This window comes from Xyrauchen texanus, chromosome 5, assembly GCF_025860055.1.
Source record: "Xyrauchen texanus isolate HMW12.3.18 chromosome 5, RBS_HiC_50CHRs, whole genome shotgun sequence".
Lineage (NCBI taxonomy): Eukaryota > Metazoa > Chordata > Actinopteri > Cypriniformes > Catostomidae > Xyrauchen > Xyrauchen texanus.
The window spans coordinates 20331677-20475855 of NC_068280.1; the positions used below are offsets into that span (position 1 = coordinate 20331677).

General features: G+C 42.6%; 4 protein-coding genes across 4 annotated transcripts; 2 read left to right on the forward strand and 2 right to left on the reverse strand.

Moving 5' to 3' along the window:
- Nucleotides 1-3109: 3109 nt before the first annotated feature.
- On the reverse strand, nucleotides 3110-68522 carry htr1fb (5-hydroxytryptamine (serotonin) receptor 1Fb). Its single transcript, XM_052127363.1, has 2 exons — nucleotides 68390-68522; nucleotides 3110-4253 (listed from the first exon to the last, which is right to left on the reverse strand). The coding sequence occupies exon 2, from the start codon at nucleotides 4226-4228 to the stop codon at nucleotides 3110-3112; it is 1119 nt and encodes a 372-aa protein (XP_051983323.1). The 5' UTR covers nucleotides 4229-4253; nucleotides 68390-68522.
- Nucleotides 68523-81034: 12512 nt separating this feature from the next.
- LOC127643504 (piggyBac transposable element-derived protein 3-like) lies at nucleotides 81035-82210 on the forward strand. Its single transcript, XM_052126305.1, has one exon. The coding sequence runs from the start codon at nucleotides 81035-81037 to the stop codon at nucleotides 82208-82210; it is 1176 nt and encodes a 391-aa protein (XP_051982265.1).
- Nucleotides 82211-95097: 12887 nt separating this feature from the next.
- LOC127644015 (charged multivesicular body protein 2b) lies at nucleotides 95098-107774 on the reverse strand. Its single transcript, XM_052127007.1, has 6 exons — nucleotides 107607-107774; nucleotides 107029-107120; nucleotides 100937-101131; nucleotides 100273-100375; nucleotides 100051-100157; nucleotides 95098-96664 (listed from the first exon to the last, which is right to left on the reverse strand). The coding sequence occupies exons 1-6, from the start codon at nucleotides 107638-107640 to the stop codon at nucleotides 96551-96553; spliced, it is 645 nt and encodes a 214-aa protein (XP_051982967.1). The 5' UTR covers nucleotides 107641-107774; the 3' UTR covers nucleotides 95098-96550.
- Nucleotides 107775-108029: 255 nt separating this feature from the next.
- On the forward strand, nucleotides 108030-124623 carry creb1a (cAMP responsive element binding protein 1a). The gene is made up of 8 exons (XM_052127418.1): nucleotides 108030-108309; nucleotides 109675-109764; nucleotides 110432-110578; nucleotides 110836-110936; nucleotides 111099-111238; nucleotides 116654-116836; nucleotides 117085-117238; nucleotides 122759-124623. The coding sequence occupies exons 2-8, from the start codon at nucleotides 109684-109686 to the stop codon at nucleotides 122901-122903; spliced, it is 951 nt and encodes a 316-aa protein (XP_051983378.1). The 5' UTR covers nucleotides 108030-108309; nucleotides 109675-109683; the 3' UTR covers nucleotides 122904-124623.
- Nucleotides 124624-144179: the final 19556 nt, after the last annotated feature.

Sequence of the window (144179 nt, forward strand, 5' to 3'; positions counted from 1 at the left end):
GTGGCTGCTGACAATGGCAATGATGAAGATGACGTGAAGATGAAGAACCCAAGTGCAGTTTATTAATACAAAAATAAATCAATTAAAACCCTAGCTATAAACTTGAAACATATACATGAACTTGACATAAACTTGACCTGACATAAACAGTGTACCAAACATATACAATACTTCACCAAGGACAATGAAAAACATGAAGGTTTAACTACATGGACATGGGAGAACAAACCAATGAACAAACATAAGACTAAACAAGATAATTAAACAATAAACCAATGAAAACAAGACACATGAACATGGAGGGAAAACAGGAATCACATGACAAGGGAAACACATGACATGAAACAGGAACTAGAAATTTCAAAATAAAAGACATAAAATACATGAACGAACAAAATACACATGATAACGTGTAACAACACCTGCACAGGATCAGTACATCCGAATATCACACCTGTGGGACAGGTACAGGATGGAAACAACAACTGCCCGAGTTACACCAGGAATGCACAAACCCTCTATCATTGCTCAGACTGTCTGCAATTGGCAGAGAGAGGCTGGACTGAGGGCTTGTTGGCCTGTTGTAAGGTTTTGTCTCACCAAGGCCTGTACTCTGGAGCGGGATCGATTTGGAGGTGAAGGGTCCGTCATGGGGTGGTATGTCACAGCATAACTGGACTGAGCTTGTTGTCATTGCAGGCAATCTCAACACTGTGCATTACAGGGAAGTCATCCTCCTCCCTCATATGGTACCTTTATGTTGGCTCATCCTGATATGACCTTCCAGCATGACAATGACACCAGCCATTCTGCTCATTTTGAGTGTAATTTCTTGCAGCACAGGAATGTCAGTGTTCTGCCATGGTCAGCGAAGAGCCAATTGATCATGTCTGGGACCTGTTTGATCGGAGGGTGAGGGCGAGGGCCATTCCCTCCAGAAATGTCCGGGAACTTGCAAGTGCCTTGGTGGAAGAGTGGGGTAACATCTCACAGCAAGAACTGGCAAATCTGGTGCAGTTCATGAGGAGGAGATGCACTGCAGAACTTAATGCAGCAGGTGGCCACACCAGATACTGACTGTTACTTTTGACTCCCCCACCCCCTTTGTTCAGGGACACATTATTCAATTTCTGTTAGTCACATGTCTGTGAACCTTGTTCAGTTTGTCATAGTTGTTGAATCTTTTTATGCTGAAAACAAATCAGTTGAAGGTGAGAGGACATTTCTTTTTTTGCTCAGTTTATAAACAATGTGTTTACAATACATTGTGCACTAGATGCATCATTTTATAAAATCACAGTTTCAAAATACTAAAAGTCTTTTCAAAAGAAGCAAATGGTTGATTTAACTATAAAAAGTATTTACAGGCACTATGCAAGCATAATGATGCAATTTTCAAGCAACATGATCACACGGGAAATCTACATGTTGCTTACGAATGTTCACATACCCTGAAATCAACCCCCATATAATGCTGAATTATTGATAAGCAACATCCCCCATTAAGCATTTTTGTAGCATTTTATCTGTGGTCACCTTTCTCTCTATACTACTGATAGCGCTTTGTGCAAACATCTTTCGAGACATGGGTTCTAGTCCCAAGGAAACCAGGAAGTAATCATGTTTACATAAATATTGTCATTTCGAGGTTACATTTTCGCTCTAAGATGAATTTTCTGTACAGATTTGCAAATAGGACTGGGTATTTATACAGATTTCCCGATACCGATTCACAAGCTCTTGATTCGATTCAATTATAAAGGGACCTTCTAAGTACAATTTGAAAAAAATAATTTTACAATTACATTTTCATTAGTTTTTCATCATGTTGGTCACATTTTAGCTTTTGAAAAATGTTCAAATTCAGTGTATTCCATAAAAAAAGTTCTTATTGCATATATTATATTACATGTAAATAGTACAAATGAATTGTGTAAACAATAAATAAGTAACAAAAAATATATATGTGTTTATACTGATATGCAGAGCACGTGCTAAATCAGTAATTTCTCTTTAAGACTACAGGTATCAGCCAGTGATCGCATATTAATGAGAGAGGATGTATATGTTTTGTTTTAGCGCATCCATGCTGTGTGAGATCAGAATTAAAAACAAATTTTTAATAAACAACTGTCTGTTTACTGTCAACACAGTGAAAAGAGCTTGGTGCTGAACCTTTTTACCACTATACTACTCAATCATTGGTGAGTGAATTCTGAACATTTAACAGCCAGTGGCTAATCACAGACATTTTTAGTCCCATATCGCAACATTTGGTCACATATGCAAGTGATTTACTCACATTGTATGAGAGTTGTACATTCATTCAAACTAAGACCGCAATGCATCAGAAAATCTATATTTTTACCCGGTCCTAATTGCAACCCTATCATGGAGCTGTTACTGGTTTATTTACCACTCTTCACACACCATGCAGCGGTCTTTGCTTGTTATTTGTAATCCAATACTGGGGAGCTGTTAAAGTGAAAACAATTTTTTTAACCAGTAACTTTAATAACCATAGCACACGTGAATACATTTACCTTGAGTAAAATGACCAAGTATTCGTTGCTCCTGTTGCATCCCGTTTTTTTTGTCATGGTCATGTGGTCACCCTTATGTCCATATGTTTAACAACACTTCCAGTTTTGGCCACTGGGGGCAGTGTGGATTTCAGCAGCAGAACTTTCAAATGTCAAGACTTTTGTATCTGCAGAACAAAATGGGAATTACCCAATCAGTGTGTGTTTTCAAACTGGGATAGGCTTTTCACCTTCTACATTGAGATTCCTTACTTTCATTGGATAGTTTTAAAACGCCCTTCCCGATTTGAAAACGGCAAAACATTTGGAAACGTCAATTATTGTTCTGCAGAGACCTATACTTTAACCTGTCACCAAATTCACAGTATGATCAGTCTGTTTCAATACAGTTTCCAACTGTTATAAATGTGTAATTCTTGCAAACATTTGCTGATTTACAGAATAACATTATTTTAGGATTTTGTCCCCAGAAAAGAGAAAATTTATTTTTCTCTTTCAGTGATTATAATTTTCTTTTCTTTTTTACAAAGTTCCAGCAACACTTTAAATGTCCACTCGAGTTCATGTTACAGGACGTTGCAACAACAGAGAGGCAGAAGTTTCTTAAAAGCCTTCTTAAAGTCCTCATTAAAAATTGTGTATATTAGGGGATTGATGAGGGAGTTTAGATATCCAAGCCAGGTGAGGAAATCTGCAAGCACAGCAGAGGTACTGCAGGTCAGACAGATATTGACAATCACCTCTTTCAGGAAGAACGGTAACCAACACACCACGAAGGCTCCTAGGATTAACCCTAATGTTAAAGCTGCTCGTCTCTCCCTAGCCCCAGGGGTCCTGCGGACCCTGATGAGATTCCCTGAAGAAGAAGTTATGCGGCCCCTTTCACCATCTGTTGATGGATCTGAAAATGACTTCTCAATTGGGCTGAAGGTATCTGGACTGAGGGAGGTATCTTTATCAGAACTCATTCCAGAAAGCATAACACTGCTCACTGTCTGTTTGGCCAATCGACTGCTCCCTCTACGGTTGCGCAGTGTCTCTGCTGCCTTGTAGATCTTGTAGTAAAGCACCAGGATGAGGGTCAGTGGAATATAGAATGCTCCAAAAGTGGAATAGACAGTGAAGGCTACATGATCATGCTCAATCCAGCAGTCCATGACTTGCCTCTCCCCATCTTTGCGTTCCACACTGGGGAATTTCCTCCACACTAAAGGTGGTAGAGACACTAGCACAGACAGTACCCACAGTGCAAAAATGGTTATGATTGCTCGTTTACACGTACGTTTCTCGGAATAGGCCACGGCATCAGTGATGGCACGGTATCGGTCCAGGGCAATAGCAGCCAGGTGTAAGATTGAGCAGGTGCAGCATGTAACATCAATACCCAACCACAGGTGACACACAATTGGACCAAGAACCCACGTCTCCTCTGCGATGTAAACAATGCTAACAGGCATCACTAGAACAGCCACCAGCAGGTCTGTCACAGCGAGAGAGCAGATGAGGTAATTAGCGGGCTGGTGGAGCTTACGGGTGATCAGGATGGCTGTGATAACCAGACAGTTAATGGCCGTGGTGGCCACAGCCAGAAAAGAGAGTGTCAGGGAGAGGAGGATCTTACTGGGGCTCATCTTGCTGGCCAGAACATCAGAGAAGTCCACAGATGAACAATTGACTGTGTCCATGTTTACAGTATTTTATAGTTGTTACCTGTGAAATTTGGATAAGAAAAGTGTATGAGTAAGTGCAAAACTTATTCCCATTTCTACAAAAGTTTGTAAAATAAGGTTTAAACAGAAGATTATACATTATACCTCTCAGGAAAACTTGTTGAGTACATAATTATACCCTAGGGACCTGTTGTGTACCTTTAAAGCTACATTTATGTTTTCTTCCTCTCCTTACAGGCATAAATATACACCAGAAACAAGGGTACCCCAATGACAGCCTTTTTTTTCCCTTTTTTTCACTCACTGAACACTTCATTAGAAAAACCTGTACACCTACTTATTCATGCAATTATCTAATCAGCCATTCATGTTGCAGCAGTGAAATGCATAAAATCATGCAGAAATGGGTCAGGAGCATCAGTTAATGTTCACATCAACCATCAGACTGGGTTGATGATTTCAAGCATGTTATGACTGTTGGTATTACTGTATTTCTGTAACTGCTGTTCTCCTGGGATTTTCATGGACAACAGTCTCTAGAGTTTGCTCAAAATGGTGCCAAAAACAAAAAGCATCAAGTGACCGGCAGTCCTGCAGAGGGAAATGCCTTGCTGAGGAGCGAGGTCAACGGAAAACGGCCAGACTGGTTCGAGCTGAAAGAAAGGCTACGGTAACTCAAATAACCACTCTATACAATTGTAGTTAACAGAATAGAATCTTAGTATGCACAACATGTCGAACTTTGAGGAGGATGGGCTACAAAAGCAGAACACCATGTCAGGAACTTTTAAGGACTACAGTGTTCCTAAAGTGTTAAATGAGTGTATAACTAAAGTGAAATTATAATAATCAGGGATCCAATGGTTTGGTCATTGATGATGACTAAATGCAGCCGGTGCCAGCCAAACATCACTTCAATCTATTATGACGGACTTCAGAGGATGAAATGATGCCAACTCCAACCTACATCACCTCGGTCTATAGATGGACTACGATCTTGAAATGGAATGCATAGACTAACTATTGCCAACAAAAGCCTTCATCAGCCAATTAACAAGGACAATTGCATCTATGTGAACTTCTGCAATTAATCAAGATGGACTTCAAAGACTTTGGTCATTAATCTTACAGTTCAAACACAATCGATGTTTAATCACTGACCCTTAACACTTAGTTTAATAATTTTAAACCATGATTTTAACTATACATAATTAATATTTACATTACATTCAAAATGTTAGCCAGAGGGGAACTGGCCCCCACAGTGAGTCTGGTTTCTCCCAAGGTTATTTTTCTCCATTAATCAACATCTTATGGAGTTTTGTGTTCCTTGCCACAGTTGCCTACAGCTTGCTCAATGGGGTTATTAATACAATTATCATTTAATTATTTTTAAACACTATTAAAAATAGTATTTTATCGAAATTACACAATGATGATTAATCGACATTATAGACATTACAGTTTTATCGCCTGTTAATGCTGATATTCTGTAAAGCTGCTTTGAAACGATGTGTGTTGTGAAAGGCGCTATACAAATAAAATTGAATTGAATTGAATGGTTCCATTTCGTAGGAACTCGAACTGTGTATGAATGCTATGGGACACAGTCTGAGTGTCAAATGGTCTGAAGGCCTTATACAATCACGCCGATTTATTGTCTGATGGTGCTTAAAGAGCAACATGCAGGTTGAATTTATAACTGAATTAATACTTTATATTGTCTGCAGAGGTCTTTTAAAAACACATATGTAGAAATTACTAATGAAATCTCATTTGATCAAGAGATTTTGATGAAAATGTGCTAGGCTCTGGAATACGCCTTTCCCGCTATCAACGCGTCATATGACGTAGGGCGAGGCAAACAAAAGAGCTCGCGGTCAGCTCTCATTGTGGGTGTTGATGTAGTTAGAGCAGTACAGAAAGTTTTAGAGAAGCCATAATGGTAAATTATTGTGTTTGTGCTGGTTGCACGAATTCCAGCCTGTCAGGACATCGTGTCCATCATTTTCCTTCTAGAAAAAACAAGGCTTTTCGGTCTTGAGTGCGTTTTGTGCAGGTGAAGAGAGCAGACTTCACTGCCGCATCTGTTACCACACACTCGGTCGTTTGTGGCGCACATTTCACTCCGGAGAATTATCGACCTGGAGATTTGTTGGAGTCTCGGATGGGATTTCGGAGTAAGGACCACGTGAGGCTGATTACTGATGCTGTTCCCTCGGTGCACTCGATGGAATCAAGTCCACCGTCAAAGTGTACACAGGATTTTGGCGCGGGCTGGACTGGAGGACAAAGTGCTAACGTTAGCAGACATTCTGTGCAACGAAAACAAGGACTTAGCAGAGTAAGTCTTACTTTTAATTATTTTAACTCTTAATTTGCTCATAATTATAGGCCTGTGGGCCATCATAGGCATGTTCGTCCACACCGGAGAACTCGGTTTCTTCATTCGCATCCATTGTAACCTGAGCTTGAACTTGACCAGACTCCCTCACCCATCGTCACTTCCGGTTAGTGCTTTATAGACGCGGAAGTTATTTTATCACAATTTATCTCAAAATATCGTTAATGGCTAAATATATATTACTCCAGTTCAGAAAATCTAGTTGTTTTATCATCAACATACACTATGCTATATAGGGGTGTCCAACCTGCATGTTGCTCTTTAAGCGACGACCATAGGGAGATACGCCATAGATGTGCTCGCTTTCGCACCATTGAGTCAGATTTTCTATTCTTCAGTGCATGATTTTGTCTAAGCCTGTGTTTGTTTCTAGTGACTCACATCTAAGCGAGGATTATTAATTCTCCCTTTTGAGTAGTGAACATGTAAGGATGTCAGTTTCAGTTTCCAAACACTACAAGGGTCCGATGGGGAGAGCAGTGCTTTTCGAGCCTCGTAATTTCTAACCACGAGGCATTATCGAATACATTTTTTTTAATCAAATCCCTTTATTGTCACTCAACCATATACAAGTTTAACAGTGGGTGAAAGTCTTGGGTGCGGTTACAAGCAACATAGCAGTATGACAATTAAAATAAACATCTGATTTACATTTAACACAGTTTACGCATCTTGTTACACAATATACAATATACACCTAATAATATACAATAATACAGTATACACAAAGACTGTATACAAAAAAAAATAAACTGTACCCCCCTCCCCCCTTGCAATCAGTGGAAATAAATATGAAGTGTTGTGTTGACATTCAGCTGTCGGTTGCCAGTGTGTTTTTAAGTGAAGTATAGAAAGTGGGTCCAGTCTGAGGCTAATAAAGTGCTGTGCTGATATATGTATCATGAGCAATTAAGAGTTAAAATGTCTGATTGGGGGCTGAAGCTGTCATGAAGTCAGCTGGTGTGGGTCATGATGCTATAATAACACCTGCCTAATGGTAGCAGTGAGAGCAGCTAATGGTTCAGGTGGCTGGAGTCTCTGATGACCCTCCAAGCTTTTTTCACACACCGCCTGGTATAGATGCCTATCTATATAGCTCACCTCAGATGATGTGTCTGGCAGTTCACGCCACCCTTTGCAGGGCTTTGTGGTTGAGTGCGTTGCTGTTGCTGTACAAGGTGGGGATGCAGCCAGTAAGGATTCTCTCTACAGTGTGGTGTAGAACCGTGTGAGGATGTGGTGGTTCATTCCAAACTTCCTCAGCCATCTCATGAAGAAGGTGCTGGTGAGCCTTCTTCACAACGACCTGTGGACGGACCATATGAGTTCCTCAAAGAGGAACTTGAAGCTGCTGACTCTCTCCACCGGTGCTTCATTGTTGGAGATAGGGCTGTGTTCTCTGTCTTTTCTCCTGAAGTCCACCACAAGTTCCTTGGTCTTACTGATGTTGAGAGAGAGGTCTGACACCAGTGTGTCAGGGTGTACACCTCCTCTCTCTAGTTTCATCATTGTCAATGATCAGACCTACCACCGTCGTATCATCAGCAAAATTAGTGATGGCATTGGATGGACAATTAAATGTGTACAGCAGTGGCAAATTCTCAGGGCCAACAAAGCCTTCTCTGCTGGTCTAACATGCCAAATAAATACTTATTTTTCATCCTTTCATTCTCAGTAACCTTTTTTATGTGTTTTTAATAGCTTTCCACTCTTAATTAATCTACAAACAAATAGAGAAAAACAAAATGTTTATCCAGTCAGAATTTATTCCTTGATCCTTGCAAGCGAAGCGTGATGACTGTTTCACAAATCACAAGCTTGTTAAACAAAACGGCACATGAATCTGAGGTCCACCCCCTCAGACCTTAAGAATTTCCACAGAATCCATCAACAGTGCAAATTAATGCATAGATTGTCAGATTCATCAGTCAATCAGACTAATTTATTTGTTCTTGGTGGATGTGATCTTTAGGATATGTCCCAGTCGAGGCCTTCTAGCTGACCATGAGTGACACAATCAGTGACATAATTTGAAAGCAAAGAGCATGAGATCTTGCTGATGAGTCGACTGTCATTACTACCGCTATCACCATTGAGGAAGAGATCCTTATGGATTTACAAAAATGTTATGTTCTGCATTCCTTAATTTATTAATTGTCATCAGGACAGGACGTCACTGGACTTCCTGTTACTGATGGCACGCTGCACGAGTGTTTGTTTGTAGCCTGCTTAGATTGCTTAGCATTGCTTATTCTTATTCTCAAACGTTCATCATTATATTCATCATTCATCCTTATATCCTTTGTCATTTTAGAGAGTTTCAGGTTTTTCCCATTTTCTACTGTTTCATCTGCGTGTATTTTACCTATTGCTGCTGGCACCTAGCTAGAGTCTGTGTTTGTAGCCTGCTAGTTTCTTAGCATCACTTAAATATTTGTTTTCAGCCTGTAATCCTTAACATCTGCCATTCTTAAGCGTGCATCAGGTTTTCCCTCATATTATTCTCATCGCGATTAAACTGCGTGCATTTTTTCAGCGCGCACCCGTTTTTTTCTCCTCTGCAGTACACAGATTATTGCATCGATCTCAAAGCACTGCTTATCAAGGACTACCAACAACAACAAACAATTGCGCGAGGGATTCACATCAATCTCAAACCCTCACCACACATCAATCTCAAACCCTCACCACACATCAAAAAAAATCCGTCAGCAGTGAGGGATTCACATGTGATAAATGATTCTATTGTAAGGAATGTGGAAATAGAGACTCCAGCCACTATTGTTAATTGCATTTCGGAGGCCAGAGTGTCTGACAAGTGCTGGCTAAAGCTAACGTTTAGGTTAGGTATGTAGCCAGGGGCTCCTCCCTAGCCGACATCTGCAGAGCAGCAGGGTGGGCAACACCTAACACTTTCTCGAGGTTTTACAATCTCCGAGTTGAGTCAGTATCGTCCCGTGTTTTCTCAGGTCCAAGCCCGTGGAACTCGGTAACACGTTGACGATCTGGCCGGGTGAATCGCTTGCGCCTAGCGCCCTTTCCCTCAGCCGAGGTAAAATAGTGCGCCTCTGTTCCCAGGAGACCCCGTCTTCGGGTCGCTGGTTGACTCCTCCCTAGCCCTTTTGGGTCCGCAGTTCAGCGGAGGAACTCGCCGACCCAAGCCACTACGGGTACCCAAACTACCCTTTACTGGACTAGGTGCTCCACAGGAAAGGCCTCCTGCTTGGACTCCCCCTGTGTGTAATTCCGCGGTACTGTCCCCTCACGAGCGGACCCTCATGTCTCCCTTAGGCAGTTACAGCTGCCTTGGTTGCCGTGCTGTATGCTTCCCCCCTCTACGAGACTGGATCTACCACCGCACCAACTTTTCCACATAGGTCCTAAAAGGCCATGTGATGTATTTGCCACTCTTTGCCTCCCCTGCCGGGTAGGTGTGGCCTCCACAGGGTCTTCTCCCCCTGAAAAAAAGGCTAAGACCCCCTTCCCTCAATGCGTGTAAGGGCCCCGGCCGTAGTTGCTCTGTGCGAGAAACATAGAGAGAAAAGAGGCCCAGCCAGGCTGGCCTGTTCCCAGGTTGGCGGCCATCAACTTGTTCCCCCCTCCAGGGTAACCAGAAGGGCTTTAATGGGGCATTGGGGAAGGGTATGTGCAGTCTGATACAGTTGGTCGCCTTTGCACATAGGAATACCTGCTCGCTCCTGTATCAGCAGTTCACGTACACGGTTCAGCGCATGGCACGTTTATAAGTGGACCCCTAGTGTCGCTTCTCTGACACAACGTGGAGAGAGCGACAGAAGGGGAACGTCTAGGTTACGTATGTAACCTCCGTTCCTTGATGGAGGAACGAGACGTTGTGTCAGAGAAGCGACACTAGGGGCTCTCTTGAGCGCAATATTCACCTCTGAACTATGAAAAAGGCCAATGAGAGTTGGCAACCAGTATTTGCATGTCCGCCCCGACATGCGGGTATTTGCGCGCAAATACGGAGTTCATTCAGGATTTTTCTGAGCAGCCGGAAATGGTCCGGTCACAACAGTGGCTCGGCTCAGCGACGTGGCGGGGAAGACACAACGGGAAACGGAGGTTACATACGTAACCTAGACGTTCCCCTTCTGTCGCTCTCTCCACGTTGTGTCAGAGAAGCGACACTAGGGGTCCACTTATAAACGTGTCATGCGCTGAGCCGTGTACGTGAACTGCTGATACAGGAGCGAGCAGGTATTCTTACGTGCAGAACGACCAACTGTATCAGGCTGCACGTACCCTTCCCCAATGCCCCATTTAAGCCAGTTTATTGTCGCCGGAGATTTCAACCATGCAAATCTCAAGACAGTGCTCCCTAAATTCCATCAGTATGTGGACTTTGCAACGAGAGGGGCTTAACGCGCTTGATCTTGTTTACACAAACATCCCAGGCGCTGCATCGGGCGGAGCCCCGCCCCACCTCGCTACTCAGACCACATCTCTGTTATGTTAATTCCAGCATACAGACCGCCGTCAGACGCACAAAACCGCTTCAGAAGCAGGTGAAAACCTGGCCAGCAGGAGCCATCTCTGCTCTTCAGGACTGTTTTGAGTGTACTGACTGGCACATGTTCAGGAGGCTGCAACATATGGCGTATTCTACCAACTTGGAGGAATACACAGCATCAGTGACCAGCTACATCAGCAAGTGCATTGATGATGTCACTTTCTCCAAGACCATCACCACACGCCCAACCAGAAGCCGTGGATGACTGCGGAGGTGCGACGCTGCTGAGGTCCCGAGACTCGCCTTCAGAGCAGGCGATAAGGCAGCCCTAAGAACAGCTAGGGCCAAACTGTCACGGGCAATCAGAGAGGCAAAGCGCGACACGCCCAGAGAATCCACAGTCACTTCCAGGACAGCGGTGACACGCGCGCATGTGGCAGGGCATCCAGGCCATCACCAACTACAGGACAACATCAGTTGCCTGTGACAAAGATGCCTCCCTTCCAGATGCGCTGAACGACTTCTACGCCGGGTTTGAAGTGCAGAACGACGTGATGGCGAGGAAGTCCACCCTCCTCCCAACCCACCAGGTGCTCTGTCTTACCACGGCAGATGTGAGGAAAACTCTACGTAGAGTCAACCCACGGAAGGCTGCTGGACCAGACAACATTCCTGGCAGAGTGCTCAGAGGATGTGCAGACCAGCTAGCAGATGTTCTTACCGACATCTTCAACATCTCTCTGAGCAGCCGTTGTTCCAACGCGCTTCAAGGCCACCACCATCATCCCCATGCCAAAGAAGTCTTCAGTGTCCTGCCTCAACGACTACCGGCCCCGTCGCGACTTACACCCATCATCATGAAGTGCTTCGAGAGGCTCGGCCATGAGGCAGATTAAGACCCAGCTGCCCCCTCACTAGACCCACTGCAGTTTGCGTGATCGCTCAAACCGCTCAACGGACGCATGCCATCACCACAACCCTCCATCTGGCCCTCACCCACCTAGACAATAAGGACTCATACGCTCGAATGCTGTTCATAGATTTCAGCTCAGCATTCAACACAATCATTCCCCAGCACCTGATTGGAAAGCTGAACCTGCTGGGCCTGGACACCTCCCTCTGCAACTGGATCCTGGACTTCCTGACTGGGAGACCTCAGTCAGTCCGATCGGAACAGCATCTCCACCACCACCACACTGAGCACTGGGGCCCCCAGGGCTGTGTGCTCAGTCCACTGCTGTTCACTCTGCTGACTCACGACTGTGCAGCAATGCACAGCTCGAATCACATCATCAAGTTCGCCGATGACACCGACCGCGGTGGGTCTCATCAGCAAGAACAACGAGTCAGCATACAGAGAGGATGTGCAGCTGCTGACGAACTGGTGTAGAGCCAACAACCTGTCCCTGAATGTCGACAAAACAAAAGAGATGGTTGTTGACTTTAGGAGAGCACAAGGTGAACACACTCGCTGAACATCGACGGCTCCTCTGTGGAGATCGCCAAGAGCACCAAATTTCTTGGTGTTCACCTGGCGGAGAACCTCACCTGGTCCCTCAACACCAGCTCTATCACCAAGAAAGCCCAGCAGCTGCCTCTACTTTCTTCAAGGCTGAGGAAAGCACATCTCCCAACCCCCATCCTCACTACATTCTATAGAGGGACTATTGAGAGCATCCTGAGCAGCTGCATCACTGCCTGGTTTGGGACTTGCACCGCTTCGACCGCAAAGCCCTGCAGAGGATAGTGAGGACAGCTGAGAAGATCATTGGGGTCTCTCTTCCTCCATCAAAGACATTTTCAAAAACACTGTATCCAAGAAGCAACCAGCATTGTGGACTGACCCCACACACCCCTCACACAAACTCTTTACTCTCCTCCCGCCTGGCAAGAGGTACCGAAGCATTCGGGCCCTCACGGCCAGACTGTGTAACAGCTTCTTCCCCAAGCCATCAGACTCCTCAATACTCAGAGACTGGTTTGACACACACACGTGTCCTGAGTTGCACTTTAATAACTGTCACTTTATAACTGTCTGCTACCTCAATAACTGCTATGTGCATAGAACATTATCTCATAGTATGTTATGTTTACATTTTTAGAAACTGTCATCTTTTTGCACTACTGAGTACTGGTCGGCGCTGCACTGTCTATTGTCCTGTTCATTGTCAGTAATTTGTTGTACTGTCCTGTACTTTTTGCACATGTTTGCACGTGCACTTTATATAGGTATATATAGGTAGTTTATATAGGTATTTTATTTTGTTGTGTAGTCTCATGTGGTCCTATGTTGGTCCTTTGTTGTTTTTATGTAGCACCATGGTCCTGGAGGAACGTTGTGTCGTTTTGCTGTGTACTGTACTAACTGTATATGGTTGAAACGACAATAAAAACCACTTGACTTGACTTGACTTGACTTGACCCACGAGGGCTAGGGAGGAGTCAACCAGCGGCCCAAAAAATGGGATCTCCTGGGAACAGAGGTGCACTGTTTTCCCTTGGTTAGGGGGAAAGGGCGCTAGGTGCAAGCAGTTCACCTGGTCAGATCGTCAGCGTGCTACCGAGTTCTACGGGCTCGGACCTGAGAAAACACGGGACGATACTGACTCAACTTGGAGATTATAGAATCTCGCAAAGTGTTAGGTGTTGCCCAGCCCTCTGCTCTACAGATGTCTGCTAAGGCGGTGCCCCTAGCCAGTGCCCACGAGGATGCAACACTCCTGGTGGAGTGAGCTTGGACCCGCAAGGGGGGGGGCACGGCCTGGGTGTGATAAGCCAGGGAAATGGCGTTGACAACCCAGTGGGCGAGTCTCTGCTTGGAGACAGCATTCCCTTTCTGCTGTCCCCCAAAGCAGATGAAGAGCTGCTCAGAGCGTCTAGTGCTCTGTGTGCGGTCCAGATAAATACGTAAAGCACGTACTGGACACAGCAGTGAAAGGGCTGGGTCTGCCTCCTCCCGGGGCAGCGCTTGCAGGTTCACTACCTGATCCCTGAAGGGTGTGGTAGGAGCCTTGGGCACATAGCCCGGTCGCGGCCTGAAGATCACGAAAGTGTCTGCCGGACCGAACTCCAGGCAAGAGTCGCTAACTGAGAACGCTTGCAGGTCCCCGACCCTCTTGATGGAAGCGAGCGCGATCAGCAGGGCGGTCTTGAGAGAGAGGGCCGAGTCCAACTGAGTCTAGCGGCTCGAAGGGGGGTCTCTGGAGTCCCGTGAGGACGATCGAGAGATCCCAGGAGGGGAACAGGTTAGGCCGGGAGTCAACCTCCGGGCACCTTTAAGGAACCTGACAATTAAGTCGTGCTTACCAAGAGACTTGCCGTCTACCGTGTAGTGGTGGGCCGCGATAGCGGTGACATACACCTTGAGGGTGGAGGGGGACAGCCTCCTCTCCAGCCTCTCCTGTAGAAACACGAGCACTGACCTAACCGCGCACTTCTGTGGGTCTTCGGCTCGGGAAGAACACCAGTCTGCGAACAGACGCCACTTTAAGGCATAAAGATGCCTGGTCGAAGGGGCTCTGGCTTGGTTGATAGTATCTATGACGGCCGGTGGTAGGCCGGCTAGATCTTCTGCGTCCCGTCCAGGGGCCAGACGTGGAGGTTCCAGAGGTCTGGGTGTGGATGCCAGAGCGTGCCCCGTCCCTGAGAAAGAAGATCCTTCCTCAGGGGAATTCGCCAGGGAGGGGCTGTCGTGAGGAGCGTGAGATCCGAGAACCACGTCCGGTTGGGCCAGTAGGGGGCCACCAGAGTGACTTGCTCCTCGTCCTCCCTGACCTTGCATAGCACCTGTGCAAGAAGGCTCACTGGGGGAAAAGCATACTTAAGGAGCCCCGCGGGCCAGCTGTGCACCAGAGCATCTGTCCCAAGGGGAGCCTCTGTGAGGGCATACCAGAGCGGGCAGTGGGAGGTTTCCTGGGAGGCAAACAGGTCTACCTGGGCCTTGCCGAACCTGTCCCAAATCAGCTGAACCGACTGGGGGTGGAGCCTCCACTCTCCGCCGGGCAAGCTTTGTCTTGATAGCGCGTCCGCTATCACATTGAGGTTGCCGGGGATGTGAGTGGCGCGCAGTGACTTGAGTCGCTGCTGGCTCCAAATGAGGAGACGACGGGCGAGCTGTGACATGTGGAGGGAGCGTACTCCGCCTTGGCAGTTTATGTAGGCCACAACCGTGGTGCTGTCTGTCCTGACTAGGACGTGCTTGCCCCGAATTAACGGAAGAAACCTCTTTAGGTCAAGAAAAACAGCCAGCAGCTCTAGGCAGTTGATGTGCCAGCGCAGCGGGCCTCGGTTCCACCGGCCTAAGGCTGCGCGCCCATTGCAAACGGCGCCCCAACCCAGTTTGGAAGCGTCGGTCGTAACCAGAACACGTCGGGACACCTGCTGCAAGGGCACTCCTGCCCTTAGAAAGCAGAGGTCTGTACAGGGTTTGAAGACTTGGAGGCAGGCAGTGGTAACTTTCACCTTGTGCGTGCCGCGGCGCCATGCTTGTCTCGGAACTCGAGTCTGGAGCCAGTGCTGAAGTGGTTTCATATGCATCAACCCCAGCAGCGTGGCCACCGCGGAGGATGCCATATGCCCCAGGAGCTGTTGGAAACGTTTTAAAGGGACCACGGCGCCTGGTTTGAAGGAAGCGAGGCATTCCACTGACACGTTGGAGAGACGTGCTGTCACTGAGACTGAGTCTAACTCCAAACCGAGAAAACAGATGCTCTGGATAGGGGTGAGCTTGCTCTTCTCCCAGTTGACCTGAAAACCTAAACGGCCGAGGTGCTTGAGCACCTGGTCTCTGTGTGCACATAGTAATTCCCGCGAGGAGGCCAGAATGAGCCAATTGTCGAGGTAATTGAGTATGCATATGCCAGCTCCTCGGAGCGGGGCAAGAGCCGCCTCTGCGACCTTCGAGAAGACGCGAGGGGACAGAGACAGGCCGAAGGGGAGGACTTTGTACTGATACGCCTGGCCGTCGAACGCGAACCGCAGAAAGGGTCGATGTCGAGGGAGAATCGAGACGTGGAAGTATGCGTCCTTCAGGTCCATCGCTGCGAACCAATCTAAATGCCGGACGCCAGATAGAATTTGTTTCTGGGTGAGCATTTTGAACGGGAGTTTGGACAAGGTCCGATTGAAAACTCGCAAGTCCAAGATCGGTCGTAAGACGGCGCCTTTCTTGGGTACAACGAAGTAAGGGCTGTAGAAACCCTTCTTCGTTTCGGTTGGAGGGACAGGCTCTATCGCGTCCTTGATTAAAAGCGAGGCGATTTCTTTGCGCAAGGACTGAACGTGTCTGTCGTGCACTGCGGAGAAACGAACGCCCACGAAGGGGGGCAGAGACCTGGCAAACTGAATTGCGTAACTGAGTCGAATGGTCCGGTGCAGCCATCGCGACGGGTTGGGCAGCGAAAGCCACGCCTCTAAGCTCCGTGCAAGGGGCACCAAGGGGACGGGTTTTTTGGACGTACCCGGCGGGGCTTCGCAGCGGTGCGGAACAGGTAATGCAGCGTCGGGGGGCAACGCGGCATCCCGAGGCTCTGGTGCTGAGAGCAAACTCAAAGCACTTACCTTGCTCCGCGCACCCGGTGGGGGGCGGGTTCGTGATTGAGGAGGAGGTCCGACGCTGGCGTCCTCTGGACTCGTCTGAACCGGCCAGCCGGGGAACAGTCATGGGGCTGAGGGCGGGAGCACCGCATCCAGGGAGCCGGGACTGTTGAAGCCTGAAAGCAGAGATTTGCGGGCCATGTTACCCAGAGGTAAAGGAAATAGCTCTTTTATTGAGAATTTGGGTACCGCAGCCCCTGTTGAGGGTTGCAGCAAATGAAACAACAAAGGATTCTCCTCCCGGCCCTCCACCCCGTCCGAGCGCCTGCGCTGTGACCTTCATTGCTCTTAGGGCGAGGTCGGTCGCTGAGCGCAGTTCCTGCCGCGTGTCGGGATTAGAGCCACCCCCGTGCATGTTTCGCAGTGCCTTGGCTTGGTGGATCTGCAGGAGAGCCATGGCATGCAGGGCGGAAGCGGCGCATCCGGTAGTACTGTAGGCCTTCGCGGTGAGTGAGGATGTTGCTCTACAGGACCGGGAAGGGAGTACAGGGAGACCCCGCCAGGTGGTAGTGCTTCCGGGACATAGGTGGAGCGCAACAGCCCTGTCCACCTGGGGAATCGCCGTGTATCCCTGGAGCGTTCCGCCGTCGAGGGTGGCGAGGGCGGATGAGCAGGTGGTGGTGCGACGAGTGGAGAGGGGTGCTCTCCACGAAGACGTCAGCTCATCATGCACCTCCGGGAAGAATGGAACCGGGGGGCGCGAGGCTGTGAGCAGCGCCCAGCACCCAAGAACCAGTCGTCCAGCCGTGATGGCTGTGGGGAGGATGGAGGGTTCCAGTCCAAGCCCACGCTGTTGGCTGCCCGGGAAAGCATATCGGACATCTGTGCGTCGGCCTCTTCCTGGGCGTGCAAGCCCAAAGGCGGCAGCCCAGAGGAGTCCTCGGCATCAGATCCCACGCCCTCCGATGTCGCGGCGAACTCGTCTGCTTCCATCGCAAGAGGGTAGGCAGACTGGCTGTGAGGCGAGTCGCCGTCAACGAGCGTGTCGGGGCGGTCCGAGGGGGCGTACCCTGCGGAGCTGCACCCGCTGCCATCCCCGAATCGCCTCCATCGCCAGCCGCATCGTCGTCAATCCCGTGGGAAGAAGGAGTGACGCGGGGGGCAGCTGGAGTGGCTTGCTTACGGTTGTAAGCAAGCCGCGACCGCAACGTTGTCACTGGTCATGTTATCGCAATGAGAACATGAACCATCCACAAACGCAGCCTCGGTGTGATCGCTGCCCAGACACACGAGACAACGCCTGTGGCCGTCGGAAGCGGAGAGTACTCTACCCCATCCAGGAACAACACAGGGGCGGAAAGGCATCTTGAAAAAGACGCGTCCTTAAAAGGACGTTCAACGCCGCTGTGTTTTTGCTCTTTTAGAGGAAATTACTCTTTTAAATAAAATCACTCTTTTATGAAAAAAATAACTCGTAAGAGATCTTTATTATCTGCACTGTCGAAGCGCTCAGGGGCAGGAAGTGCACAGCCGTGAAGGAAGCGAGTGCGCCGTAGAATCCAACAGCATGCAGCAGAGGGATAGCAGGAACTCTGTGTGTACACGCAGCAGTTGCAAACACAACCATCAGCTCCGAAGAAATTTTCTGAATGAACTCCCGTATTTGCGCCGCTTAAATACCCGTATGTCCGGGGGCGGGACATGCAAATACTGGTTGCCAACTCTCATTGGCCTTTTTTCATAGTTCAGAGGTAAATATCGGCGCTCAAGAGAGACCCCTAATGTCGCTTCTCTGACACAACGTGGAGAGAGCGACAGAAGGGGAAACGTAGATTTTCTCAAATTGTTATCCATGTCGGCACTAACGATGTCTGGCTTCGCCAGTCAGAGATCACTAAAGATAATGTTAAAGAGGTGTGCGAATTTGCAAAAATTATGTCAGACACTGTAATATGCTCTGGTCCCCTCCCTGCTCGTCATGGTGACAAGGTTTATTTTAGATTAGTGTCACTGAATGGCTGGATGTCTGAGTGGTGTCTGAAGAATAAAATAGGATTTATAGAGTGTTTGGGGTAGACCTGACCTGCTAAAGAGAGACAGACTCCATCCCTCCAGAGAAGGTGCCGCTCTCCTCTCTAGTAATTTGGCTAATAGTCTTAATAATGATAGTATTTGACTAACTGGGACCCAGGTCAGGAAGCAGACAAACTGGTTAATCCGAACGTCACATAAACTACAACACATAGAGACTGTATCACCTAGATATCTCATAGAGACTGTGTCTGTCCCCGTACTACCAAACACAATACCCTCACTAAATCATTTAGAAAAAATTTGATTAAGGTCAAACTTGAACAAAACAAACAAATTAAAAATACACATCATATAAAACTAGGGCTACTAAACATTAGATCTCTTTCTACCAAAGCACTAATTGTTAATGAAAGGATTACAGATCATAGATTGGATGCGCTCTGTTTGACTTAAACCTGGCTTAAACCAGATGAATATATTAGTTTAAATGAATCTACTCCCCCAAGTTATTGTTATAAACATGAGCTTCGTCTGAAGGAGGAGGTGTTGCTACAATTTACAGTGAAGGTTTTGGTGTTACTCAGAGGACAGTATATAAATGTAAGTCTTTTGAACTAATAATGCTTAATGTGACACCGTCAGATATAAATAAAAAATCTCTGTCGTCTTTTGTCCTTGCTACAATGTATAGATCACCTGGGCTTTATTCTGATTTCCTTGGTGAATTTGCAAATTTTTTATCAGATCATTTAGTTACTGTAGATAGAGCTTTAATTGTTGGTGACTTCAACATTCACATATATAAAATTTTGTGGTGCATGGAAGGATAGTGTCTGTAGCTACAGACAGGCACTAAAAGCTGCCAGGTCAGCATATTTTAGTAAACTCATAGAAAATAACCACAACAATCCTAGATGTTTATTCAGTACTGTGGCTAAATTAGTACTGTTAGGAATAAAGCCTCAAGAGAACCAGATATTATGTCACAGCACAAGAGTAATGATTTCATTAATTTATTTACAGATAAAATTGTAATTGTAATCAGAAATAAAATTGGAATTATGCAATCATCTGTCATAGCACCTCAGAAAACAAAGTCTAATAATTTTCCTCACGTGCAACTTCAATCCTTCTCTGTCATAGGTCATGAAGAGCAAACAAATCTTACAGAAACAGCAAAAGCCACAACATGTTTGTTAGATCCTATACACCTAGATCTTAAAAGAGGTATCTCCTGTAATTTTAGAACCTCTTCTTAATATTATTAACTCCTCACTATGCTTAGGACATGTCCCAAGAAACTTTAAAATGGCAGTTATCAAACCACTTATTAAGCCACAACTTGATCCTGGAGAACTGGCTAATTATAGACCGATTTCAAATCTCCCATTTATGTCAAAAATACTACAAAAGGTAGTATCCTCCCAAATATATTCATTTCTACAGCGAAATAGTATATATGAAGAATTTCAGTCAAGATTTAGGCCTCAACACAGTACAGAGTACTGCACTTATCAGAGTTACAAATGACTTGCTCTTATCATCTGATCACGGCTGCATTTCTCTTCTAGTGCTTTTAGATCTTAGTGCTGCATTCGACACGATAGATCACGACATTCTCTTGAATAGACTAGAGAATTATGTTGGCATTTGAGGAGTTGCATTAGCATGGTTTAGGTCATATTTAGCAGACTGCTACCACTTTGTCTATGTAAATGAGGAATTGTCAAACCAAACAAAAAGTAAAATATGGAGTGCCTCAGGGATCAGTTTTATGGCCTCTGCTTTTCTCCTTGTATGCTTCCCCTGAATCGTGGAATAAGTTTCCACTGCTTTGCCGACGATACACAACTTTAAATTTCTTCAAAACCTGATGAGATTTCACAATTCTCTAAATTAGCAGAGTGTATCAATTAAATAAAATATTGGATGGTCAGAAATTTCCTTCTACTCAATTCTGACAAAACAGAGGTACTAATTATTGGACCAAAAAACTCTAAAAATAAGCCACCACAATATAATTTGACTCTCGATGGATGTTACATCATCTTCAAGAGCGAAGAATTTAGGTGTTATATTTGATACCAATCTGTCCTTTGAAAATCAAATTACCAATGTTTGTAGAACAGCATTCTTCCACCTAAGAAATATTGCTAAATTAAGGCACATGCTCTCTGTTGCTGATGCCGAAAAACTAAACATGACCTCAAGACTAGATTATTGTAATGCATTACTGGGAGGATGTCCAGCAAGATCAATAAATAAACTTCAATTGGTTAAAAATGCAGCAGCCAGAGTGCTAACGAGAACCAAGAAAAATGATCATATTAGCCCCATTTTATCATCATTAATTTGGCTTCCTGTTAAATTCCGTATTCATTTTAAAATTCTGTTAACTACGTATAAAGATTTGAATGGTCTAGCTCCGCAGTACTTAAGTGACCTTCTACCACGCTATATTCCATCACGTTCATTAGGATCGCAAAATTCTGGCCTGTTAATAGTTCCTAGAATATCAAAATCCACAAAAGGAGGTAGATCCTTTTCATATTTGGCACCTAAACTATGGAAAAGTCTCCCTAACACTGTTCGAGATGCAGACACACTCCCTTCTTAAGTCTAGACTAAAGACTCATCTATTTAGCCAGGCACACACCTAATTTATCCTCCAACCCACAATTAGGCTGCTTTAGTTTAGTCTGCCGGAAACAGAAACCAGAAACATTGATCATGATTTATATCTCATTATATCTATTATGCAATAAATTGAAATGGCATCTATGCTTATATTATTTTATTTGTTTCCCTTTCTCAACCTTGGGACTCCTATCCTGAGGTCACCAGAACCGGCTGGTTCCAGCACCATTCCTGCATCATGTTGGACACCACTGCTACGTGTCGCTGAATGATGATGACTAAATGCAGCCGGTGCCAGCCAAACATCACTTCAGTCTATTATGATGGACTTCAGAGGATGAACTGATGCCAACTCCAACCATAAGACATTTGATACTTCATATGCCATTGTATGAACCTTGGATTTAGGACAGAACCTTACCGAAATTACCGGCCAGGTTGAACTGCGTTTCACATCCCTGATCTCTGCCTGCATCACCTCGTCTATTGATGGACTACGATTTTGAAATGGAATGCATAGACTAACAAATGCCAACAAAAGCCTTCATCAGCCAATTAACAAGGACAACTGCATCAATGTGAACTTCTGCAGTTAATCCAGGATGGACAAAGAGATTGGTAATTAATCCTAGTTCAAACAAAATCGATGTTTAAACACTGACCCTTAACACTTACTTAGTTTCATCATTTTAAACCATGACTTTAACTATACATAAGTAATATTTACATTATATTCATGATGTTAGCCAGAAGGGAACTGGCCCACACAGTGAGTCTGGTTTCTCCCAAGGATATTTTTCTCCATTAATCAACATCTTATGGAGTTTTGTGTTCCTTGCCACAGTCGCCTTCAGCTTGCTCACTGGGGTTATTAATACAATTATTATCAAATTACTTATTTTTAAAAACGATTACAATCGTATTTTATCTAATTACACAATGATGATTCATCGACATTATAGACATTACAGTTTTATCGTCTGTTAATGCCTGATCATCTGTAAAGCTGCTTTGAAATGATGTGTGTTGTGAAAGGCGCTATACAAATAAAATTGACTTGACTTGACTTAATCATGAAAGGAGGACTGATTTTCACTTCAAGCTAATTGGTAAGTGCTTTTTGCATTGTTATAGCAACATCAGGAGTTTTCTAAGTGTAAATTATGCTGCTAGAGCATTTAGTGTGGGATCAAGTTTTGGAAAGTAGTGCTGCATTCCATTCAACTCGGAAAGTCGGATTTTACAACTTCCTACTAGGAAAAGTGCAATGGAATGCATCTTCAAGTCAGAATTACAATTTGCTTGTGTAGAAATCATCAACTCTGATTTCGCCGAGATGCAGGGGCATGACATATCACACAAACATGTCAACACTCAGGGAGATATACAAAGTAAGTGATAAACATTCACTTTATTAAGTAATATTGATAAAGGAGTTTGTTTCCATATTACATTATATTAAAGCTTGTTTAACAAACGCTTGCAGAAACAGGTGTATATAACATAATCTTTTTTGATAATCATACACCTGAAGCACAAATGCTAGCGCTGCGGCATTTTTTATCAGTTGGGTTGCTCGGAGACTTCTCTAATGTGACAGACATGGAATGAGGATCTAAACATGACATTTAATGAAACAGAAGATAAACAAGGTAACTCAGAATAAAAGGAAACAAAACACAGGGAACCAGGCACAGAAAATGTGACAACACTGACAAAGAAACCAGAAGAAACAAGGGTTTAAATACACAAGGCAAATAAGGGAACAAGGAAAACAATCAGGGGAAAACCTATCATGAAAGGAAACTACAAAGGACTACAAAACTAACAGGACACAGGAACAGGGAACTAAACACGAATTTAAAAATAAAAGTCTAAGCACAAAAACAGCTAATACATGAAAGATCCCCCCTTTAAGGAGTGGATTCCAGACACTCCACAAAAAAATTGTTCATAGGGTGTTGGGGTAAAGGGAAAACAGGCAGTTCAAGGGAGCACAAGGGGCAATGGGAGCAGTGGAACAAGGCAAAGTCAAGCTTGAGACCAAGGCAGAGCTGGAGGGATGTAGAGTCAGGGCGGCGCTGCAGACTCGGAGACCAAGGTAAAGTCAAGCTTGAGACCAAGGCAGAGCTGGAGGGATGTAGAGTCAGGGCGGCGCTGCAGACTCGGAGACCAAGGTAGAGCCAGAGATTCAGAGGGCTGAGGTGGAGCTGGGGGCTTGGAAGACTAAGGCAGAGCTGGTGGGAGTGAGGACCAAGGTGGAGCCAGAGACCAAAGAGGCCAGAGCAGATCAGGCAGATAGCCAGGAGACCAGAGCAGATCAGGCGGTTGACCAGGAGACCAAAGAGACCAGAGCAGATCAGGCGGATGGCCAGGAGACCAGAGCAGATCAGGCGATGGTCAGGAGACCAAGGAGACCAAAGAAGATCAGGCGGATGGCCAGGAGACCAAGGAGACCACCTCAGGGTAGGGACTGGGTTAGGAGTCCTGGTAGGTGGCCACAGGGCCGAGACAGTGTCAGGAGGCCCGGGAGGCGGCCACAGCCGAGACAGGGTCAGGAGGCCTGGGAGGCGGCCACAGGGCCAAGACGGGATCAGGAGGCCTGGGAGGCAGCCACAGGACAAGGACTGGGTCAGGCGGCGGAGATGTTGGAGGAGGGGTGGGCAGAGCTCTGGGAAGGCAGATGTAACCACTGGAGGAGAAGTCTCTAGAGGAGTGGGCTGAGAAGCTGGAGAAAGTGTCTCTGGAGAGTGGGTAGAGTCGCTGGTGGAAGAGTCTCTGGAGGAACATGCAGAGCAGTGGAAGACTCTGAGGGCGGAGCCGGGAAAGACCCAACGAAGGTACGCAGAGCCAGGAGAGGCTCCATGGTTCCCACCATAATGCACTGTGTAAAGGGACCGCAAAGTTCCAGAGCCTTCTCAACAAATTAGCAGTGTTCAGTGAGGATCAGACAGAGGTATCAGTTCCTTCAGTGCACTATTCAGACATGTCCGTAAGAAAACCACCAGAGAATGGTATGGATAGTGCACTAAATTCGCTAGCTCTAAAGATTCACAGAGGTGATTCTAAACTGGACGGTCCCCTTGCTTCAGAAGCAGAATTCTGACCATTTAAATACATTTGAACTCAGAATAAAAGGAAACAAAACACAGGGTACCAGGCACAGAACATGACAATACATGTGAGGACTGACAAAGAAACCAGGGAAACAAGTGCTTAAATACACAAGGTCAAACAAGGGAATGAAGAAAACCTGGAGTAAACAATCAGGGGAAAACCAATAATGAAAGGAAACTACAAAGGACTACAAAACTAAAAGGAAACTGGAACAGGTAACTAAACAAGAATTTCAAAATATATGTCTAAGCACAAAAACAGAGAAGAGTGCATGCAGTGTTGAAGGCAGAGAAATAAAGAGCCTTACTTGACTGCATCATTGCTCTCAGTCTCCTCCCTTCCATCTCTGAACGTGGAGTTCTTACAGTGACATCTAATGAGAGTCAAACACCTGCTAAGCTAACGGGAGCATTGCAGTTCAGAATGTCAGGAAATGGAATGCATTTATGGTCAGAGATATCAAGTAGGAATATCCCACATCCAACTTGAATGGAAAGCAGCATTACCGTGTACCCTGACTAAATGAAATTTATCGCAAGCAACATTTTAGTATTTTGAATATTATTAGATAGATTTTTCCAGGTATTATAGACCTCCTTGTTAAATTCAGATAAAAAATTATGATTTTTAAAAGTCTGTTAGTGAGATGTTCATTTCACAAAACAGCTATGCTGCAGTTAAAATTAAAACTTTAAAAGCATGGCCCACCACTGGTGTACAGGGAATACAGGAGTGGGCTGAGAACACAGCCCTGTGAGGCTCCAGTGTTAAGGGTCAGTGATGAGGAGATGTTGCTGCCCATTCTTACCACCTGGCTTCTGCTTGACAGGAAGTCCAGGATCCAGCTGCACAGCGAGTTGTTTAAGACCAGAGCCCGGAGTTTCACATCAAGCTTGGAGAGCACTATGGTGTTGAATGCTGAGCTGTAGTCTAAAAACAGCATTCTCACATATGTGTTCCTTTTTTCCTGGTGGGAGAGAGCAGTGTGTAGTGTAGATGCAATTTCATCGTCAGTGGAGAGGTTGTTGCGGTATGCAAACAGTCCAGTGAGGCAGGCAGGCAGCACAGAGCAGATGTAATCTCTGATTAGTCTCTCAAAGCATTTGCTGATGATGGGTTCAGAGTATCAGAATGCCAGTCATTGGTACAGGCACAATGGTGGATGTTTTAAAGCATATGGTGACCACATACAAAGAGAGGGAAAGGTTGAAAATGTCCATAAAAACACCAGCCAGTTGGTTCGCGGACGCTCTGATGACACGGCCCGGAATGCAGTCTGGAACCATGGCTTTACAGACATTCATCTGTCAGAAAGTTAGGGTTGCATCCGCTGCAGAGACGGAGAGTGCACTAACCCCTGTAGCTTCAGCCGCAAGAGCTCTCTCTGTGAGGGCAGTGTTATTTCCCTCGAAATGAGCATAAAAGTTTTAAACTCATCCAGGAAGGAGGCAGCGGTGTTAAGGAGTAGTTTTTATTCCCTTTGAAGTCTGTGATGATATTAATTTCCTGCCACATGCTTCTAGAGTCCTTCAATCTTGTCCCTGTACTGGAGTGGAGGTTGCGTAGTGGGCTAAAGCACTAAACTGTTAAGCAGAAGGTTGTCATTTCGATCCCCACTGCCACCACCATTGTGTCCTTGACCAAGGCACTTAACTCCAGGTTGCTCCGGGGGGGATTGTCCCTGTAATAAGGTCTCTGTAAGTCGCTTTGGATAAAAGCGTCTGCCAAATGCATAAATGTAAATGAATAAGGCAATAAAGGAGTGACCTTAGACTTTCTCTCTCTCCCCTCCCCATTCGAAGCTAACTGCTCGTGGTGGAGTGGATTATTGGACAGGTGAGCCTGGCCGCAGAACAAGGGGGCTGGAATAAGAGAATATTCCCCAATGGAGTGATGGCGAACCAACGTGAGGAGTGCTTCATCTGTGTCATTATACTATTGGGATTCTATCAGTAGATGCGTGGTATTTTAAAAGAAATTTCCCATTCATGGACCATACGGGCAATCTGGCGAGACAAGTGATGCACACTGCTCTCTCTGCTCAATTTTTCAGTGGCAAGCCTGACAGGCTTGCTGTGTAACGAAGGATGAGCCCCATTCAGAGAATGAAATTGGACTGTATAAACGTATCCGTTTCTCTGCTGTTTATCCTTAGGTCAGTATCAGGATAAGTTTGCCGTTGTACAAGCCTCAAACATCTGAAAATATGGTTTAGTTTTTCCCTGCAGCTTGCTGGGGAGTGAACATTAAAAACTGCTTCCCGAATATAGCCACTGTTTACATGACCAAGAGTCTCGAGATATATGCATAACAGAATAAAATTTTCATCAAGCACAAGTGTACAGAAAACACACAGTGAACATAAGGACCACACGTTGTCCCACCATAATGCTGGGGCCGTTGTGGCGAACCAGTTATCTCAAATATATAGTCCCCCTGTGTTCATACACTTTTCTCCTTTCAAAATACTATGGAAGAGGTTGATTCTGTCAGCGTCCCAGCTGTAGATACATTTCAGGGCGCTCATCGTTTATGCCTAAATACAATAAAGGCAAAACATTATCAAATTCACTTAAACCAGCCACACTATTTGATGAGCGACGGCTTCCCTCTGCTGTGCCGCTGGTTCTGGGCCTGTCACCAAAAGTAAACCAAGTGAGCAAACCATTGGTTACAGGTCGTACTGCAGGCAGGAGCCATGATTTAATTCCTCTGTCTGCCCGTCTGTTGGCTTGGCAGTAGCTGAAGGGCATTTCGAACTGGGTACTTTCAATGATAAAACATGGTTATGACGTTCCGTCTCTTCAAGGTGATGCGTGAGTGCTACCAAACTCTGTTTCCATGGAAACAGACCCGCCTTCTGATGTCATACTTTCCATTGTGACAGGTGTGTCGCTGCAAGTTGATAATGACAGACACCTCTTTGGGGCGCTGTATACGAGGGTCGTCCAGCCTATGGGGTTTGGACGGGCCAGCGGGAAAATTAGCACATAAACTGTCTGGATTTGCAATGCTGCTGAGCTGTACATGTTCCGGGCTGGTTGAATTTGGTGGCGGATCTCCTGTCCAGACCGGGCTTGGTGCCCGAATGTGGAACAAATTTTGAGAAGGTTCAGCAATGTGGAAGCTGGCCTATTCGCTTCGAGGGAGATGTCACACTGTCCACTCTGGTTTTCCCTCTCGCCCCCAGCACCACTGGGTTTTGAAGCGATGGCGCATCAGTGGCTGACAGCGCATCTTCAGGTGTTTTTACCAATCAGTCTGCAACACGGGGAAGCATTTGGCACCCCCGGCCAGACTTTTGGAAGTTATGGGTATGGCCCTCATCAGGGCGCTCTTTTGGGTTATCCCTGCTGTGGTTGATAGCATTCTAAATGCTACAGCTTCAACAATGAGGCTTTATACATTCAGCTGGTGTATTTTTGCTTCTTGGTGTAAAGCGAGGTTAGAACTTTTCATCCTGTCCACGTTCCTTTATGGGATTCATCTGTTGTTTTAGAGGTGCTCTCTAGTGCTCTGTTCGAGCCCTTGGCAACAGTCACTGATAAGTTTTTGACTCATAAAACAGCCCTGAAAGTGGCATTGGCATCGTTTAGAAGAGTTGGTGATTGGCATGGCCTGTCGATAAATCCGTTATGAACAGATTTTGCACCAGGGTGTTCAAGGGGCCTAGTTTGACCTAGTTTGAGCTATTTGCCCAAGGTTATTTTGACATAATATCGCTCGCAAACTATTCATTTACAGGCTTTCTATTCTCCCCCTTTTGAGTCAGACGAACATGAAAGTTACATATGCTTTGTCCAGTTTGGGCACTGAGAGTTTATGTTGACCGTACTAGCCAGTGGCGTAAGTCATAACAGTTGTTTGTGTGCTTTGGTGGCTGCAACAGGGGTGTTTCAGTGTCCCAGCAAAAACTAATGAGAATAAGTCTCATTGGCTTATTGATGCAATTTCAAGTGCTTACAAAGCACGCAGTTTACATTCGTCTTCGGGTATTCGAGTGCATTCTATGAGGAGCATGGCATCATCATGGATTTTGGCTAGAGGTGTGTCCTTGGAGGACATTTGTATGGTGACAGGGTGATCCTCTCCACAAACATATGTTAGAATTTTTTCCGGGGAAGGTATTGACTCTTGCACCCAGGTTTTCTCAGTTGGAACAGGAGTAATGTCATAATTTCTTCTTTTTATTCGGATGCTTTAGCTTGCTTGTGTGCCACTATATGCTTGCCACATAGGTTTAGATAGTTGGCAGCTACTGTTTGCATGGCATGAATGTATATAATTCCCATTGCATTCATACACAGCTCATGTTCCTATGAAAGGGAATGGGTTCCCTGAGTGGGAAAAGGATTTACTCACAAATCTGACATCACTATGGCTTGCAAACAATTTCTCCTCTCTATACAAGCTCTAACCAAGAGCATTTTTTAGGTGATTAAATATTGTAGAGCAGAGCATAAACAAAAAAAAAAAAACAATCATTACTGATATTTCCAAGAATTTTAAGATTGCATTAACTTCCTTTCACTAGTTAAAAACATTGTTATCAAGAATGTAATTTTCACTAGTGGAAATGCCAATTGTTGATATCAGTAATAACATTTCCACTAGTAAAAACAATAATTTTTTATATGTATAATTGAATTTTCTCTAGTGAAGTTTCACACCAATATGCCATTCACTCTTATTCAAAACGCAATTATTGATATAAAAATGTTGTTTCTTACTAGATTAAAGTCCAATTTCACATGTCAACAATAATTTTCTTAGTAGTAAAAATATAATTTTTGATATCAAGGATGGAATTTCTGCTAGTGGAAATGCCAATTCTTTATATCAACAATTGAATTCCAACGAATAAAAATGCTTATTTTTCATACCAGTAATTTGCTTTTCACTAGTGACAATATCATTATCATTATCAAATATCATTAAATACACTCCAAATTATTAATATCTGAAATCCACTTCCAGATATCAGGAATACCAAATGTAACATGCTGAAATTCAATTACTGATATCAAAAATTACCATTTTCACTAGTTGTAATTCAATTGTTGATATCAAGAATGAACATTGTACGAGTAACAATGTAATTATTGATATCAGGGAGCTCTTTTGAAAACTTTTCCACGGTCCAACTTAAATCCCAACTTAAATTCTAGATCTGGTACTTTCTGTTGCAAATCAGCTAAGTCCAGACTTCTTATTATTTTATTACTAATCTCTGGAAATGTTCAGCCTAATCCAGGCCCTGATAGCGTTAAACTTTGTGATACAGCTGAAGATTTTAAATCAAGGTCTGGTCTGGGTATTACATTTACATTTATTCATTTGGCAGACGCTTTTATCCAAAGCGACTTACAAAAGAGGAAAACATAAGTGAATCATCTTAAGGAGACAGTGGTATGAAAAGTGCCCCATTACAAAGTTTCACTATCATCAGAATAGTATACAAAACAGATTTAAGTGCAACAAGAAATGTAAATAATTATTTTTTTTTTACCTGTATGATTCACCTCAATGTTCGGAGTCTAATGTCCAAACTGGATATGGTTAATTTATGGGTCAGGTCAACTGATGCTGACATTGTTGTGTTATCTGAAACCTGGCTGAATCTGACCTTGATAAAGATATTGGCATCGAGGGTTATAAAGTGTATCGTTCAGATCGCCCAAAAAGAGGGGGAGGTGTTGCTATTTATATCAAATGCAAATTCAACTCCAGTTTAGTGCTCTCAAAATCGGGAAACCTTGAAGTCTCTAAAGACCACTATATTAGGTTGTTTGGTTGTTATAGAACTCCATCTGCATCAAATGACTCTTCGTCTACACTATCAAATTTGTTAAGTCAAGTTATTTGTAATGACACTATTGTTGTTGGTTACCTGAACTGGGACTGGCTAAGGCTGATATCAGATGCTTTTAAAGAGCAGTGTGACAATTTAAATTTGACTCAATTAATTAAAACTCCCACTCGGCCAAATCCTAAATGTCCGGAGAAATCATCACTCATTGATTTAATCCTGACCATTGCCCCTTTTAAGTACTCTGCAATAGGTGTTTTTGCTAATGATGTGAGTGATCACTGTATGATTGCTGCTGTTAGAGGTACTAAGGTGCCCAAGTCTGCACCTCGTATTGTTGAAAGGCGAAATATGAAAATGTTTGTTGAGCAGAGTTTTTTATATTATTTATTTTATTTTGACTGGAGTAGAATTGCCTTGATTGATGATGTGGAATTAGCCCTGACTTTCTTTCAAAACAGTTTTCTTGATATTCTTGACAGACATGCACCTATTCGTAAATTTAGAATTAAGGGGCGGGACAATCCCTGGTTTACTTCTGAGATTTCTAATTTGCTCCATGAGAGAAATGTAGCCTGGGCAAAAGCAAGGAGATCAGATACTGATGCTGACTGGTTTGTTTTCAGACGGTTGCAAAACAGATTCACTTCACTCTTCAGAAAAGCTAAAGCTGAATTTTACTTATCTGAAACCACAGAGAATCTAAATGACCCAAAAAAATTCTGGAAAACTATTAAGTCATTATCTGCATCGACTAAACCAACAGTTGTCTCTAGTTAAGAATGGTGTGTCTATGTCTGACAAAGTAGAAATGTAAAATTGTTTTAATGAGCATTTCATATCATCTGGGTTCTTTTTTGATTCTGTTGCCCCTATAGTGTCGGAGCCTGTAAATGACACCTTTATTACTGCCGACAAAACTTTCAGGTTTAGCTCCTTCTCTGTTGCTGCTGTTCATAAAGCCCTGAAGCAATTGAATCCTCGAAAACCTGTGGGCCCCGACCACTTAGAACCTTTCTTTTTGAAATTAGCTGCAGATATCCTAGCTGAACCTCTGACTCATCTTTTTAATCTTTCATGGGCACAAACAAAATTTCCAAGGTTTGGAAGTCTGCTTATGTTTTACCACTTTTGAAAGGAGGTGGTCAGCATTCAGCATTGGTCAAAGTGTTGGAATCTTTGGTTCCCCTTCTGTCGCTCTCTCCACGTTGTGTCAGAGAAGCGACACTAGGGGTCTCTCTTGAGCGTCGATATTCACCTCTGATCTATGAAAAAAGGCCAATGAGAAGTTGGCAGCCGGTATTTGCATATCCCGCCCCCGGACATACGGGTATTTCAGCGGCGCAAATACAGGAGTTCATTCAGAAAATTTCTTCAGAGCCGATGGTCGTGCATGCAGTCTGCTGCGAGTTACACACCAAGTTCCTGTTTAAATCCTCTGACGCTCTGCATGCTGTTGGACTTTATGGTGCACAACTGCGGCTTTCTACTTCGTGCACGGCTGTGCATTCTTGCCCCTGGGCGCTTCGACAGCGCAGACAACTCGAAAGAGTTATTCTAAAAGAGTAATTTCGCTCTAAAAGAGCAAAACACAGCAGCGTTGAACGTCCTTTTCAGGATGCGTCTTTTTAAAGACGATTTTCCGCCCTTGTGTAGTTTCTGGATGCGTTGATTCTCCCCACCTCTGACGGTCATAAAAACTGCCTTGCATTCCTGGGTTGCGATCAAACGCAGGCAGTGTTTTTATGAATGGTCTATGTTTCAGTACGAGAACATAGCCATGACAGCATTGCGGTCGTAGGCTTTTTCTTGTAGTGAAAGCCACTTCAGCTGCCCCCCGCGCCTCGCCTCCTTCCTACGGGATTGAGGCAGGCGCTGCGGGTGATGAATACGATCTGGGGACAATGACAGGCTCAGTTTCGCTGGGTGAACCCCCTCGAAACCCCCCGCCTCCCCGGCACGCTTGCTTGTTTTCGTCCGAGCTCGGGATGAGCATTCTCTCCAATGGGTTATGTTTTCAGTGTGAGAACATAACCGCGGCAGCGTTGCGATCTCTGCTTTCTCTTGTAGTGAGAGAGAGCCATTTCAGCCGCCCCAGCGCCTCACCTCATTCCTACGGGACCGCTTAACGGCCTACCGTCCGGTCCCCCGAGCTCCCCGGCATTGGATGATCACATCACCGCTGCATCAGAGAGTGTAACAGCGGTGTCGGATGCAGATAACTCGCCTGGGCCGCCACCTTCGGGTCTCGGGTCCAGTCTGAAACACAAACACATCCTAGTCAGGACAGACAGCACCACGGTGGTAGCCTACATAAACCGCCAAGGCGGAGTACGCTCCCTCCACATGTCAAAGCTCGCCCGTCGTCTCCTCCTTGGAAGTCAGCAGCGACTCAAGTCACTGTGCGCCACTCACATCCCCGGCAACCTCAATGTGATAGCGGACGCACTGTCAAGACAAAGCTTGCCCGGCGGAGAGTGGAGGCTCCACCCACAGTCGGTCCAGCTGATCTGGGACCGGTTCGGCAAGGCCCAGGTAGACCTGTTTGCCTCCCAAGAAACCTCCCACTGCCCGCTCTGGTATGCCCGGACAGAGGCTCCCCTCGGGACAGATGCTTTGGCACACAGCTGGCCCGCGGGGCTGCGCAAGTACGCATTTCCCCCAGTGAGCCTCCTTGCACAGGTGCTATGCAAGGTCAGGGAGGACGAAGAGCAAGTCATTCTGGTGGCCCCCTACTGGCCCACCCGGACTTGGTTCTCAGAACTCACACTCCTCATGACAGCCCCTCCCTGGCAAATTCCCCTGAGGAAGGACCTTCTTTCTCAGTGACGGGCACGCTCTGGCACCCGCACCCAGACCTCTAGAACCTCCACGTCTGGCCCCTGGATGGGATGCGGAGGATCTAGCCGGCCTACCACCGACCGTCATAGATACTATCAACCAAGCCAGAGCTCCTTGACCAGGCATCTTTACGCCTTAAAGTGGCGTCTGTTCGCAAACTGGTGTTCTTCCCGAGCTGAAGACCCACAGAAGTGCGCGGTTAGGTCAGTGCTCGTGTTTCTACAGGAGAGGCTGGAGAGGAGGCTGTCTCCCTCCACCCTCAAGGTGTATGTCGCCGCCATCGCGGCTCACCACGACACGATAGATGGCAAGTCTCTTGGCAAGCACGACTTAATTGTCAGATTCCTCAAAGGTGCCCGGAGGCTAATTCCCTCACGGCCTAACCTATTCCCATTCTGGGATCTCTTGATCATCCTCACGGGCCTCCAGAGACCCCCTTTGGAGTCGCTAGATTCAGCTGGACTCAGGGCCCTCTCTCTAAAGACTGCCCTGCTGATCGCGCTCGCCTCCATCAAGAGGGTCGGGGACTTGCAAGCGTTCTCTGTTAGCAACACTTGCCTGGAGTTCGGTCCGGCAGACACATACGTGATCCTAAGACCGCGACCGGGCTATGTGCCCAAGGATCCTACCACACCCTTCAGGGATCAGGTAGTGAACCTGCAAGCGCTGCCCCGGGAGGAGGCAGACCCAGCCCTTTCTTTGCTGTGCCCAGTACGTGCTTTGCGTATCTATCTGGACCGCACGCAGAGCACTAGACGCTCTGAGCAGCTCTTTGTCTGCTTCGTGGGACAGCGGAAAGGGAAGGCTGTCTCCAAACAGAGGCTTATCACACCCAGGCCGTGCCCCCCCCTTGCGGGTCCGAGCTCACTCCACCAGGGGTGTTGCGTCCTCATGGGCACTGGCCAGGGGCACCTCCCTAGCAGACATCTGCAGAGCAGCAGGGTGGGCAACACCTAACACTTTCTCGAGGTTTTACAATCTCCGAGTTGAGTCAGTATCGTCCCGTGTTTTCTCAGGTCCAAGCCCGTGGAACTCGGTAACACATTGACGATCTGGCCGGGTGAATCGCTTGCGCCTAGCGCCCTTTCCCTCAGCCGAGGTAAAATAGTGCGCCTCTGTTCCCAGGAGACCCCGTCTTCGGGTCGCTGGTTGACTCCTCCCTAGCCCTTTTGGGTCCGCAGTTCAGCGGAGGAACTCGCCGACCCAAGCCACTACGGGTACCCAAACTACCCTTTACTGGAATAGGTGCTCCACAGGAAATGCCTCCTGCTTGGACTCCCCCTGTGTGTAATTCCGCGGTACTGTCCCCTCACGAGCGGACCCCCGTGTCTCCCTTAGGCAGTTACAGCTGCCTTGGTCACCGTGCTGTATGCTTCCCCCCTCTACGAGGCTGGATCTACCACCGCACCAACTTTTCCACATAGGTCCTAAAAGGCCATGTGATGTATTTGCCACGCTTTGCCTCCCCTGCCAGGTAGGTGTGGCCTCCGCAGGGTCTTCTCCCCCTGAAAGAAAGGCTAAGACCCCCTTCCCTCAATGCGTGTAAGGGCCCCGGCCGTAGTTGCTCTATGCGAGAAACATAGAGAGAAAAGAGGCCCAGCCAGGCTGGCCCGTTCCCAGGTTGGTGGCCATCACCTTGTTCCCCCCTCCTCAGAAGGGCTTTAATGGGGCATTAGGGAAGGGTATGTGCAGTCTGATACAGTTGGTCGCCTTTGCACGTAGGAATACCTGCTCGCTCCTGTATCAGCAGTTCACGTACACGGTTCAGTGCATGGCACGTTTATAAGTGGACCCCTAGTGTCGCTTCTCTGACACAACGTGGAGAGAGCGACAGAAGGGGAACGTCTAGGTGACGTATGTAACCTCCGTTCCCCGATGGAGGGAACGAGACGTTGTGTCTTCCACGCCATGTCGCTGAGCCGAGCCACTGTTGCGACCGGACCATTTCCGGCTCCTCGGAAAAATCCTGAATGAACTCCCGTATTTGCGCCACTGAAATACCCGTATGTCCGGGGGCGGGATATGCAAATACCGGCTGCCAACTTCTCATTGGCCTTTTTTCATAGATCAGAGGTGAATATCGGCACTCAAGAGAGACCCCTAGTGTCGCTTCTCTGACACAACGTCTCGTTCCCTCCATCGGGGAACGGAGGTTACATACGTAACCTAGACGTTAGTGAACAAATGAAAGAGTATTTAAATGCTCAGTCAATTTTATCTAAGCATATATAGTCAAAGCACTTGATGACAAGAAACACTGTGTGTCTCTGTTCATTGATCTGTCCAAAGCATTTGACACTGTTGACCATAGCGTACTAGCTCAGAGACTGATCAGTATAGGTTTGTCTCAGCACTCTGAGGGCTGGTTTATCAACTACCTCGCTGATAGGACTCAAGATACGCAAGTTGATGGCCTAACGTCAAAATATTTATCAATCTGTAAAGGGGTCCCACAGGGCTCCATTCTGGGGTCACTTTTATTCACTATTTATAAAAACTGTCTGGGGGAAAATGTCCAACATGCATTTTTCCATTTTTATGCTGATGATACGGTTATTTATTGTTGTGCAGCTACCAATAGGAAGGCGTATGAATGCTTGAAAACTGCTTTCGATATAGTGCAAGCACAGCTTTATCAATTAAAGCTTGTGCTTAATTCAGAGAAGACCAAAGTAATGTTTTTTTCAAACTCAAGGAAAAATTAGTTAGACCTGAATATTGTTACTGATCAGGGTAAAACAATTGAGGTAGTTTCATCTTATAAATATTTAGGATTTGTAATTGATGATCACCTTTCTTTTAAGCTTCATATACAGAACCTAGTAAAAAAGTTGAAATTAAAGCTAGGTTTTTTCTTTAGGAACAAATCTTGTTTTACTTTTTCTGCCAGAAAAAAGATAGTCACTGCCACATTTCTCTCTATTATTGATTATGGTGATCTGTTGAATATGAATGCCCCATCTAAGTGTCTTCAGAGGTTGGATGCTGTGTTTCATGGAGCTTTAAGATTTATTTCAAATTGCAGACCCCTCACTCATCACTGTACACTTTACTCCACAGTGAATTTGCCTTCTCTTTCAATTCGCTGGCTTACTCACCTTTATATCTTTATATATAAGGGCATTATAGGCAGGCTTCCATGTTACATATCTGAATTTCTTTCTTTTACACAGAGTACTTGTAATGCTGGGTGTAGAAGTAGGACAAGACAGACAGAGGTGCGGATCCAAATGCGGTATTTATTATTTAGCACAGAATAAAAAAGGGTAAACACAAAGAAAAGTCCACGAGGGGAAAACAGGTAACTGAAAACACAATGAAACAGTCCAAACACGAGGGAACAGAAACACGAAACTGTAGACAGCAGGGTAACCTCAGACAGAACAGACAGGGAACAGGGTAACCTCGGATGAACACGAATGACACAGCGTAGCATGGGCACGGACATGAAACGTCAACGATCGACAGTGACTAAACAAAGAAACAGGGTTTAAATGCATGGACAAAGTGGCAACTGAACGAGACACAGGTGGAAACAATGATGAGTGCAGGTGGTGGGGGAGGCCGGGAATTGTGGGAAATGTAGTCAAACACACAGAGAGTGAGACTCAGGGCAGACAACAGGGAAAATGTGACATGGAACATGATCGGTGACGGGTGAAACGGAAAACACGGAGCGGACAACAAGAAAACGTGAAATAAACGTGATAGTGAAACAAAGAACAGAGGGCAGACAACACAGGAACGTAACATAACCCCTCCTAAAAGGACCGCATTCCAGACGGTCCTAAAGCCAAAAGAAAACCTACACAGAAGAACAAAAACAAAAGATCCAGGGAGTGAGGGGGTAGACCCGGGGAACACAGACAGAGAAAAGGAAGCACAAGGGGCACAGAGACAGACCAAGAAGGCACAAGGGACACGGAGACAGACCACGGGGGCACAAGGGGCAATTAGGCAGTCCACGGGGGCACAAAGGGAAATGAGACAGGCCACGGGGACACAAGGGGCAATTAGGCAGTCCATGGGGGCACAAAGGGACAAAGGTTTGGGTGGTCTGGGAGGTGGCCATCGGACAGGGACAGGTCCAGGAGGCCTGGGAGGCAGCCTCAGGACAGGGGCAGGTCTAGGAGGTCTGGGAGATGGTCGCAGAACAAGGGCCGGCACAGGGGTCCTGGGGAGTGGCTCCGGGACAGGGACAGGTTTAGGTGACCTAGGGGGTGGCCACAGGGTAAGGGCTGGTTCAGGGGGCCTGGGAGGAAGAGTGGCCCCTAGGGGAGCTGCAAGGGGTTCTGGAGATGAAGCTGAGGGAGGCTCTGGAGGCGGAACCGATGGAGGTGGCGCAGTAGGAGGCTTTAAAGGCGGAGGCCTGGAAGGCTCGAGTGACCTGAGAGGCGGAGGCCTGGAAGGCTCTGGAGGTGGAGCCGAGGGAGGCGGCGCCGTAGGAGGCTTTAGAGGCGGAGGCCTGGAAGACTCTGGAGGTGGAGCCGAGGAAGGCCTAGGAGGCAGAGGCCTGGAAGGCTCTGGAGGTGGAGCCAAGGGAGGTGGTGCCGTAGGAGGTTTCAGAGGCGTGGCCCTAGAAGGCTCTGGAGTCTCTGGGTGCAGAGCCATAGGAGGCTCGGGAGGCGGAGCCGTGAAAGGCTTGGGAGACGGAGCCGTAGGAGGCCTGGGAGTTTCTGGGAGAAGAGCCGTAGAAGTCTCGGGGAGAAGAGCCACAGGACACTCCGGAGGCGGAGCCCCAGAAGGCTCTGGAGTCTCTGGGAGCAGAGCCGCAGGAGGCTCGAGAGGCTTGAGAGGCGGAGCCCTGGAAGGCCCGAGAGGCTTGAGAGGCGGAGCCCTGGAAGACTGGAGAGGCTTGTGGGGTGGAGCCCTGGAAGGCTCGAGAGGCTGGAGAGGCGGAGCCCTAGAAGACTCGAGTGACTTGAGGGGCGGAGCCCTGGGAGGCTCGAGAGGCTCGAGAGGCTTGAGAGGCAGAGCCCTGGGAGGCTCGAGTGGCTCGAGAGGCGGAGCCCTGGAAGGCTCGAGTGACTTGAGGGGCGGAGCCCTGGGTGGCCCGAGAGGCTTGAGAGGAGGAGCTCTGGAAAGCTCGAGAGGAGGAGCTCTGGAAAGCTCGAATCTTGAGAGGAGAGCCCTGGAAGGCTTGAGAGGCTTGAGGGAGGAGCTCTGGAAGGCTCGAGAAGCTTGAGAGGCGGAGCCCTGGAAGGCTTGAGAGGCTTGAGGGGCGGAGCCCTGGAAGGCTCGAGAGGCTTGAGGGGCGGAGCCCTGGAAGGCTCGAGAGGCGGAGCCCTGGAAGGCTCGAGAGGCTTGAGGGGCAGAGCCCTGGAAGGCTCGAGAGACTGGAGAGGCGGAGCCCTGGAAGTCTCGGGAGGCGGAGCTCTGGAAAGCTCGGGAGGCGGAGCTCTGGAGAGCTCGGGAGGCGGAGCCCTGGAAGTCTCGGGAGGCGGAGCTCTGGAAAGCTCGGGAGGCGGAGCTCTGGAAAGCTCAGGAAGCTCGGAAGGTGGGGCTCTGGGAAGGCGGAGCTCTGGAAAGCTCGGAAGGCGGAGCTCTGGAAAGCTCGGGTAACTCGGAAGGCGGAGCTCTGGAAAGCTCGGGTAACTCGGAAGGCGGAGCTCTGGAAAGCTCGGGAAACTTGGAAGGCGGAGCTCTGGAAAGCTCGGGAGGAGGAGCCCTAGAAGACTCGAGAGACTTGAGAGACTTGGGAGGCGGAGCCCTGGAAGACTCGGGAGGAGGAGCCCTGGAAGGCTCGAGAGGCACTGGCTCTAGGACGGGCACGACCACTGGCGCTGGCTCTTGGACGGTCCTGGCTACTGGCGCTGGCTCTTGGACGGTCACGGCCACTGGCGCTGGCTCTTGGACTGTCACGGCCACTGGTGCTGGCTCTTGGACGGTCACGGCTACTGGCGCTGGCTCTTGGACGGTCCTGGCTACTGGCGCTGGCTCAGGGATGGTCGAGGCTACAGGCGCTGGCTCAGGGACGGTCGAGGCTACAGGCGCTGGCTCAGGGACGGTCGAGGCTACAGGCGCTGTCTCAGGGACGGTCAAGGCTACAGGCGCTGGCTGGGTGACCGTGGAATGCGCTGGCTTGGGTTCGCTGACCATGGCTGACGAGGACTCAGGCTCAGCTCACGGTGATGTCGCGAGGACTCAGGCTCGCTCACGGTGATGTCGCGACTGGGCTCATGGTTGCAGACTCAGGCTCGCGGTGATGTGCGTGGACCGGAGGCGGAAGCCCGTCTTCTCTCCCTCCTCGGGCAGGCGAGTGGGCGTGCTGGCTCATGAAAGGCGACTGGGGTGAGGGTGACCTCGTTGACAGGTGGGACTGGCGTGACAGGAAGCGCCATGGGTGACTGGAGAGTCACCACCGAGGGAGGCGAGGTAGGATCCTCCTCAGCGACGCCCACGGGTAACGGTGAGCCGCCGATCCGCAACGTTGCCTCCACAAATTCGCAGAGCTTCCACCCGCGCGTTGCCAGTGGCAACCGCTCCCTCAGCGAGGCGTTCAGATTGCCCCTGAAGAAACTCACCAGGATGTGGTCCAGGTAGTCAGCGGCATTCGCCAGCACAAGGAAGTCGCCAATGTGGTCTTCGAGAGGACGGTCCTCTTGTTTGAGGCACAGCAGGCGATAGTTGGCCAGTTGGACCACGAGGGGAAAACAGGTAACTGAAAACACAATGAAACAGTCCAAACACGAGGAAACAGAAACACGAAACTGTAGACAGCAGGGTAACCTCAGACGGAACAGACAGGGAACAGGGTAACCTCGGATGAACACGAATGACACAGCGTAGCATGGGCACGGACATGAAACGTCAATGATCGACAGTGACTAAACAAAGAAACAGGGTTTAAATGCACGGACAAAGTGGTGACTGAATGAGACACAGGTGGAAACAATGATGAGTGCAGGCGGTGGGGGAGGCTGGGAATTGTGGGAAATGTAGTCAAACACACAGACAGTGAGACTCAGGGAGGACAACAGGGAAAACGTGACATGGAACGGGATCGGTGACGGGTGAAACGGAAAACACGGAGCGGACAACAAGAAAACGTGAAATAAACGTGATAGTGAAACAAAGAACAGAGGGCAGACAACACAGGAACGTAACAGTACTTATGTTTTACAGTCCCAGAAAACTATTTAATTGAATGTACCTCAAGCCCGGACAGAGTTGTTCAAAAAGGCTTTCATGTTTGTTGCACCTTCTACTTGAAATGACCTACAGAAAACACTTAAACTACAGTGTCTAATTTCCTTAAATGATTTTATAGGTTATGTTAAAACTATAGAACATGAGTCCATCCACATGTGCAAATGTTTTAATTAATGGCACTTTTATTTAATTGAAATGCACTTGAGTTGTCTTGGCCTCTTTTGTGTTTGTTTTGTGATTGTGTGATCTAATTTGTTCTGCTATCTTGGCCAGGTCTCTCTTGACAAAGAGATTTTATATCTCAATGAGACAAACCTGGTTAAATAAAGGTTAAATAAAATAAAATAAAAACAACAGTAATCATGCCGTTTCCCCTTCTGTCACTCACTCGATGTTTTGTCGAATGTAGTGACACAAGGGGTCCCATTTCAAAGCGCCATGCACTAGACCGTGTTAAATGAACTGCTGACACAGGTTGCTTGCACCTTTGTCAGCTGCGTGCTAGAAGGAACTGTATTGGCCACACATAACCCTTCCCAACGCCCCCAGAAAAAGGTTTCTCGTCATAGAACTTAAAGCAGCTGGGGTTACCTTAACACTACGAAATGCGTCGGGGAAAGCAATTTTTCCTGATCCTATTCTTTCAGGGGAAAAGACCGTCCGGAGACCACATCCTGCCCAGACTAGGGGGAGGTGATATGTGGCCAATACACAACATGGGTTGACAAGCCATACGTGGGAGTGGCGCAGTGGCAGGTCCTACCTGATGAGGGAGAAGCTCTACAAACACAGCGACCGGGGGGCAGAGTGACTGCCCAAGGGAGATGCGGGTCCACTGACAGGGGGACCGTACCGTGGAAAATACATCACAGGGTGTTGCCTGAAGAGGGAATTAGGCCTGTGGAGCCCTACCCCAGTACAGAGCACTTGCGGCTCATAGTGGGTCTGGTCGCAAATTCCTCCACTGAATTTGCAGGCGAGAAGGCTAGGGAGGAAGAACATCCAGGAAGCGAGAGCTTAGTGGCTAACCTGGGAGGGAAAGAGCACTGGATCAATTTGGTGAAGGGTGCTAGGTGCAAGTGGTACACCCAGTCGGCTGTTCCATATTACAAAGTTCTAAAACACGGGACAAGACCGACTCAACCCTGAGATTGTAGAACCTCACAAAGGTGTTGGGTGTTGCCCAGCCCGCTGCTCTGCAGATGTCTGCTTAAGGAGGTGCCGTTGGCCAGTGCCCACGAGGGTGCCACGCTTCTCGTCGAATGTGCTCGAACCCGCAAGGGGGCGGGCACGGCCTGAGTCTGGAAGGCCAAGGAAATGCCATCGTCAACACAGCGGACAGCCTCAGTTTGGAGACAGCGTTCCCTTTCCGCCATCTGCCGAAGCCTAAGGTGACTTGTTCCTCGTTCTCCCTGATCTTGCACAGCACCAGTGCAAGAAGGCTCACTGAGGGAATTGCATACTTAAGCAGCCCCCAGGGCCAGCTGTGAGCCAACGCATCTGTCCCGAGAGGGGCCTCAGTCAGGGAGTACCAGAGTGGGCATTGAGAATTGTCTTGGGAGGCAAAAAGTTCTACCTGTACCATGCCAAACCGGTCTCAAATCAGCTGGCCCAACTGGGGGTGGAGCCTCCACTCTCCGCTGGGTGAAACCTGTCGCAACAGCGCATCTGCTGTTGTGTTGAGGTTGCCGGGGATATGAGTGGCGTGCAGCGACCCGAGTTTGCTTACTTCAAAGGAGGAGATGGCGGGCGAGTTGTGACATATGACGAGAGTGCACGGCGCCTTGGCGATTTATGTACGCTACCGTCGCGGTGCTGTCTGAACGGATCAAGACTTGCTTGCCCGAATCAGCAGGAGAAACCTCCGCAGGGCAAGGAATGCAGCCAGCAACTCCAGCGGCTGCTTGCCCGTTGCACACGGCGCCCAAACCCCGATGAGAGATGCCTGTAGTGACCACGACATGTCTGGAAACCTGGTGTAGGGGGACTCCACCACAGAAACAGAGGTTTGTCCAAGGGTTAAAAGTCTGACGGCAGGATGGGGTGATTAACACACGGTATGTGCCGTAGCGTCATGCCCATCTCAGGACTTGAGTCTGAAGCCAGTGCTGATCATATGCATCAACCCAAGTGGTGTGACCATGGCTGAGGATGCCATATACCCCAGGAGCCTCTGGAACTGTTTTAGAGGAACCGCTGTGTAGGGCTCAAATAGAGTGGGGCACCTAAGCACAAACTGCGCATGCTCGTTCGGGAGGCATGCTGTCATTGAGTGTAACTCATGCTGAGAAAAGAGATGCTCTGAACCGGGGTGAGCTTGCTCTTTTTCCGGTTGAGAGTGAGCTAGAATGAGTCAGTCGTCAAGGTAGTTGAGTATGCGGATGCCCACTTCCCGTAGTGGGGCAAGGGCTGCCTCTGCGACCTTCGTGAAGACGCGAGTGGACAGGGACAGGCGTAAGAGGAGGACCTTGTACTGAAACGCCTGGCTGTCAAATGCGAACCGTAGGAAGGGTCGATATCAAGGCAGAATGGAGACGTGGAAGTATGCGCCCTTCAGGTCTACCGCTGTGAACCAATCTGATGCCGAACGCAGGTTAAAATCTGTTTGTGAAAAGCCTGGTTGAGAACTCGCAAGTCCAAGATTGGCCGCAACCCACCACCTTTTTTGGGAATGATGAAGTAAGGGCTGTAAAGACCCTTCTTCATCTCGGCTGGAGGGAAAGGCTCTATTGCATCCTTCAGTAGCAGAGTTGTAATCTCTGCCCATAGCCGAGTCCGATGGTCCTGGTCAACCAGTGCGATGGGTTGGACAGCGAAAGCCATGCATCCAAGCTACGTGCTAGGGGCACTAAGGAGATGAGCGTTTTTGACTCTACCGGGTGGGGCTTCACGGTGGGGGGAGCAGATAATAATGCGTCTGGAGGCAAAAGCGCGTCCTGAGGCTTGGGTGCTGTGAAAAGACTCAAAGCACTTACCTTGCTCCGCGCACCCAGCAGGGGACGGGTTAGATACTGAGGAAGATGTCCTGTGAAGGCATCCTCGGAACTCGTCAGTGGGTCCGGAGGCGAAGTAACTGTGTCTGGGGAGCCGGGACTGTGGTTTTTGGTGCCGGGGTGCCTTGAGAATGGCACACACCATCTAGATGACCCAGGAAATCGCTCTTTTATTAACAATGTGGGAAAACAAGGATTTTCCTGCCGGCCCTCCACCGGGGGATGGAGTGGTCTTGGTACCAGCTCTGGAGGGAACATCTGGCTCCCTGGGTCTTCCGTCTCAGGAGTGCTTAGGAGCCTTCCGGGTCCTAGAGGAAGTCCTGGAGACGATGGGCATGCGTCGCATGCGAGGTGCTCAATGCTGGGGCTGAGAGCTGGGCCCTGGTTGAGGTGGAGATAACTGTTGATTGGACGCAGGGGGACGCCCTCGGCTGCTGGGTGAAGTCGTCGACGGTGTCGGCAAAGAGGCCAAGCTGGGAGATGGGGGTGTTGAGAAAGCGAGCCTTGTCAACGTTGTGCATCTCGACCATGTTCAGCCATAGGTGATGTTCCTGGACCATGAGGGTGGCCATCGCCTGCCCGAGTGCCCACGCTGTGACCTTCGTGGCTCTGAGAGCAAGGTCGGTGGCAGAACGGAGTTCCTGCAGCACGTTGGAGTCAGGGGGGGTGGTGTGTGGCTATGAGTGGCACCCTGACCCGAGGAACCAATCAGCAAGCCGTGAGGGGTGAGGGGGGGATGGAAGTTTCCAGTCCAGCCTCGTGCTCATGGCGGCCCGGGAAAGCATAGCATAGGACATCCGTGTGTCAGCCTTTAGACTGGGCGAGCAGACCCAAAGGTGGCAGGCCAGACGAGTCATTAGCACCAGACGCTGCTGTGACACTCTCCAATGCAGCGCCGCAATCATCATCCAGCTTGTGGGGTCCGAATGAGACAACGGACTGGCCGTGAGGCGAGCCGGTCTTGCATCGGACCCGGACGGAAGCAAACAAGCGTGCTGGGTTGGCGGGTGGTTCGTTGGGATTTACCCGGCAAAACAGAGCCCGTTGCTCTCCCAAAATCACCTCCATCGCTGGCTGTGCCGGCCTTAATCCCATAGGCGCTGGGGCCGGCTGAAGTGGCGCTCCCTCGAAAGGGAGAAAGCCGCAATCGTAACATTGTCATGGGTATGTTCTTGCAATGGGAACATAAACCATTTATAAATGCTGCCTCCGTGTGATCGTAGCCCAGACACGTGAGGCAGCGCATATGACCGTCAGGAGCGGAGAGAAAACAGCCACATCCAGGAACTAAACAGAGGCGAAAGACATCTTTAAAAAGACGCATCCTGAAAAAGGACTTTCAACACCTGCTGAGTATTGCTCTTTTGTGTAAACTCTTTTAGAGAAAACAAACTCTTTTAGGAGGAAAACACTCTTTTAGAGAGAAGCGCTGTCAAAGCACCCAGGGGTGTGGACTGCACAATGTGCAGAGAAGGAGAAAGCTGCTGGTTATCCAAGTGCTTCACCAACAGAGGTGAGTGGAGCAGTAGTGAGACTCAGCTTGCTGCTGCACAACTACTCGGCTTCAAAGAAATAATCTGACTGACAGTCAATCGCCCGCTTCCCTTTATACCCGTATGTCCACGGGGCGGACATGCAAATTCTGTCTGCCAATTTCTCACTGGCCTTTTCTCAAGTTCAGAGGTACATGAGGCTCTCAAGAAAGACCCCTTGTGTCACTACATTCGACACAACGTTGAGTGAGTGACAGAAGGGGAAGCCATTTTTGATATCAAGAAAATTCACATTTTTACTGGTGGAAATGTAATTATTAATATCAACAATTGGCATTTCTACTAGTGAAAATTACATTCTTGATATCAAGAATTAGAATTCTAACTAGTGAAAATGTAATTGTTGATATCAACAGTCCATATCCTGCGAATGAATAAAAGTGAATTCGCCTTGCCGAATATAACCACCTTATCTGAACATGAGAAGATTTTCTCCATTACATGATTATTTTTTAAATATGCAGTGCAAATTACTTAAAAGGTGCTTATCACTTTTAGTTTTCTGTTTTGGGGCATAGGATTCATACTTATGCATGCCAAGCTGGATAAAAGCATCTTAAAATGTTTACTATTTGAGTCACTCCTGATGAGGCAGAAATCTTGCCTGGCAGTAAGATACTGATAACACTATGAAAGATGTTAGCGACGCCCTGCCAATCTAAAATACACCGCACAAATTAATTTTGCACAGTGCAGTAGAAGCATACCAGTGAGCACACAAAGTGCTCAGAAAGCAAGGAATGGATGGCCAACCCTGTCTTTATCAATGCCAAGCCATGCTAGTGATCGCATTAACATGATCCCAGCTATATGCTCTTGCCAATAGCTCTTCTGACTTTTAGCTGCTGGTTAGAGGAGGATCAGACTGTTCTAATCAAGCTATATAACCACTTTAACAATACACTTCTGTTTACAATTTTCTTTTTTTAAATATTAAAGACCTTTATGGTACAATAAACAAGGCTTAACATCGTTTTAATACATAATAAGGTATCTTGACTATCAGATGCTATCAGTGCAATGTACAGCAATGTGTTTTCCCGTATTTGTCTATGAACAAAGTATGAAGGATATTTTCAGCTTGATCTTTATTTGCTTGAACTTCCATTTAAGACCTTTGACTGACAGTAATGTCAAACATGAAGCTTGCTTGAGTAGGTAAAACAAATCATCAGGTGTTGTCTTTGAAAACGACACCTTCTCTACAATTAACCTCTTCAACTCTGGGGCACTATGTCACGAGGAACGTTTATGCTTGAAATGTCTCTGAATAGATAGTCAGGCATATGTGCTATATTTTGAAAGATAACCAGCACTTATATTACATAAAATAACAAAATAAGGCCTGAAAACATTCACATGAAAAATCAGTGCCACCTAGAGGTCATTTGGTAGAAATATTAATATGAATATAAAAGTCTTTCAATTAGCACTTAAATGCACAAATCATATATAAAATGACAGCTCTCATTCTCAGGAATATGACTGTACAGTTTATTTTGTTTCCCTAAAAATACAGTTCAAAAGATTTTCAAAAGAATCACAAAGTGAAATATTATTTCTGACATCAAATACAAATGTCTCTTATGTGCGCTGATCACAGCTGCTGTAAAAAATCTGTATTTACTTTTACCTTTTGCAGTTTACTAAAAAAAAAAATTATATTTGTCTGTGAGCTTGCTTGTGTGAATAGACCAATGCTATATCTTAACAACAAAATATGCAGGCCAGCAGGAAAAGCATGCCAAACAAATCATCAGAAATATATGCTATCGACTATTGATTGATAACATTTTCATCATACATTGTCACAAAGGGGAGGATCTCAGCTTTCTTATGACACCTAGACTGAGCTTCTTGTCCAGCACTATGTGGAAGTCCTTCTAGTTGACCTTGTTGAAACACACCAATCCTCTCAGGTGTGCAGTTGGCCAATATCAGCATGCGCTCAGTCCCCATTTCTTCAGACTTTTCTGAGGGACAAGTGTGAGTCACTCAACTATGAAACTCTGAAGTAGTAGTGTGGACAGCTTTGGCAATGTCTCATTCCCTTCACCTCCCAAGTGTTACATTTGTAATCAAAGACGTTCCCTATAAATTCAGTTCATTTCGACATTTCCGCAAGTACTATGGGGAACGGTCTCCGAGCATGCCGCACTACATTCCTATGTCATCTCTCCTTAAATACCAAGCGATTCTATTGTTATTTCAGATGTGTATGTTTGATGTTATCCAGGTTTCGGTTTACAATTTAGGGGTTTGAAGTTGGACCTTTGAAAGTTGTGATCGAGTAGGTCTTTTGATGTTTACAAAGAATGCATCTAATCTGCATACAGAGATGCACTCTCTGTGAGAGACCTGGGAGGGGTTATGCCTCTGATAGAATGCAGTATTTTACTATGTTCTTAAATCTTACTTGTGATTTGACTTTGCTGAAACTGATTGAGATGGTGTTACCAGTCGCACTGAGACCTCTTGAATGATACCAAACATGTATGATCAAAAAAACTTTTACATTACAAAACAAGATAAGTTATTACTTAGTTTTAGGTGACTCTAGAATGACCTGAAGTGATGTATGTAAGAGAGGGGGGCAGCTGTGGGTGAGATTGCATTTTATGGTCCTTGCTGAGTAGCATGTGTTTATTTATGTGGAGATGTTCTTCTGTGTGACAGCAGGGCTCTACAGTGCGAGTATTTCACTCGCATTTGCCCCTAAAAATAGATATGTGCGAACTGGAAAAATGATTTACGAGCACAGTGTGCGATTAAAGATTACAAATGTAACCCCCCTTTTTAAGATTTTTGTTTAAAAATTACAAAACCCATATTCCACAAGCGGAGTTTTCTGTGATGACACGGTCCAGTCAGAGAGAGAAAGGTGAACAATGGAAAAAAGTAACGGTATAGGCGACATCGCATTTTATTTTAAATGAAAAAGAGATGAGGAGAAAGAGGAATTTGGCGAGGGGGATTCGCAAGGTAATGAAGTCTCTTCACAAGGTTTACTGGAGACTGCTAATGTTAGGGATGCTGAGAGCAAAGCTACTGTGACCACAGCTGTCACTTCAACATCCACTGTAGCCAGTGGAGGGAGAACATATAGATTCAATGCAAATTGTCTCAAAATGTTCCCATGGCTAGAGTTCGAAAACTACATCATGTTCTGCAAATATCGTAGAGGGCAGAAACAGCTGGGCATCTCGTCCTTCGTGTCAGGAAACCCACATCTGAAATACACACGTGAAATAACATCCTTCTTTTTTACATTTATTTCAATTTGTGGGAAGCTGCAGTTTTGCAAATTATTTATTGTTCTTTGATATGGTGCATTATTCTATTATCAGTACCGCCGCTACCTACATGCATACTACGCAGTTTGCGTAGGGCATGAACTCCCTAGGGGGGCACCATCTTACGATAGGATGGCACCAGAAAGTCCACAGGCTGCCCTTACTCGTTTACTATACGCTATTCAAGGACCCGAAAGTAGTTGCGGAACACTGACGATCGCTTCACGCTCATATCACGTGTAGGGCATCAATTTGGCCAGCGGTGGCCCTGTCTATTATGCTGTTCAGATTGTATTCGTTTTGATTGGTTAGATTTATATGCACTTTGTTTATATACAATAAGTTATACTTTAAATGCAAATGTTTAATAGTATTATTTTTCTTAACAAATCATTTTTAAATAAATTTTGGTTAAGGTAGAGTATAATTTCATTTAATAATTTCATTAGAATTGTTTTAACACCAATTATGAAAAGAGCCGGAATGCCCATCGCTAATCTGAAAAGAGATAGTGTAGCGAAACATAACATTTCATGGCGGCATATCCAGTGCTCTAGATGAGACAGGAGAAACCATCAGGCTCGGTGTCAGCAGCCTTGAGGAGGCAAGTGCTGCAGTCTGAGGAGAAGTGGAAGCAGCTGAAAATAAAGATAAACATTGCATACTCCATTGTGAAAGAAGAAGAAGAACCTTTCATCAAATTTGGGCCGCTTATCAGACTCCACCACAAAAACTGAGTGTAAGAAATAGAAATGTTATTTCTACATCTCAGCTCTGTCCAAGAGAGATGCTGAGTTGCTGCATTCCTTTCTGTATGCATTATCAAACATCTGTTTCATATTAACTTGGAGTTGTAAGGAGCCCCCTCCTTTTCTTTCTCTGTCTATACTATATGTTTGTGTATATTGTATGAATGTGTAAGACAGAGGTCCGAAGGATCCCTAGGATTCGAAGGAGCCTTTGCCATATGGAATTGTTATCTGTATGAGGTAATGTTTGTTCTTATTGGATAGTCCTGTAAACTCCCCTCCACTATTGCAATATATATTTGTACGCTATATGAGCTGAGTTGAGCTACTTTCGCTCCCCAACATTGGAGGCTTTGTACTGATTCATTCATGACTCAATAAAAGATGGAGAGAAAAGGCACTGCTATCGTTTAGAAGACTTTTATTTCTAACAATTGGGGGCTCGTCATCGGGACTCTCCAAACGGTAAGAATCTAATTGTTCCTTTTTAATGAGGGGTTGATTCTTACTGTTTGCTGAGAAATAATTTTAAAGTATATGATTAGAATGTTATGATAGTGCCGTATTGCGTTATTGAAAGACCGTATAGGTCATCAGAGACTGGTGACTCCTCGTGTTTTAATTAATGCGGGAAGGGCGATAAAGGACATGATCAAGTTTATTTATCGTTGTGGGGTGTACGGTCTCCTCGTATTCTTGATAAACGTGTTTCTAATGAAATGCGGGAAGAACAAAGAAAGAGAAATGGATCCCCTCTTTTTTGTTATGTGAATAACACCGTAAGTTTTTGATAAACTATGGGACGAACGTAAAGAAAAGCGTGATCAATTTTCTTCGTTGTGTGATTCCTTACTTTTGTAAGAAGGATTGTTGCGAGATATTTCATAAAAAACCTCCGTCGTTTTTTTGGGGGTTTGTGAGTGAATCAATGCACAGTTTATTTTTATTTTTTATTTTTTTTTTCCCTCTTTCTCTATTCTACTTCTTTCTTTGCTTCCTTGACTAAAATGCTTTACTAACAATTGACACTGCAGCATTTTTCTTCTTTGTTTTCTATTTGAATTTTGTTTATTCTGAATTGGAGAACAATATTTTTGTGTGGTTTCAAAAATGGGAAATAAAATAAATCCACCTTTATTTAATGAATCTCCGAAAGATTTTATGGACAGAAATAATCAAGCCTTTTTTATGGAAACTTATCTATCAAATTTAGCTGGCTGGTCAGAGGACAAAATACAATTAGATGCATTTCCCCGTCAAGGATCGTTTAAAGATACAGACATGACTGCAGCGAAAGACATGGTTTTCGGAAATTGGGGTGATCCAGAATGGGACTTTGATTATATGAAACATTCCTATAAAACTTGGGAAATGATGAAAAAGTACTGGGATCGCGGACCTGACATAGATAAAGCTGCTGGAAAAAATAAAAAAGATCGTAAATTTTCTACCCCGCGGGCTGATCTCAGAGCACAGTCTGACAGAGTGGTGAGTGTTACTCAGTCAGTCTCACAGCCTGAGGAGAAAGACAAAACTTTTTTGAGTTATGAATATCTTCAGGCTCCTTTAGCGTGTGAGCCCATGAAAAATACACTGTATCCTGATTTGAAGGCTGTGACTGCATTTCCGTTCGTGGAAACTGCAGTAGAATTTAAGGTTCACCCGTTGCCTCTTGCTGATGTTATAGCTATCACCACGAATAATTTTTTAACGATATCAATTGATGACCTTGACAAGCGTTTACGTGAGCTTTCCTCTGCTGGAGCCTTTGCTTCCTCCAAAGGAAATACTCTAATTATGTTACAGGTTGATGCGGCTCAGAAACGTCCGTTCTTTCACACAAAAAAAGCCTGTTAAATGCTACTGCTGCGGTCGCTCTGGACATGTTGCAAAGTTTTGCAGACAAAGAACTGACCAGCAGCCTAATAGAAACCAGATGCGTAAGCGCTTGGTGGCTATGAGACAAGACCCCCTCCTTCGTTTTCTCCTAATCAGAGACAGAGTGGAACAGATTCAGGGAGATATCCAACTGAATGGAACCGCGCCTGACGGTGCGAGAGCAAAGAGTCTGAATTGTCACAACTTTCGATGCAATATCCAAATAAATCAAATGTTTTGCCATTCCTTGAATTAAATGTGGACCATAAACCATACATGTTTTTAATTGATAGCGGCGCTTCGGTGTCCTCGTTATCTTCCGATGTGTACTCAGGCTCATCACGGAAAAGCAAATTAATTCTGTAGGGATTAATAATGTTCCTGTGAAATGCGAATTGATGCCCACCTTACCAATTACTTCTAAGGATGTACCGACATTGTTTAAAATGCATTCATTTGCAATCATACCGAATTCACCATTCTGCCTGTTAGGTAGAGACTTGATGCATAAACTTGGTATGAAATTGAATTTTGATTCTAACTCTTTGACACTTCTGTTTCCTTCAGTTTTTTCCATTACAACCGACACAGGAAGTGCTCTTGTTGAAGATTCGTCTGCAACTGTGCTGTTACCAGAAAGTTCGGGAGTCAACCCTCAATTGTGGGCAGAACACAAGGATGACGTAGGGTTAATAGATATCCAGCCCTACAGGGCGAATTTGATAAATACTAAGCCTGTGTTTCAGAAACAATACCCGCTTTCAAAGGAAAAAGAGGAGGGGCTTAAACCTCTCATTGCTCGATTTTTGGAAAAAGGCATTCTGATTCGAACTCATTCACCTTATAATACACCAATCAATCCAATTAAGAAAGCTAATGGTACTTGGCGTTTAATGCAAGACCTGAAAAAATTAATGATTTGATCAAACCACTTGCTCCTATTGTACCAGAAGTTCAGGCTATAATTAATTTTATTCCTTCAGAACATAAATTTTATTCTGCTATTGATTTAAGCTCTGCATTTTTCAGTATTCCTGTTGATTATGAGACTCAGCCATTGTTTGCATTTTATTTTCAGAATTGTCAATACAGTTGGACACGTCTCCCTCAAGGGTTCAGAGATTCTCCGGCTGTTTTCTCCGCTGTAGTGCACGATACACTGAAAGATGTCAAACTTCCTCCAGACACCTGTCTGCTCCAATATGCTGACGACATTCTTGTCACTGGTGCCTCTGAGGACATGTGTGCTGCTGCCTCAAAGATTGTTTGCAATGTTATTGCTGAGGCTGGTTTCAAGGCATCTAAAGACAAACTTCAATGGGTGCAGAGAAAAGTCAATTACCTTGGACATGAACTGTCACAAGGCCAAGTTCGTCTGTCTGCGGACAGGATCAAAGCCATCGCTACATTTTAGCATCCATCCACACAGAAGCAAATGCAAAGCTTCCTGGGACTGGTCAATTACTGCCGCCTGTGGGTGCCTAATTGCTCCATGTATGACAAAATCCAGCGAGAAGCTACGCTGGGTGACAAAGACGATATTACATGGACAAGTGAGATGAATCAAGCATTCAAACATTTGCAATCATCACTCTTAAGGCTGCCTGCCCTTGGCCTACCCTGTTAAACACAATACTTTCATCTATACGTGTACGAAAGTGGTGGCACAGCCGCAGCAATCCTGGCCCAAGAGCATGGGGGCACTTTCCGTCCAATAGCTTATTTATCTAAGACCCTTGATTCGGTGGCTAAGGGACTTCCGGCTTGTTTGCGTGCAGTGGCTGCCACAGCAATCATGATACAGGATGCTGAAAAGGTTGTTTTGTCACATCCTCTCATTGTACATGTTTCTCATCAGGTAGGAGCCATTATGCATAATATTTCGACTCAACACATGACTGCCCAACTCCGTTCCGGCTATGAGGCTATATTGTTAGCTACTGCTAATGTAACGTTGAAAGTAACTTCTGTTATTCATGGCCCTACTGTACATTTGCATAGGTTGCTGACACAAGGTGAATTTGAGAGCGACGACCACGACTGCCTGAACAGGATCCAAATTTCGACTGCTTGCAGGCCAGACGTTTCCACGTCTGTCCTGGAGGAGGGAATACATTGGTATATTGATGGATCCTGCTTTAAGCCAAACGATAGTACATATTTGTGTGGTTATGCTATTGTTGAATTGCCTAATAAAGTAATTGAAGCGTATTCACTGCCACATAAATCAGCACAAGTCGCAGAACTGATTGCTTTAACAAGAGCTTGTCAATTGGAAAAAGGTCAGTGTATCAACATATATACTGATTCCAAATATGCGTATGGCGTAGTACATGATTTTGCTAAATTGTGGGAGGAAAGAAATTTCAAAACCTCCGAAGGAAAACCAATTTCGCATCATAACATTGTGGCCGAGCTGATTAGTGCAGCACAGCAACCATTGAAACTTGCTGTAATTAAAGTAGCTGGTCATAAAACAGGTGAATCTGACGAGGCCAAAGGAAACAGATTTGCGGACGAAGTAGCGAAATGGGCAGCAAAAGAAGCAATACGTAGTCCGCATGTAAATGAACAAAGCAATGAAGTGCCGATGATGAATTCATCGTTGATTAATGATTTGGATGTTAAAATCTTACAAGCGAATCCTACTCAACATGATTTGACTCATTGGGCAGCCAATGAAGTAAAACCAGATCAAGTTGGTATTTTAAGAGATAAACAAGGTAGAATCACGCTACCAGCATCTACTGTTGTAATGTTGTGTAGGCATTATCATGGTGTATCACATGTGTCAAAAGAGAAAGTGATACAGAATTTGAATCAATCATACTGCATTGCAAACGTTCGAAGAAATACTTTGTTGATATTGGATGCTTGTCTGGTGTGTGCGCAAACAAACAGGCACAAGGCAATCAGCCATGATGCTTTACCGCATCCTGAACTTCCTTTCCAATATTTACAGATCGATTTTACACACATGCCTCCATGTGGAAATCACAAGTATTTGCTTGTGATTATTGACCGATTTACTAAGTGGCCTGAGGCTTTTCCGTGTGGAAAAGAAGACGCAAAGACGGTAGTGAAGGTTCTTGCCAAAGAAATTATACCGCGTTTTGGTATTCCAACTGTTATAGCAAGCGACAATGGAACTCCATTTGCTTCTAAAGTAACACAATTATTAGCTAAAGAACTTAGTATTAATTGGCATTTTCATATCCCGTATCATCCTCAGTCTTCATCAAACGTGGAACGTTTGAACAAAACGATAAAAGAACGTCTTAATAAAGCGTGTCTAGATACGGGCAGAAATTGGGTTGATTTATTGCCTGCCGTACCGACTGAAATGAGAATGTCTCCATCAGCCACTACAAAAATGTCTCCCTTTGAAATTCTCATGGGTAGACCTTTCCCGACCCCTTGGGTCAGAGGTCACGCTGGCAATCTCTCCACAGGTGACACGGAGGTGATCATCGCGGATTACGTGGATTCCCTAGTTAGAACGTTAAATGACATAAATGATGATATCTCTTTCCCTCTGCCTGCAGAAAGCTCTATCCATTTGTTCCAAATCAGCAGGTTCTGTTGAAGTATCTGAAACCAATGAAGTTAGGTGAACCACAGTGGATCCACGCAAGCCGCTTGAAGCTTGCTCGAGAGGAAGGCCTTACTAATTCAAGGTGAACGGTAAAAGCACTGGAGGAGCTGAACACGCAGCGCCAGAGCCCAACTGGAATCTTTGAATTAGGAGGACCTGAGGAGGGACCTGGAACAGTCAACATGAAAACATTCCTACTGACATTCTGCATATGGCAGGTGTTCGTGCTTGCCTATGCCCGTTCAGCATCAAAACAACAGCAAGGAGTCACAAGTGTAATTCTAATTCCTAGAAATAATGTATGATGGTTTATGTTTTATGGTAATGTTAAAGGAAGATGTTTTTGTTATGAAGGTACGGGTAAACACCCAGAAACGAAGGTACATAGAATGTGATGCCTCAAATGACCCTGAAGTATATCTAGACAGTGTTGGATAGCCAAGAGGTATTAAATGTTTGGATTAATTCTTGGCTAAAGATGGAGGAGGAATATGTAAAATATTTGGTGACAAATGCTATACATACATCCTGGGTCACATTGATGATGATGGTGAATTGAAGGTATGAAAGGAAATGGATAAGTTGAATAAGGAATTAGCTGATAACATCAGGGAATATGGGGACATTTTTCAATGTGTGTGGGTGGTTCGCACCCTGGATGTCTTCCATTATATCGATTGCTGTATGCATTCTACTTATATTATTATTTGGCTCATGTGTGCTACAATTACTAATGCAAAAGAGTGACTGTTATGTTTGTACGAAAATGCCACAAAGTGCTTCAGGACCTCGCGTAAGTGTTAAATCACCAGAGACAGATGAAGATCTGTTCTGTCCTTTACTTCTTAGTACTGTGGGATTCATTGCACCTCAAAATTCAACAGGGAATTGGACTTGTCCTGATAACAGGGCACTGACAGTTGCAGTACAAGCGCATGCTAAAGTGGCAACTGTAGGTCCCATTCCTGACTCATTGCTATATATAGAAAGAAGAGTAGGAGCCTCAACATTGGGTTCCATTACTGATAGTAAATGTAATCAAATATATCGCCGTTGTGAAGTACGAAATACTGCCTGTTGTGTTAGTTGTTTGATTGGGGAAGGAAACTTTGACGTAGAAGCATGTTTAAAAGGATCTCCTCTTCCGATCACAGCTATGAGCTCCTATGCCAAAGCAAAACCAGAGCTTCGAGAGTTATGTGATGAGTACTGTGGATTATACACCGGTAAAAAAATTGTAATAGGTATGTTCCATCTGCAAAAGGAACAAGAACTTTGAAAGAAATGTTTGATTGAAATATGTTTCATGTATTATTCTGTAATAATGGACATGCTGAGAATAATGTAATGCGATAATTATGTTATAGTATAACTGTCATTATCAAAGTGTTATCTGTATGAGGTAATGTTTGTTCTTATTGGATAGTCCTGTAAACTCCCCTCCACTATTGCAATATATATTTGTACGCTATACTGGCTGCTTGAGCCAGTACTGTAGAGGCAGACCGAAAGTAAGGACTCTGAATTGATACGCAGATCCTTCGAACGTGATCTCAACACCTGTGGCATAGTGCAATTGGTACATGAGAGTACGCACCCTTCAGATCTATTGATGCAAACCAGTACTGTGGAAGGATGTGCGATAAGACCCGTTTCTGAGTTAACATTTGGCCAGCATGCGATTCAAGCGTCTCCGATCTAGAATGGACCGAAGCCTGCCGTCTTTCTTCGGAACAAGAAAATAACGGCTGTAAATGCCACTGTGTGTGTCGCATTCTGAGACAGTCTCTATCCCATGTTTTGCGAGGAGACTTTGAATCTCTGTGTGCAACAGCATTTTGAAGCAAGGTAGCCGGCATTCAAACTGAATCGTATAACTGTGCTTGATCATTTTTAACACCCAGTATGACACACCCACGAGGGCTCATCACATGTTCGTACAGCAGGACAACTGGCTTATTGATTCGCTCGCTATAGGTAATAGAGCACCGCTCCCCATAGGGAAGTGGTTAAGCATAATGTGTGGGGTGCATGATACATGAAGAAGGAATGGCCCTTTTTCTGAGAATTTTTTCTCTTTTGTGAGAACAAGCACAGTTTGAGTCATACACACAGGAGTAACATTTTAAACAATGACCTGTTCCCGATGAAGAGTAATGAGGAAGAGGGAAGAAACACAGTGTGCCTCGAATTGAGCCTTCTTCGGCTCTGAGCTGTGAATATTGGTGAGCTTTGGGCTCCTCTTCACAGGGCTGGGCAAGTCAGGAACCTTTCTGTTTCCCAGCCGGAGTTTTTCTATTGGCACGTTTTTCATGCTGAGACAGTGGGTGCTTACTCTTGTGCCACGGATTGTGTGGCTCCACTGATGGCTCAGTAGTAGCTTTCAGCTGCGCTGGGGCAGCAAGAGATGTATTCTTTGTCAGACGCTGACCGGAATTATATCGGGAGCATGCCGGGAAAGGGGACGTGCTACTTCTCTTTGGCAGAAAGTGTTTCATTCATTTGTTTATGGAGCTTAACTTGAAAAACCTGGAGCCCTGACATGCTGTGGAGTGCTGAACCAGCTTGGCCCGCTGCTGTATAAGCCCTTCCAGCCAGTGTGGATATTCCATGGCAGTATTATGGCAGAGGTGAGCTGCGACTGCCTGTTCCACCAGGGGAAGCTTTGAATAGCCTTTTTAATTGGCTTGATTAAATTGGTACAGAGGACGGCAGCACCAATGACCTATGACCTGAATGAGCGAAGAGTAAGGTGCACACCAGGTCTCTGTGAGCTCTGCATCAACCTCAGGGAAGAATGGTATGCTCCTCCGGACCATTGTCTGTTGATGACAGTTGGTTTACAAAAACCATTCATCCAGATGAGATTTTTCTGGCTCTTTTTGAGGGGACCACTCAAGACTGAGCTTTTCAACTGCCCTTGTGAGGATGGGAAGAAGCTTCTTGTCCTTGGCATGTGCACGTTCTTAACCCTCGTTGGGGAAAGAGGCAGCAACATCCTCCGTGAACCACTTGCCCGAAGCTGCGGTTGACACTGCAACATCACCAGAGCCACTAAACATAATGAGGCTGTGCACTCCAATAGAGGGCCATAGCTCATCACACAAATACTGCACAGAGAGAACGTTAGATTGGAAGTTCAGGAGGCTCGCAAGGCTTGCGCAAGCACAAGATCCTCCTCGAAGTATAGCTCCAACTCACTTCACCGCCATGCCTCCTCATGTGGTCTCTCGGGGCTTAACATAGAAGAGGCGGGTGGGAGGGCACGAGAGGCTGGATCATCCCTCAGAACGAGGTCAATCCTAGAGTGCTACGTCCAGAGATTCATTCTGTCTCCATGAGAGCTACTTATGCTTAGACACAGCCGAGGCAGTGAACACAGCTCTCACGCTCATCAGGTGGCAGGATGTTCCATTCATATAGGAAACACTTGCGGAATGACAGCTTTAAAAAGACGCGTATCACACAAGCGGCTCTTTTAGTCAATATATATATATATCAGTGGGAATTTCTTTAAGACTGCAAGGGAAGCTCAGCTTCCCCTATAATGTCAAAAAAATAATGGTCAAATATGTACTATTGTGTAAACAATTTATTGACTAAAAATGCGTTAGAACACGTTCATCTTGAAGACGAGTTCATTCAGAATCAGCTACATTACATATAGCAGGTTGGCTGACTCGATTTACTTCTCATACATTCCCATAGCGTCAGTGCATTTCCCTGTTGAAGCCGAGCGTCCATTGACTTCAATGTGGCTGCTCTGAACAGTTTTTTTCAGTGCTCCGAAAATAGACGGTCATTGGATAAATGCTGCGATTATGTCCCACCCACGGACGCTCAGCGTCTCTGGGGGTGAATGAGGAGTGGGCTGGCCCGGACTCCGGGCTTCCGCGTGATGACTGGAGGATCTGTCGAAAGACTGCATCTCCTTTTGATTGACAGCGAATCTGTACTATAAGAAGTCACTGAAGCTATTTCGCGCTCAGTCCCATCGTGGATTTCTCAAGTGTAGTCGAAAGACAAACTGCTGCAACCTATTTCTTTATATTTGTTTGGCGAAATTGCTAGTCAATTTGCATAATACATTTCACACAATTATACACCACATTCCTTGTTTCAGTTTTACCAAGTTTAATATATTTTGTTTTAGAGCGTTCGTTCGTTCGTTCGTTCGTTCATTCATTCATACAGTAGGCTAGGCTAGCGTCGTACGGGTGAAACTGCGCACGATGGCAGACGGTGCTAATATTGTCGACCTGATTTTGGCGAAGCCATTTGAAAGTCTTCCTTACGAGGAAAAAATTTGAATTAAACAGCAGGGCAGATCAACACCTAAGATTGATTTAGTGCAAAAAATAGGGTAAATAAGTTTATAATGTAGGCCGAAAATGAGCTTCCCCTCTTTGAAAGACCAGCAGCCGCCACTGATATATATATATATATATATATCTACATAAAATGATAGAGTAACTCCAGCCCGAGTGCTATGGGAAGCACGTAAATTCTTCGCTGAAGCATTGCATTGATCAACAAAGAAAATCTGAAGCAAAGGACTTGTTTAACGAGAGTGTCTTCTACGGTGATGTGGAGAACTCTTCACCGGAACACACAGTGGAGTGGAAAGCCTCTCTGTGCATGTGCTAAGCACAGGCGACAAGTCGTCCTGTCCTTGTCTCGCTGAGAAGTTCCATCTGCTGTAAGTGTATATCGACGGCGAAGCAGAAAGGGTTCCAAGACAAAGACGAAGTTCGCAGTCTTGAAGGAAGAAAATTCAGAAGAAATGGTTACAGAGTGGCCATTTATATAGGCCAACTGCATGCCTAAAGGGGCAGGGCTCAGACACCATTGCCAATCAGAGGATTGCCGTGATTTTATAAAGGTTTCAACAAGGTCATCCAGAAGGACTTCCCCATAGTGCTTACGGCAATGTCGAGTGAACTGAATCGATAGAGAACTGAAAATTAGACTATGTCCATGGGCAAAGCGATGTGCACATCTGTGAGGGCTAAAATGCATCATGTGCATTTCATATCGGCATTTTGTGATGGACGGTTAAGAGGAAAAATTATATTTCCTAGTACTTGCTGCTATCTAGTAGAATATGATGTAAACAGAAAAAGTATTTTTTATAAAAATAAAATAATAATATATATATATATATATATATATATATATATATATATATATATATATATATATATATATATATATATATATATTATAAATAAATAATTCTATTCACCATAAAAATGTAAACATATACAATATTATTTATGAATAATTGGGAGTCATTTGTAAATTGTGAGCTTTTAAAATGGAGTGTGAAAAATTGCAGGCGCAGCTCAAAAATGCCTCAGAGTTGAAGAGGCTGATGAATAAGATAAAAGCCATAAAGAAGCATATAACCCCCAGATGATCCATTCTAGGTGTGCAAAAAGCAGGGACCTTATATGTCACACCAATTTTTTCTTGTTTTGTACTTTATTTAAAAGGTATTTGCATACTGGGTGTGCCTCACATACATTTAAATCCCTGCCCTGACAATTCCCCTCCTCGGAGAGTCTCGTAGGACTGAAGGTATTTACGATGAATTCAGTGAATACATATACCTGATGCATTTGAAAGTCTCACAGTTCCTTCCCATGTGGGACTTTGTTTAATCACGGAGCACTAATATGCTGTGGTAGATTCATCACCATTTATATTGCTGGTTTCACATCAGTCTTCACATATGTTCATGTGAAATATCTTCAATTACAAATCAGAAACAGAAAACAAATACAGTATGGCCACACAGATATCAGAAGTAATGGGTCAAATTTGTAAAGCAAATTCGTTTTGAGAAATTAATTATTTTTGAATTAGTGATGGTTGCATGGAGGAGATATTTGAGGAGGATATATGAAAGATGGTTTATTTGATTCAATCTACTTCAAAGGCTGATGTACTAAAGGTTTTTAAAGTATCCATTTACTGGACATCACTTCAGCGGAGAATTTATCCACTCATTAAGTTCCATTCATCTCAAATGCTGATGCAAACTCTCTGGATGTTGGCATATTTCTCAGGACTTTGATGAGTTTTTAACCACAATAAACAAATTTGCCTAACAGTAAATATATTTTATGTAACCATGTCTCAAGAGGTTATTCGATTTTTATCCATCTTTGCCGTGGAAAGTAAACAACAACAGACTGTGAGGGAGAGATATTAGAATACAATGCCAGCTGCAGAATGACTGAAAATCTGTTCAGCACCAAAGATCCTTGTGGGTTTTATAATGGTGATGGCAGTTCAGGTTGTAGGCAGCCTGGTAGCAATGACATTCCCTTTAATACTGTTTAAGTCTCTGTTATACTATAAAAATTAATGTCTTGGTCATAAAAACAAAGAGCACAAAACCAGACCAAGCTAGCGCAGTGAGCTAAAATTCTAAAATGAAACAGCAGAATGAATATTTGTACACAAAGGGCTTCCTGGGGTGCCTACAGGTCTTGTATGATCTTGTTTCTGATGGAAGTCAACATATGGAATGCTTCCAGGCACCAAAATCTTTATGGGCCTTATCACAAGATCACTACAGACTGTCTGACCAAACAGCCTCAATCAATAAAGGCACACACCTCTGAAATGAGCTGGAACAACATCAAACAGACTCTCGACCTTCACAATCGAAGGAAATCAATTTGCATAGCTGACAATTTTGAAATCTATGTCTCAATTTGCATAGCTGACATTTCTCAATCATGTGTAATTAGTTGGAGTGTGTAAGGTGCCAAATAAGATTTGTTTTTAAAGTTTTGATTATATCTGCTCATGCTCAGTGGTTTTTGTGGTGCACTTTCAAAAGCCAAAGGAAAATATCTTAGAACTAACAATTCATAGGTATTCTGATGCGTATAATACATATATAGGATTTTCTAGCTTCAATGTCCTTGCAAATGTGCATACCTGGGGTTCAAAGCACAATCACAAGGTTCCAAATCAAACTTCAGTTGAAATGAATGGGCTGAAAACACTCACTGAGCACTTTATTAGGAAAACCATGGTCCTAATAAAGTGCCCGATGTGGTCTTCAGCTGTTGTAGCACATCTGCCTCAAGGTTCGACGTATCATTCATTCTGAGATGCTATTCTGCTCACTATTGTACAGAGGGGTTATCTGCCTTTCAGCCAGTTGAACCAGGGGCATGTCTAGGGGGAGGCTGGGGGAGGCAGTGCCTCCCCTAGGATAAGCTCTGCCTCCCCTGAGAATTTGAGAAATAATCTGTCCATCTGATCAGAGGCGGCGGCAACCGATTTTGCCGGGGCTTCAGCCCCGAATGTTTTCAGTGTAGCCCCGAATGTATTTTGAAAAGTTGACTGACAAATATGAAACCGGACAAAAGCCTATGTAAACCCCCGAAATCATAAGTTGCCTTATTTCATTGAGCTTTGGCTTTGCACATACTGCATACAGCCTGTAAAAATAGACATAGGCATAATCTAGCCTATAGAATAAGTTCCTTTGCTGTCGGTAGCCTATGGGCGACTCCGTTTCTTCCTCTCTGTTGAATATGCAGCAGGTAGAGGAGGAGCTTGCACAGTCATTGACATCAACTAATGTTACTTAGTGGCGAGTTAAAGGCAATTAGCAGGAAAGACAGCAAAAATTAAGCAAATGAGGCTTTGGGGATTTTTCCGAAAGAAGTCAGTGGGTAAGAATTCACATTTGTTTTTGTCCTTAAAGTCTTAAGATCATCATCTAGCTGGCTTTCACCCACAGTAGGCTAAACCTCAAGAGTTGTAGCCTCTAACCTCCTAGTTTAGATTGATACAGCTTGGTAGCTCTGAGTTAACACAGTTGCCTTTCACAGCGGAGACTGCGGTTCAAGCCCCATTCAGAGTGTGCTTTTCTTGTTTATCAGGTGTTGTTTTTGCTAAGGATAACCAATAAGCATTAACATAAAATGTATTTGTGACTTGTTTTGTGATATTAGTTTGTAGGAAATATACACTTTGATTTGATTAAATGGTTTTGTAGAGTGTAGCAAAGATGAGCAACAGACTGAGGAGCAGCAGCAGCTGTGCCAGAATCAGGCATGGAAACTGGTAACAATTAATAAGTCACTTTACTTTAGACAAAGTTAAAAGTGAAACATTGTTTATCTCAATGATCCTAATGAAAGGATTTTGACAGATGAATTATTCTCATAGAGATGATGAGAATTATATACAGTTCGATGCCATAGTGTGTCAATGAACTTAGACTAAAGTCATTCATGTATTGCTTTAACTTAGGATCTTATACATCATTTTGACTATTTATGTCAAAAAATATAAATTATTTATATTCAATATTTTTTTACCTCACTTTACTCACTATAATATAACTCTTTTGTGATGACTTTGTTAATGTACATGAAAATTCAGAATCAGATAGATCTAAGGGCAATCCCACTGATCTGCTCTTCCCAATACATTTTCTTCAATGGTATTGGTCTACAATTTGACATATGTAGCACTTGATGAATTAGTTGTTTGAAGCTGATTTGCAATAAGTTATGTGCTGTATCTGTTCTTTTGCATCACAGATGATTCAGGGAGGAGAGAGGATGCTGAGGATAGTACTAGAGTGGAAGATTTAGGAACTGTAGAAACAGGCCCAGCCAGAGCAAAACTCAAAGAATACCCTCTCACCAGCTTTGGACTACAGGGAAGTGGTTGCTAGTGTGAAAATAAAATTGTCTGGGATAAGCCCTGGATGTCCTTCAATGCTGGAAACGCCTCTGCATCTGATGATAAATTACAATTTAAAAGTGGATTGTTTTGTGCATATTTTTCCATCGCTAGCAGATGAGTGAGGTCTGACAAAAATCCAGTTTAAGCCCTATAGTCTAATAGGGGCCCTGTGCCTATCTCTGGGTTCCTGGCTTAGAAAAAGATATGCACTAAAACAGATTGTGTGTATTATAGCTTAATTTTGCGCCGATTTTTTCAATTGTTTATGTTGCCCCCCCAAACAAGCCAAATGCCCCCCCAAACATGATATCCTGGTAACCCCTCTGGCTTGAACCAGTCTGGACATTCTCTGTTGACCTCTCTCATCAACAAGGCATTTCCGTCTGAAGAACTGGGAAAAACCCAGGAGATCAGCAGTCACAAAAATACTCAAACCAGCCCGTCTGGCACCAACAATCATGCCAGGACAAAATCACTGAGATTGTTTTTATTCCCCATTCTGATGGTTGATGTGAACATTAACTGAAGCTCCTGACCCATATCTGCATGATTTTATGAACTGCAATGCTGCCACACGATTGGCTGATAAGATAATCACATGAATAAGTAGCTGTACAGGTCTTCCAAATGAAGTGCTTATTGAGTGAACTTTTCATTACCAATGCTTAATTTCATTACGTTGCATTAATATAACAGTAAAAACAAAAATGGATGCAACAAAGCAAATATACAATGTCAATTGTCTCAAAATATTCAATAAAAAAATCCTCATTATCATCTCCACAGGAGATTTCTGTAATTATTTTGAATTATCATTTTGTTTTAATGTGACAGTTTATTTGGCTCATGAGATATTTCATGCCAACCACACACACACACACACACACACACACACTTCAAAACCTTATTTCCCATCCAGAAATTGTCTCTATAGGGTGTTTTATAGTTGAAATACTAATTATATAGAACTAATTGTAAATCATGTCATTTAATATGTGGTCTGCAACCATTTTGGAGATGGATATCTTCACAAAAGCAAAAGAGTTGTTGTTCATTGATTAAAAACAATGATACTTGATCAAAATGAATCCTACCTTAATGCCATTTTATCTGCCCTGTGAATTTTTGCATGACATTACAAAGATTTCACATGCTTGGCCAAAAGCAAACTATATTAACGTCTTTTTAAAGTGAGCTTTTCTTGAACTGCATTTCCCTTATCATTGTTATTATTATTATTATTATTATTAAAATTATTTATTTTAAATAGGGAAAACAAATCAAAGTATATTTTACAACAGGCCCTGTGCACTTAATGATGTAAAGGGAACATTGAAAATAATACTTTTTTATTATTAATTAATTTGGCAGAAATAAATTCAGCATGATTAAATGTAACTCTTTTGATTCATTTTAACAATGAATTTGACTTATAAATTAGTAGTTGTGATTTCCCCTTTTTATTTATGTCAATTAATACATTCATAAAGCCAATCAGAAAACAATTTAGTTTTGTTGATGTCCTGTCTGTACAAATGTGCTGGCCATTCACTTTATCACCTGAATATTTTAATAATGGGGAATGTAAATAATTATTTGTAATTACAGTAATAGGGGTTAAAGTCTTGTTCACATTATATGTATTTTTAAGCTTCATTCAGACAAATTAGTTTTCTAAACAACATTTGAGTTACAATTATTATCACCCGACGTCTGTGATTTCATGTATCGTGTATTCGTGTTTATTACATAAGTAGGAATGTCTGTTTTCTAGATGTATTACAGAATGTTGAACGTTGTTAATTAATTGAGGTAATTAAATTAACTTATCTTTTAAACTTTGTTTAAATGTAAAATAACTTATAATTGATTTATTTAATTTGTGATGTAATTTATTAATTATATATTATAAATAAGTTCTTATAAAAGCCTTATTAAAATAAACTTTGAATGGTATTATTTAATTAACTGCTTATAATAAACCCACTGCAAAAAACAAGACTTTTCTGTGAACTATATAATTATAACATTACATAAATGAACGGAGAAATTAAGCTTAGTATATTACCTGACGCTGATATTACAGAGCAGTTTCAATGATTTGGCTCTCCTTGTTTATTTTATTTTCGAATGGCAAATATTCTACATCCATATTGAAAGGTGCACAGCAGGTAGAAAATTGGCATGCATAAGTACGATCTTAACTATAGTTTATGTAGGTCATAATATATGAGGAGAAGCATTGTGAAAATTCAATTTAAGCAATCACAGACATTCACATTGATTTTCTAAGAGGACCCTTGAGTTAGTACAAAAAAAACAGTAGGTAATTTGATCTGAAATTTTTACAGAGGTTGTGTGAGAAAAACACAGATTTGTCAGATTTGGATGGGATTCAAATCACAAAGTAGGTCTATGAAACTTGAATTTCCCTAACCTCCTCAGTGAAAATTAGTTCCGTCCGAATAGGGTTTTAATTATGTATTATGTATTACAGTAAGTTCTTTGTAGTAATTACATGTAATATAGATTACATAATCAGATTATAAAAGTAAAGTACTTATAATTAAATACAATTACATTTTAACATACTTATAATCAGATTACAGTTACTTTTTATGAATTGCATGATTACATATTGAATGTTCAACAAATCTTTGAGTGTTTCAGAATGGAGGGGGAGCGGATTGGTGGAACTGCAGAACCGATTGCATTAGCGTGGTAAAGTTCGTTTTAGTTTTGCAAATTGTTTTTGTACTTAGATTCCCAGCTTTACCACTGATGGACGGTGTTTGTAATGCCAAAATGGACATTGTAAGAACTGTAAATGCCTTTCTTATTTTACTCAATTACTCAAATAGCGATTAAAACCAATCAATCAAATAAATTATGTGCGACATAAAAAAAACAGGAATTTAGTCAGAAGTTATCAAAAAGTTCTCCAAAAGCAATAAAATTAGACTACCAAAAAATTTAATCCAAGAGATTACGCTACTGACTACAATTTTAGACGTCATTCGTAATCAGTACCAAATTACAATTCAGAAGTAATCTATCTACCACTGATTATGGTATACTGTGTTAATAAATAAGTTCTCAGCAGCTATATCACCCTGTAACTCAAGACTGGTTACCCACTGAAGCTAAGTAGGGCTGAGCCTGCAGTACCTAGATGGGAGACCTGCTGGTTGTTTGCTGCTAGAAGAGGTATTCTCACCCTGCAGTCTGTGTGGGTCCTAATGCCCCAGTATTGTGACAGAGATATTGTACTGTAAAAAGACACTGTCCAAGGTCCTGACTCTCTGTGGTCATTAAAAATCCCAGGACACTTCTCGAAAAAGTGTAGTGGTGTAAACCTGGTGTCCTGCCCAAATTCCCCCTAAAGGTCCTAATCAACCATGTCCTCCTAATAATCCCCAAACACGAATTGGCTCTATCACCCTATCCTATCCTCTCCACCAATAGCTGGTGTGTGGTGAGCATAATCTCACACTATGGCTGCTGATGTATCATCCAGGTGGATGCTGCACACTGGTGGTGGTTGAGGAGAGTCCCCTGTTCACTAAATAAAGCCCTTTGAATGTAGTGTCAGAAAAAGTGCTATATAAATGACACATTCATTAATTCATTCATGTTGATGAACAATGGTAATGCAGCTAAATACATTTATTTGTATCCACTTAGGCTATTTAAAAAAAGGAAATTCAAAAAGGCATTTTTTTTTTGTTCAGTCTAAGGCACTTGACTGGCCCAGAACAAAATGATGTTACAACATATGGCAACTAGATATGTCTGTGGGCCAAATGTGCAAGATATGCACATAAAACATAAGGATGTCACTCAGTCAATAAATAGTGTTTTCACCACATTAACTCAAAACCTGAAAACAGACATCTGAGATCGATTAGTAATATTATTTGAATTAGACTGAATTAGATTGAATTAGTAATTATTTATTTTCATCTATACTGCAGAAACAAGTTATTTTTCATTTTAACATGGCTCTGAAATAATATTTATCGCCTATTCTATCCCACATTTTTTTATTTTTTTTAGTGGACCAGCTAACATATTCTCTAACAAATGTTGATGATCTCTATACTATCTTTTTTATTTCTTGTGGAATATTTTAGCTGATCCCTGAAAACTGTAATGTTTCGAACATTACCAGTTAATATTTTTTGATATATCCCTTTCCTGCTTTACAGATATTTGAGATTTCCCAAAATATGTACATATTTAATAGTAAAACATAACATTGCAAAACATTAAGAACCTTAACCAATTTTCTCATTTTATGGAATTAAACATTTATTTATAATTTTATAATAAACAATTATATGTTTTACATTGAAACTTAATTGTTTAAATGTCTGCATGTTTAATGTTAGCAATAACGAAAGAGGAAAATGGTTCAGAATTTAATCAACAAAATTATTTAACCAATTTAATATTCTGCATAAACTCCCACAGCAGAAATGACAGATTTACAGAAAATGAATGTCTTTTTGGGTCTATGCATCCCCTTACACTGTTACACTGTTCATGTGACATGTGCATGTGACTTTTAGCCTATTCTTCCAAGTAAATGTTGCTCCAGGTTGTTTAGCATAGTCTGAAGAGGGCGACTTTGGTCTGCACTATATGATTATAATCAAGATACTTAACAACCTAAATAATAACAGGTCTAACTAACATCAAAAGACCTATGACCAGACATGTCCTGACAGTCAAAATGATTGAAGAAATATCTTAAAAGATACAAATGGGAGTCAATGAGAGAAAGGATGATCTTTGTGACCATAGGGACAAGAGTTTAAGGCTTACTAGCTAATGAGAATTTAACTGAATATGTGTAAGGAGAAGGAAGCTACTGTAAATAATTCCTTTTAATAATAAAATATTTTGGACCAAAACCCTTTGGATAATATGGATCTATGTTCTCTGTTTTCATTCTCTTCTCTGGTTAGAGTGAAAAATTCCAGGTGGATTTATAATTCATGAGATGTTCTGGAAGGTTAAGCACATTTAAATGTGGTTAATTGAATAGTCAATCTGTATGCAAATCCAGATTATTTATTTATTTATTTGTCTAGGAAACCTGCGGTCGTGTCTCAGTCTAAACCCTGAAAATCGTTGTATTTGCTATGAGATTAACACGTATAGGCTATATTTTATCAATATATAAAATATACAAATACTATAGCCAATATATATATATATATATATATATATATATATATATATATATATATATATATATATATATATATACACACACACTCAATGTAAATACATATTGTTACAGATTTTGAGAGCATGACACCGAGTGAAAATAAGCTACAAAAAGTATTTTCCTCATCAACAAAGAGGTAGTCAAAATTGACTTACGTTTGGTGATTCGGGAGAGCAGGTTTAAAGTGGTAAATATGAAGAAACCTTTTCAGAGCGTTTTCCCTGGAAAAAAGAATTCCCCACAGTTGATGGGACTGACTGTCAGCGTGACTGATGGTGTTCAGAGCTGCGCGAGACTGCTGTAGTTCTTCAGATGAGAGCGTGAGCGATTCATCTAGCGCGTGGGAGCCGCGTGCTGTGGAGCGCCTGGCAGGCACTAATGAGAGGGTGGTCGAGTTAAGAATTACTCAGCAATTACATCGAGTAGCCTAATAGATAAACCTTCACTTTTTTGCTTGTTCACAAAAGCTCTGTCAACTAGCTAGAGAAAAATGTCTCCCCTGCTAGTCATTCAACATCCATGTGTTTGGACATGCTGTGTGGAAATATCTATTTTATGTTGAATATTTACACCCCAGTGGTCTCCTTTGGGGGATGCTATCCAAGGTCCTTCCAGGTTGTTATTGTAATTAATTTCAGCATGTAAACCTACTGCAATCTAGCAGTTATGTAACCAGTGCAACTAAAAGAGTCATGCCCATCAGATAATACGTCAGCCCTCAACAAGCTGAACATAACCCAATGAATGTCAGCACCCTTCAATAAACGATATGGGTCCTGCCTGATGACAGCTTACTGTGCATTCTATAAATATAAACTCTGGAAGACTAGAGCACATGGTGGTAATGCATTCTAATTTATGTGCATATTTACCAGAGAGTGGAGATGGAATGAAGATTGGGTCCTAACAGGTGCAACAAAACTTTTTAAAAGTTTTGTTGCAAATGTTGAAGGTGGAAGTTTAGAGGAAGGGAGGTCAAAATGGCAGGGAATTGGATTTTTGGGATGGGAGAGAGATAAAGATTGGGATCTGAACAGGAACAGTCCCTGTAACAAGACTAGGGCTTGCTTGAGAGACAGGGAAAAGAGAACGAGACAGTGAAAAGCACAACATGATGCTCTCACACGACCTGTCACTTTCCTCATTCTGTCACTCTTTCCCCCGAGCAGATTCAGCATTATAGCTTATCTCTGAAATTCAGATTCATCAATCTGAACCTTATACAAAAAGAAAGCCTAAAATTCCTCTAGTGGAACACTGTTTCTGTAAGCTTTGTTTTCCACTGATGTCAAGATCTTTCATTGAACCTATTGAGAATTGGCTGTTTACTTTGGAACATTTTGAAGGTTTAGCTATGCCTCTAGGATATGTGAAAGGTTCCCATATGGATAAATTATTTTTGTTTTGCCACAGCTTAGGAATGTTCTTAAAGAAATAGCTCACACAGACATTCTGTCATTATTTGCTGACCCCCATATGCTGTTATTTTTTTCAGAAAGACTTGCACCAAGGTGTAAATAGCACCTGCCATACAGCGTGGCTATTTGCATCCCAATAGTCTTTTGGAAACATAGACATTTACAACAAACTGCATTGGGTGTAATGCTGGTGCGAATGTGCAGTTGACATGGGTTTGAATCTGCCTTTGTCACACTTTTTTTCCCATTCTGTTTCCTATCTCCACTCTTAATATTTCTATAATACTACTTATAAAAATAAACAAAAATCAATATAAATGTAAGAGCCAAATAGGAATTAATTCATCTGAAGTAATGGTTTAATTTAAAAACAGTTAAGTGGTAAAAAAGGGAAACTATTTGTAGAAAATTCATTCGAATTGTATTGGTTTAAAATGCATAATTTAGTAATGTTTAGGTATGATAACATTTCAGTGTTTGAGCTTCCAATCAGATAGTATTACGCCATAGCGTATTAGGGGATGTCGTTTTTAGTTTGAAGTTAGAGATGTTGGAAGCAACACAGTTTTTTGACCGTGCATACCATGTGTTACGACTGGTGTGGAAGCAGGACAAGACAGACGAGATGTGCGGATCCAAACGCGGTTTTATTGATAAGCACAAAAATAAACAGACTCTGGAACAAAGAAAACCGGGGATGCCGAGAGGGCAGACTGGCAGACCGGGAAGGCCAAGACGGCAGACTGGCAGACCGGGGAGGCCGAGAGGGCAGGCAAGCAGTCTCTGGGGGTGTGTGAAGGGAACCGGGTCAGGTGGCCTGGGGGGGCGTCAACCGGGCAGGGACAGGTTCAGGAGGCCCGGGAGGCGGCCACAGTGTGGAGACAGGTCTGGGTGGATGGGAGCTGGCCACAAGGCAAGCACCGGGTCAGGAGGTCTGGGAGTTGGCTATGGGACAGGGACCGGTACAGGAGACCTGGGAGGCGGCCGCAGGACAGAGGCTGGCAGAGCCGTGGGAGGCGGAGCCAAGGAGGACTTTGGAGGCGGAGTCGTAGAAGACTTGGGAGGCGGCGTAGGCAGGGCCGTGGGAGGCTCAGGAGGCGGAGCCGAGGGTGGATCAGGAGGCACAGCCGAGAGGGCCTCAGGAGGCGGAGCCGAGGAGGCGATGGCGTAGAAGGCTCTGAAGGCAGAGCCGAGGGAGGCTCAGGAGGCACATCCAAGAGGGCCTCAGGAGGCGGAGCCGTGGGGGGTTCAGGTGGCGGAGCCGAGGGAGGCTCAGGAAGCGGAGCCGAGGGAGGCTCAGGAGGCGGAGCCGAGGTGGGTTCAGGAGGCTCAGCCGAGGGAAGGCCTAGGAGACGGTGTTGAGGAAGGCGGAGCCGAGGATGGCTCGGGAGGCCCAGGAGGCGGAGCCGAGGGAGAATCAGGAGGCGGAGCCAAGGGAGGCGGAACCATGGAAAGCCCTGGGGGCTCAGGAGGCGGAGCCATGGGAGGCTCTGGAGGCTGGGCCGAGGAAGGCTCAGGAGGCGGAGCCGAGGGAGGTGGCGCCGTAGGTGGCTCTAGAGGTGGAGGCCTGGAAGGCTCTGGAGGTGGAGCCAAGGGAGGTGGCCCCGTAGGAGGTTTCAGAGGCGGAGACCTGGAAGGCTCTGAAGGCAGAGCCGAGGGAGGGGGCGCCGTAGGAGGTTTCAGAGGCGGAGACCTGGAAGGCTCTGAAGGCAGAGCCGAGGGAGGGGGCGCCGTAGGATGCTCTAGAGTGGAGCCCTAGAAGGCTCTGGAGTCTCTGGGAGCAGAGCCGTAGGAGGCTCGGGAGGCGGAGCCGTAGGAGGCTCGGGAGTCTCTCGGAGAAGAGCCGTAGGAGGCTCGGGAGGTGGAGCCGTGGAAGGCTTGGGAGGCTCTTGAGGCGGAGCCGTAGGAGGCTCGGGGGGCAGAGCCCTGGAAGGCTCAGGAGGCGGAGCCCTGGGTGGCTCGAGAGGCGGAGCCCTGGAGGGCTCGAGAGACTTGAGAGGCGGAGCGCTGGGTGGCTCGAGAGGTGGTGAGGGCAAGGAAAGATGGGAAGTGTAGTTTTCTTAGACAAGGACTGGTGAAAACACGGGCCGGACCACAAGGAACGTGACATGGAGTGTGACGTGCTGAGTGAAACAGAAAACACGGGGCAGACAACAAGGGATCGTGACACCATGTCTGTGTAATTTGATGTTAAATAAGTAAACATTTAAAAAGAAGACCGTTTGGTTTGTTTGTGTTTCAAATACTGGTTGTATAAAGACTGACTTCAAAAGGTGGCAGAAGAATTAGAAGCAACGAGACGCCACTACAATAAATTTAGTTTCTAAATTGTAATAACCAAATTTTTGGCATTTTATCCCCACCGTAATATGGTGTTTTGTGGATTTTACTACAAAATACCATGGTGATACAATTGTTACTGTAGTAAAACCATGGTTCATTTTTTAAAGGAAGGTTAGGGTTAGGTTTAGGGGTTGGGATTGGTGAAGTAAGCATACTGTAAGTATCCAAATTAATTAAATATAAATGTAAGTATATTAGTTAATGTTGACATTGTGTAGGGGTTTATTCATGTGGAACTGCCAAAACTCCCACCGAATGCACAAATGACTACAGACCCATTCAGGATTGATTACAGCAGCGGACAACCACGTGCCTACAATTTCAGTGCATGTACAGTGTTTGGGCTCTTGCGAGTTGATGAGCTTATTTCCTAAAATATGACCTCATGGACAAGAATGTAGAAAAAAGAGGTAAAAGATTAATTTCTCAGTTGTTTCCAATTATTCACAGAATGATTAATAGATATATCGCTGTCAGTTATGGGTTGAGATAGGTGAGTCATGTCCTCGCCACTTTTGGAAATAGCTTTTGTCAGGAATGTGTATACTGCAGCTTGTGCTCTTTTCTGTCTCCTGCATTGTGATGGCCTTCTCGGCCATATTGTTTGTGTGTATGTGGAGTGTGCTGTCCCCCCCCAGGGTTTGCTTTTTTTTCTTAAATAGAACTTTCATTATGTTTGTCAGTGTTTTCTCTAATCTCGTTTCCCTGCATTGAATTTTTCAAATGTAACACCCATCCACTGACGTACAGAAGTAATGTTGGTTTATTTAAAAAAAAAAAAAGTTATATTTGGGCAAATTAGAATCCAAAACCTCTAAAAACAAAATGTTCTTGATCAAAGTGCTGATCACTGTATTCATCTACTGACTAACTAAATTCCAAGACTGATAGTGGCAGATGCAGAGATGAAACCATATTATGTGAAATATTTATTTGAGTGTGTGGCAGGGCGGAGGGCAGGGCCGGGTTGGGATCATACACACCCGGACCTTTATCAGGCTAATCAAGCCTCCAAGAGGGATAAAGGTCGACTGCGGAGGATTGTGCGGGAAAGAGAGATAGTTTACGGACATGTCCATCATGTGTGTGTTTGTGTCTGTTTAAGTTTTATATTAAACTATTATTTATATTGAAAAGCCGGTTCTCGCCTCCTCCTTTCCATTGACTGCTTTAGAGAGTGCTTGAATCGGTTGATCAAAACAGGTCATTTAAAATAATCTTGTACTGTGCATAACATGATTAATATTCACGAGTTTCATAGCTCTGCCCGCACAGTTCAATTTACCATCAAGTTTTTATTTAGGCCTAACTTTTTGTTAATCTTTGCTTTCAAATGTATTATTCCAGCTGTTACAAAGGTGATAGGACTACAGGACTTTTATTGGCAGAATAACATGGTATATGCATGCATTTTCCATCCATGGGTACACTTAACAAAATAAAAAAAATTGGCCTGCATGAGGTGGTGACATTTAGTCCAATATGCCGGTTCTAAATGTCAAGCTAAGGCACATTTAGAATTGGTTGATGTGTTTAATAGAAAATGTGCTCTGGAGATATACAAATTTAGCTACATATCTTTTATTTTTTTTAATAATTTTGAAATGTTGGCAAATCAGAACCAAAATGGTTACTATGTGGTTCCAGTGGAAATGCAGTTGTATCGCAAATTCATGGACATTTTTTATTTGATAGTGACTCCAATTAATGAACTAGTACTTTCTTGTTGCAATCAGGCTTGATGAACTACACACTGGTGCTTGCTTTGGTGTTGCCACCCCTCATAGTCTGCATGCTACTCCTTGCCACCCTGAGCAGCAGTGATGCCCCTATACTGTATGTTAGTATTTAAATAAGGGTGCAAATAGTATAGCATCTACCATTACTTGTAACAGGGTTGGGGTGCAAATAATATTTGTCACTATTTGCTCTGTGGTATAAATAGCATCTGCCTTATTTTTTCTGTGTAACACAAAAGAGAAGCAGCTCTTTTCCACACAATGGCAGGTCAACAGAACATCTGCCAAGTTCCATAAAGGCCAAAAACACAACAAAAGAACCATAAAAACTGTCCATATGACTTGCACGCTGTGTGTTCTGAAGCTATATGATAGCTCTGTGTGAGGAACAAATTGAATTTTAGTTTGCTATTCACTGAAAACGTTTCCATTCACTGAAGTTCTCAAATGTTCTCTATTCCACATGAACTGATGCACTGTATTCACACACATGAGAGACCCATTGGTTCTCGTTTTTGGAATCAGTGGTGTCCAAAATGGTACATGCCAACATGCCAATATTTATCTGAATAGGCATGCAAATCCAAAGACTTGGAAATAGTCAAATATACTACTTTTATGGTGATTCTTATGTTTTGTTTTGTTTTTTGTCCTTTTTGCATGACACAGCGGAGACTCACAGCATGTTGAGGCTCATGCTACCCTTCGCGATCCACACAAAACTTACCACGCACTCCATTGAGAGTGAGAACCATTAATCACGACCACAAGGATGTGACTCCCCATGTGACTCTACCCTCCCTAGCAACCGGGCCAATTTGGTTGCTTAGGAGACCAGGATAGAGTCACTCAGCAGGCTCTGGATTCGAACTCGTGACTCTATTGGTGGTAGTCAGCATCAATACTCGGTGAACTACCCAGGCCCTTCCTGTTTCCACTCTTAATATTTCCTTTAATACTGCTTACAATAAAAAACTAAATGAATATAAAAGTAAATTTTCTTGCAGTGTTTAAGTCACAGTGAAGGTCGGGGAGTTGAGAGAAAGGTTTGATCTGGGTAAAATTAACTTCTCGGTTACTGTCGTAACCTCCGTTCCCTGATGGAGGGAACAAGACGTTGTGTCGAATTGTGACACTTGGGGGTCACTCTTGGGAGCCCGAGTCACCTTCAGATCTTAGCGAAAAGGCCAATGAGAAGTTGGCGAATTGGTGAGTTGAATTTGCATGCCACTCCCCCTGACATACGGTATAAAAGGGAGATCAGGATGCGGATTCAGTCAGGTTTTGCATTGAGGAGCCGAGACAGCTGTACAGTTCAGCCTGTGGAAAGAGGGACAAATGTAAGAACAGATGCATTCAGGCTGCACGGAGTCTCCCCAGATACCCCAAAATGTCGGGTGCTTCCCCATAACTCTGAGGTGGGGGAAGGAGATGTGTCCAGCATGGGAGCAGGCCGTGCCACCCGTGGCCTTTTCTCTATACGTTTTTCTCTCCACTTAGGAATTAAATTCGGCTGGGGCCCTTAACTCTTTCCCCGCCAGCGTTTTTAAAAAAAAGTTGCCAGCCACCGCCAGGGTTTTTGACGATTTTCGCTACATTTTAATGGCCCGCAGAATATTTTCTTCCATGAATATATGAAGATGCTATATATCACAATAAAGATCTGAGCCTCTGCTTTTAGGCAAAAAAACCGATTTTATTTTATCTTCATTTGTTCTTTTTTATTGCGACTTGAACAGAGGTCGGTTTTGTCAAAAAACAACATTTCAGACAAAAAGCTGATAAAAAGGCATGTTTATGTCTGATATTTTGAGCTTCTCAGTACTCCACTTCTTCATGTTTGAGACGATCACAGTCTGTTTCTTTGATCAAAGAGTTGCGTACTCTTGTGGAGGGGTCTTCCTTACCGTATAACACCTAAAACACGGAAACCCGGAAAATTCCGTGTTTGGCGGGGAAGCGTTTTTTCATAAAACACGGAAAATTCCGTGTTTGGCGGGGAAAGAGTTAATGCTCATAAAATGCACCAGGGAAGGCATAATTTTCTGTTCCTATTCTTTCAGGGGGAAAAGTCCCTGCGGAGGCCACTCCCTGCCCTTCTTGGGGAGGAGGGTCTGAAACTGGCAGGTACGTCATATGGGCCCACAGGGGCCACAAATGGGAAAGGTGCGGTGGTAGGTCTGACCCATCATGGGGGAGGAGTTTCCACAAACACAGCAACTGGGCAGAGAAGACACTGCCAAGGGAAACGTGAGACTACCGAAACAGAGAAGGGAACATGCATGGCAGAAAGAGTGCATGGCTTCACCTATCTTGGAGGGGAAAGATGCTATGCACAAGCGATACACCCGCCCAGCTGTCCGTGTAACGAAACTTACCTGCTCATACCTGAAAGAACACTGGTTCAACCCAGAGATTGTAGAATCTCGCGAAGGTATTGGGTGTTGCCCAGCCCGCTGCCCTACAGATGTGTGCTAGAGAGGTGCCATTGGCCAGTGCCCACAGGATGCCACACTTCTCGTGTAGTATACTGGACCTGGTATGTTAGCGCTATGGCGTACACGATCCAGTGGGCAAGCCTCTGTTTGCAGACAGCGTTCCCTTTCCGCTGTCCTCTGAAGCAGACAAAGAGCTGTTCAGAGTGCCTAAAGCTCTGTGTGCTGTCCAAGTAGATGCACAAAGCACACACTGGACACAGCAACGATAAGGCTGGGTCTGCCTCCTCCTGGAGCAGCGATTGCAGGTTCAACACCTGATCCCTAAAAGGGGTTGTGGGAACCTTGGGCACATAGCCCAGTCTGGGTCTCAGGATCGCATGAGAGTTACCCTGACCGAACTCTAGGCACTCTTTGCTGACAGAGAGCGCTTGCAGGTCCCCGACTCTCTTGATGGAAGTGAGCACAGTCAGGAAGGCGGTCTTCAGAGAGACGGCCTTTAACTTGACTGTCTCAAGGGGCTTGAAGGGAGCTCTCTGAATGCCCGAGAAGACCACGGAGAGGTCCCATGAGGGAAAGAGGCATGGTCTAGGGGGTTCACCCTCCTGGCACCTCTCAGGAACCTGATAATCAGGTCATGCTTACTGAGGGACTTACCTTGGATGTCATCGTGATATGCTACTATAGCAGCCACATAAATCTTGAGAGTAGAGGGGACAACTGCCCATCTGCGCATCTCTGGGGGTCTTCGCCACGGGACGAACACCATCTAACAATGATACGCCACTTTAGGGTGTAGAGGTGCCTTGTAGAAGGAGCTCTAGTCTGAGTGAGCATTTTAACCACAGCGGGTGGCAGACCCGTTAGGTCTGCACCTGTTGTCCCGCATCCAGGGACCAGACATGGAGTTTCCAGAGTTCTGGCCGTGGGTGCCATAGGGTGCCCCGTTCCTCAGAAAGAAGGTCTTTCCTCAGGGGAACCAGGTCTGAGAGGGCCAGTACAGACAAACAAGGGTGACCTGCTCCTCGTCCTCCCTGACTTTGCACAGAAACTGTGCAAGTAGGCTCATTAGGGGGAATGCATACTTGTGTAGCCCTCGGGGCCAGCTGTGTGCCAGCGCATCTGTACTGAGGGGCGCTACCATCAGGCCATACCAGAGTGGGCAATGGGAGGATTCCAGGGAGGCAAACAGGTCTACCCGTGTCTGGCCAAATCAACTCCAAATCAGCTGGACCACCTGTGGGTGGAGTCTCCACTCTCCCATGAGCATTACCTGCCATGACAGAGCATCTGCTGTGAAATCGAGGTGGCCCGGGATGTGAGTGCTGCGTTGCGACATGGGACGGGAGCATAAACTGACTTGGTGGTTGATGTATGCCACCGTCGACATGTTGTCCGTCCGGACCAACAATACTGCCAGCAACTCGAGGCAGGTAATGTCCTGTCCAGGATGCATGCCTGTTGCACATGGTGCCCCAGCTGTGTCCGTCATAACCACGATGCACCTGGAAACTTGCAGGGGGCTTTAGAGCCACGCGATGTGTGCCATAGTGCCATGCGTGCCTCTGGTCTGGAACCAGTGCTGTAGCGGTCTCATATGCATCAACCCGAGTGCTGTGACCGCTGCTGAGGATGTCATATGCCCCAGGAGCCTCTGAAAATATTTCAGTGGGACCAGCATTTGCCGCCTTCAGGCAGTCCAGCACCGACTGAGCACCCTCGTTCATGAGGCGCGCTATCATTGACACAGAGTCTAACTCAATCCTGAGAAAAGAGATGCTCTGAACCTGAGAGAGCTTGCTCTTTTCCCATTTCCTCCCGAAGCCCTAGATGGCTGAGGTGGGTGAGCACCAGGTCCCTGTGTGTGCACAGTAACTCTCGAGGGTGTGCTAGAGTCAGCCAGTCATCAAGGTAGTTTAGTATGCGGATGCCCACTTCCCTTAATGGGGCAAAGGCTGCCTCCGTGACCACACGAAATGCTGGATGCATGTCAAAATATGCTTCTGCATCAGCATCTTGAAAGGGAGTCTGTGCAAGGATCGGTTCAGAACTCGCAGGTTCAAGATTGGACGCAGCCCACCGCCCTTCTTGGGAACGATGAAATAAGGGCTGTAAAACCCCTCTCTCACCTTGGATGGAGGAACATGCTCAATCACGTCCTTCTGAAGGAGGACCGCAATCTCTGCCCGGAGTATGGTGGCACTCTTGTCCTTCACTTACGTGAAGAGAACGCGGCAGAATCGGGGCGGACGCAAATTTAAACGCATAGCTGAGTCAGATGGTTCTGGCCAACCAGCGTGACGGGTTGGAAAGCAATAACCACACGTCCAAACTCCAGGCAAGGGGCACTAGGGGAAGGATCGCATCCAACGTTCCTGGAGGTGGGGCCTCGCAGTGGGGGGGAGCGGGGGGGCGCCCTCCGATGCAGCGATCGACATCTCATCTGGTTCATGAGCGCCAGAAGAGCAAGGCTGGTGGTGAGGCAAGCCAGCGTCATACCAGTTTTGGACAGAAGCAAATGAGCGTATTGGGGAGTGGGCAGTTCGTGGGGATTTACCCAGCAGAGCCATACTCACTGAAGCCCCCATATCACCTCCGGTGTCAGCCGAGGCGGTCTCCTACCTGTAGGTAGGAGGAGCCGCGAGGGGGACAGCCGAAGTGGCTTTTTCCTTGTAATCACATGGCCAGCTGAATACCACTCACTTAATCTCAGTAACCATCCTGTTATTTGACACTTTCACTCATTGATTAAAGTAATCATAGCTGACTGTGAAAACAAAATTTCTACAATGTCATCGGAAACTGAAAACTATTCATTTTAAATTACGCTGCATCCCCGCCACTAAGTGTCAGTGTAAGTCCAAGATGACACAAAGACAAAAGTTACAGAATGCACCTTTAATATGCAGATACAACTTTAAGTAAGCAATTGATAGGTTAATTTTCTCGAAAACTGTAAGCACTGTCTTTCTGTGGTGATCGGAAGATTGCTCCGTTTGTTTTGATTGACCAGCTTAGAAACGCCCCAACAACGTTAGTCAACCAATGCGTGAGTTGGACTATCACTTTGTTTGACCAATGATAGACGGGGGCATATTCAGAAAGCTGGTTAATGTTAGTCTCACAGAGTCAGCATAATGTCCGGTCAACTTTTTTGCTTATTGCAAAATAGTCTAAAGACAACTTTTTAATTACATTTTTTTATTGATTCCATCTACAAGACAATTAACACAACATAAAATACGGAATCAGTTATATAAATTCAACACCTCCCACTAAAACAATCCCCCACCTGACACAAACACGCACTACAGTGGTCACTTAAATAAAACATAAAAATAAAAAACATAAAAAATATATATTTTCAAAAAACAAGAATGCACATACACATCAAAAAAAAAAATTAAATCCCTCTCCACTGTCCCTCCCTGAAAATACAATTTCCATACAATTTCTTAAGATTTACTATTACTACGACTTGTCATGAGACCGAGTTGCCTGCCAGGAAGATGTGAACTGAATGACCACATTTCAGTTTCATTCATGATGTTTGAAGAGGCTGGTAAATCTGAAATCTCATTCCAATAATAGTCTATCAGTCTCAACAGACAACACCACATTAATTAGTTGAAAATTTGTGTATACTTATGTGTTTTTCCAAAAGCAATAACTACAGATTATTTCATGGGCATACCTCTACAAGTGGAATTTGCATTTGTGATTGAGAAAGTCCCATTTTCTTACTAGGCCCTCCAAAAAATAAATAACAAAATTACCTTTCAAAGATTCAAGACCACAAACCCAGCTAACTTTGGCAAATCCAGTGAGTGCTGTAGTAGTCATCCCTTGCACACACTCATTGAAACATGAGTGTGTGCGAGGTATCTTGTAAGCACGACTTTGCTTGCTGGAGGATTGACAAAAACTTTTGTATCCTGACCCAAAAAATGGTATTGTAAATGGTACGTGGGTGGGATGTTTGAGGCTGAGACTAGGTTAAGGTGGCTTGTCATTGAGCAGATGCTAAAATAACTTGCAGTATGCAAATTGTGGGGATAGTTAATCTATTGCAATCTGGATTTAAGTGCATTATTCATGAGCAGAAGGGTGATAGGCTACTCTCAGTAAATATCTGGTTAACAGGTCTAACCCCCAGTATCTATCTTGCAATAAACCTAACCTGGTATTTGCATCTCAAGCTCAGAGGTTCATTAGATGCAACACAAAAAGTGTCAGTACTGTTAGTACAAAGATGTTATAATTAAATGCCTAACCAAAACTTAACCCTGGAGAACCCACGGGGTCAAATTTGGCCGCTGTTAATTGCTGCTACCCAAAATGAACAAAAAAATAAAAATTGTCAAATTTAACTTCAAAAGCCCACAGTGCCACTTCCGGCCCCTGCATAGAGACACCTAGTGGATGAATATTGAACTCACAAGTGCCAGAGTGGTAGTAACAAGATGGCTGACCACATGCTGTTTTGTTGAGCTGGAAACCTATCCGAACAAAATCGTCTTCTCAGCAAACCAGCGGTTGGTAAAATTGTGTATTTTTTGTTAATCTATTTAGTATTAGATTGCAGAATGCCTAGAAGTATGATTTATATTATTTTTGGATAAATTAGCGACTCTGAGCTAGTTCAAAAAACGATGGGCCAAAAATGACCCTCTGGGTGTATGGGTTAAACAAATGTCGGGTCAAAAATGACCCTTTGGTTCTTTGAGTGACTTTGATGGAGAATGGTGACAGTCCTGTATTTGGCTAAAGCCTTGAAATAATATCATTTGTATAATATATTTTACTAAGTTACCTCAGTAGTACAGGGCCAGAGACTAATAAAGCAGTATATATTTTCAGGGAGTATGGCCGCTCCCTTTTCAGGACAGGGAAAGCATCAGAGAAAGATCACTGTCATACAAGTATTGGAGCAACTTGAAGCTGATGATAGTGACTTTGGCCCTGAATTGGACAGCGATAGCGATTCTGATGAATTGTTTCAACCGCATGAAAGTGATGGTAGTGAATCTTCTGCCCAAGACAGTGACTCGTCCAATGACTCGTCCAGTGATGAAGATGTGCCGTTTGCCGAGACTGCTAGCCCACAGATGGAGCCAAATCGTGCCGCAAAAACGTACAGTTGGCGAAAGAAAGGCTTTGAGTTGCCTGATGTGAACTTTCAAGGTGAACAGGTTGAGTCGTACCAGGATGCCACGACAGACACGCCACTGGTTTACTTTCGACGCTTTGTTTCCCTTGATATGTTGGAAAATATTGTTGAGCATACCAATCAATACAGTGTTCAAAAGCATGGGAAATGTGTAAAGGAGATAGAACAAGTTCTAGGAATGTATTTTAGGATGGGATTAGTTCAAATGTCTGGAGTACGTCAGTACTGGGAAAGTGAAGTTCGTTATGGGCCTGTGGCAGACGTAATGAGTCGCAACCGATTCAACCTGCTACTCTCTGTCATCCACTTTGTAGACAACGAAATGGCCAGTGAAGAAGTAAAAAAGGATCGACTTTGGAAACTGAGACCATTTTTGGATTCTTTTCGGAGACAATGTCTGACTATAACTCCTCGCCAAAAACAGTCCATCGATGAGATGATGGTGCCGTACAAAGGGAAATGTGGTTGCATAAGGCAGTACATCAAAGGGAAGCCACATCCGTGGGGATTCAAAGTGTGGACGCGCTGCTGTGTCACTGGCCTCCTGCACGACTTTGACATATATCAGGGAAAAGGTGGTGGCAATGAACAAAAAGGGAAGAGTCAGTTGGGAGTTGGTGGCGACATTGTGGTGAAGCTATGCGAATCGCTTGCAGAGAAAGTACATTTCCTGATTTTCGCTGACAATTTCTTCACTTCGATGCCCCTCATTGAGAAATTATTGGCAAAGGGAATCTACTACACAGGAACTGTGCGAAAAAACCGTATGTCGAAGTGCAACCTGATAACGGACGAAGACCTGTCCAAGAAAGGCTGTGGATCCTATGATTATCGAATCGAGTCCAACACCAACACTGTTTGTTTGAAATAGCAAGACACGAAAGCAGTCAGTTTGATGTCAACATATGCTGGACCAGAGCCTTTTGCAAAAGCTCGGCGCTGGGACAAGTCCAAAAAAGAGTACACCAACATTGATCAGCCGAATATCATCAAGGAGTACAACGCTTCCATGGGAGGAGTAGACATGCTGGATGCGCATCTTGCACGCTGTAAATTTCGCATCAGGACCCGCCACTGGTATATGATACTTTTCTGGCATTTCTTGTCTGTTGCGGTGATCAACGCATGGCTTCTTTACCAGCATGACTGTGAGGCACAGGGAATCACTGGATCGAAAGTACTCAAACTTCGCAAGTTTCAGGGTTTGGTTGCTCAAGGCTTGGTTGAAGTTGGAACAGCAAGAAGGCGGGGTAGGCCACCAACTCCTGGCCGCTCCTCCCCGCCACCACCAAGATTTGTTCGAGTTTACAGGTGAAACTCGAAAAATTAGAATATCGTGCAAAAGTTCATTAATTTCAGTAATTCAACTTAAAAGGTGAAACTAATATATTATATAGACTCATTACAAGCAAAGTAAGATATTTCAAGCCTTTATTTGATATAATTTTGATGATTATGGCTTACAGCTTATGAAAACCCCAAATTCAGAATCTCAGAAAATTTGAATATTACATGAAATCAATAAAAAAAGGATTTTAAATACAGAAATGTCGGCCCTCTGAAAAGTATAATCATGCATATGTACTCAGTACTTGGTTTGGGCCCCTTTTGCATTAATTACTGCCTCAATGCGGCGTGGCATGGATGCTATCAGCCTGTGGCACTGCTGAGGTGTTATGGAAGACCAAGATGCTTCAATAGCGGCCTTCAGCTCTTCTGCATTGTTTGGTCTCATGTCTCTCATCTTTCTCTTGGCAATGCCCCATAGATTCTCTATGGGGTTCAGGTCAAGCGAGTTTGCTGGCCAATCAAGCACAGTAATACCATGGTCATTGAACCAGGTTTTGGTACTTTTGGCAGTGTGGGCAGGTGCCAAGTCCTGCTGGAAAATGAAGTCAGCATCTCCATAAAGCTTGTCTGCTGAAGGAAGCATGAAGTGCTCTAAAATGTCCCGGTAGACAGCTGCGTTGACTCTGGACTTAATAAAGCACAGTGGACCAACACCAGCCGATGACATGGCTCCCCAAACCAACACAGACTGTGGAAACTTCACACTGGACTTCAAGCATCTTGGATTGTGTGCTTCTCCATTCTTCCTCCAGACTGTGGGACCTTGGTTTCCAAATGAGATGCAAAATTTGCTCTCATCAGAAAAGAGGACTTTGGACCACTGAGCAACAGACCAGTTCTTTTTTTCTTTAGTCCAGGTAAGACGTTTGACATTTGAAGCCCATGTCCAGGACCCGTCTGTGTGTGGTGGCTCTTGATGCAGTAACTCCAGCCTCAGTCCACTCCTTTTGAAGCTCCCCCACACATTTGAATGGCCTTTTCCTGACAATCCTCTCCAGGCTACGGTCATCCCTGCTGCTTGTGCACCTTTTTCTTCCACACTTTTCCCTTCCACTTAACTTTCTATTAATGTGCTTTGATACAGCACTTTGAGAACATCCAACTTCTTTTGCAATTACCTTTTGAGGCTTTCCCTCCTTGTGGAGGGTGTCAATGATGGTTTTCTGCACAGCTGTCAGGTCAGCAGTCTTCCCCATGATTGTGAATTCAACCGAACCAGACTGAGAGACCATTTAAAGGCTCAGGAACCCTTTGCAGGTGTTTAGCTGATTAGAGTGTGACACTTTGAGCCTACAATACTGAACCTTTTCACAATATTCTAATTTTCTGAGATTCTGAATTTGGGGTTTTCATAAGCTGTAAGCCATAATCATCAAAATTATATCAAATAAAGGCTTGAAATATCTTACTTTGCTTGTAATGAGTCTATATAATATATTAGTTTCACCTTTTAAGTTGAATTACTGAAATTAATGAACTTTTGCACGATATTCAAATTTTTCGAGTTTCACTTGTATAAGAGTGCAGATGTTCGTTTCGACCAAATCGCCCATTGACCTGTCAAGGAGGAAAATCGCAGTCGATGTGCTGTGTGCAAGGACCTCAAAACTGAAATGCACTGTGAAAAATGTGCAGTTCCTCTCTGCATCAACAAAATAAGAAATTGTTTCAAAGACTACCACAATGTCTAGTGTGAGTTCCTCTCTCTAGCAGAACAGATTTTTGGATAAGCAAAGACCAATGGTGTTAGTTCTTTTCAGGTAGTGATATTGGCCTTGTGTTCTTGTTTCCATTGGCCAAAGTGTTTGTACATTTGAAATCCAGTTCTAACATGCAACAAATAAAGTTAAAAAAAACAAAAAAACATTGTTAAATGTAGCTGTGTGGTTGACTGATTATTTTCCTAAATTTAAAATAGTTTGCATTGACAGTGTTTGTTATTGTGATTCTTTGAAATGATACGCCTAAAGCCCAATGGGTCAAATTTGGCCCTAATCCTAAATTAGGGAATAAAGGGTTAAAATTAAAAAAGTGGATATTTTGGTGTTCAGTGAACTTATAGCAGTAATTTAATGCATAGTTCATAATTTTCCAAAGAAGAAAAGGGTTCTTGGGTTCTCCAGGGTTAAACGTAAACAGCATAGTCAGACTGCAAAATTCACCACAATTTTATATGTTAGCTGGATGGAAGTGTCCCAGTGGAATAGTTTTTGTACTGATATGCCTGCCTTTTTGGTGTGTTGAGTAACCACATGTGACATGCTAGACAGTCAGAGTTAAAATTGTTGGATCTGACAACCACCTCTGCTATGAATTTTAGCTTCTTTATCCACAGAATTTTGTTGCAACGAGTTCACAAGATTAATGCTATAAACAAACTGCTGTAGTTTGGTGCATAATCTGCCAGTGTTACATATTGCTTTGTGTGTAACCAGATATAGTTCATCACATTAAAAGGATAGTTCACCCAAAAATGAAAATTCTCTCATAATTTACTCAATTTCATGCCATCACAGATGTGTATGGCCTTCTTTTTTCTGCTGAACACAAACAAATATATTGTCTTCACAATACAAGTGAATGGGGCCAGACTCCAAAAACCACATAAAGGAAGCATAAAAGTAATCCATAAGATTCCAGTGGTTTACGATATGTCTTCTGAAGCAATTCAAGTCCTTTTTTTTTTTTTTACTATAAATCTCCACTTTCAGAATGAGACATATAGTAAAAAATGCTTAAATATTGATGTTTCTCACCAACACCAATCATATAGCTTCTAAAGAGCACTGATGGATTACTTTTATGTTTTTTAGCACTGGGGCCTGATGGATTACTTTTTTGGAGCTTGAAATGTCTTGTCACCATTCACTTGCATTGTATGGACTTACAGAGCCAAGAGATTTTTCTAAAAATCTTTGTTTGTGTTCAGCAGAAGAAAGAAAGTCATACACATCAGGGATGGCTTGAAATAAGTCAATGATGAGATAATTGTCATTTGTGGGTGACCTTTCCCTTTAAATATAAACATGTCCTACTAATGCTACATATAGTTAAGTAAAGACATTCATACATAGTGTGGCTTAAGTTTGCAAATACGTTTTGGGGCCACTGTATGTGAAGCAATACAGCAATAAGTGCATCTTGATTAGAGACCATTTGAAACCATAACATGGATGATTTGTCCATACCTCATGAAAGGTAATGATTTCACAGGTGTTTCAGGCGTTGTTGCTAGGCAATGTTGATGTAAATGGTAACAGGGATGACACAAACAAGACAGACAAGTTTATCCATTGGTCAATGGTAGAGAAACACTTTCATGTGAATGACATACCATTATTTAGTTTTATGGTTACTCCCTCTTGCTAATTACCAGTAATACCACTGAGCAACACAGTTGTGTATCATTACAAAATAGCTTGTTAATCGTGTTAATACCATGTGTTCTCAGTTTTGATATTCTAAAATGTATGAGAATATAAAATATAGCCCATGGACGTAACATTGGCAGTGCTATTCGCAACGGCTTTTGTGTGATATGACAATGATTTTTAAGCTGAAGTTGCTGGCAGTGGTGCAAATATTTAAACGTTTAATAACTGTTCCTTGCTTTGGGGAATGCAATGCTCTTACTTAGTCAACAAGAATAATTTGGCTGGCTATTGATGTTTTCTTGTCTCAGAAGCAAAATGGCCATTAGCCTGCTCAGAATATGTAAATTGCCACAATATGTCTGTTAATAATAAGTTTATTAACAATTCCTAGAAGTCGTATGACAACACTGTTGTTCTTTAGCAATGCAATTTAACCATTATCTCTTCCATTAATAAGTAGAGATTTATGCAGTAAGATAATTATTAGGAGTGTTTGGTTCAGCAGTAATTACTCTTTTCCCACTAGGCTTTTTTTTCTCTGTCATTAAGTGGAATCACATGGGCACACACCCCCACAGCCCTCATTTAAATGCTCTCCATATATATAGCCTCTTATAACGAGCTGTTTAGTACAAGAAATGTCTGATCCATTCGACCCCCATTACTCAAAATTTTGTGTCTGGAATTTGCCACGAGTTTCAAATGTCTTTAAAAAAAATACATTTTTTAATAAAAATTTTGTGATATTTCTTTATGTGTTGGAAATATATGACACGGTTATGCTTCTGTTAAAATATTATAAAACGTATTACAACTGTAAGACTCTAACCTCAATACAAATAAATGTTTTAGAGGAGAATTTATTTAAAATTCAAATTTATATTACATCTAAATTAGCATAGCATTATCATTATAATATCAGGTAATCACTTTCTTAAATGTATTTATTCTTCCACGAGAGTGTATTTGATAGACTTGCATCTCTTCATATTGGCACACAAACAATCCTCTCTTTATAGCATAGCATTTAATTGTTTTTAGGATGAAGAACACTTGTCTCCAAGGTCTGAGTGAATTATACAGTCATGAATAAAAATATCAACACCTGCAGAAAAGTCAATATCAAGATTCAATTGCCTTATTATTACCAGTGTTTCTGATCGATCAGAAGTTGTCAAGCAACAGTGCTGTCATTTTAACATATCTGTACTACATTTCTATTATTCTGTTTAACCAGGTAAATTACATGTTGCTTTTTTATATGTTGGGTTGGAAAGAGTAAATCCAGGATTTTGTGGAAGGAAAAGTTTTCCTCTGGGATATCCATGACTTTCATTTCTAAATCTGGCACAGCCGTATGATGAGATAGAGGAAACAAAATGAGAAGAGATGGACAGATTGATTTAAATTTACCTGCTTTGAACTTTAAGAGTAAGTTATTTTTCTTCATTTTTTTTTTGGCTGGCAGGGAGCACCAGGGAGTTGGAATATGGAAGTATTTGTGTGTGGGTGGCCAGCATTTGCCTCTGAGTCATGCACAATTGTTATTGCATCTCCAGACTTTCAAGGAGGCCGGAAGGATTGTACTGTGCCTCTTGTGTCTCTCTGTGAAATGAAGTGAAAATGTAAGGGTGACACATTTTCCATAATCCTCAAAGGACTCCTACACAAGTGGCAGTTTCTGGGTTTGAAGTCGTTAAGCTGTTAAACTGAGATAAATGCTTTTGAACTACCATAACCAGAAAAATCTTTATATCATCTAATACTTAAGTGTCAAGTATTGTTCTTATTGAGACACAGGATTAAGGTCAGAGAAATACACTCACTAAGAACTTTATTAGGAACACTATTGTCCTAATAAATTGCCCTTCTGCTTTTGTAGCTCATCCAACTCAAGGTTCGATATGTTGTGTATTCTGAGATGCTATTCCGTTCACTACAATTGTAGAGAGGGGTTAGCTGATTTACTGTAGCCTTTGTCAGCTCGAACTAGTCTGGCCATTCTCCATTGACCTCGCTCATCAACAACGTGTCTGCGTTACTGACACTCACTGGATGTTTTTTGTTTTTGGCACCATTCTGAGCAAACTCTAGAATCCCAAGAGATCAGCAGTTAAAGAAATACCAGCCCATCTGGCACCAACAATCATGCATGGTCAAAATCACTGAGATCAATTTTTTTTCCCCATTCTGATGGTTGGTGTGAACAGTAACTGAAGCTCCTGACCCATATCTGCATGATTTTTTGCATTGCACCACTGCCACATAATTGGCTGATTAGATAATCGTATGAATAAGTAGGTGTACATGGTACCTAATAAAGTGGCCAGTGAGTTTAAGTCCAACATTAAGTTTAACAGTAAATCTTAACTGCCTTTAAAGGCTGTCGTGTAATTTGATGTTGTGGGGACTTTAAGTGCAATTCAGTGCAATTACGTTATTTACAAGAAGGTTCTATTTGTTAACATTAGTAAATGCATTATAGATATAATTTACTAACAATGAAAAATATTTTTTTTTACATAATTTATTAATTGTTAGTTAATAAAAATACAATTGTTCATTGTTAGTTCATAGTGCATTAACGAATGTTAATAAATACATCTTTTGATTTTAAAAATGTATTACTATGTTTAAATAGTTAAGATCAAATTAACTAAAGTTGAAATGGAACCTTATTTAAAGTTTTACCATAATTAGGCACGAAGCTATGGAATGATATTCCGGACATTATTCAAAAGGAATTGCAAATTGTATTTGCAATTGCGTTTTCAATTTGTGGACGCATAAAATGTGACATAATCCAAACGCAATTGCAAATCGCGCATTACGGTTTGCATTTTCGTTTAAGCGAACGCACAGTGACTGCCAAATTTCAAATGGAAAAGCAAAATCCGTTTGCAACTGTGTTTCCCATATCTTACGAGTTTTGGCCCTGTCATATTTAAATAGCAATTTCAATTACCACGTCTGCTTTTTCACTTTCTCAGCGTCGCGTATGTAGCCAGCCAAAACTCAAATGGAATACTGTTTTTTTATTATTTTTTTTTTTTATTGCAATATTAACAAACAGAACAAGACGATACATACAAGAAATATAAACAATCTTTCAAAACAAAAGAGAAATTATGGTTCAGAAAGGAAAAGTTAAGAGAGGAAATGTGAAAGAAATTTAAATATATTCAACAATAGTCTAAAAAGAAAAGAGAGTAAGAGAAGAAAGAAAAAAAAAAAGAAGAGGGCACAAAAGAAAAAAACATTAAGAGAGAATATTAAACATGGCACTAATTCTGGATGTTTTCATTGCTTTCTTGTTAACAGAAGTTGAAATTGTATTTAAATACATCTTCAATTCTTCTTTGAAAAAGCTAAAGTGGGGTTTACTTTTTATATATTTACATTTATGGATATGAAACTTTCCAATATATAAAAGAAGGTTTATACAAAAACATGCATTAATTAGATTCTTGTCTTTAACATAAAATCCAAAAAGAATGTGTCTATATGATAAAGAAAAGTTACATAAAACCTTTTGGACAATCAGAGCATCAATATTGTTCCAGAAAGACCGAGTAAAAAGACATTCCCAAAACAAATGATCAACAGTTTCAGAGGAGGCTTCACAAAAAGAGCAGGAAGTATCAATATCATTTCTAAATTTCTTTAAAAAAGTATTTAACTGGATAAAATCTATGAATAATTTTATAGGATATTTCTTTAACTTTATTAGTTAGAAAGAATTTCTGAGGAAGTGACCAAACATATGACCATTTAATATCATCAAACAGGTTATTCCAATAAGAAATGGAGGAAGGAATTGAAGTAACAGGGTCCAAAAATAATGACCTAATTTTATAATTGGATTTATGTATTGAAAAACAAACAGAACCAACCACAGTAGATTCAGGGCTAGGGGGAGAAACAGAAGTCACTGTAGCACTATTATTGTTTCTAAACAGCATACAGATTTCCAAAGAGATGGCCTTGAAAACTATATTAAATTCTTTACTAGATACTGGGAATTGGTATCCTGAAACAAAATCGGAATAATTAAATAAATTACCTTCACTATCAAATAGCTGGTTTACTAATATCACCCCATTATTGAACCAGTTTTAAAGAAATAAAGATTTCCTCTTATGAAGAATATTACAGTTGTTCTGTGGTATCCTACATTTCTGAAGATACTACATGTTCCAAATTAAAAAATTGTGTGGCGAGAAATTATGCTTGTAAATAAGTTTCCAAGCCATAAGCATCTGCTGATGATAATTGGAAAGTTTGACAGGAAGTTTATAATTGCACATTAAAAGAAAATGTATACCTCCTAATTGAGAAAAAAAATATCTTGGGATTATACTCCAAATAGAAGATTGATTGTGAAGGAAACGTTTAAGCCAATTAATTTTTAAGGTATTGTTAAGAGAATCAAAATCAATGAAATTTAAGCCACTTTTATTATAAGAATTCAAAATAACTGATTTTCTAATACTCAAATGGAATACTAATTCCCTTAGTATTTCCATTTCCGATGCCTTACACAGAAACCTGTCAAACAGGGTCAAGGGTGGGATTATGCTATGGGGCGTGTTTGTCTTGGGAAGTGACGTCACTCACAGTCGACAGTCAAGAGGTGATGCCCTGAATAGACACCGGTTTATCAAATCAAATCAAATCACTTTATTGTCACACTACCATGTACACAAGTGCAACAGTAGGTGAAATTCTTGTGTGCAGTTCCGAGCAACATAGCAGTCATGACAGTGACGAGACATATACCAATTAGCTACAGTAAACAACATACTTACACAAAACAATTTACAAGTCAAATGTACACATACTTACACAACACAATAATTATATACAATGTACAGTAAACAATACACACAATATACAATACAATAAGTAGGAGTATATGAAATATATATATACAGTGAGGAAAATAAGTATTTGAACACCCTGCTATTTTGCAAGTTCTCCCACTTAGAAATCATGGAGGGGTCTGAAACTGTCATCGTAGGTGCATGTCCACTGTGAGAGACATAATCTAAAAAAAAAAAATCCAGAAATCACAATGTATGATTTTTTAACTATTTATTTGTATGATACAGCTGCAAATAAGTATTTGAACACCTGAGAAAATCAATGTTAATATTTGGTACAGTAGCCTTTGTTTGCAATTACAGAGGTCAAACGTTTCCTGTAGTTTTTCACCAGGTTTGCACACACTGCAGGAGGGATTTTGGCCCACTCCTCCACACAGATCTTCTCTAGATCAGTCAGGTTTCTGGGCTGTCGCTGAGAAACACGGAGTTTGAGCTCCCTCCAAAGATTCTCTATTGGGTTTAGGTCTGGAGACTGGCTAGGCCACGCCAGAACCTTGATATGCTTCTTACAGAGCCACTCCTTGGTTATCCTGGCTGTGTGCTTCGGGTCATTGTCATGTTGGAAGACCCAGCCTCGACCCATTTTCAATGCTCTAACTGAGGGAAGGAGGTTGTTCCCCAAAATCTCGCAATACATGGCCCCAGTCATCCTCTCCTTAATACAGTGCAGTCGCCCTGTCCCATGTGCAGAAAAACACCCCCAAAGCATGATGCTACCACCCCCATGCTTCATAGTAGGGATGGTGTTCTTGGGATGGTACTCATCATTCTTCTTCCTCCAAACACGGTTAGTGGAATTATGACCAAAAAGTTCTATTTTGGTCTCATCTGACCACATGACTTTCTCCCATGACTCCTCTGAATCATCCAAATGGTCATTGGCAAACTTAAGACGGGCCTTGACATGTGCTGGTTTAAGCAGAGGAACCTTCCGTGCCATGCATGATTTGACAGGAAGTTTATAATTGCACATTAAAAGAAAATGTATACCTCCTAATTGAGAAAAAAAATATCTTGGGATTATACTCCAAATAGAAGATTGATTGTGAAGGAAACGTTTAAGCCAATTAATTTTTAAGGTATTGTTAAGAGAATCAAAATCAATGAAATTTAAGCCACTTTTATTATAAGAATTCAAAATAACTGATTTTCTAATACTCAAATGGAATACTAATTCCCTTAGTATTTCCATTTCCGATGCCTTACACAGAAACCTGTCAAACAGGGTCAAGGGTGGGATTATGCTATGGGGCGTGTTTGTCTTGGGAAGTGACGTCACTCACAGTCGACAGTCAAGAGGTGATGCCCTGAATAGACACCGGTTTATCAAATCAAATCAAATCACTTTATTGTCACACTACCATGTACACAAGTGCAACAGTAGGTGAAATTCTTGTGTGCAGTTCCGAGCAACATAGCAGTCATGACAGTGACGAGACATATACCAATTAGCTACAGTAAACAACATACTTACACAAAACAATTTACAAGTCAAATGTACACATACTTACACAACACAATAATTATATACAATGTACAGTAAACAATACACACAATATACAATACAATAAGTAGGAGTATATGAAATATATATATACAGTGAGGAAAATAAGTATTTGAACACCCTGCTATTTTGCAAGTTCTCCCACTTAGAAATCATGGAGGGTCTGAAACTGTCATCGTAGGTGCATGTCCACTGTGAGAGACATAATCTAAAAAAAAAATCCAGAAATCACAATGTATGATTTTTTAACTATTTATTTGTATGATACAGCTGCAAATAAGTATTTGAACACCTGAGAAAATCAATGTTAATATTTGGTACAGTAGCCTTTGTTTGCAATTACAGAGGTCAAACGTTTCCTGTAGTTTTTCACCAGGTTTGCACACACTGCAGGAGGGATTTTGGCCCACTCCTCCACACAGATCTTCTCTAGATCAGTCAGGTTTCTGGGCTGTCGCTGAGAAACACGGAGTTTGAGCTCCCTCCAAAGATTCTCTATTGGGTTTAGGTCTGGAGACTGGCTAGGCCACGCCAGAACCTTGATATGCTTCTTACAGAGCCACTCCTTGGTTATCCTGGCTGTGTGCTTCGGGTCATTGTCATGTTGGAAGACCCAGCCTCGACCCATTTTCAATGCTCTAACTGAGGGAAGGAGGTTGTTCCCCAAAATCTCGCAATACATGGCCCCAGTCATCCTCTCCTTAATACAGTGCAGTCAGCCCTGTCCCATGTGCAGAAAAACACCCCCAAAGCATGATGCTACCACCCCCATGCTTCATAGTAGGGATGGTGTTCTTGGGATGGTACTCATCATTCTTCTTCCTCCAAACACGGTTAGTGGAATTATGACCAAAAAGTTCTATTTTGGTCTCATCTGACCACATGACTTTCTCCCATGACTCCTCTGAATCATCCAAATGGTCATTGGCAAACTTAAGACGGGCCTTGACATGTGCTGGTTTAAGCAGAGGAACCTTCCGTGCCATGCATGATTTCAAACCATGACGTCTTAGTGTATTACCAACAGTAACCTTGGAAACGGTGGTCCCAGCTCTTTTCAGGTCATTGACCAGCTCCTCCTGTGTAGTTCTGGGCTGATTTCTCACCTTTCTTAGGATCATTGAGACCCCACGAGGTGAGATCTTGCATGGAGCCCCAGTCCGAGGGAGATTGACAGTCATGTTTAGCTTCTTCCATTTTCTAATGATTGCTCCAACAGTGGACCTTTTTTCACCAAGCTGCTTGGCAATTTCCCCGTAGCCCTTTCCAGCCTCGTGGAGGTGTACAATTTTGTCTCTAGTGTCTTTGGACAGCTCTTTGGTCTTGGCCATGTTAGTAGTTGGATTCTTACTGATTGTATGGGGTGGACAGGTGTCTTTATGCAGCTAACGACCTCAAACAGGTGCATCTAATTTAGGATAATAAATGGAGTGGAGGTGGACATTTTAAAGGCAGACTAACAGGTCTTTGAGGGTCAGAATTCTAGCTGATAGACAGGTGTTCAAATACTTATTTGCAGCTGTATCATACAAATAAATAGTTAAAAAATCATATATTGTGATTTCTGGATATTTTTTTTAGATTATGTCTCTCACAGTGGACATGCACCTACGATGACAATTTCAGACCCCTCCATGATTTCTAAGTGGGAGAACTTGCAAAATAGCAGGGTGTTCAAATACTTATTTTCCTCACTGTATATATATATATATATATATATCTATGAAGTAGTATATTGAGGAGAATATGTTGACAGTTCAGTGTGAGATTATAGATGAATAAAGTGCAGTGCTAATTATTGATCCTGATAGACTGTGAGTGATGTCACTTCCCAAGACAAACACGCCCCATAGCATAATCCCACCCTTGACCCTGATTGACATGTTTCTGTGTAAGGCATCGGAAATGGAAATACTAAGGGAATTAGTATTCCATTTGAGTTTTGGCTGGCTACATACGCGATGCTGAGAAAGTGAAAAAGCAGACGTGGTAATTGAAATTGCTATTTAAATATGACAGGGCCAAAACTTGTAAGATATGGGAAACACAGTTGCAAACGGACTTTGCTTTTCCATTTGAAATCTGGCAGTCACTGTGCGTTCGCTTAAACGAAAATGCAAACCGTAATGCGCGATTTGCAATTGCGTTTGGATTATGTCACATTTTATGCGTCCACAAATTGAAAACGCAATTGCAAATACAATTTGCAATTCCTTTTGAATAATGTCCGGAATATCATTCCATACGAAGCATTGAGAGGCTATGGTATATTGTGAACATAGTCACAGTTGAAGGGCGTTGTTATGCAAGACGTGAAGCTCAAAAAAGTAGATAAAGTCAGCATAAAAGTAATCCATCTACTCCAGTAGTTTAATCAATGTCTTCTGAAGCGATCCAGTTGGCTTTGGGGGAGAACAGAGGGAAATATAATTCCTTTTTTACCATACATCTTGACAACAGTCTCATTGGCTATCATGACTTCAAGCTTGATTACACTTCCTGTAGCGCCATGTGCATGCGTCAAGCACTAGGATGTGTAATCGAGCTTGAAATCATGATTTTGCATAGAGACTGCAATGACAAAATGTACATTGAAAAAACAAAACAAGAAAAACCAATGCAGCAAAGGATTTATATATACATATATATATATATATATAGGTTGTTTATTTATTTATAAATAAACTTACGTGTTTAAAATTCATAGTCTATGTGAATAATGTTCAGACAAATTAGTAAATATGACTCGGCTCTGCCCTCTAGCGGCAAATCCATATATTAAACAATTCCCACTTCCCTTTAAAAACCACAAACAATTAACATAATCAACAAAATTTAGATATGTAATCCCCTTATGTCTGAACAATACTTCATGAATAAATTATGAGAAAGGAAAATCATCTGTCATACCCCAAAACTGTGATTAATATAGGATATATAATATATATATATATACACACACATTTTTTTAGCTTAATCCTATCAACCTCTAATGCTTGTATTATTCCCAATGATATACAAGTATTGCTTAAATACACAAGGTGTATTTAACAATTGTGCACCATTCCAAAGCTCAGTAGTCAGATCAGTATACCCCTTTCAATTGCCACTCAAAATATAACCCTAATTTTGATTTCTTTTGTCACACCTTGACTTGTTAAATTGACAGGAAACAGGAACTCTCCAAGCATCTCTGAAGACAGAATGAAAAGAAACTGACTTGATCAATGCAACCATACAACCTCAAAACATAACCATGTGTACTAACGCGAAACCTCAGGCACAACAGCAACAAGGAGAGCAACCATTTTTAGACACAAGGCATCCCCTTGAAAAACAGCTGAATAAAATATGTGCACACAAACTATCTAAACAAGATATGAACCCAGAAGACAAATTCAATCATTTCCAATTGATAAATGGAGCAAAGGTGTAAACAAGAAACAAATTTTGTGACTCAAAGTCTTGCTTTCATGCATTTGGGGGAGAACAGCAGAGTAGGAGGACATGACGAAAATGTACCAGGACTAAAGAGACAGCCCTTTATCACTCATTGTCTTTACAGAGAGAGTTCTCCTGTCAAACTTGTTTACAACAATATGAGAAGAATGATTTTTGTACTATGAATTTGGAGACTAAAGTCGGAGCGCGTTGCCTGTCTAGATTTCAGAGGAACACGTCCACTTTATTCTCCACAGTTTAAGGCATTGCATGTTTTAATTTACAACACAATTTTCAAATAAGAAAGAAAAGTTTTTATTATTTTTGCCTTTTTAAAATTACTTTCTAAACCCTGATGAAACAGTGGCACAACTTAGAGTCATAATCAACATTGATAGACATATCCTATTGTCACAAATAAATAGTAAAAATTGCATTTGCCATCTGTGGCAATTTATCCCAGAGTAGGCCGTTCCGTGACTGTGAATGTAAGATTTGTTTCACTCTCCATTTATCTGCATCTGTTGTCAATGTGGATGTGTGTGTTTCCATTTGTATTCAGAATGAACATATTGTAATGTGTCTGTGAATCTGAGCACTGTGCATTGTTGTTTCCAGGCAATAATCAGGTGTTTGTGTATATGCGTGCATGAGCACTAGTCCACTCCAAGGGCTTTGAGCTGTCTCTCAATCTCCTCATCTGAGATCCCATCTGCTTTGGATTTGGCGGCACTTGGGGTCTTTCGGCCAGTTGAAGGGGCATGAGCCATCTGCAAAGGAAACAAAGAATCCATTATGGATCCAAATATTATGTAAATGATGGTGTTGGTCATTATGATGCAGTCACTACAGTGTATGATACAGGAACATTTTATTTAACACTACTACATGATGAAAATAATAAGGATGAATAATTTTATAACCAATCATGAACAGGTATTTAATAGTTTTGCATGGAAAAAAATCTATTTTAGCAATAATGCACTGTACTAATTTTAAGTTGCACAACTACATATTTTCAAATCATCTTGTCAATTAATCAGTCTTAAGAAAGCCTTATATAATTAGCTGGTTTTGGGGTCATCGGTTCCCGATAGAAATGTTTGTTTTCAAGACATTTTTAATCGTTAGACTTGGCACACCACCTTAAAAATGCAATCCTCATGGCGGGACACTTAATCTGTGCAAGATGTGAAGCAATAGCTAAAGTCTTCTGTCTGAACATATATGGGTGATTCTCACAAATCCTTTAAAGAAAATGTCCTGGTCCTATTTTACTCATAACAAATAAGGAAATATATTTTGCATATAGAAAATCTAGCCAATATTTAGGGTCATTAAGATTTATTTTTAAATTTTTATACAGTATATCATAGCAGTACGCCCCTGGTGCTGCCTCTAATATTCTAGGCTTTTAATAAAAACAAATCATTGTCCAACAGCATGTTTGTTTTGTACTGTAATACAGTAAAAAAAAAAAAAAGACCATTAAGGAAAAGATAGATATCAGATTCTTTTAGTGCAGATTAGATATTCATTTTTCTTTTACTTTCTTGTTTTAAATACACAGTGTAGGCATTGGTTGATCAAGGGTACCCTGAGATCTGCCTTTGAGACTAAAATTAAAGGAAAATAAATTAAATAATGATTTGGATCATTTAATGTTTTCTTCTTTTCAATTAGCTGATGTCGTGCTCTTAATACCCGTTCTCCTGATTTTATGTATGTATGTATGTATGTATATATATATATATATATATATATATATATATATATATATATATATATATATATATATATATATATATATATATATATTATTTTTTTTAAATAGTGTGTGTATTACTATTTAGCACTTTGAATTGCTATTGTGTATGAAATGGCCTATATAAATAAACTTGCGACAATTATTATTGAAAACAATTAAAGTAAAACATCCAGAAATGTTATTGTAATGCGAATTGGGGGTAAAACGCACCTTAGTGTCCTGAAAATAACATCACAATTAAAAAAAAATCTTAATGGTCTTAAATATATGCTTCCTTCACTTTATGAAGGAAGGCGCACGCACGCATATAGGTAACTCTCGGGCAAAACATATACAGACAGAGAACAAACCACACTTACTGAGAGCAGACAACACAAGATGAAAACAAGTTCTTATTTTGTACATCTAAAACATTTTGCACTGCTGTTTTTGCAGTTCTAAACAACAGAACTCACATTTTACATGTTTGTATTGTATATAACAGGACATCACAAATGTATACTACGCATGTGTTGGGCAATTCCACAGAAATCTGAACCACATCATGGGAAAAATACAATTTTAATTAATTAAAACAAATTTGATTAATTCATTGCATATACAAATATTTGCTGAGAAAGCCCCTCATATAACATAATTCAATATGTAATGATGAAATAATTATACATAGTAATCTTTAAATATTTAAAAATGAGTTCATAGCAATCAATTTCACAAGTGAATTTCTCAATCAGTTCGAGATTTATTATGAGGGCTTGTTTAAGGACCCGTCAATGTACACCTACATGAGACAGATGCTTGTGTAACGTCTCAGGTGAGTTGCGTCATAAACACAACATTTTTAGGTCACATACAGTTTAATTCTTAGAACACAGCTTGAGATCCCTTAGTTCGAATTGGCGCTCCATCAAGTGTTTTAAATGCAAGAAGAACGTAATGCTTGTTTGTTTTGTGCTCCCTGCTGAAGTGTTGTTTTGTTCACTGTAATCTGCGCGTTGCCCATACAGCTGAAATGTCACATAATGCCCTCTGGAGTAAACAGGTGGTACTATAAGCTAGCATTTCTCAGGAATCTTCCTTATTACGGTCCGGGGGCATTGCGATTAACTGAGTTAAATTTTTTTAACGCGTTATTTTTAATTTAATTAATCACACTGAATTAACTTGTTAAATCGACAGCCCTATTATTTACCATGCCAATGTCTAAGTCAAAGTTTGCTGTTTGTGAACGTTTTGAACGGTTTTGGCTCATCGTATATAGGTAAGTGCAACTTTCACAACCGTCACGTCTGTAATAGGGATGGGCACGAGTATTTGAGTACTCGGACATGGCAGCAATGATCGCTCATGAAAACGATAATCGATAGTGATCAAGCATGATGTGACATTTCAACTAATTCGAAATCCAGTGACAATTACCTGACAACTGAACACAAACGTGCCAAAGAGGGGGCTTATTTTTAATTTTGAGATTGATTACGTTGTGATTGAGAGATTATCAGAGACTTCTCATAGCAAATAAACTGATACGACACTGCAATTCTATCGTTATGATAAACAAAACAAAGGGAGTGTAATTAACCATGTTTTGAACACCTGTCTCTGCAAAACGTTTGCTAAACACATTTTATTATCATTTAAATGTAAGAACTTTGGCTCGTTAATGGATATTATTTTATAAAAGTGAATGTTTGTCATTGACTGTAAACCTCCCTGCTCTATATAATCCCTGCATCTCGATGAAATGGGAGATGAAGATTTCCGCACGAATTTCCAAGTTAGATGTCCGATATAAAAGGTCATTCCGTTGCACTTTTTCCAGTTGAAAAAGTGCAAAAAAGACTCTCAGAGTTGAATGGAATGCTTCATGAATCATTACAGCAACAACAATACAGAGCATCGCAGCTTTCCTCACTAGAGCCAACATTTGGGGGACACACACTTACACAATATGCGTGTGGCAGTGTAAAGCTGGCGAGTGTTTCAAACAGCTAGACAGAGCGCAGCTAAATGGAACACAATCCAGCATCTGCAAAACTGAACTTCAACTTAACACAACTTTCAAGGGGATGAGTTTAAAGATTTTTTCGAGGGTTTTAACTTACAAACTGTCCAACAGCAAAAGCAGAGAACACTAAAAGCACTCCAAGTAAAGTAATGCTAAAATACGAAAATATATAACTAATGTAACTAGTCAACATCAATGATCGAATAGTTGGTTGTTGGACCACTAGTCGACGGCCATCGAGACCAATCCCTAGTAATCATAAATCTGTTTCCTTTGTCAGATCACTTAACGACAGTGTAAATGAACAGTTAGTTTACAAGGATTCAAGATGACCTACACAAACACGATCACAATTGGTAACACAATTTTTCAAATCTTACCTTTCCTGAGATCTCGATTCCGATTTCATCCAACACCTGGTTCACAATGTCCTGAGATTCTTCCTCATCACCAGAATCCTCAAAGATCTCATCCAGAGTGTCATTCACTTTAAACAGAGGGGGTGAGAAAGCCTTTCTTCTGGGATTTCTATTACATTTTTAAAAAGCCCATTTCAACACCCACAATGAAAATAAATAAATAACACATAAAACACATCTTACTCATCTCTTCTGTCATGTCCATCTTTGCTGTCTCCTTCTGGAAGTTCTGCAGAGTCTGCATGGTCTTTTTTGGATCCATCTTTTTATTGACAGCTTGCATTGTCTTAAAGTGCATTGTATTTGAGAAAGGCAGAGATGTAAACAAATGAGTCACAACTTGATTCATATGTCCATTTTAAAATGGGCCCCTTCAGACTAGTGCAGTAATGCAAAGAGTGGTGGCTGTGTATAAATATCGAGGGTTGCCACATTTGTGAACCGTTTTGAATAATTCATGAAAATAACTTACTTAAAAGAATGATTCACTGACAAATCGGACATCACTATGGATTGTGAGCAACTTTTACTCCACACAAGAGCTCTAGCTCATGCAATATTTAAGAAAAAAAAAAAAAACATACATATTCATTATACAAATTAACATGACTTTTCCAGGCCTGAAAAACACAATTTTAAAATTCCCAGATATTTGCATGGCCATGTGAACATCACTGCAATGTACCAATAATGCATTTATATACCAACAAATAATTTATTACAAACACTTTTCTGAAATATATCAAGAGCTGCTTGAGAGGCAAGTTAAATTAAAAGTGCAATTATGTACGACTACAAGAACTGAGCAAATAAATGAATCTTGAGTTTAAACAAAAAAGTCTCTTACTTTGGTAGTTGTGGCCATGGCTCCAGCCATCTTCATCTGGGAGTTCATTAGCTTGGTTTGTGTGGACATGGAGGTAACCTTAGAGCTGACAGCATATGTACGTGTTTTCTGTTTCCTCACTTGAACAAGCTGCTTGGCTAAAACCTTACAGGCATCTCTATTCCCCGTCTTAGCCATTTTCTTTATCTCCATCTCCTGTGATTAAAAAAAATTTAAATTGAAGAAAGCATTTGGAGCTTGATCTACTGACATTTTAATTGCATAAACAATTCTACCAGACAATCCTTAAAATCCAAAATGAGGCTTCATGTGATTGTCATTTGATCATACTTATGTTAATATGATATATATAAAGATATAAAATATTATATAACAAAAAAGTAAGAGATTCCACTGGCAACATCTGAAAGTGCATTCAGAAAGTATTCAGACCTCTTCCATTTTTTTTCACATGTTGTTAGGTTGCAGCCTTAAGTCTAAAATGCTTTAAATAATTTCTTCACATCAATCTACACTCCATACCCCATAAGGACAATGCAAAAACCAGATTTTTGATAACTTTGCAAATGAATAAAAACTGAACTATTAAAATAACTGACCCTTTGCTATGATACTTGAAATTTAGCTCAGGTGCATGCCGTTTCTCTGGATCATCTTTGAGATGATTCTACGCTTTGATTGGAGTCCACCTGTGGTAAATTCAAATGGACATGATTTGGAAAGGCACACGCCTGTCTACATAGGGTCTCACAGCTGAAAATGCATATTAGCGCAAAATCCAAGCCATTAGGTCAAAGGAACTGCCTGCAGAGTTCAGAGACAGGTTTGTGTCGGGGTACAGATCTGGGGAAGGCTACAAAATACATTTTGGCTGCATTGAAGGTTCCCAGGAGCACAGTGGTCTCCATAATTCTTAAATGGAAGAAGTTTGTATCAACCAGGTCTCTTCCTAGAGCTGGATGCCCAGCCAAACTAAGAAGTCAGGGGAGAAGGGCCTTGGTAAGAGAGTTGACCAAGAACCCAACTCTGGTCACTCTGGTTGAGCTCCAAAGATCATGTGTGCTGATGAGAGAAACTTGCAGAAGGACAACCATCACTGCAACACTCCACTGATCTGGGCTTTATGGCAGAGTGGCCAGATGGAAGCCTTTCCTCTGTGCAAGACACATACAAAAGCACCTAAAGGACTCTCAGACTGTGAGAAACAAGATTCCCTGGTCTGATGAAGCGAAGATTGAACTGTTTGGCCTCAATTCCAAGCATCATGTCTGGAGGTAACCAGGCACCGCTCATCATCTGCGCAATACGCAGAAGCATGATAGTGGTGTTTTTCAGTGGCAGGTACTGGTCAGGGTTGAAGGAAGGCAGAATGCAGCAAAATGCAGAGATATCCATAATGAAAACAGCGACAACGCAACAAAGCAAGAGTGGCTTAGGGACAACTCTGTAAATGTCATTGAGTGGCTCAGCCTGAGCTCGGACTTGAACCCAATTGAACATCTCTGTAGAGACCTGAAAATGGCTGTCCACTGACTGTCCCCTTCCAACCTGACAGCATTTGAGGGCATATGCAGAGAATAATGGCAGAAAATCCCCAAATCCAGGTGTGCAAAGCTTGTTGCATCATACCAAAAAAGACTTGAGGCTGTAATTGCTGCCAAAAGTGCTTCAACTAAGTATTAAGTTAAGGGTCTCAATACTCATGTCAATGTGATATTTAAGTTTTTTTTATTTTTATTGCAAAGTTATCAAAAATCTGGTTTTTGCTTTGTTTTTACGGGGTATGGAGTGTAGATTGATGCGTAAAATATTTTTATAAATAACTTAAAGCATTTAGCATAAGGCTGCGACTTAACAAAATGCGAAAATTGGGTCTGAATACTTTCTAAATGCTCTGTATATTGTTACAATGGCATAAATGGCCCTTTTATAAACTTTAACCTTGTGCGACAACACATAAATGTGTAGATGTTGAATTTTGTCTTCGCTATAAACAAATACATAATTTAAATTCATTTAAACCAACTGATCTCAGTTCAGGAGACTCTGGGTTATCAGTAAAGGATTAAACTTTCAACACACAGAGTCATGTAACAAAACAACAAGGTGCCGAACACAGCAGAGTTTGTCTCTGGGAGAAACGCTAATAAAACTACATCTGGTAAGAAACATATTTACGTTTTTACATTAAAACCTGTTTGAGTCAAAAGATAAGATTTTTTTGCAAGTTTATTAGGTGCTACTAGTTACAAATCAAAAAGGGAAATTGAAATTGCACACAGCAGTCAAGTTCAGGTCACAGGAGGTCAAATAATATAATCATGAGCGGAGTCCTGTAAGCCATAATCCAATGAATATGAACAGGCTCTCCGTGACATTAATTACTAGGGGTAGGTAATTTAATGTGTAAAAAAATTATTAAATAAATAATTAGCGCAACTAATGGACTATACTTTGTTTTCAGTTCCTGAAACGTCACTAATGATTTTTTACCCACTTCCAGTAGCTAAAATTGGCATATATTGTATCAATTTCCAGGCGGTACATGCTCAACTCGGCTGACATCCAAGGACAGAAACTGATTGTATGGAATAGTGTCCCAGGCATATTAAACACAAGAGTGTGTTTAGTAGAGTACTACTGTCAGAGAATGGAGACTTCACCCACAAGTGGTGAGCCAGGTGTGGGAGAGATGCTGGCAAGCTACCTTATCTATTTGCATCACCGAAAACGCTCCTATTTTTACATCCAAGTTGCAAATTTAATAAATGCGAAAAAGTATAATATTGCAAAAGCAATGTGCGAATAAAGCTGCGTTTCCATCCAATGTGTTCAAAAGAACAAAATTTCCAGAGAAATTCTAGCCACTATAACTCTTTTATTAATAAAATACTGGCAGAGAGCACTCTAAAAAGAAATTTGTCTCTTGTCTGGAAGTGACAAAATATACCAGCTTTTCGGCAAAGTTTAAATTTGTATTCGATTTATTTGCTCTGTAAACTCTATGCAGGCTTTGGAATTTCTGGACACCATTATTTCAGGATTACGACAGCATTTTGGTGTCATGTAAAAATTAATTATAAGCTTTCAAGAATAAAGTCATAACATTTTGGGAATAAAGTCAAAATCACAAGAATAAAATCATAATATTTTGAGAATAAAGTCAAAATTACCAGAAACGGTGCGTAATTATTACAACGATAGAACGAAGGGCCAGCAGCTTAATCGATGCAAGAAATAGATGTGGATGATTTAGTTAAATCATACTTTAGTTTAGGATTTAGCAACATTTCATCATTTGGCATATCAGTACGAAGTTATTATTGAGATCCGGACACTGCAGCGGTTATGAATTTAATTTATTGTGGAGAAAGAACCCGCTTGGCGTGGATGATGCTTGGGCTTGGTTTCCCAAAGCTCTAAGTTGAACATTAATAGCACTTAAAAGTGTACTTACTATAGCATGTTTCCCATAAGCATCTGTATCTAAGTAGCATGTAAAAATGCATGTAAATTAACTAGAGCTATGAACTGCTCATAAGTTAAGTGCAACTACATGTAATATTCTCGCATATCGCATTGACCACAATAGGCAGTCTCCACCGTCTGTGCATGCGACATGATTGGTGTAAATAAGGTCTAAAGATAGATCTAAATTTACATGACACTGTGCCGAGGAGGAGGTCGTGGCCAGGCTGTGAGGGTGCACAGCTGGCGCTGAATCCGGTGATCAGAGGGAGAGCGAGATAAAGGGGAGCAGGAGACACCAGTTCGAGAGAGACTCATGTGGCTGCACTGCATGTGTTTGTTTATGTTTGTTTTGTATTTTACATGAAAAGTTACGGTGACTGTTCAGCTTGTTCCCGCCTCCTACTTGCCCGACCTTTATCTGTTACAGACACATAATGCAGAACTGTATAACATTTTTTTGGGTTTCTTTGATAAGCATAATTGTAATGGCAATAGAAAGATATGTTCTTATTGAACAGATTTGCTTAGAAGACATATGTGAGTAATGTGACTGCAGTTTAAAACTTAAATAGGACAAAATAAATTAAAAAATATGGTTAATAAAAGGAAGGTGAGAGTGTGCAATGAGTGATTCATTCACCCTCTTCCACCCAGACATGCATAGCTGGCTTTTCTGTTGTCTGTTCTTCAAAATATAATACTTTGTTTCTTCAAGCTAGTGTCTTGGTCTATAGTTCAGCCTACTGATATCTGTAATTTTAATCCTGTTGTTTGTGCATCTGTTCAGGTCCCAGCCAAAGAAACAATATGTTAGGCTATGTGAGAGCCCATTTTGCTGCACACTGCGTACATTCATGTTAAATGCATTTTTTTGCGTCACTTGAATTAATATCTATGAAGTTAAGAATTAATACATTTGAACCCCCTCTTACTAAAGACATAGTTATTTCTGTAATTAAATTCTCTAAGAGTTAATAAATTTCAACAACTTAACAACGTTACAAACAAATTCCATGTTTGTCAGTATGTTCACGTTTTACACGTATGACTCACATTGCATGCAGAGAATGCTTATTGATTTCAATGCGATTTTTTTCCACACTTCATCCTTTGAAACCATGTACAATGGATTTCCAGTGATCAAAATGTATTAATATAATTTATTATATATCCCATTGTATCTGATAAACTGTGAAAGATGTGAGAACATTATGTGTAGTTGCCCTTAATGGGTTTAAGAGTGGATCATAGCTCTAGTTAATTTACAAGTATTTTTCTGTGCTACTTAGATAATGATGCTTTTGGGAAAGCTGTAGTAAGTACAATTTAAGTGCTACTAATGTTCAACTTAGAGCTTCGGGAAACCCAGCCCAAGCATCACCACGCCGGGTGGGACTGCATGAACCTGTGTCCGGTGCTTTCTCCAGAATATATTAAATTCATAACAGCTGAAGTGTCCAGATCCCAATAATAACATCATACTGATGTGCCAAAAGATGAAAAATGTAATCTTTGTTGCTAAATCCTAAACTAAAGTATGATTTAACTAAATCATCTACATACATTTCTTGCATTGATGAAGGACATCTTGTAATCCTAATAAATTCAATATGAGTTTATTTGGTAAATGTGTTTACATTGTTTATGTGCATTTCTACTTATCGGCCAAAACAAAAATCCACCTCAAGCGAGCATATATATTTGTATGCAATTTTTTTTTTTTTTTTATTTGCATCTTGGTGTTTCCATCAAGCAGTTTTTATGTAATATCCCAAAATGTGCAAGAAAATTCATGGATGGAAACCCAGCTACTCACTGCCATCGGAACCAGTGTCAAATGCAAAATAGTGTCTGCGGGACAAAGACTGAATGGCAGGCAAAGAAAATAATAGTTTTAAGATTTTAAAATTCAGCAAATTCTATTTGTTTTGCATCTGTATACAAACAATGCATTGGCAGTGTACACTAAAGTTTATCTTGCCAATAAAGCTTGATATGAATTTAATCTACATTTATGCATTTGGCAGACACTTTTATCCAAAGCGACTTACAGTGCACTTATTACAGGGACAATCCCCCCGGAGCAACCTGGAGTTAAGTGCCTTGCTCAAGGGCCCAACAGTGACATCTTGGTGGTGCTGGGGCTTGAACCCCCGACCTTCTGGTCAGTAACCCTGAGCCTCAACCACTGCCTAACCATTTGATTCCATAATTAAACAATTCCACTGGAAAATGCCAAAGGATTTTGACAAAATATAATTACAGCATGCCCACTGATATTATGGCATGTATACATATAGGCTACTTGCATCAAAGATTTATACCTGTAAAATATGTCCAATTTAACCCTATCCACAATATTAAAATAATGACTAACCAAGTTCTTTGAGACAAAGTATAAAATAAATAAATTTACAATTATATTTTACTCTGTTTTAATATGCCACATAGCATGATTTATTGTGATTAATCGTAGAAAACGGTGTGATTATTTTATTAATTTTTGGTTTAATTTACAGACCTAGTAATTACATAACCTCATGATCTAACACACCTCATAGTTGAGAAAGGGAAACTTTTGGTTCCATGTGCACGTCACATTGATGGGTGGGGATTCTTACCAGTTGTTTTTCCTGTTTTTCCAGTGCTGTCCGGTCTTTTGTAATCTGTCTCTGCGTTCCCCGCAGCTCTTTGTTCTGTTCTTTAATAACATCTGAGAATGAGAGGAGATATGGTTACCGATCACCACTTTAAAGTATTAATCCTTGAGAAATGTTTTTCAGTCAGTTTTAACACATGAGTTTAAAGCTCCCACATCTATAAAAGGTGTTTATGACCAATACAGCCGTGATCCATTGATTTCTAATAGATTTAACAATAAGAGATGATTTATAGGCCTTAATGCGTAACTGATACTCATACGTCTAACAGTTTTCCGACTTTTAGTCAGATCAATACATCGTGCAAGAATGTTTTCCGTGGCAACTGTCCAAAACACAAATAGCGTTGCTATAATTTGGCATGAAATCTGATGTATTAGACTCCACAGTTGACAAGCCCAGCAAAAAGAATATCCTAAACCAGATTCAATTTATTAAACAACTCGACAGTACTACCGAAACCAGTTGATGGTTGAGGCGAGATGTGTTGCTGGGCTCCTATGACAAACAAACAAGCCCTAGAGGGACGTAAAACTTACCATCTACAGTCTTTTTCTTGAATAACGAAGCCATGGCTGTAACAGCCTCTGTCGACCACGACAGTAAAATAAAAATAAGTATATTCCAAACACTAATATCAACTGAAAGTGTCGCCTATCAAAATATCATGACCATTTCCTGGTTTTGGGCAAGTAGGAGGTGAACTTCTCTGGTCTTCTGCAGCGATCATTTAGTTTTGATTGGTGCAAATGTCTGTGACGCTCCAGCCAACTTATCCAATTATAACCTCAACACGACAAGCACCACCCATAGATCTGTGTTTCACAAATCAGAGGTATTCCTTTGAAATATTCACTACTGTCTACGGATTGGAAAGTTTACTTTATAACATTTAGACACATTTTGAACGACACAGTATATTTCTTACGATGATGATACAAACATAGCCAATCATAGCGCAAGCACTTCACGCATGCGCAGATATATGAGCAAGGCGCGAGAGCTCGTCTAAACCCGACTCTGTTCGTCCACTTTTCGTCCATCTTCGTCCTTACTTCGGCACGTTCCGGCTCAGTTTCGGATCTTGTCGATCGTGAATTAGAGCTGTATTCGTCCCCTTCGTTTTGTGTTGTTGTCCTCGGTGACGCGACGGAGGTGTAGCCTGACGCGGTCTCTTACGTGTCGGACTAAATAAAAGTGGAGCTCCGGAGGCCTGGGAGTGACGAGGCGAGTCTGTGTCGGGTAAGAAGAGACGCATTCGTGGGGGGAAAGAGATCATGCCGTTTTAGTGGACATGTCGCAATGCTCGATCCGCCTGTAACAAAGAGATCATGGCGGCGGTGGGCATGTTTCTCAACAGCTCGGACCTGCTTGCAGACAATGAGTCAGTCAGGCAGTCGGAGGAGGAAAGAGAGGGGGTTCTAGAAATAAAGTGTGTAAATTGAAAGAATAGGAGATGCATAGTGTTATGAAAGCGATCGCCCGTCCATAGCACACTGGATGGATATCACAGCACATGAATTTATTTTTTCTTCTTGGCTCCAGCATTAGTTTATAGAGGAGCTGGAGCTCTTCGTATAACATGCCATCTTTTTCTGCAAACTCGCCCATGCAGAGCTCTTTCTGTACCACAAAAACTAATTTTTTTACAAGATTGGGTAATAATTGTGATGTTTAGTTGGAGTCAGAGAGAGAGAAGTCATTATTCTGGTATTTTCCCCTTAATTTAACCATGAAACACACTGATTCTGCGTTATATAATGGCTTAAATACAACCAGGAATACCGTTAAACAAGTTGAAACACGCCTAAACATGCAAACAGTTTTATTTGTGTATTTTATATTTTTGTTACATTGTCATCAACACATGTAGAAATGCAATTATTTTTGCTCGTTCCGCATTTTGTCATTTTAAACTTTAAGTTAATACATTCTTTAAACGAAGCTCGTAGTAAGCAGACTGACAGCTGTGTAGCTATATACGGAAGTAAAAAAGGCGGCAAATGGAGACTGCTTGTTGATTTGTTGAACGTCTCAGTTTTCAAAATTATTACAGATTTCAAAATGATCAGTGGGTCCAACATAATGGAGTTGATTAGTATAACGCATATCTGCATTTTTGTGTTTAGATGTATTTATTTTGGTTCATGTGTTTATATGCATTTCTTTTTATTTCCACGTGTATCATAATGTGTATTAAAATATTAAAATAATATATATATATATATATATTACACAATTTCATAATTACATAATACATTGAGACTACATAAATACTGACGTTTCACCTGCCTTGATATTCTCAAACATTCATTTTATTAGTTTAATATATTTCTGGCTAGTTTCATTGTTGGCACTAGATTGTAATATTTGATTGACCATACAGACTGACTATATTCTTTAAAAACAACTCTTCAGGCTCTTTGGAAAAATGAACACTCAAAACGAAACATTGACAACCCCTATCAATAGGTAGAATGATTTTACAGTTAGCCTACACCCTTTCGGTTATGCTTACATCATTACATGGTTGCAGTGTGTATATTTGCAAAAGCCATTTTCAGTTTCTGATAGCCAAAGTAAAAGATTTTGAATTAACATCCCTAGGCTATCTTAATGAAGATGGAGGAAGTCCAGCAGGGCGGCGACACTGCAGTCTCAGAGACAGACACTCAGCAGATTGCTACTTTAGCACAGGTGAGTGAGAAACTCAAAAATTTGAACAGTTATAGTAATAAATATATATATATGGAATAGAATTCATATTAAATAAAAAACACAGTTAAGTAAGGTCTGTGGTAAACAGTACTTGATGTTTTGTTCTATAACAAAAATCACACTTTTACACATCAAATTTAATTTTTAAACTGCATTGAATTACATGCTTTTTTCTTTATAATTCATATTTGAGTTATGCAAATGTGTAATTTATGCTGTAGAACAAAACGTCCACGTATCTTAAAGTAATGTTCATCACAGACCTTATTTAACTCATAAGTCCAAAAAACCCATAATAAAAACCCATAGGACAATCCAGAAGGAAACCATGGCGAATTTGATTTACGGGTTCACCTACAAATTGACATCACGGCTTAACAGTTCTATTATGCATGTTCCAAACCCATATGACATAAAGGGAGATATTAGCCTCAGTCACCATTCACTTTCATTGTATCGAGGAGAAAAAAAATGCTATGAAAGTCTATGGTGATTAAGACTATCATATTGCCCCAATATCTCCTTTTTTTAAAAAAGGTTAATGACATAATTTTCACTGTTGGGTAAGCAATCCCTTTAAATTCAGTCCAATTGTAGCTTCCTCTCCATCTCTCTCACTCTTCAACCTTGTACCTCCCTTGTGCAGGTTTCCATGGCAGGAGTACAGGCTTCAGGCACTGGGCCCACAGTGACCTTTGTGCAGCTGCCTAATGGGCAAACAGTGCAAGTTCATGGGGTCATCCAGGCAGCCCAGCCCTCTGTCATACAATCCCCACAGGTTCAAACAGTACAAGTAAGAGCATTAGCCTTATATTATTAACATCTGAAAATAATCTCAACACAATTATTTTGTGTTGGGTATTCTTGTAGATAGGTCTTACCATGTTTTGTTTGGTTCGATATTGGTTTTAATATTTATACACTTTGATTTGCTAAAATAAAAAACTCATGTTTTAAATATGACTGGTGAAAAAGATTGTCCTATTCTGTTTTAAGTGGAATGAAAGGCATTATCTTTACTATTCATTTGTTTGTTTTGTGTTGGATTAGATTTCTACCATTGCTGAGAGTGATGATTCACAAGAGTCAGTGGACAGTGTGACGGATTCCCAGAAAAGGAGAGAGATCCTGTCCAGACGGCCCTCATACAGGTTCTTGAATGTATTTTTTTGTTTCGTGAATATTATTATTGAAGGGGGCATTCATTGGATCTTGTCCAGATATCAACAGTAGTTATAGAAATCCCAATGATATTCTCCTTGTTTTATTTTAATTTATTTGTAAAAGGCATGATTTGATGTTTTGTAAAACAGAAAGATCCTGAATGACCTGTCATCAGATTCTCCAGCAGTCCCGCGAATAGAAGAGGAGAAATCAGAAGAGGATTCTGCCCCAGCCATAACCACAGTTACCGTGCCAACGCCAATCTACCAAACAAGTAGTGGGCAGTACAGTAAGTTTACATCCTAGAATAAATTGAAACTGTTCATGACTAAATAAAAATTCAACAGTGCGAATCCACTAAATCCACAGTGTAAAATACAATTCAGTGGCTTTATCATTTCTAAAGAAGTTCATAAAATTATTTTAAATGTGAATGTACAACAGTTTCCTAAATGTTCATTGAATCATTTATTTAATTAATTTAACTTAACCCTAATTCCAAAAAGAGATGTACATGCTGTTTTACATATAATTAAATATGCATAGTCTACATGGCAATTGTGTTCTGTTTTAACTACATGCACATTCTTTTCCAACTGTTCTCTTCTGCTCACTCTTGCCAACATGCAGAATGTTAGTCAAATAATTTGTTTTTATTTATCAAGGATGTGATTTATCCAGATTAATCCGGAATTCCTTTTTTTCTGACCTAAAAATGTGACCTGCCTGAATTGTGTTAATCCGTTAAATAAATAAAGGGGGGGTTATATTTCATTAAGGGTTCATATGTTATTGACAATTTCCTGTCTGGTGCATTCACTGTCAGCATTTTTCTTACAAACAACACACACACTTTGTTGAGAACACGTGAGATGGAGGCCCCTGGTTTCTGCCTCCAGGACTTCATTAAAGTAAAACAGGTTTATTTTAATTAATCAAGTGAAGTAAATTGGTCAGATATAAAATGGGGTTGAATCGATGTCACTATTGTTAAGCTGCAATTACTACATTACTGACATGGTATTTGCTGCAAAGTCATGACATTCATCTTAAAGGTGCAATATGTAACAGTTTTCATGTAATGAAAATGTCATGTGCTTTTTTTTTTGCTAATGTGTGAACGGCTTGTAACGCAACTTAAAAAATTAGCCCTTCCCGGACTTCCTAGGTTGCCTGTTAAAGCCTGTAGGCTGATATTCATGGGAAGGGAGCGGGTCACTTTTGCCAGGAAAATCCAAAGGAGGTGATGTTTATGCGTGCTCCCGAGAGCCTTGCCTCAGAATTTCTCTTCCGCGTCAACGGACAGTCTGCAACACTTGGTAAGATTATCTTAGAGATGAAATCCAGCAAACATCCGGCTCCCAGCACAACACCAAATCCTACACAAACTCTGAGTAAGCCAAAAAACGTTTATCTTCTGAATCCCGTCTGGCTAAGAGGGAACGTGATCGTGGTCGAACGAAAACTAGAGTGAACATCGGCAGGGCATTTGATTCCTGGAGGGACCTTAGAGGGTCTGGTATAGTTCAGTAGTATGTAGCTGTGTGTATCAGTATGCTATGTTAGCTAAAAAGTAGTTTTAGTTTAGTCTCAATTTGTAGTAAAACAATCATAACTGTGTAATTTACATTATGCTACCTCATCTGTCAGCATGATTTCGGTGAATCACATTCAGTATCTTTGTACATTTATGTCATTGTTTTGGATGCTCGGTCGCGTTCCTATGGACTACACGAGCGCCGGTAGCTGGCTGCAGTTCCCTTAATGGCCACATGTGTCATTAATAACAAGGGTTTCTGAATCTTACATTCTGCGCCTTTAAGTACTCATGTATAATCATAAAACCCTGCCGATGCAGTGCAGACATTAGAACATTTTCAATTTAGACAAGTTTCCCCAGTTTAGAGCGGGTAATGAACTTGTTACGGATGAAATAAACATGTACATTACTTTTTGGTAGATTGCTCTCTGTAAAAACTTTGTTATAAATGCAGAAATAATACTCACCACATGATGAAGAGGGGTCGGCATTCATAAGAACATGTAATAATGCATTTTTATTAATTGTCGTTTTTACACAATGTGAAAATCAGCATGACCGTTGTATAAACCAGCACTTACCCATCCAAAACTGCAAACTTTGACCTCCGAGACAATCGTATGATATCCGTTAATGCAGCATTATGGAATAAAGATTTAAATCACGATGTAGCCTGGCATGCCATATTCGTGTTACAGCCAGCCATCGTTGACGGCTTCAGATTGTACTGCAGGAGCTAATGGCACATGTGTTTGGTAACACTGAGATAACAGCATCATTATTAGAGATAATTTAAATCATGTACACTGTCAAAATGATCCTTTCTCAAATGTTGGCTGTAGATTTCCTAACTTCTGTGTGCTGATCAACTATTCTATTTGTTAACATTAGGTATCGTGAACTAACAAATAACTATTTCTTTCTTTTTTTTTTACAGCATTTATTAATCTTTGATAATGTTGGTTAATAAAAATAAAATGTTCAGTGTTCACATTAGTTTCTAGTGCATTTACTAATGTTAACATGTACAACATTTGATTTAAAAGTTTTATATATATATGTTGAAATAACCATTACCCAAGATTAATAAGTGCTGTAGAAGTCGTTTTAATTGTTCGTTCACGTTAACTAATGTTGATTACTGATTGGTGGGTTAATTTGTGTGTTTAGATATATTTATTTTTGTTCATGTGTTTAGATGCATTTATTTATATTTCCTTGTGTTTCATAATGTGTATTAAAATATGTATATATATTTTACACAATTTCATAATTACCTAATAAATTGAGATTACATAAATACTGACATTTAACCTGCCTTAATATTCTCAAACATTTTATTAGTTTAATATATTTCTGACTAGTTTTTTTATTGGCACTAGATTGTAATATTTGACTATACTCTTCAGGATCTTCAGAAAAATGAACACTCAAAACGAAACATTGACAACACCTATCTATAGGTAGAATGTTTTTACAGTTAGCATACACCCTTTTAGTTACGCTTTCATCATTACATTGTTGCAGTGTGTATATTTGCAAAAGCCATTTTCAATTTCTGATAGCCAAAGTAAAAGATTTTGAAATAACATCCCCAGGCTATCTTATTGAAGTTGGCCTGATGTCCCCCCACACACACAATTGCTCAGAAAATTTCCTGCTTTTTTCATCACATGCCTGATTTATATCCCCGACAAGCGGCTGATGGATGAACTGATAAAAAAAGTGTAGGCAAGTTTTAAGAATGAGATTATTGCGGCGCTTTTTAACCATCTGTAAATTAATTTAGCTATGTTTAACTAAAATCTCTCCTTCTCTTTGCTCCAAAAGAGTGCTCGACATATTATATACCATATGTTATACCTGCCTGTTATCTTGTTGGGCTCAAAATGTATTTATTGTGGCAAACTGCAGATAGGGCTATATCAATTTTGCTACAGTGGATATCCAAAATAAAACATTTACACTTACATAAGACCGCATTCTGACTATTATCGAAATACTCTTGTTCATGTTAACGTGCTAGCTCATTTATTAATAAATTCAGTCAGTCACTGACTCGTATTTGTATCACTAAAAAACAAAAAATCAAGTCAGTGCGCACTTGCACACCAGAGCTTGAGAACAAAAAACATTTGTATGCATGCTTGTCAGTTACATAAGAACATTCAGTTTCTGCCTATATAAACCCTGATTTGTTCCATACTATTGGCATAGGAAAATCCTTGGAATTTAGGATAAAATCAGATTTTATGGAAGTTTTACAAAAGAGGCCCTAAGTTATGATTAGTGCTGTCCATTGATTGCAATTTCTAATAGAGATTAATCACATAACTTTTCATAATCACAATTAATCAGTGATTTTGAAAGTGCTAAAATTTGACACTATATATACACTTATTTTCCTGTTAAAATGCATTTATTTTCTTTGTAGGAAAGAAAGCAAAACAATCTGTAACAATAAGGGCTAACGATTTAACACGTTAATTCATTGCGATTTAATTTTATTAAAAATAACGTGTAAAAAAAATTACGAAATTAATCGCAATGCCCCCGGACCGTAATAAAGAAGGTTCCTGAGAAATGCAAGCTTGTAGTACCACCTGTTTACTCCTGAGGGCAGTAAGTGAAACTTCAGCTGTATGGCAATGCACAGTTTATACAGTGAACAAAACAACCCTTCAGCAGACAGCACACAAACATGCGTTACGTTCTTGCGTATAAAACACTTGATGGAGTGCAAATTCGAACTAAGGGATCTCAAGATGTGTTCTAAGTATTAAACAATATTTAACTTGACACAGTGACCTAAAAATGTTATGTTTATGATGCAACGCATCCGAAACGCTACACAAGCATGTCTGACGCAGGTGTACATTGAAGGGTCCTTAAACAAGCCCTCATAATAAATCTCGAACTGATTAACAAATTCACTTGTGTAATGGATTGCTGTGAACTGTGTGCCAATGATTGGCTTATGTTCAATAATATGGTAGTAAACAATACATTGTATTCCTAAACTGCTTTTTGTATTGTTTTATCAATGAGTAACTGTTCTGCCTCAAGAATGTAATGCATTTTAATTATCTGAATATTTGTAATTTTTCAATCCGGGTGGCGGGGAACGCCTCCACATCTGAGACCGTCAATCAGCGTATCTTATTACTTGGCTTGTTGAGTGCGTTAACGCAGAGACCTAGCACATGTGGAGGCTTCACTCTATTTTCTGCATCATCCACACACAACTAACCACGTACCCCACTGAGAGTGAGAACCACACATTATAGCAACCACGAGGAGGTTACCCCATGTGACTCTACCCTCCCTCACAACCGTGCCAATTTGGTTGCTTAGAAGACCTGGCTGGAGTCACTCAGCACACCCTGGATTCAGTGTCTGTGTCTTTACTCGCTGATCAGCCGAGGTAGTCAGATAGTCAGTGTCTTTACTCGCTGATCAGCCGAGGCCCCAATTATAATTCTTAATTAATATTTCCCAAACAAAGCCTTCCACAATATAAGGATAGAAATGCACTAAAATAATTCCAGTAACATTGAACATTTCCCAAAGTCTAAGTGGGAGTTTTACTCATTGAAAGAACTATGCAACCATAGGTTGCATATTCATTACAATGGGCACTAAATATCTTAAACTCTCATCCTCCTCAATGTTAATCAGCCGGCAGACTGTGGCTATCCTCTTTGTTACAGCCACGTTCAATGGACAGTGTCAAGCGCCACTTTGAATTTCACGCAGATTTGTGATAGTTAAGACTTAATGTGCTTCTGTGGTAATTCAGTTATGCCTTGCACAAGCTGCAAAGTACTTGATTTCCATCACAAGTCCCATCTTGACTTGTTTTGTTCAACAAATAGTGTTAAGAGGTCCTTTCCCCATTATTTAAATACTGACAGCTGTTGTGTGTTTGTGTGGGTCAGTGTAATGACTCTGGGCGGACACATCGCAACGGTTCCGCCCCTTTCTGACCAGTGTTTATGCTGGTTTATGCTTTATTTAACTATAAATGTGTTAATCGCGATGAAGAAAAATGAACGCGTTCGCATTTTTAATTAAACGCATGCGTTTACTTTGACAGATCTAGTTATATTTAATATATGCTGTGTTATACTTTAAATGAACCTCTTGTTTTTTGTTCTCTTTCAGTTGCTATCACTCAGGGTGGAGCGATCCAGTTAGCCAATAATGGAACAGATGGAGTACAAGGGCTGCAGACCCTGACCATGACCAACGCAGCAGGAGCTCAGCCCAGCACCACCATCCTGCAGTACGCACAAACCAGTGATGGCCAGCAGATACTAGTGCCCAGCAATCAAGTGGTCGTGCAAGGTTAGATTGCACAAAAACATACTAAGCCTTCACATTTAGTCTTTAAACAAGTACATATAGATTTAAATGAAATAAAATAACCGATAAAGACTAAGTGTGCTAGCCTAAATTCCCAAATGTAGTACCAAGTTATGTCACTGATAAATTCTTCTGGACGAGGCTAAATCTTAGTCTAGAAAGGCAACCACACAAAATCTTAATGTGACAAATTTGACAAACCATAAATGTTTGGTGCTTGTGTTTTTCAGCGGCCTCAGGAGACGTTCAAGCATATCAGATCCGCACCACTGCTGCCAGCACCATCGCACCAGGAGTGGTCATGGCCTCCTCTCCTGCTCTGCCTAGTCAGGGAGGAACTGAGGAAGTCACACGTAAGAGGGAGGTTCGTCTTATGAAGAACAGGTATGATTTAAAACTTCTATGTACAATCAGTACTCTTCTGCTGTAATTTTTATTAAATTGTTTTGCTTGAGTTTGTACAAAGGTGCTATATAAAATGAACGTATTGGACAGTGAATTGGGCTCAGTGTGTTCATGTGCTGTAAATAGGGCCCCGCGAGATACAGTATATTCAGTATTCACAATATTTTAAATTTAACAGACCATAATTTTAAGTAACAGTTAAAATGTGGTGGTTTTAATTAGAAATTCTCAGGTAAAGTTTACTTCGCAATTCTCTTTTTCCAGTCAATTTAACTCCCTCTTTATTTGTAAATTTTACTCAAGTAATGTAGCACTGAAAAAAAAAATTACTAGCATTTTAAAGTATTTTCTTTGGTATTTAGTCATATATGGAATATATGATGGAATATATGATTAACTATATGACTTGGATATGGAAGCCTTACACAGGGAAGCTTAAAGTATGCCCTGTAGTCTACTAGAAAACATCATCTTGCTTTGACAAGAAACAAAATCAAAATCCAGAGGTGTGCACGTACAGTGCATCCGGAAAGTATTCACAGCGCTTCAATTTTTCCACATTTTGTTATTTTACAGCCTTATTCCAAAATGGATTCAATTCATTATTTTCCTCAGAATTCTACAAACAATATCCCATAATGACAATGTAAAAGAAGTTTGTTTGAAATCTTTGCAAATTTATTAAAAATAAAAAACGAAACAAATCACATGTACATAAGTATTCACAGCCTTTGCCATGACACTCAAAATTGAGCTCAAGTGCATCCTGTTTCCACTGACCATCCTTGTTGTTTCTACAACTTGAGTGGAGTACACATGTGGTAAATTCAATTGATTGGACATGATTTGGAAAGGCTCATACTTGTCTATATAAGGTCCCACAGTTAACCAAGCCATGAAGTCCAAGGAATTGTCTGTAGACCTCCGAGACAGGATTGTATCGTGGCACAGATCTGGGGAAGGGTACAGACAAATTTCTGCAGCATTGAAGGTCCCAATGAGCACAGTGGCCTCCATCATCTGTAAATAGAAGAAGTTTGGAACCACCAGGACTCTTCCTAGAGCTGGCCACCCGGCCAAACTGAGCGATCGGGGGAGAAGGGCCTTAGTCAGTGAGGTGACCAAGAACCCGAAGGTCACACTGATAGAGCTCCAGCATTTCTCTGTGGAGAGAGGAGAACCTTCCAGAAGAACTACCATCTCTGCAGCACTCCACCAATCAGGCCTGTATGGTAGAGTGGCCAGACGGAAGCCACTCCTCAGTAAAAGGCACATGACAGCCCTCCAGGAGTTTGCCAAAAGGCACCTGAAGGACTCTCAGACCATGATTCTCTCCTAATGAAACAAAGATTGAACACTTTGGCCTGAATGGCAAGCGTCATGTCTGGAGGAAACCAGGCACCGCTCATCACCTGGCCAATACCATCCCTACAGTGAAGCATGGTGGTGGCAGCATCATGCTGTGGGGATGTTTTTCAGTGCCAGGTACTGGGAGACTAGTCAGGATTGAGGGAAAGATGAATGCAGCAATGTACAGAGACATCCTTGATGAAAACCTGCTCCAGAGCGCTCTGGACCTCAGACTGGGGCGACGGTTCATCTTCCAACAGGACAACGACCCCAAGCACACAGCCAAGATAACAAAGGAGTGGCTACAGTACAACTCTGTGAATGTCCTTGAGTGGCCCAGCCAGAGCCCAGACTTGAACCTGATTGAACATCTCTGGAGAGATCTGAAAATGGCTGTGCGCCAATGCTCCCCATCCAACCTGATGGAGCTTGAGAGGTCCTGCAAAGAAGAATGGGAGAAACTGCCCAAAAATAGGTGTGCCAAGCTTGTAGCATCATACACAAAAAGACTTGAGGCTGTAATTGGTGCCAAAGGTGCTTCAACAAAGTACTGAGCAAAGGCTGTGAATACTTATGTACAGATTTTTATTTTTAATAAATTTGCAAATATTTCAAACAAACTTCTTTCACATTGTCATTATGGGGTATTGTTTGTAGAATTTTGAGGAAAATAATTAATTTAATCCATTTTGGAATAAGGCTGTAACATAACAAAATGTGGAAAAAGTGAAGCGCTGTGAATACTTTCCGGATGCACTGTATACCTCAACATTTGGTGCTCAAAATTTTATGATGTAACAATAAACAGATAATATTTTTCTGATCATAAACTGGTAATTTAAGTAGAAAATAAACTTCAGACTTCACAAAACAAGAAGTTACCAAACGGAACAACAAAATCAACAATAAAAAGGGTGTTAATAAACTTGCAAATATTGAAACCATGCAATCTCATTAATTCTTAAAGTATGGTGCATTCTGGGAACGCCAGCTTCGAAAATGTAAGTAAAATATACCTAATTTATTTACCTGTAAAATTTACTCATTAGCAAATAAAAATTACATGGTTTTCTTCTTTGTGTGTGTGTGTGTGTGTGTGTGTGTGTGTGTGTGTGTGAGTGTGTATTTATCACTTTGTGGGGACCAAATGTCCCCATAAGGATAGTAAAACCCGAAATTTTTGACCTTGTGGGGACATTTTGTCGGTCCCCATGAGGAAAACAGCTTATAAATCACACTAAATTATGTTTTTTGAAAATGTAAAAATGTAGAAAGTTTTCAGAGAGGGTTAGGTTTAGGGGAAGGGTTAGGTTTAGGGGATAGAATATAAAGTTTGTACAGTATAAAAACCATTATGTCTATGGAAAGTCCCTATAAAACATGGAAACACAAGCGTGTGTGTGTGTGTGTGTGTGTGTGTGTGTGTGTGTGTGTGTGTGTGTGTGTATATATATATATATATATATATATATATATATGATATTTCAGAATTTTTAAAACAAAAATAAAAAGTTAGAAAAGGGAAAAAAAACAACAGCTGGACTGCCTCTTATACCATCACAAAGAAAGAAATTAGTTAAAATATATAATATTCAAGATACAATTCACAATGGAGGTAAAAAAAAAGAAAGACTTTTAAAAATGTTGAATCTTTACAAAGATTTGTCTCCTTTCAGTTAATCCAAGAGAGGCCCCCATGTGTTTTCAAATTGTTTTTGGAAGCCAGACTCGTTGAAGTACAACTGGTTCCATTTGAATAATATAGAGCATCACATTTAACCATCTCTTAAAACATGGAGTTTGTAAAGATTTCCAGTTAAGAAGTATCACCATCTTGGCTGCAATCATGTCCACCATTAGAGCCTGCTGATTAATGTAAGGAAGAGAACCTGCCACGTGACAGTATCCAAAGATCGCTACATTAAGGTTGAATGTCTGTTCTTTATGCTTTTGAAAACAGTTTAAAAAAAATTTGACCAAAAATCTAGGACAAGTTCCTGCCTGTCAATCTCCGGGAACATGCAAAGCGTTGTTGTGTTCAGCATCAAACAGTTGCTTGACAGCAGCAAATTAAAGCTGAGTGGAAACAATGCCCATGCTTTTGTCCAGGTCAAGATTCGTGGGAAGCAGAATGTATGACATGTAAAGCTGGCACTTATGTATCAGTTGCTTATACAGGTGCAAGTGATTTTAGAAGCGCACATTAGCTCTGCAAAGCAAAAAGGTTCAGCAAAAGATGAAAGTTCATCAGGTAAATTAACGGACTACTTTTTGCGACCAGGTAAAATTGTTATCATATTGCTTCATTTTCAATGGCCATTCAAAATAATAGTAAATTAAGACACTCATGGCATCAAATATTTTATTTTAGTACATGTACATTCAAAAGAATTTTGGACATTTTTATTTATATATCTGAAGTGGTTATTCTGAATAAGTTTTATCTTAATTTGTTACTCAACAGTACACAACCTTAATATAGATATATATCTTCTGCTAATAGAGTGTCTTTTTCACTGTATTAAAGTTTACATTCATAGTAACACTGTTTTGAATATGGTTACCCTACCGTTCTTTCAATTTCATCACAGTCTAAAATAACATTCAAACCCATTTCATTTATTTCTCACTAGCAAAAACTATTTTTGTGTGCCCTCTAATGTAGAAACACCAAAATAAAGGTCAGAAAAATATGCAATGAAATAACTCAATCTTTTGCGGTCAAAAAATGCCAGCCAGGCACATTGCTAGGTGACATAGCATAGTGATAGCAAGTAAAATACTTCACTTTAACCAGACATGACAGTCATCCACGATTTTAGTTTTTCGCAGTTTAAAACATAATTTGTATTTAAGGTTAGATGCATAAGGAGTTTTGATTCTGATGATATAAGTTCATAAGTTTTGATGACAGGTGTCAGACATTTATGCCAACAAATTATTTTCCACATTCACACGCAGTAATTTCCACTCACATTTGCTTGCACGCTAGAGACCTGTTTTCACATTGTTGCATGATGTTTTTTTTATAGCACAATAACATCTGATTTAATGTGATGAAGTACGTATATGTATGTAAACATATAATTGTAGTGTGCTGGAAAAGCTTGAAAATGCACCTTGAAAATGCTTGAAAAGTGATTTAATTTGACATTGGAAAAGGTGTAAGAACCCTGATAGATCATCCATACGGTGCAGCCCCATTCCCCTGCATATAGAAAACACTCCCATCAATTTGAGAAAGCACAAAAGAGTGATTGTGGGTTACTGGTGCATTAATATATTTGGTAGTCTAAAAAAACTTTTATCTGATTCAATATCTTCAAAGAATATCTCAGAACATAAGTAACTTATTAATATATTTACATCTGAGAAAAGTAAAGCTGGAAGAGAGGATTTTGACACTGACATAGTTTCTGCTTTAACTCATAATGAAACAGTATCAGGCAAACACATCATCCAAAATGCCCCTCTGCCAGTAAGTGAGAGCCCTAGCATTTGCTGCCCATATGTATGTATAATAATGTTTGAAGTTTGGAAGGCCGAGGCCTTCATACTCTGTGGGTTTCTGTTGGTGGGTTTTTGCACGCGGTGTCTTACAGTTCCAAACAAACGAAAGAATAATTAAATCAAGTTGCTTAAAAAATTAGCTGGTAAATGAATTAGGAGATTCTGAAAGGGATATAAGAACCTTGGAAGAATGATCATCTTTATTGCATTTACACGGCCAATTAGTTACAGAGAGAGTAGTTTCCAATTTTCAATGTTTGATTTTAGTTTATCAATCATGTCCATGAAATGTCATTTAAACAAGTTAATGCATTGTGAAGATAAACAATCATGAATAAAATTAACTTTTAATATAGACCATTTATTTTTACGTTTGATTTGAGGACAAATATAGAAATGAAGAAGTAACTTCAACCGCTATATTTACGTTATCATAAAATCTTTTTTTTTTTTTCAATATAGATCTTTTCACTGGACTCGATTTTATTTTTTTACTATGACTGTATTCCACCTTGGCACAGCAGTATTCCTTAGAACCTAAGATTAGAATCGTTTTACAATGTTGATGTACTTTTAACTTTATTGACCTGTAGGGTCTCTACAAAATCGACTGACTGTGATATTGTGTTTCCACCACAGGGAGGCAGCACGGGAATGTCGCAGGAAAAAGAAAGAATATGTTAAATGTCTGGAAAACAGAGTGGCTGTGTTGGAGAATCAGAACAAAACACTCATCGAGGAGCTCAAAGCGCTTAAGGACCTTTACTGTCACAAATCTGAATAATTACTCTCACTCATTTACACGCTGAACTGATTTCTTATGGTGCCTCAAGAGATAGAGACTCATAAAATACAACAGGCACCCACAGCATCTCTATTTCTCTTTCATTTTTTTTTTTTTTTATATATGTTATTGTCTGTAAAAGTCAGTTATCAGGAATACTTTGTGTAAAAGTGTAAACTTTTTTTTTTCCCATTTTCTCTTCAAGATAAAGAGAGTTGGTTTCTCTAAGAAAAGAAAAGATGATTTGCAAGGTACAGTTTGGTTACCAACAAGTTGCCCTACTTAAGGTGCGTTCTGAACCATATAAAAGCAACTTTCAGCTGCAGCCGTGACAGGGAATTAATGTTTGTGTGGGTTTTTTCATGGAAACAGCTCAGGGTGCTGCTTCTGAGACCTGCTCCTGTCATTCTGAGGCTTTGAAAGACGTTCCCACATTGCACCAGTTGTTTATGGTGCCGCCTACAAGCATGATTAAAGAGGGATGAATTTTTCACTTTTGCAGCATGGGTCTTTAATGATTGAGATTAAATCAACTGTGCCCACTCCTGTTGCTTTACTGCTTTTGTTACTAATACAGATATACTTTTTTTGTTATTTTGTTTTTGTTATGAAGAAAACATGCAGATAAATATATATTCCTCTGTTATGACTTGGGATTGATATACAATGCGCAATTGTCTACTTTTTTAAAGCAGTGTTGCTTTTGTTACAAAATTAAGTGATAAATGGAAAAACCTGGACACCTTTGTTAACAAAAACAAGTGTGATCCTTTCAAAACATGAAATGATAACGTTTAAAATGTTGTAAAGCAAATGAAATATTCTATGTGATTTTCAGTGAGCATTGATAGTCAGGCATAAGAAAATAATTTTTAAACTTGTAAGTGTGCTTATATTGTAATATATTGAAATTTCTTCATCTATGCCAGACTTTACAAGCCTTTCTGGTGCCATCTACACTGATCAGAGACAAGATGTGTTTTCCCTTATAATAATTTAAATAAGGTTTTATATATATATATATATATATATATATATATATATATATATATATATATATATATATATATATATATAATAACTAATCTATGATCAGTGTAAGAGGTTGTTTTCTTTTTTGTGTTTTTCTTTCTTATTTTTTATTTTTTTTTAAAGCCAGAGCTCGTGTGTTCCACATTGCTATGATGTTGTTATTATCCTCTTCTGTCCTTTGCCATAACATGTAGCTATCGATAAAATACATGACATGTTATTTTTAAATCTTTTTTTGTTAAATATTTACTGAATACTTTTGATTATATATTGTATTTTTAAGTCAAGTTGCTTATGTGTAACCTAAATCGGTTAAAAAGCATTCTGGAATAATCTTTCGTTAACAATTATATATTTGGCAGCTGTTTATAATCTAATGTGTTGAGGTATTTTTTATTTTTCAGAGTTTATCGTAATGTAATGTTTGGAAACCTTAACTATCATTATTTAATCTTTGCGTCAGACCTGCAGAGTTTGGTTCCAACCAAATTGGTTACAAGTTCTTTAGTTTACATACACTGGAAGAATATATATTTCTATTTGGGGTTCCACATTTCCAAACCTTCCACATGAAGGCTGGAAAGGGGTTTTAAAAATGTAAGAACATCCTTAGCTTACCTTACTCCAATTCTTTTGGCATTTCATCCCCTTAATAGTTCATATCTGGAGGTTCATTCAAACTTTCTAGAGTTTATCTGTTAGATAGTTAGTTATTTACCTCTGTCAACATCTTAAGAATTTAATGAAGAAAAAATGTAAAATTAACATAAAATGGTTAATGTTTTCTTCTTTTTTTTTTTTAAGTAAATTATAAGTTTAAGTTTTTTTCAAACTAATTTCAAATTCACATAATTTGCTTTAAACCTAGAAGTTAACCTAGAAATAGTACAGAATCTTAAGATTATTAATTTTGATATCATTGTTTTACATAAAACAATTTCAACAGAAAAATATGTCCAAATAAATAAAATGTTGAATCCCAGATTCAAATAACTGCCTTAAATTGTTTTAATCCATGTTCTCAAAAAATTTTGAGGCTCTTTGGAAACCAAAACCAGATAAATGAACATTTCAGTTTCAGAAAGTTTTCAAAGGCAAAATTCTCTGATGATGGCAGTCCAGATTCAACACAAAAACCAGAGTAAAATTGGCGATTCAATCTGTAAATAGATTTCCCAGTTCCAAGAACATTTGCATTCATATACCAAATATTTGCATTCATATAATATGTTTCACAGCTTCATCATTTATTAATCAGATCTGATTAACCCTTATTGATATCCACAGTGTGACAGTGTCTTGGTAAATATGAGCAAAGGCGGCTGTGAAAAATATGTCTTCATTTTTTATCCTTTTGATATTTATTCAAAATATTCACAAAAATCTATTCTCTAATGGATATCAAATAATTGCAAACACAAGTTTTATCAAAAAGCTAATATTTTTGTCAAATATATGTGTGGTACCCTTTTATTCAGTACTTTGTGCAACCTCCCTTTGCCAAAATAACAGGTCTGAGTCTTCTATAATTCCTCATGAGGATGGAGAACACATGGCAAGGTATCTGAGAAAATTCCTCCATTCAGAATCTCTAGATCCTTCAGATTCCGAGGTCCACGCTGGTGGACTCTCCTCTTCAGTTCACATCACAGATTTTCTATGGGGTTCAGGTTTGGGGACTGGGATGGCCATGGCAGAAACTTGATTTTGTGGTCAGTGAACCATTATTAATGTTGATTTTGACATTTGATTTGGATCATTGTCCTTCTGGAAGATCCAACCCTGGCCCATTTTAAGCTTTCTGGCAGAGATAGTCAGGTTTTGAGTCCATGATGCCATGTATCCAAACAAGATGACCAGGACTTCTAAAACAGCCCCATAAGGTTAAAAATGCACCACCATATTTAACTTATTATTTAACTGTGGGCATGGGGTACTTTTCCATATGGCTACCTCTATGTGTGTACCAAACCCATCTCTGGTGCTTGCTGTCATAATGCTCTATTTTTGTTTTATCTGACCATAAAACCCAGTCCAGTTTGAAGTTCCAGTAGTGTCTGGCAAACTGAAGATGCTTGAGTTTGTTGCTGGATTCGAGTAGAGGCTTTTTTTTTAACCCTCCCAAAACACTTTATGATTTAGTAGTCATCTGATTGTAGTTTTGGAGACTTACTGATTCCAAGACCCAACAAATTTCTGCATTTTTCCAGCTGTGATCCTTGGAGAATTTTTGGCAACTGGAACGAACCACTGTGTGTGGAGACAGTATAGACACACATCCTTTTTCAGGCCGATTCATATCACCTCCAGTTGATTGGAACTTCTTAATTATTGCCCTGGTAGTGGAAATGGGCATTTTCAATGCTTTAGCTATTTTTAATTTTGCCACTTCCCAAGCATCATAACTATATTATTATACACACTGTGATGGACGACTAAGGGTATTGTGCCTGTTTGTTACCTCATACCCATGTGAAAAAGGAAGTAATGGCTGAACAACCCCCCACCACAATTATTTCAATTACAATTTTGTGAATATTTTGAATGAAAAATCAAAAGGATAAACAATGGATAAAAAATATAAACAAGACATATTTACCAAGAGAGGTGTTATTTTTGTCCACAACTGTACTTTGAAGATGTTTTTAGTGTAGTAATGGCATAAACTCCCCCCTCCTCCTCCATGGATAAAATCATGAAGGGACATTATCTTATTATCATGTCCTTTATGGTGCACTGACTAAGGAGCATGTATTAATGAATAGAAATGAGACCTCCCATGACATTTTCACCCATTCACAAAAATCAATTCATCACTCAATAAGACCGGAACTCGCTTAGCTTAGGTATGTCATCCCAAAGCCTTTTGTCGCTTTCAAGATGTTTCAATTATTCAAAGCTAACAATAATGGCTGTGAATGAGGGCAGCACAATTGATTTGATGACTTGATTCCTTTGGGCATCTCACTGTGTTACAATTACAGTCTAATTACACAGAGACAGGGCAAAGAGGACAGTGTGCTTCAGTGGTATTACTCATCCAGCATTCAGTCCTGGAGAAAATCACTGAGAACTTTTATTTTCTGTAGTCTGGTTCTGCTGCTGTGCTGGGAAGATTTTATTTTTATTTCAAGAATGTAGAGGGCAGAGCAAAATTGCCAAAATATTTGTGGTCTTGGCTGGCCCTAGTATTTTGGGGGCCCCACAGGTAGGCCTACACCTAACCAAACACACCTAACATCAATAAGTAAGCAAGCATAAAATTGTGCAAATAAAAAGTAAATTTATTGAAAAATGCAAAAATATTAACTGTAGTTTATTATATAACTTTTTATTAGCACAGTCATCATTTTTTTTAAACTAATCAAACACCAAAAATACATTAATAAGTGTCTTTAATTCAATTCCAAGACTGTATAAATAAATAAGAAATAATTAAATGACCAAGCTAAGGTAAGGTAGATGGTGAATAGTAGTACATGCGAGATACGATTTGCACAGCAGTATATATATATATATATATATATATATATTAACATCATATTCAGTTTAGTATAAGTATTGTGACAGAACTTAAATAAATCGCTGGCAGCAAGACAAAACTCATCTGATTTGTCGCTTAATGGTGTCTCATCACTTCTGCCTTCAAATTGCCAAGCGTGGTTCTAGAGATACCAGTTTCTTCACATTGCATGCACAATGGTGTCATCGCCAGTCCAGGGAACGGGTAACCCCATCACTTTCTTGACCCTCACTCTCCGCTGGCCTGTGATATGCCGAGCTGCTGTACAAAGCCACTACCCCACACGCCCCAGCCCAGGAAAGGCATGCATGCAGCCGCCCGCCCCCCTTCTATGCACTGCCCAACCTTCTAGGTGCCCCCCGATCAGGGCGAGGACACATGTTTACTTTAAGTTATATCACACACCCTTTAGACATTTTATTTGCACCATTGTGTTAATTTATTTATGTAAAATTAATGACTCTCCAACTACTGGCAGCATACAGAAACATCATGGTTACTGATGTAACCTCCATTCCCTGATGGAGGGAATGAGACGTTGTGTCGATGAGTTGACACTAGGGGTCACTCTTGGGAGCCCAGACATCTCTGATCTTTGAGAAAAGGCCAATGAGAATTGGGAGGTGGAATTTGTCGCTTACAAACACACACTTAGGTTTCGCACTGAGGAGCCGAGCCAAAGACCCGGCCATTTCAGCGATTGGTTTATTGTTGTGGCAAGAGGGATACAATGTCTCGTTCCCTCCACATCATCAGTACATCAGTAACCATGACGTTCCCTATCTGTCAATCACTTGACTTTGTGTCGATGAGTTGACACTAGGAGTCCCAATGGAAAACGAGTTACGCAGACTGCCGGTGCGAGATGGGCATAACTCTGTGTGCCTCGTAGCCAGTGCTGCAAGCCGTCGTGTAACTACCCCTAACACACTGGCAGGCATGAAGCGATCCCCTACACCTTGGGGAGTGGCTAACTGCTCAGAAGTTTAAGGACTGGCTGGCCCAGCCATAGCCTTCTCTCTATTGTTCTCCCCGAAAAAAGCTGGGGCCATATAAGGTCCATGTTGGGGGGTGTCCCTCCAAAGAAGAGTACACCACAGAGACCACACCCGGCCCTGAGAAGGGGGGGTTCTAAGTGGAATAAAATACACGGTCTTACCGGGTCGGAGCGGAAGCACATCGTGCGGAGCGGCACCCGGGTAGGTCCTACCCAAGGAGGGGATGAGTTACTACAAAATGGTGACCAATGACAGAGAGCCCTCTGCCCAAGGAAGATACGGTTTACCAGCAGGGAAACCATTTTGCGGAATATACATCACATTGGGTTACCTAAGGAGACAACCAGCACATGTGGAGCACTTACCTCAGTATGGGGGCCTAAGTGATGCACATACTGGGGCCGCGGCGAGCCTCTCCGAAGATTCGTCGGCTGCTGGGCTAAAGAGGAAGAACATCCAGAGTTCACACTTTTTTGCGAACGCAACTGGGAAAAGAGCGCAAGTCTTCACCTCAAGGGAGGGGAAAGGCGCAATGCGCAAGTGGTACACCTGGCCAACTGACCCGAAATTACCTATTTGTGTCACCTGATAACACACGGGACGATACTGACTCAACCCTGAGTTTATAGAAGCTCACAAAGGTGTTAGGTGTTGCCCAGCCCGCAGAAGCCACTACGCCCCTCGTAGAGTGGGCTCGCAGGCCAGCAAGGAGCGGCACACGCTGGGCATGGTATACCTTTGTAATGTCATCCATGACCCAGTGAGCGATCCTCTGTTTGGAAACAGTGATTCCTTTCCGCTGTCTACCCAAGCAGACAAGAGCTGCTCAGAGCTTCTAAAGCTCTGCGTGCGATCCAAGTAGACGCGAAGAGCACGCACCGGACACAGCAACGCCAAGGGTTGGTCTGCCTCCTCCTAGGGCAGTGCTTGCAGGTTTACCACCTGATTCCTAAAAGAGGTCATGGGAACCTTGGGCACACAGACCGGTCAGGAGTAAGCCGGACCAAACTCCAGGCACGGTTTGCTGACAGAGAACGCCTGCAGGTCCGCTACCCTCTTGATGGAGGTGAGCACCATCAGGATGGCGGTCTTTAAGGAGAGAGCCTTTAACTCAGCTGACTCAATGGGCTTGAAGAGAGATCCCCAAAGGACCATGGAGAGGTCCCACGAGAGGTCTGCAGTAGGCCACTTAAGTCTTCCACGTCCCATCCAAGGGTCGGGTTCCAGAGGTCCGGTTGCGGGTGCCAGATGGTGCCCCGTCCCTGAGAAAGAAGGTCCTTCCTCAGGGGAATTCGCTAGGGGGGGCTGTCGCGAGGAGCTTGAGGTCTGAGGGGGGCCATTAAGGGGCCACTAGAAGGATCTACTCCTTGTCCTCCCTGACATTGCACAACGTCTGTGCAAGTAGGCTCACTGGGGAAAATGCACATTTGCGTAGCCCCAGGGGCCAGCTGTGTACCAGGGCATCTGTGCCAAGGAGAGCATCGGTCAGAGAGTACAAGAGCGGACAGTGGGAGGATTCTGGGGAATCGAACAGGACTACCTGTGAGTATCTCACAGTGACTTGAGCCGCCGTTGACTCCAGAGGAGGAGACGACAGGCAAGTTGTGTCAACTCATCAACACAATGTCGAATGAGCGACAGATAGGGAACTGTCTGTCTTCACTTACATTGGATGGATATGGGGAGGTGTGAAATTGGCAAAAGGGGGACTTGAACTCGGGTCAGCCACACTGCAAGTCAATTGCCATACTGCATTGTCAGGGAAGGAAATTATTGATGAGTTGACACTAGGGGTCACTCTTGGGAGCCCAGACATCTCTGATCTTTGAGAAAAGGCCAATGAGAATTGGGAGGTGGAATTTGTCGCTTACAAACACACACTTAGGTTTCGCACTGAGGAGCCGAGCCAAAGACCCGGCCATTTCAGCGATTGGTTTATTGTTGTGGCAAGAGGGATACAATGTCTCGTTCCCTCCACATCATCAGTACATCAGTAACCATGACGTTCCCTATCTGTCAATCACTTGACTTTGTGTCGATGAGTTGACACTAGGAGTCCCAATGGAAAACGAGTTACGCAGACTGCCGGTGCGAGATGGGCATAACTCTGTGTGCCTCGTAGCCAGTGCTGCAAGCCGTCGTGTAACTACCCCTAACACACTGGCAGGCATGAAGCGATCCCCTACACCTTGGGGAGTGGCTAACTGCTCAGAAGTTTAAGGACTGGCTGGCCCAGCCATAGCCTTCTCTCTATTGTTCTCCCCGAAAAAAGCTGGGGCCATATAAGGTCCATGTTGGGGGGTGTCCCTCCAAAGAAGAGTACACCACAGAGACCACACCCGGCCCTGAGAAGGGGGGTTCTAAGTGGAATAAAATACACGGTCTTACCGGGTCGGAGCGGAAGCACATCGTGCGGAGCGGCACCCGGGTAGGTCCTACCCAAGGAGGGGATGAGTTACTACAAAATGGTGACCAATGACAGAGAGCCCTCTGCCCAAGGAAGATACGGTTTACCAGCAGGGAAACCATTTTGCGGAATATACATCACATTGGGTTACCTAAGGAGACAACCAGCACATGTGGAGCACTTACCTCAGTATGGGGGCCTAAGTGATGCACATACTGGGGCGGCGGCGAGCCTCTCCGAAGATTCGTCGGCTGCTGGGCTAAAGAGGAAGAACATCCAGAGTTCACACTTTTTTGCGAACGCAACTGGGAAAAGAGCGCAAGTCTTCACCTCAAGGGAGGGGAAAGGCGCAATGCGCAAGTGGTACACCTGGCCAACTGACCCGAAATTACCTATTTGTGTCACCTGATAACACACGGGACGATACTGACTCAACCCTGAGTTTATAGAAGCTCACAAAGGTGTTAGGTGTTGCCCAGCCCGCAGAAGCCACTACGCCCCTCGTAGAGTGGGCTCGCAGGCCAGCAAGGAGCGGCACTCGCTGGGCATGGTATACCTTTGTAATGTCATCCATGACCCAGTGAGCGATCCTCTGTTTGGAAACAGTGATTCCTTTCCGCTGTCTACCCAAGCAGACAAGAGCTGCTCAGAGCTTCTAAAGCTCTGCGTGCGATCCAAGTAGACGCGAAGAGCACGCACCGGACACAGCAACGCCAAGGGTTGGTCTGCCTCCTCCTAGGGCAGTGCTTGCAGGTTTACCACCTGATTCCTAAAAGAGGTCATGGGAACCTTGGGCACACAGACCGGTCAGGAGTAAGCCGGACCAAACTCCAGGCACGGTTTGCTGACAGAGAACGCCTGCAGGTCCGCTACCCTCTTGATGGAGGTGAGCACCATCAGGATGGCGGTCTTTAAGGAGAGAGCCTTTAACTCAGCTGACTCAATGGGCTTGAAGAGAGATCCCCAAAGGACCATGGAGAGGTCCCACGAGGGAACCCAAGGATCAAGTCATGCTTCCCCAAATACTTACCTTCTACTGCATTGTGATTTACATTTACATTTACATTTACATTTATGCATTTGGCAGACGCTTTTATCCAAAGCGACTTACAGTGCACTTATTACAGGGACAATCCCCCCGGAGCAACCTGGAGTTAAGTGTCTTACTCAAGGACACAATGGTGGTGGCCATGGGGTTCGAACCAACGACCTTCTGATTAACTGTGCTTTAACCACTACGCCACCACCACTCCACTATTGTAATGGGCCAGTATAGCGGCTACACACATTCAAGGTGGAGGGGGACAGCCAACCCTCCAACCTCTCCTGTAGAAAGGAAAGCACTGATCCAACTGTGCATCTCTGGGGGACTTTGCATCAGGAAGATCACTACTTAGCAAACAGACACCACTTCAGGTCAACAGACACCTCGTTAAGGGGGCCCTGACCTGAGTGACCGTGTCTGCAGTAGGCCACTTAAGTCTTCCACGTCCCATCCAAGGGTCGGGTTCCAGAGGTCCGGTTGCGGGTGCCAGATGGTGCCCCGTCCCTGAGAAAGAAGGTCCTTCCTCAGGGGAATTCGCTAGGGGGGGCTGTCGCGAGGAGCTTGAGGTCTGAGGGGGGCCATTAAGGGGCCACTAGAAGGATCTACTCCTTGTCCTCCCTGACATTGCACAACGTCTGTGCAAGTAGGCTCACTGGGGAAAATGCACATTTGCGTAGCCCCAGGGGCCAGCTGTGTACCAGGGCATCTGTGCCAAGGAGAGCATCGGTCAGAGAGTACAAGAGCGGACAGTGGGAGGATTCTGGGGAATCGAACAGGACTACCTGTGAGTATCTCACAGTGACTTGAGCCGCCGTTGACTCCAGAGGAGGAGACGACAGGCAAGTTGTGTCAACTCATCAACACAATGTCGAATGAGCGACAGATAGGGAACTGTCTGTCTTCACTTACATTGGATGGATATGGGGAGGTGTGAAATTGGCAAAAGGGGGACTTGAACTCGGGTCAGCCACACTGCAAGTCAATTGCCATACTGCATTGTCAGGGAAGGAAATTATTTTTAATGTTCTTTTTGTAAAAGTGTGTCTTAATTTAATAATCCCAGAATCAATCAGTACCCTGATTAAAATACACACAATAACAAAAATGCAAACTGAAAGTTCAAAGTAAAAGTTTATAATTCATCATGCATGTAGCACCTTTGGAAATGGTTGGTAAATATTCTTAACCAAATTAGGACATGTTTCTGGACCAGCATTGCAATCAGATCAGATTTTAGGCTAAGGTTCAGGGCTTGGGTTAGTGCTGGGGTTTGGGTTTGAGTAACATGCTTATCAACTAATAACTTCTTCTGATTTTAGGAATACTTAGTTGTATTATTGACGAGTGGTCGCAGACAGCAGGCAAAAACATTAAATAATATAAATGCAAATGACCAATCATGCATATAGCATCGATAGCACCAACAGGTTCTGACCAAACTAACTGACCAGGATGATGTTGGGGGATATTTACATATGGTTGAGTTGAGGTCAGCTGAAAGGTGTGGGAGCCCAATGAATGAGCTCAGCTGATTGCTCGCCTGTTAACTGGGGAGACCCAAAGGGTTTACTACTCAATGCCAGCAACCTCTACAAATGTTTATACAGTTATAGAGATAGAGATCCTAGCCAAGGTGGAGCTTTCGCTGGTATATGCTGCCCAAAAATTTCTAGACCCGCATTCTGGCGACGTTGCAGAACAAGTGGTGGTGGACCACATGCTCTGAGCCTTACTCCGTCCACATAGGAGAGCAGTCAGGATGTCCAACCCAGGAATGCTGGCAAAGCTTGTTGAAGCTGTTGAATTGTCAGACGTCACCCAAACATGAGACACCAGGGAGAAAGCTGCACCAACACCTCTGGGGGGGAGGGCCCCAGGGGACTGATTCATAGCCTGTGGGCCCACTGGCACAACAGAGAGTGCAGGATGAGCCAATGCCAATGGACCTCAAGCCTCCTATGGCATGGGACTGGATGGCAGGCTGCATGGGACTGGATGGCAGGCTGCATTGTGCATCGTAACCTACCCGCAGGTGCCCGAAATGCAAAGTCCGGTTAAACTACAAGATGGTCCAGACTGTACCATCGGCCTCATTCAACCCGATATCCTGAGTGCTGAGAAGCCCGGCTAAGACTTCCTCCTGATCACCTGCATGCACGGAAATACACGGTACGTTCCAGCCAATACTGTCACCATCTCGGCTGTGCCTGGCTCCTAGTTGCTAGAAGGGTGGATGGTTAAGGACCTACCTGCGCTGCTGTTACTTGAGAGATGCTGCGAAAAACAAAACGGACCACGTTATCGATCTGGCACTCTCCTACCCTCTGGTGGGCCACCTCAGAGCAGATAACACCATACAGCGCATCCGGGGCCACTTACTTTGGCTGGGTATGAACAAAGAGGTTCAATGTTTTTGTTGCAGCTACAAAGTGTGCCAGCCCACCACACCCCAGAAAACACCAACCAGCACCCTGGTCACACAGCCAGTAATAGAGGTGCCCTTCAAGGGATCTCAGCCAGGACCATGAGCACATCATGGTTGTCGTTGACTATAACACTCAGTATCCTGAATACGTTGCACTCTGCAAGGCAATGTTAGCCATCATTGCACAGGAACTCGTCCTCTTCTTCAGCCGTGTGGGAATATCTAAGGAGATACTGATGGATCAGGGCACACCCTTCATCTCTTTACTGGTGATTTAAGTATGCAAGCTCCTCAAAGTGAAACTGCTCCGCACCTCAGCATCTCACACCTAAATTGATGGGCTTATTGAGAGATGTAACCTGACACTGAAGAGCATTCTGCTCCTGGTAGCAGCCGAGGATTGGCAACTGTGACCCTTATGCTTCCAAAACTGCTCTTTGAAATCCTTGAGGTGCTCCAGCTTTCAGTGAGTAAAAAAAGGGCGTTCATCAAAAACAGACTGTTGTGTATCTGCTGTAGGAACAAATTCAGGAAAAATATGCTTGGTGACAGAATGACTATGTATTTCATTCATCATCTCCCTCCTCCTGGCTGGTGATTATATTAAATGAGGCGCGCACCTAAAATTCACTGGGAAAATCGGCTAGTGTGAAGCCGGCTTTTCTGAATCTGGTGTGGAAGATCTAGACTGGCCTGCACAAAGCCCAGACCTAAGCCTCTCTGAACACCTTTGTGAGCCATGTCCCACTGCCCAACATCAGTGCCTGAGCTCAAGGGATGTAAAGTTTTCAGAGAAGAGTGGAAGATGTAATAACAGCAAACGTAGGGATTAATGTTTTGTTTTTTTTTGGTAAATGTTTAACAAGCAAATATTGTGTGGTGTTTGGAATTCCACATACTTTTGTCCATATAGTGTACATAATCAGAAGTTCAGGAGATATTAACATCTCTACATACATGTTCATATTTAATTGTATTTATTACCCATCTTAAACATGTTTTATGAGATTCTAAACTCTATGGTTCACAAACCCTTTTGGGAATTTTGTGAAATGTTGTACGTTATATAAAATTGGACTTGTATCATAGCAGTTATGTGAAAATGTTTACACTGATGCTCAAACATTAGGGTGATTTTAAAAGACACTGGCCCATATTACCAAAAATACGCAAAAATATAAACCACATCACATTCAGCCTGGAAAGCATTCAAACATAGTACAAAGCTTGTTAGAGCACAAAAGAAGAAGTTAGAAGAAAAATAACCAAAATCTGGATTACAATTTTGGCAGCTGGAAGAACTTAGACCTTATTATACTGATAATTCTGAGTCTCTCCACAACTCACACATGTATGAAGCTGGCTCAGCCCGTTACAACCTAATATGTGATTCAACACCCCAACGAGACTGTGACAGTCAGCCAGCAATGATGAATATATCTATTCCCACAACACTGACAAATCCCATTTTCACAATACGGAGTCCAGCCTTCAAATATGTGTCCAGGCACATTCCATTTTCTCACAATAAGGAGCCACACAATCCTCGTAATGGGTGATTTTTGTGGATCATATTTTTGTGCTCTCTGTGCAGCGGCTCAAGACAATAGGGGCATAGCCATTGCTATTAAATTCACCTAATTTAGTGCTCCCACAGCCTGATATATCAGTGTCACACAGAGGTAAGCCATGTGCATCAAGCGCAATTGATTCTTCATCTGACTTGGTTGTAAACACATGTATATATAAAGAAACAAAACATTAATTTTGTCTTCATTTCCTCACACTAATATTGCTCAAATGACACTACATGACACTCTTTCTTCCATGTAACACAAAAGTAGATAGGCTGAATCTTAGTTTCAGTCACCATTACATTTTAAATGCATCTTTGTCCATACAATGAACGTGAATGGTGACTGAGGCTAACTTTCTGCCTAACATATCCTTTTGTGTTCCACAGAGGGAAGAAATTCATACAGGTTTGGAACAAACTGAGGGTGAGTAAATGATGAAATAGTTCAAACATTTTGGTGAACTATTTCTATAAATATTAGATTAAATTGCCAAATATGTGAATTTGTTTTTGCTCAGCCGCCCCACAATGCACTGGACTTTGCAGTGGTGATATCTTTGGCAATTCTGTGGCAATTGTAAATGAGATGGCTGGAGAAGTTCAAGGCGCACACTTGCCTGTGTGGGTGCCTCATGACACCACTGGCAAGCTGCCTGCCTCCCATCCCAGCTTAATATGCAGTCAACAATAAGTAAGCAATTTGTAAGATGATCGCCTCAAAAAGGTATAAACACTGTCCAAAAATACAAAGTTCTATATGTAAACATTACATACAAACATATATAAATACTCAGTGGCGGATTTAGGCATAGGCGACATGGGCAGTCGGCACGAGACGGCGGCGGTCAACCTGAACACCCCGGTCAACAACTTTGTTGAAGCAGGTTTTGCCCAGGGCACCAAGCAAGCTAGAACCGCTACTGTAAATACTAATGTAATCACCCTGCAGTAACGCAATCAAAAAATTATTCTTTTTGCACCCCAACCAGTCTAATATATTCTGAACCATATATAGGACCATCTCTTTGATTCACCAATGGCGCGAGTTTGGTATAGGACTTTCTCTTTGATTCACCAATGGCAGCAATATGAGTAGGATGCAAGTATGATGCTCTAAAATGAAACTTTTACTCCACTAACGGTTAGGTTTCAACATTTACAACTAAACAAACAGCTCACTTTTCAACTCACTTTTGGCACCACTCTGTGGACAATTTGCCAGGAAACTGAAGCTCACATGTGCTCATACCCTCAAGTACACTTCCAATTTTGGCCTTTAGGGGCAGCGGTTCTAATTTCAGTGAGCACAGACTAATTTCAACATCAGAACTTTTGACCTACTGACACCAAATTCACAGTGAGATCAGTCTAATGGCAGACAATAGGAGAGTTCAGGAAATCTGCGATTCCATTTGGTGATGCTAGTGGTGCAGAAATTACACACTTCAGCATTAAGGTAAGGATTCCGAATATACACTGATGCAGTCCTTAGCTCTGCCACCATCTGAGCATGTGTCCCCTCTCTCTCTCTCTCTCTCTCTCTCTCTCTCTCTTCCTTTCTCTCTCTGTGCTCCCCTTTTTACCCTCTTTGTAATTACACTGTGCAAAACACATCATTTTTAATTGTTTGTGCAAAGTGGAGATTCAGAGGTCAAAAAATTGTGTTTCTGAACACTCAGTATAAGTGTGTGCGCGTATAGAGCTAGGTATCTACTCAATGTCCTGTGATTAATAGCTGCATTACTGAGCTGTTGACCTTGAGAGCTCCTTCATTTCAGGTGGTAGCTTACAGGGTTTGAGAGAGAACAGATGGGATGCATTACCCCTAAATATCCACGAACAGGGAATTTCGGATGGGCCAATGCACCCACCTTAATCAAAGTTTGGAATATGCAGAGGACAAAATTGATAGACACTGACAGAAATAAGGACAGACTCGGTCATTGTTATGTGCATCAGATGGTTTATATACTGATTTATGTGAGGAATAAGTGTGAGTATGTGATTGGATTTGCCATTAAAGTTATTAGATTTTTCATCTCGACGTTGTGTCGGAGAAGCGACACTGGGGGTCTCTCTTGAGCGCCGAAATATGCCTCTGAGTTATGAAAAAAGGCCAATGAGAAGTTGGCAGACAGCTGGCGAGAGCATGACCATGACAACGTTGCGGTCAAAGCTTTTTTTTTCAACAGAAAGCAAGCCACTCCAGCTGCCCCTGCATTGCTCCTTCTTCCCACGGGATTGAGGACGTTGCGGCTGGCGCTGGAAGCGATCTGGGGATGACCACCCGCCCCCCGGCACTCTCGTTGACTCTCGTCCATGCTCGAGAAAACAGCGGCTCGCCTCACAGCCAGTCTGCCTATCCTCTCGAGCTCGAAGCAGATGAGCTCGCCGCTGCATCGGAGAACGCGACATCTGACGCTGAGGACTCCCCTGGGCTGCCGCTTTCAGGCCAGCATGCAAAGGCTGAGGCCGACGCGCAGATGACCGACATGCTTTCCCGGGCCGCCGTTAGCGTGGGGCTGGATTGGAACCCTCCATCCTCCCCACAGCCATCACGGCTGGATGACTGGTTCCTGGGATCCGGGCGCCGCTCACAGCATCGCCCTCCCCGGTCCCATTTTTACCGGAAGTGCACGATGAGCTGACATCATCGTGGAGAGCACCCCTCTCCACTCGTCACAGCGCCACTCGCTCATCCGCTCTTGCTACACTCGACGGCAGAGCTCGCCACGGATACCCGGCAATTCCCCAGGTGGATAGGGCGGTTACGCTCCACCTCTTCCCCAGAAACCCTACCACCTGGCGGGGCCGCCCTGTATTCCCCTCCAGGTCCTGTAGGACAACATCCTCGCTGACCGCGAAGCCCTACAGCGCTGCTGGACACGCCGCTTCCGCCCTGCACGCCATGGCCTTCCTGCAAGTCCACCAGGCCAAGGTGCTCAGAAATATGCACAGGGGTGGCCCTGATCCCGTTGTGCTGCAGGAACTGCGCTCAGCGACCGACCTCGCTCTAAGAGCTACGAAGGTCACAGCGCAGTCACTCGGGCAGGCGATGGCCACGCTCGTGGTCCAGGACCGTCATCTGTGGTTGAACTTGTTCGAGATGCGTGAAACCGACAATACTCGCTTCCTGAACGCTCCTGTCTCCATGTTCGGCCTCTTCGGCGACACCGTCTCTCAGCAGTTCTCCGCGGTGAAGAACCAGATGGAGGCCATGTCTCATATCATGCCCCACCGCAAACCTGCCACCCAAGGCCATGCCCCGTCTGCTTGCCGAAGGCGTCCCCCCATGGCTAAGAAACACTCTGCTCCGCCTCAACCCGGGCCCAGCTCTCAGCTCCAGCGTCGAGTACTCCGCAGGAGGCACGCGGCCCCTGTCTCACGGACCCACTCAAGGACCCGGAAGGCTCAGAAGGCCCAACATCGGACCTCCTCCTCAGTCACGAACCCGCCCCCTGCCGGGCGCGCAGAGCAAGGTAAGTGCTTTGAGTTTGTTCTCAACACCAAAGCCTCGGGACGCACCCTTGCCTCCCGACGCCAAACTACCTGCTCGTCCCCTTGCTGCCCCTAGCATGGAGTTTAGAGGTGTGGCTTTCACTGCGCAACCTGTCACGCTGGCTGCACTGGACCATTCGACTCAGTTACGCAACTCAGTTTGCCAGGCCCTGCCCCGCGTCCGTTTTTCCGCAGTACACGGCAAACATGACAATTCTCTGCGCACGGAAATCGCCACTCTTTTACTCAAAGATGCAATAGAGCCTGTCCCTCCAACCGAAATGAAGAAGGGTTTCTACAGCCCTTACTTCATTGTACCCAAGAAAGGCGGCGGCTTACGACCGATCTTGGACCTGCGAGTTTTCAACCGGGCTCTGCTCAAATTCCTGTTCAAAATGCTCACACAGAAACAGATTCAGACTTGCATCCGGCAACTAGATTGGTTGGCAGCGGTAGACCTAAAGGACGCGTAATTTCACGTCTCAATTCTGCCACGACATCGACCCTTCCTACGGTTCGCGTTTGACGGCCAGGCATATCAGTACAAAGTCCTCACCTTCGGCCTGTCTCTGTCCCCTCGCGTCTTCACGAATGTCACAGAGGCAGCCCTTGCCCCGCTCCGAGAAGCCGGCATCCGCATACTCAACTACCTCGATGACTTGCTTATCCTGGCCCCCTCTTGAGGGTTACTATGCGCGCACAGAGACCAGGTGACTCAGGCTCAAGCACCTCAGCCATTTGGGACTTCAGGTCAACTGGGAAAAGAGCAAGCTCACCCCGGTTCAGAGCATCTCTTTTCTCGGCATGGAGTTAGACTCAGTCTCAATGTCAGCACGTCTCACCAACGGTGCTGAAATGCCTCGCTTCCTTCAAGCCAGACACTATGGTCCCTTTAAAACTTTTCCAAAGCCTCCTGGGGTATGTACCGCACAGGTACAATGTTTGTACAACACAGGACACAATCACTCGGTTTGGATTGATCACTTGCTCTTTAGGCTCCTGGGGCATATGGTGTCCTCCGTGGCGGTCGCACCGCTGGGGTTGATGCATATGAGACCACTTCAGCACTGGCTTCAGACTGAGTCCCGAGAAGAGCATGGCGCCGTGGCATGCACCGTGTGATGATCACCACTGCCTGCCGCCAAACACTCAATCCCTGGACAGACCTCTGCTTTCTACGGGCAGGAGTACCCTTGCAGCAGGTGTCCCGACGCGTCCTGGTCACGACCGACGCCTCCAGATCGGGTTTGGACGCCGTGTGCAACGGGCACGCAACTGCGGGCCGTTGGAATGGGGTCCCGCTGCGCTGGCACATCAACTGCCTAGAGTTGCTGACTGTTTTCTTTGCCCTGAGGAAGTTTCTTAGTTCGGGACAAACATGTCCTAGTCAGGTCACATAAATCGCCAAGGCGGAGTACGCTTCCACCACATGTCACGACTCGCCCGTCGTCTCCTCCTTTGGAGCCAGCAGCGAGTCAAGTCGTGCCACTCACATCCCCGGAAACCTCAATGTGATAGCGGATGCGCTGTCACGACAACGCTTGCCCAGTGGAGAGTGGAGGCTTCATCCCAGTCGGTCCAGCTGATTTGGGAACGGTTCGGCAAGGCCCAGGTAGACCTGTTTGCCTCCCAAGAAACCTCCCACTGCCAGCTCTGGTACGCCCGAACAGAGGCTCCAATCGGGGCAGATGCATTGGCACACAGCTGGCCCACGGGGCTGCACAAGTACGCATTCGGGGGGAATGAGTGAGCCTTCTTGCACAGGTGCTGTGCAAGGTCAGGGAGGACGAGGAGCAAGTCACCTTAGTGGCCCCCTATTGGCCCACTCGGACTTGGTTCTGTGATCTCACACTTCTCGCAACAGCCCCTCCCTGGTGAATTCCCCTGAGGAAGGACCTTCTTTCTCAGGGATGGAGCACGCTCTGGCATCCGCAACCAGACCTCTGGAACCTTCACGTCTGGCCCTTGGACGGGACGCGGAAGGGCTAACCGGTCTACCATCGACCTTTACGCCCTAAAGTGGCACCTGTTCACAAATTGGTGTTCTTCCTGAGCTGAAGACCTACAGAGGTGTGCAGTTAGGTCAGTACTTTTGTTCCTACAGGAGAGGCTGGAGGGGAGGCTGTCCAACTTCCACCCTCAAGGTGTATGTAAGGGCCATCGCGGCTCACCACGATACAGTAGACGGCAAGTCTCTGGGTAAGCACGACTTAATTATCAGGTTCCTAAGAGGCGCCCGGAGGCTAAATCCCACCCGGCCAAGCCTGTTCCCTTCCTGGGATCTCTCAGTAGTCCTCACGGGCCTCCAGAGACCCTCCTTCGAGCCGCTAGACTCAGCTGGACTCAGGGCCCTCTCTCTCAAAACGGCCCTGCTGATCGCACTCGCCTCCATCAAGAGGGTCGGGGACCTGCAAGCGTTCTCTGTCAGCGACACTTGCCTGGAGTTCGGTCCGGCAGACACATATGTGATCCTAAGACCGCGACCGGGCTATGTGCCCAAGGTTCCTACCACGCCCTTCAGAGATCAGGTAGTGAACCTGCAAACGCTGCCCTGGGAGGAGGCAGACCCAGCCCTTTCGTTGCTGTGTCCGGTACGTGCTTTACGTATCTATTTGGACCGCACGCAGAGCTCTAGACATTCTGAGCAGCTCTTTGTCTGCTTCGGGGGACAGCAGAAAGGGAACGCTGTCTCCAAACAGAGGCTCGCCCACTGGGTTGTTGACGCCATTTCATTGGCTTATCACACCCAGGCCGTGCCCCCCCACCCCTTGCGGGTTCGAGCGAACTCAACCAGAAGTGTTGCGTCCTCATGGGCACTGGCCAGGGGCACCTCCCTAGCAGACATCTGTAGAGCAGCAGGGTGGGCAACACCTAATACCTTCACGAGATTTTACAATCTCCGGGTTGAGTCGGTATCGTCTCGTTTTCTCTCAGGTCCGAGCCCATAGAACTTAGTAACATGCTGACGAACTGGCCGGGTGAATCGCTTGCGCCTAGTGCCCTTTCCCTCAGCCGAGGTAAAATAGTGCGCCTTTTTTACCAGGAGATCCCATCTCTCGAATCCCTGGTTGATTCCTCCCTAGCCCTCATGGGTCCGCAGTTCAGCGGAGGAACTAGCCGACCCAATCCACTATGGGTACTCAATCTCCCCTGTACTGGAATAGGTGATCCACAGGTTAAAGGCCTGCTACATGGACTCCCCCTGTGTGTAATCTCCGTGGTTCTGTCCCCTCACGAGTGGACTCCCGTGTCTCCCTTAGGCAGTTCTAGCTGCCTCGGTCACATGCTGTAGCAACTCCCCCCTCTACGAGGCTGGATCTACCACTGCGCCAACTTTCCCACATAGGACCTAAGTGGCCATGTGATGTATTCGCCACCTTTACCTCCCCTGCAGAGTAGGTGTGGTCTCTCTTCTCCCCTTGAAAGAATAGGAAACTGGGTAAAACCCCCTTCCCTTAATGCATGTAAGGGCCCCGGCCGTGATTGCTCTATGCGAGAAACATAGAGAGAAAAGAGGTCCAGCCAGGCTTGGCCCGTTCCCAGGTTGGCAAGCATCACCTTGTTCCCCTCACTAGGGTAACCAGAAGGATTCTGATGACTTTAATGGGAAATTGGGGAAGGGTACGTGCAGCCTGATACAGCTGGTCGCGTTTGCACGTAAGAATACCTGCCCACTTCTGTATCAGCAGTTCACGTACACGGCCCAGCGCATGGCATGATTTAAGTGGGACCCCTAGTGTCGCTTCTCCGACACAACATCGAAGAGACCGACAGAATGGGAACGTCTAGGTTACGTATGTAACCTCCGTTCCCCGATGGAGAGAACGAGACGCTGTGTCCTCCCCGCCATGTCGCTGAGCCGATCCACTGTTGTGGCCGGACCGTGGCCGGACCATTTCCGGCTCCTCAGAAAAATCCTGAATGAACTCCTGTATTTGCCCGCTTAAATACCCGTATGTCCGGGGGCGGGGTATATAAATACTGTCTACCAACTTCTCATTGGCCTTTTTTCATAAGTCAGAGGTATATTTCGGCACTCAAGAGGACCCCTAGTGTCGCTTCTCCGACACAACGTCTCGATCCCTCCATCGGGGAACAGAGGTTACATAAGTAATCCAGACGTTTTCAGTCTCTTTATGTTGGCATATTGACAAAACTTAAAGGGTTTGGTCTGTTCTCACCCAAACTTACTGGATCACTTCAGAAGACATGGACCAAACCACTGGAATCTTATGGATTCCTTTTATGCTGCCTTAATGTGCTTTTTTGAGCTTTTAAAATTTGGTTACCATTCACCTGCATTGTATGGTCCTACAGATCTGAGATATTCTTTTAAAAATCTTTTTTTGTGTTCAGCAGAAGAAAGAAAGTCACACACATCTAGGATGGCTTGATAGTGAGTAAATTAGATTATTTAAATCTTTAGGTGAACTAATCCTTTAAAGTTCAGAATCATAAAACAGGCTAAAGAACAGTTTATTTCCTGTAAACCTTTACATTTATGCATCCGCAAGATGCTTTTATCCAAAGTAATTTTCATTGCATTCCAGCTATACATTTTATAACTATGTGTGTCCTTGGAAATCAAACCTGTGACATTGGTGTTGCTAGCGCCATCCGGACTGTACCAGATAACACAGAAACACACTCTTGTAACACACTGTATTATATTGTATTATATTACAATATAATATAATAAAATACAAATGTATTTCTTATAAAATCTTTAAATCTTATCGCCTATAGGAACTAAATTACATTTTATTTGATTG

Bases quoted from the DNA above. Each gene is read 5' to 3' on its own strand.
- htr1fb (XM_052127363.1), bottom strand. From the start codon at position 4,228: ATGGACACAGTCAATTGTTCATCTGTGGACTTCTCTGATGTTCTGGCC.
- LOC127643504 (XM_052126305.1), top strand. From the start codon at position 81,035: ATGGCCGCTCCCTTTTCAGGACAGGGAAAGCATCAGAGAAAGATCACT.
- LOC127644015 (XM_052127007.1), bottom strand. From the start codon at position 107,640: ATGGCTTCGTTATTCAAGAAAAAGACTGTAGATG. The intron at 107,121-107,606 runs GTAAGTTTTACG...TCTCATTCTCAG, and splicing joins CAAGAAAAAGACTGTAGATG to ATGTTATTAAAGAACAGAAC. The intron at 100,158-100,272 runs GTAAGATGTGTT...CTCTGTTTAAAG, and splicing joins GGACATGACAGAAGAGATGA to TGAATGACACTCTGGATGAG.
- creb1a (XM_052127418.1), top strand. From the start codon at position 109,684: ATGAAGATGGAGGAAGTCCAGCAGGGCGGCGACACTGCAGTCTCAGAG. The intron at 110,937-111,098 runs GTTCTTGAATGT...TTTGTAAAACAG, and splicing joins TCCAGACGGCCCTCATACAG to AAAGATCCTGAATGACCTGT. The intron at 117,239-122,758 runs GTATGATTTAAA...TTTCCACCACAG, and splicing joins GTTCGTCTTATGAAGAACAG to GGAGGCAGCACGGGAATGTC.